Genomic DNA, 142,634 nt, shown 5'->3' with positions numbered 1-142,634 from the left:
CTCCACTCCCCATTGCTCTGATATCTTCGAATCTCTCAAGATTTGTATATTCATTCCCACAACATTCCTGTAGGTAAGGAATCTGCAAACAAGAAGCCTAATACTGGAGCTTCTCCATGCAGCATGGAGCAGGTTTTGGAAGGTGGGGAAATTTAAGAGACCTTCAGCAGTTACAGACACATCCATGAAACTTAACCAAATAATGTAATGTAAGTGGTTGGGCTATCTACAAGGTAAGTAGCTAAATTGCTTAGGGTTGGGCTGTGCAAGAGTTCAGACTAGATGATGGCAGTGAGTCTTTATCACTTCAAAATATACCTGAACTCGCAACCTAAGCAACCCTGATCTAAGACTCCTTGATACAGGATGCTTAGAGGCATAGGAAAATGAAAGCGCTCCAAGCCCTGAGATTCATAATAGGAAGGGGAAATAATAAGCAAGTTTGTATAAATTAATGTTTGATCATTTTAGGTTTAAAATAGACCTTAAATTCTGTCCCTAATTCTTCAACACCTGATTTACTATTCATTATTTTGAGAAACTACTCACATAAAACAGTAGAAAGGGACTAACACAACACCTGGGATAAATGAAACAGCATTCCTTTTCTGTTACTCAGCTTTCACACCGATATGGGGAGTCCATATTTTCATGTCATTTTGCCTACGTGTTTTACTGTGACATCGATTGTATTGTATTCCAAAGTGAAAATAACTTTTCTTCTTCCTGTCCTTCAAACAGGGGAAGACACCCCTGAGCAGAGCAGTCAGACCTGGCCAGTTTTCAGACTGAAGCTCTTCTCTTCAGGAGGGGTTCTAGCCACTGCAGCTGTGAATGGTTCCTTTTCTGTGCTGGTCCCTGGGGCCTCACAGATGCTCTTGGGCAAGCGTGGCCTCAGTTCCCCATGCTGTTCAATGACGATAATTATTCATTCTTACCTTGGTGAGCTTAATTAATACTCATAGAGCACTTTGAGATCCTTGGATGAAAGACTCTGTTGACAGACAAAATACTTTTATGGTGACTGTCAAATTAAGGTCCGCTGAGCTTCCTCAGCAATTGAAAGGTTAATTAGCTTGTGCCAGGAGCCTGCCAGCCCCAGCAGAGACAGAATGCTGGGACGGAGGTGTCCATCCCTGTCCTCTCCTCACTGGGGCAGCTTTGTTGAACAGAGGTCCCTCCCTATTCACATCTCACTGCTGGGAGATAATGTCCTTGCAGTACATATACACACTCATCTTCCAAATGGTTGTGTTGAAACCATTTCCCTCTTCCTGGGATCCCACATCCCAGCCGGCGGGGAGGCAGGCATCAAGCTTCCCCTGGCTGATCTCGGGCAGGTTGCTTTACCTCCACACATGAGGGCTGTGAGCACCTCTCATCCCCTTGGCAAGCCCTTGTCATCTGCTCCTGGAGGAGCCTGAGGCTGGCACTGGAGGCACAGGCAGGTGAATGAGCTCTTCAGTGCAAGAGGTGCTGCCCAGCTCAAGACAGGAAACCAGCTGCATTTCCTGGGCAGGTCACGGCGTGGTACTGCACATGAGAGGAAGGCACCTATGAGTAAACCCTGCATTTATTAGGCATAACACGGTGCCTTGATATGAAAATAAGGGGAAGCCTGCACCTCCCTTGGGGACCCCATCCTCAGGCACCGCATAAGAAATCAGAAATGATTATTTCAGCAAAGGGGAGCTTTGGTTTTGGTTTTGGTCTTGGTCAGACACTGCAGCTGTATTCTCAAAGCTGAGACAATCAAAAGGCCACGGCACAGTTTGCCTTTGCACACTTGGCCCTTCCATGCACCCTCACAGCTTCAGGTGGGCAGCTCTTTGGAGTGGTGCTTCCAGACCCTGCTCGCCGTGGCTCACACAAGGCCAGAACAGCTCACAAAAAGCACATCAGCTGCTGTATGGGCAGAACGTCCCACCCCAGGTTCACAGCATCGTGCTTGTGCTAGTTCAGTTCATGATGAGTCTGCAGAGGAGGGGAGTTGTTAAAACCTGGTGGCCTGTGGGAAAAGGGGGTGTCCTTGCCAGTAAAACCAGGGAGAGCACCAAACCTGGGCTCCCCTGCATCGCAGTGCATCTCTGCGTCAGCACCAGTGCCCTTCGCTGAAGCACCAGCAGCCTGACTGGGCAGTCCTCTGCCACTGCCTGTGTGAAGGAGGAAAGAATGGCTGCGTTTCCACTGGTGATGGTATCTGCTTACCTTCTGCATGGGTTTTCTGTAAGCCAGGATGGGGAGCTCTGGCTTGCTGGTGGTTTCCTTTCTGTGCTCTCTCTCGCAGTGTGCACTAACCCAGCCCCAAACCGCCTATGTCCGGCATGACTGAGCCTGCCCTCCTCTTGTTTCACAGCTTTCCTGTTGCAGAGAGGGTGCCTAGCTTTTGCTGGGCTGGTGTTGGCCTCAGCAGAGCACAGCATACTGCAGGGTGAGCCCAGCCCTGGTGCCCTCCTTCTCCTGCACAGACCATGACCATTCCTGGCAGTGGCTCCTCAGGTACCATTTTCCACCTGAGCATCACAGCTCCAGCAATGACAGAGGCACGCTGGGTATTTCAACCCTTCTGCTCTCTGGAAGTGTTTAAGGGCAGAAAGCACAAACCTCTGCTACTAAAAGCCCTGCTTTCTGGCCAGTCTTCACCTGGGAAAAATCCCCAAACAAAAGCAATCTCTCCTTTCCCTGGGTAGGAAATACTGCAGTTTGACTCACGGGATTTTAGACCACATCTCATACGTGTATGTTTACCAAAAGGCAGCATCTTGTCCCCCAGCTAATTGCCTTTTGAAGCAGCCTGGAGGAGAGAGCGTGAAGGCTTCTTAGAAGATTAAAAGTAGTAGTGAAAGTCACAGGGCCTTTTTCCTTTATACAATCGAAGCCAAATTTGAGTAATAACCCTTCTGATGTCTCTGGGGGGAGGAGATGTGACGTCTTGAGGTAAACCACACATCCCGTAACTACTACTGTGCCATCCGTGAGAGTTGCCTCGCTACAGAAGTGGCAGAACTGCTTTTCAGCAAAAGTCACCACTGTTTTTTGGAGGGGAACGATTCCAGTCAGAGAAAGACCGGGCAGAGGGGAGGAAGAAAACCCGACCGCAATAAAGCAGCCATTGAACCTGAAAGGAAAAAGACGTCAGCATCTCCGGCAGGGGCTCTCCTTTTTTTCCTGGTATATCCGCGAACCATAATTATGTGGAAAGAAGTTGTGGGTGGGACTGGCTTACTGACAAGCTGAATTGTATGACCTAATGCCGTGACATTGCGAGGGAAGAGGGGTTGGCTCACCTACCTCGTGGGACCAGGGTGAGCACCCACCTGCGTGGCTTCGTCAGCCTTCCCCTGATTGATGGTGTGAGGAGGGTGTCCCTGCTCTGGCAGAGATTTATTGACTGGGAGGCAGCCAGGTGATGGTGGTAATTCAGGAAGAGATTGTTAGGGACAGCAGAGGAAAGGTCTAAGGGCTGTGGGAGCTGAGCTCCATCCCGTCTCCTTTCCAAGAGAGGCCTAAACAGGGATTGAAAGCCCAAGGAAAGGGCAATTTGGAGCTCCTGAGCTCCCCGGGGATACAAAGGTGTGCCCAAGGAAAAGGTGGTGCTGAGAGCCGCAGGTGAAGGCTGTGGGACTCTTGCTGTAAAATTTGTAATGGGCAGAGTTTGAGGTGAATGGTGCAGCTTGTTGAAACCCTAAAGCCCTCTGAGGTGGCCCTGTTGGGACACACGGGAAGGAAGCCGGGGCCAGAAGAAGGGACTTGAGCACCTTGGGGTGGAGCCTGGAGGCAAATGTGTGGCTGCTTCAGACCTCACATGTTAAAATATCAGAGCAAGGTAGCTGACAAGAGCCCAGCTGAGGGAGAGGCATAAGGAGAGCTTCTTAACCCCTTGCAAGGTCATGCTCCACCCTTCATCCATTTAAATAAACATTGGCAGAACACTGAGGTGGCCAAGGAATGACTACAGGCAAGGTCTGAGGTGTAGACCTGTCTGTCTCCAAGCCTATGACTGAAATAGAAATCTAACTATATCTGTAGCTGAGGACTGAGGTGTGCTCTCCAAGTTAAATGAGGATATACAGCCATAGAATGGCATGGAAAGCTATGGGTTAGATCTGTGCTGAGGAAGCACCTACCACCGAGGACTGCACTTGAGGTTGCCCTTCAGGTCTTTCAGGGCAGCATTTTGCTAATCATCTCTTCCAATCTACAAGTTTTGGTCCCTTCCCATCACTGTTCCCAGAAAAAACTAGGAGGGGAAAAATGTGCCTGTTCATCTCATTGATACAAATCCAGTTGTTAGGATGTCTCTGATGGGACAGCGCTGGGATCGTCACTTACCTAGCTCTAAAATCTAGGATAACCCTATTTCTAACATCCCATCACCAAAAGGTGTTCTCTGGCATTCCCACCTCTCTCCCACCCGGAACCACCGGGCACTGCAGGCACACCGGATCCCAGGTCAGTACATCCCAGTAACACCCATGCCAGGATGGATGCGCCATTGGCAGTGCAGGGGTCCTTGTCCCAGGACCGCCTGGCAGTGGGGTTACCTGCATTGCCAGCACAGCCATCCATGGTGTCTGATGTGTTAATGCCCGTGTTTACAGGCTCCCCCGAGCGAGAGAGCACAGGGATGTTTAGGTGGCTGAACCTCCTCCTGTTGTTTAAGGTTCTGGCAAACAGTCAAGAACAAAAGCTAAGACAGACAGTTCCCGTTTGCAGGCACGTCCCTACATTTCAATGTGGCAAACCTTGTGATTTAGCAAGTGAGAGCCTTCTGCCCCAGGGCTGTTAAAAGCTGCTTTTTTAAAAGCAGGGGGGAGAAAAAAAGAAAGAAAGAAGAAAACAAACCTGTCAAGGCTTCCAAGAAAATGAGAAAAACACCAGCGTGGATGGGCTGCAGGACTGGGATGGGCTGCTTCTGACTGTGCTTCCATGTAGGGGAACCCACAGGCTGAGTCTGGCCCTTTAAAAGCTACTGGGAGCTTTTGTTTGGTTGTTTGATAAGCTTGTACTTAAGCAGATAGGAACAAAATGCGAGTGGCTTTTGCTGCCTTCATGAATAATGAAGACCATTTGATGCTTTTCTCCCCAAAAGTGAGTACCCCCGTGGCTGAAGTGGAACATGTTGGCTCACAGGACAGTGTTCATCAGTGGAAAAGGGCAAATTTAGTCAATCTAGTCTAGTATTTTCCACTGCTGCAGGCTGTGGCTGGTGGGAACCTGAACCTGACAGGCTATGCACCCTCCCCAGGGCCAGCCCCTGGCATGGATGGAGCAGGTTCTCGCATGCCAGGTCCCCATGGGCTCGTAGGTAGGCATCTGTGCATACCTGCATGGACATGCATGTGGGTACATGTGTGTGCCCTCCATAGAAGAGCCAAAAGATGTTTGTGGTGAGGCAGATCCCCTCTTGGGCTGGATCTGGAGCCCCAGGGCTGCACCAGGGTGGCAAAGGACAGCCACGGGGACCCAGCAGTGGTCTCAATCTCCTTCAGAGGGACGCAGCCATCAGCTGATGGGCTCCAGGATAGGTCCAAACCTCTGTGGTTGCTGCAGTTGCCAGCATAGGGTTACAAGCCCAAAGGCAATGTGCACAAGTTGCCTCATGTCATGAGTGGTGACATCCTTGCATGGGAGAAGAGCAACCTGCCACTTCTTTGGGGTACCAAATGCAGAAGAGATGTGACTGGTGGCAGTCTTGATCCCCTGACCCTCACAATGTCCCTACAAGCTGTCCTTGTAGGGAGCCTGCTGGCTCTCTTGCCCACATAGCCTGTCTGCCTGTCTTCTTCCTGCAGCTGCTGGGTCCTCCTGCTCCCAGCCCCAGCCTCCGGCATCGCAGCTTGTCACAGCCTGCACTGGCACTGCTGTCTGAAAGGCAGCAGGGAGAGAGCAGTGGGGATCGGGCTACTTACTTATGGCTTCTTGGCTGTTCATTTGTGTGCAACCAGCGGTGGGGCTAGCCCTGCCAGTGAAGTAAAGAGTGTGCCCCTGGGTACCTGGCTGTGCATGTCAAGCCAGGCATCTTAAATGAGGAACTACTGAAAAGACCAAAGTGCAGATAGTGTCCCTGGCCACACATAATGGTGTCGGTGGGAGAGCTCTGTGGCACAGCACCCAGGTGCAGAGCTGGTACCCAGAAATGCAGGGAGCAGTGGCCTTCTTTGTTTTACAAATAGGTATTGCCTTTGGAAGCAGGATCAGTTGTAACATATTTATTGCGAGAATGAAAGACAAAAAGCAGAAGCCTCTGCCAAGAGCAAGTGAAATGGGCTTGCTTTTTAAAGAACTACCACAGGACTGATTACCTTTCCAAGTAATTAAACATTGTGAAAGGTTATTAACGTGCTGATAATAGACAGCTTTGCAAACTGCCAGCACAGTATGATCTGACAGAGGATGGCACAATGGCAAGGAGCAAGCCTGCTCTGCCTGCCGTCCTTTGCAGCCCCACAGGCTGGATGTGCCTGCAAGGGACCAGCCCAGGGGCTCAAGGGTCCCAACACTTCCAGCTGTGCTGAGTGCCTGCAGGGCTTACCCTTGCTGGTGGGAGGGCTGCGGGATTGCAGCTTCCTGCATGGACTGGATCGGGTTGGATTGAATTGGATTGGATCACTGCACTCCAACCAGGGGCAAGGCAGCAGGTGCCCGCGGGCAGCCCAGGACCTGTCCACGCTCGCAGCCCGATGTAGGTTAATGTGCATTAGTTCTCTTAAACTGACTCGCACCCACAAACACCATCTCTTGTTGTGGACTCAGTGGTATTTTAGTGCATGTCACTAACCCTGCTGTGGAAGCAGGCTTGCAGAAGGGTGGGATGTGTTTGCCTGAAGCCACATGCGCACAAATGTGGCCCAGGCTGAGCCTGCTGACCACTCCAACTGCTGTCCCATGCCCCTCCGCCAGCTCCTGAGGGTACCCCTGCTGTGTTTACCTGGGCTTCAGCCTCATGCTTTGGGAGTGATCTCCCAGTACAGCCCCGTCTAAAGTTGCCTGTGGGCAGGGGAAGCCCTCACTGATCCCAGGTCCTGGGAAGCTCCCACAAGCCCTAGGATCACATCCTAGCCGGAGGGATGGTAGGTGGGCAAACACTTGACCAGAGCAGCCGCCTCCTAGTCCGTCCCTGAGACTTGGGGTGGAAAAGCTCTGCTTTTAATTCATCTTTCTGTTCTCAGGAGCAAGAGGAAGAAGGCGGAGGAAAGAAAAGTGCAGGCCGTGGTGGAAAGATTCAGTAACATCCTGGGGGAGAGCATCCTTGTAACCCTCCTAAAGCTTGCCCAGCATTATAAAAGCTTGGTACATTTTCCTGGACTCAGTGTTTGTGTTGGCATGACACCATGCATTGCTTTAAAGGAACTTAAAGTGCCTTTGCATGTAGGCTGTGTGCAACCCGAGCTTCTAGGTCATCCTGCTGCTTTCAAAAGCCCTGTTCTGTATTCCTGATCAAGCCAGCAGTTTATTATGGGAGGTGTTTAGACTGGGGCATTTAAGAAGTACTGCATAATAGCAGTCTCCACCTCACATCTCAGAGAATTTGGCTGGTATTGCTGGTACTTAAGTGTCATCAGGATAAATACAGAACTAAAACAAATCAGGGTAGTTTGTATATTCCTGCTGTGACTCTTGTAGCTTTTCCAGGGGCTTGGGTACAAAGAGCAAGGTACTTCCTCAGGCATGGACTGGGCTCTCACTAAGCACAAATGGATAGGAGCAAGGTTTTCAAGATACGCTCCCATGAAGAGAGTGGCCCCAGTTATAGGCTCTGGGCAGCCATACTTTGCAGCATGACCTGGTTCAGCTTCCTGGTGCCACCAACAAGACGTCTGGGGCAGTGAGAAGCCGAGTGCCAGACACTCCGTGCTACATAGCAGCTTGTAACTGCAGCCAGCAGGGAGCCACCAGCATCACTGAGACCTGTGTCCGCAAGTCCATAGGGTACAGGGACCTCAGCCCAGTGGGAATGCTACCATGCTGCTTCACTGAGTGAGGCTGCACAGGTCTGGGTTTGGTTTCATGGGCTGGCAGTCCTGTGCCATCCTTATGGGTGGATTGCTGGGGTAGAGCCTGTCCTGGATGGCAAGAGAGGAAGAAGCCTTTCCCAGATGGATTCTTGGTCCATTTTCAGCCCTAAATGCCCAATTTCTCAGAAAGCATCAGTGCTCCTAATAGATATTTCTTTGCCAGAGGTATCAAAGGATGAAGTATCCCAGGAAGATGGAAAGAGAGATCACAAGGACACCCACTGTGATGGAGAAAAGCCAGTCCACACGGGGACAGCAGCCCAGCTTGCGAAGCCTCTCCCTCCCTCCAGGGCTTTGAGCAGTGCACAGGTCACTACCTTATGAGACAGAAAGGACACTTCACAGCTTCAGACAGCAATTAACTTTACCTTTGCTTCTCAGCCCGTCTGTTCTGCTCACTCCTAGTGAGCTGTGCTGAAGTCCCAGCACTGCCTCGAGCCGTGTCTGCAGGCACTGCACTGATCAATATTACTTGCTGGGAAAAGTAAGTCTCACTTATTGGCCACACATTCCCCTGAGTGCTTGTGTCAAACCCTTCATGTCAGCTGAAGGGAGGCTCACCACCAGAAAGGTCAAACTGCCTCAACGAGATCTGAGCTCAGCCATTAACTCCTGTGTGTTTATCTGCCTCCTGCTATCAGGACTATCTCTGTGTGCCACACACGTCCCTTCTCCTCCTCCTCCTTGCTGCCATGCTGCCGGGGAGTACTTCTGAGGAGCTGAATCACTCAGGCAGGAACAATGAGCTGTCTGATAAGCTCAGCTGGGTGATCCACTTGGCCTGCATCAAGTGCTTCAGATAGTTAAGGTCCAAAACTCTGCAGTTTTGAGAGACTATTCCCTCTCCTGCCAGCCCAGGCTGCCAGGGCACAGCACTCGGTGCTCCTCAGCAGCATGGCTGTGGGCCTGATCCTGATCGTGCCTTAGCATGGGCACTTCAGGTAAAATGCTGTCGTAGACTTATAGAACAGTTTGGGCTGGAAAGGACCTTTGAAGCTCATCTAGTCAAGCCCCCCTGCAATGGTCCTGCAAAGCACCCCCATTCAAGCCTGGCCTTGAATGTCTCCAGGGAGAGAACATCCACCACCTCTCTGGGCAACCTGTGCCAGTATTTTACCACCCTCATTGTAAAGAATTTCTTCCTCCTGTCAGAAATGTAAGAAACAGGTTTTTATCTGGACATTTTGCTTCCCCTTCTTGTAACAAGGATGGCAAAATTCAGGTGAGCTATGGGGGTGCTAACAGGGGTGGGGTTTATTGCTCCTGAGGTAGGTTTTTGGTCCTTTCCACTGCTCTGACACAAGAATATGTGGGTTTTTTTGAGGCCCTGCTCACAGAATACAGCAGGAGAATAGTCAAGTCCCTTACCAGACTGGGCAATGGGAAAAGAGCTGGGTCCATGCTCTGCAGGGCAGTTCTCCCATCCCCTCCTGTTGCAGTGTCTGCCCAGGCAGCACTGCCAGCCCTGCTTGGGCTCTTGTGGGGAAGCCCCTGGGCACCAGCACTGATGAGCTTCAGTGGGCCCTTTGACTGCTGGGACCAGAGGTGGTGTCTCTGCAAGAGGCGGGAGCAGGGCAAGGCAGGCTCTCATGTTGCTGAGACAGGTTTGGAGCTGGGCAAACAAACACAGGTATCAAGATAAGACCGTTCATCTCGTGCCAAGAGATGCCTAGAGTTCGGCTTGTGGGATCTCAGTTCCCATCTCTCGCATCCCGTGTACTCTAGGGCTAGAAGAGAGCTCTCATCCCTAGGCTGGTATCTCCTGGAGCTGTTTTATGCTTCCCTACACCAGCAAAATGCCATAAAGTGTGCGTTGTGGTCACTTTTAATAAGCCCTTGGTCCCAATCCACTTTTTGCACCTGCTGTTCAGTGGGTTGGGAGGATCTTTAATCTGGAGCACTTTAAGAGGGCTGAAGCTGTTTGTGCTTTGAAGTAGCATTTGGCTTTGTCGGCGTCTGGGATCTCTGCAGAGCTGACCCTGTGTGGAGCCAGCAGGACTGCTCGCTGCAGCACTGCACCATGGCTGTGCAGCGATTTGGTGCCCACGCGGATGCAGGACTGCCCTGCTGCCACCCTGCAGGCATCCCAAGACCTGAGCATCACCCAGCCCTGCGCCAAAAGAAGGAACAGCGTCACAGCATCTGGCTTTATGCTGGGCTTTTATTAGCACTGGGATTGGGAAAGAGTTAAACGATGTCACCTCATCCCTCAGCAGCAGTGAGGGTGGCAGGATTAATGTCATTACCCTGGACTGGACATATGGCAGCACCCACCCTGGCCGTCACCTGAGAGTGAGTTGAGGGAGTGACTCCCTGCCCTAAAGGTACAGTGCACTGGTTGCTGGAGGGAGGCCTGATGGCCACCCTTCTGAAACAACTGGGTTATCAGCAGGAGAGAGGGCTCTGTGGCCGGACAGTAGTGGGTAGGAAAATTACTCTGCTTGGCGAAAAGTGTGTTTGCTGAACCACGTCCTGAAGCCCTTTGAAGGAGGAAACCTCCATTCTCCCTTGGATATGCTGCAGTACTTAATAAATAACTGTAATTAAGTGTGAGGTGGTAGCTTAAGAGCTCGTTCCCAGAAGTTAACATCAAAACACTTGCTCTTAGCACTTAGAGAGGCAATATGAAAGCAGACTTCACGCACGGATGAAAGTAGGGTTGTCAGAAAAGGCTGGAGAGCCCCAGACACACATACACTGCTTCTTCAGGGAGCTCGAGGAAGAGGTCTTGGGAAGCAACAGAGCTGCTTCTGTAATAGAAGTCCTTTTTGATGAACAGTGACCGAGATAGCACCAGTGTGGGTTTTAAAACAGGAGATGGGAATCTGCTGGGGAGAAGAGGTGGGTGCCCTTTCCTGCCCCGCAGCAGGGACAACCACAGCACCTCTGAGCTTTCCTTCACTGCCGGCTGGCACGTTTAGGGTGAAGTGGTTACTGCAGGCTTCTTCCTGTGAGGTGTCTAAAGGGGCGTAAAAAAGAGGAGGGAGGAGAAAGAGGATCGTGGATGAAATGTATTTTTGATCAAAAATCAGTGATCCTGCCCTCAGGCATGTGTCATGGCGTGGTGCTGCTGGGAAGGCTGGAGAAAGAGGTCCTGACTGTAGGCTCTGCCACGTGCTTGCCAAGGGCCAAGTCTAAGCCACTGCAGAGTGCCCTTACCCTCTGCTCCGGTAAAAACAGAGTGAAAAGCATTCCCAGGTCTGGGTTTCAGTCTCCTAATTGCTGCCGAAATCGAGAAGCACGAGGAGCCAAGGTCTCATTTGCCTTACAATGATCCTCTCCTGCCCTGGAACCTGGGCTGGTCTTAATTTGTCTATGGTTCAGGCAAGAATGGACTAGGCAGAGGTACATGTTATCTCTTGTTTTTTTGGAAGGAGGGAGCCTATTGCACAATGAAGCTTGGTCTGGATGCGGATTAAAAATGCGTGTGTCTGGGGCACTGCAAGCCAGGCTAGTCTGAATTACTTTGACCCAAAAACCCAGAAAAGAATCACAAAGGGCTGATATGGGAGTGAGGAGGCTCCATGGGACTGATTACTTTGTTCTCTGTGGGAGACAGGGATCACTTCTGTATGTGGGAGCCCCTCTTGGCCAGAGGGGTTTTGCACTCCCAGGCCAGAAGAAACTCTCACAAAGCAGACGTAAATACACGGTAGAACTTCAGCGTCACACCTGGGGGCCATGGCTCAGGCACTGGTGGAGGGCAGGGTGGTGCTGGTCCAGCCATGGAAGAGAGGTTCTTCACCCCACAAGAGCTGAGGGTTTGGCCTCGGGTGCGCTTCCAGCTTCCTCCACTTCTTACAGGGCTTTTAACCAGAGGATTTACAAGTGTCAACTAATTGCATCCACATTAACTGCCGCCAAATATTAAAACAGCACTTGAATGTCATTTCAAACAAGCTGTTCCCAGACTAGGTCTCATGTAAATTCGGCAGGATGGCATAGATGTGCCAAAATCATGTTGGAATAATGTTTGAAAACAGTGCTGAAAATGCTTGTGCTTGAGCTGAGACACAGGAGCAGGTAGCTTAGGTTTAATGATGTGCTGGAGGAAAACTATAGAAACAATTCTAAAGAGGAGGCACGAGAAACCCCCTTTCTCTTCCACTCACAAAATGCCTTGGCACTAACACTAAACATGCCCCTCTCCACGCGCCCTGTTTCTGGCCCTCTCTCTCCTCTGGACCAAATACTTTTGCATCCCTTGCTGCACAGTAATGCGGGTTCTCCAAGCACACCAGCCTGCCTTCGAACATGGTTGAAGCTGTGGCTGGTGTCCCCCAGTGACAGCAGCAGTTCCCAGTGCCTGGTGAACCCCGGCATCTCTGCCTGAGGAGAGCTGGCGGCGCAGCCAAGGAGGGACCAGCCAAAACCCAACCCCTTTCATTAAGCTGCTTTATTACAATGCCTTTTCCCCTGTCTCTCTTCATCTCTTTAACAACTTCAGCCCAGCTCCTCTCACATCCTGAATTAATTCTCTTTCCAGCAAAAGGAAGCACATGCAGATCACCTGCCTAATGTGCAACCCAAGGGGAAAAACACGGTACAGCCTTGTGGTGCCAGCTCAAGTGCATCTCCCCTCCCCAGCCCTGTTCCCACCTCCCTTGAAGTCAGGCGCTGTGTGAAATAGGCTGGCTGATTTGGAGGGAGAATTTCACTTGCCTGGAAAATGAAGGTGCTGGAAACCAAACAGCGTCAGTGGGAGTTTTAGTCCCAAATGCCTGGCTCAGTGCTGAATAAAGCTCTGGTGCTGAAGGCTCAGCACCAACGGGCTGCCTGGTTTCAGAGGTGCCCGAAGGCTCTGGGCCTGAGGCAGGTGCTGGCTCTCCCTTCACAGGGAGGACCGTGTGGGTGGAGGAAAGCCCATTACTCCCAGATGAGCTCCTGTGGGAAAACACTTTGTCCACAAGACAGCTTAAATGGGATTTTACAGCTTGAACTTAGGTGACTTCTCCTTCCTCACCAGCAAAAACGACACACTCAGGGCTGGGTGAATCCCCCAGAGAAGGTGAAATGGGACATTTTGGGTTTAAGAGCAGTACTGTATAAGGCAGCATCCCCACTGTATCGGCCATGGGTCACCCCAGAGCCCCATTCTCTGTGCAGTGTCTCTGCTCTATCCACTTCTGCCACCTTTCAGCCTGTGCTGGGCAGTGACCCTGTGATGCCATTGCCACCAGTGGCCGGCTGCGACTGCCCTTCCCTGTGAGTTTCCACTGAAGGGAAGCCTTGGACTTCCACCTGCCCTGCCCGTGACATACTCTGCTTTGGAGGCCTTGGGAGGCTCTGGGGCTGGGTCCTGGGAGGAAAAAGAAAAAGAAGTAGAAAAGTAAAACGGAAAAAAATAAAAATAAGAGGAAAAAAGAAGAAAATATAAATAGGAATAAATATTTAAAATAAAAATATTAACAATTAAATAGAAAATAATGATGAATATTTAAAATTAAGGAATAATAAATAATAAAAGAGAAAGATAAACGTATATAAAGAGAAAAAATATATAATTAAAAGTTAATAATATTTTAAAAATTAAAATAAAGAGGAAAAAATTAAATTGAACATAAAAGTAGCAATACAAATAATATAGAAAACTGACAGAAAAGAGAAGAAGAGAAAAGAAGAAAAAAAAGAAAAAAGAAGAGAAAAGAACAAAGATAAAATAATTGGAAAAGTGAATAAAAAAACGTAAGTAAAGATTAAAACAACAGCAAAACCAACACTAGGGTAACGCTGCTCTGAGAACCAGCCGAGCCCAGCGCTCGGTTCCTCGATGCTGTGAAGAAGCGGGCGGCGCACGGGGGTGCCGCTGGCTGCAGCCCCCTCCCGCAGCGGTAGTGCAGGACGGACCCCGTGTGTCACCCACCCACACCCCCGAGATCTGCTGCCCGCTGCCCCCAGCCCCGCCGTGCGCCTGTCCCTTTAAATCCCGGCGGCGGAGCCAGGGAATCCCTCTCGCAGAGCGTCATCCGCGGCAAGGAAACCCGCGCTCGCGTCGTGCGACGCAAATGACCATTTTTGGCAACGTGCGACAACGGACGGGACCAAGTGGGGCGGGGGGGAGGCGGGGCCTGACGGGAACACGGCTCCGCGCCGCCCCCGCCGCTCCGACCGCCCCGTCCGGACCCGCGCAATGCCCGCGGTGCAGCGGGACCGGGAGGGGCGGGCAAAGCGGCGGGGGCGGTGCGGCGGGCGCGGCGAGGGCGGGCTCCATCCCCATGTCCCCGTCCCACCCCCCCGCGGCGGCGGCAGGTGGGAGGCTCCGCGCTGGCAAGGTGTGTCCGGTGCGCCGCGGGTTTGACGTGTGCGAGTGCACATGGTGCGGGGCGGCGGGCGGATAATAAGCGAGTGGGGCCGCGGCGATGCCATTGCTCTGAGTCACCGCGGCCGCGCACAGCTCCCGCTCCGGTAACCGGCGTGGGGCCCGCTTGAGCCACCCCGCGACGGGAAAAGGGGCGGCCGGTGCTGGTGGTGGTTGGTGGGGGAAAGGAGGAGGAAGGGGAGGGGGGGAGGCGGAGGAGAACCGCTCCGCCCGTAGCCCCCGGGGCCGCGGCCGCTCCGCCGGCGGGGTGAGTCTCGCCGGGCAGCGCGGAGAGAGGACATCGCGCTGCCTGCGCGCTCCGCTCCCACCGAGACAGCCCGTCCCGTCGGCGCGTCCCTGCTGCCCGCGCTTATTTTATTATTATTATTATTATTACCATCATCTTGATTTTCTTTTTTTTTTTTCTCTCTTTTTGTCCCCTCATTTTTTTTTTACCTTTTTTCCCCTTCTCCAAAGCCTTTTTTTGCATCCCTTTCCCCCCGCTGTCCGCGGCGAGCGCTGAGAGGCGAAACGCAAGAGCCGCCGAAGAGGTCGGCAGGGAGAAGGGGGCGGAGAGACGGCGAGGGAGCGGCGGGTGTCGGTGCGGGAAGGCGGGGACGCGGCTCCCCCGGCCCGACCTCGGACCATGTACCAGGACTACCCCGGGAACTTCGACACCTCCTCCAGAGGCAGCAGCGGCTCCCCGGGACACCCCGAGACCTACTCCAGCGGCGCAGCCCAGCAGGTAAGGCCGGGCGCTGCCCTTCTCCCTCGGTTCCCCCGGGGGCTGCCGCCAGCGCTCCGGGCACGGGAGTTCCCCGCCACACCCGGGGAGCGGCGCTTCCTCCGCGGGGAAGGCGCGGGCGCCCGGCGGAGAGGCGCCGGCCGCGGGGGCGCAGGCGGGGCGGGCGCGGGCTGCCCGCAGCCGTCGTCCTGTCCCGTCCCCGCCGGCGGAGCAGCGCCGCTTCCCTCCTTCCCCGCCTGCTCCGGAGCGGGCGCCGCGACCCTACCGGGAGGGACGCAGAGAGGAACTCCCCGTCGGTCGGGGCTCGGGATGTCCGCTCCGAGCGGTGAGGAAGCGTCTAGCGCGGCTGCCCCGCCGCCCCGCACCGGGCACAGGGTGGCCCGCGGGTGTCGGTGAGGGGACCCTGTCCGCGCCCCGCTGGGGTTAGCTCGGAAACTGAAGGGCTCTTCCGGGCAGTTGCCGGTACCGGCAGCACACGGGCGCATCTGTGTCTCTTCATCCCGCTTTTGTTCTCGTCGGGAGCTTCTCCGCCGTGCCCCGCTCGCCGCCCGTTCCCGGGCTCTGCCCTGGCTCGCTCGCAGCAGTTCGGGATGGCCCTTTCCGGAGCTCCGGGAGCTGCCGCCGAATTACTCTCAGGGCGCTGCCGCAGCTACCGCAGAGCCGGCAGTGTGGGGGGTGACGGGACGGGATTCGGAGCGGGCTCCGGCTTCTCCAAGCGCCCGAAGTAGTCTCCCCGCTTCTCTCCCCCAAACTTTGTCTCCGGGGCTGCTTTCTGCCTTGCGCACCGTGAGCACCAAAGGCCGGTGCTGAGCCGCTCTGCCCGGCCCTCCGCTCTGCCGCTCCACCGGGAGCCCCGGCCGCCCTCTGCCTGGCGACGGCCTCTTCCCGGACGGGAGTTCCTGGGAGTCGGTGGAGCGCTCCCTAGCCCGGTTCCCGCGGCCAGGCGGCGCTTAGGGAACGGGAGATACTTCCTTATGGAAGCGGCTTGAGCTCACGGACCTGCAAGCCGAACCGGGTGGTTTTTTGGTTTATTTCCCTCTCCCCACCTTTTCATTTCCTTAAGAAAACGTTTCGGAATGGCTTAGATGCCTACATGTACTAAATCCACCACTTCTGGGGAAGGCATTACACAATCGGGCCGGTTATACAAACCTGGGTTATTTCATAACTTGTTTACATCAGCTGGCCCAGCCTCACTCCCTTTTTTTGCCTCTGAAAAGTCAGAGTCGGGCTGCCCCCAACCCTCCCTGATATTATTTCATGTGTGGCTCGTATGAGCGACCTGGCAGCGGGAGCACATCGCTGTCCTCGCATCAAGAAGTCATAAGACCATAAAAGAAGAAGGGGTGGGGGGGGAAAAACCCGTCCAGTCTTAAACTTTGCCAACCGTACCAGCCCGTGACATTCCTCGCATAAAAGAAGTTTTACCAGAAATGACTCGCTGCCGCTCCCCGCCTGCTCCAAACGCATCTCGCTGGTGCCCTCTGCGGGCTGCGCACCGAGGTTCCCAGCGGTTGTAGCGCGGCTCCGGTTTATCCCCCGTTTTACACTGAATGCTAGAGCAAGGCTGTGGGAGCGGGAAGGGGAGCTGAGAAGCTGGAAACGCTCGGCTAAGAAGCTGTGAATTCTCCGCTCTCCCTTTCCTCCCTTCGCTGGATTCAAGCACTTGCTGCGGGAGGTCGTCAAACTCCTGAGCCCCTTGATACTGAACTAAGTGAGGTCTGACCCACAACTGGGGGTCCCCCCGTTTCATTGCCGGGGGCTGCAAGTCTTCCCCAGGCAGCTGGTGCTCTTGGCTTAATGATACAGGGGCTGGAGACTAGTTTCTAGGGTTACTATCTGAAACGGAGCTCTGAGCAGGACACCGGCTTAGCAAGAACATAAATGTTTTCTTTAAGAATCTGGGAGATTTCTCAAGGCTTGTACGTCGTCTCTCCCTTGATCCTTACAGATGTTGTAGATTAGGATCAAATGTAAGCGTTGCCTTTACCCTAGCAGTCGGGCTGTTCTGCTGATTCTGGTCTTTGGAGATCTGCAGTTTTATCACTGTAGAAAATATGCATTGTAGGAATTTTTTCTTTCGTGTCTTTATTTGTCTTCCTTTCCCAAAACAAGAAAAGATGCATCAGTCACATGGTTAACTGGAAACCGTGTCTCTGAGCCAAAACTTTGATGCTTTTTAATTATTTTTCCCATAGAACGCAGCACTGGAACATTTTCCTTTTAAGTTGCGTGTCAAGCTATTTTCCTAATCACTGACTTGCCATGTGGTAAACATAGACTTTCATGGGAGGAGTTTGTGTACTCTTTCAGACCAGTCGACTTTCCCCTCTGATATCCCAGCAGCATGTCCATTTTTCCTTCGAGGAGATGTTCAACTTGGGAGAGCCACCAGAGCACTTGTATTTATTATAGGATGTGTCCTAAACACCCTGTATTTTATAACTGAGTAGCTGTAAAACGTCCTCGGGGTGGTTTTGTTGTTGGGTTTGGTCTTTTTCTGTGGGCGCCATACCTGTTTCTAGACCAGTTTCTGGTGCTACTCAGCACTTGCAGTTACAGAGGTACGCGAAGGTCTGGAGGGGAGCAGAGATGTGGTGGGGTGTGGTGTGGAAGCTCCTTGTTAAGACGGAGAAGGAAACCATGGAGCCAAAGCCTGATATGTTCCCGTGCTCCTCAGCTGTGACCTGCTAACCGAGCCTGCCCCTGGGAGGACTCACTGGAGACTCCCTGGCTATGGACTGGGGGAGGCTCCCATCCCACCACATATTTTTGAGGCAGAGCAGAGACTGACCTCAGTTCTTGGCACTCCTAATAACAGGACTGTTGCTGCCTGCTGCTTAGTTGTTGGGGTTTGTTAATGATACCTTCATCTGCGTGTCGCTTGGGTCAGGAGGGGAGCAGTGGCTTGGCGGCTGAGCGTGTGCTGCGTGTGTAGCCCTGCAATCTGGCTATCGCCACATCTTTTCTGTAGTGCTGTGAATTCCTTGCAGATAAGGAAAACCAAGAGCCTGGCAGAGAGGTGCCTCCAGGAGCCTGTCCCGGATCGGGAGAGGAGAGCTGCGGGTCTCCTGGGCGAGGAAATGGCAGGAAGGGGTCTGAAAAGAAGAGAAACGGGGATGTGGGTCAGGGAAGGTGGTGCTGCCAGGCGGATTCAAGCTCTCTGAGGGGAGGAGGAATAAGGAGAGCAAAGCTGGGGCTGCAGTGTGGGGAAAGGTCTGGAGCTCCAAAGTGGGGAGGCCGGTGCTCAACGGGGCTATGCAGGGCCTGCCTCTGAAGGCAGCTGTGTTCCAGGAGTCAGAGCTGATGGCCACCAGGCACAGCAGCAGGGGCAGCAGCATTTTAGCATAGCTAATCTAATCCAGTGCGGTGTCCTAGCAGGGAAAGACTGACCAGTCAGGAAGCAGTGCTTGTAAAACCTCGCCGTAGCCTGAGTACCCTTATCTGAAGACTCAGCCTGTCACAGCAGCGTGTCCCTGAGTTGGTTATCAAGGGAAAATACAGAACACGGGTTTGGGAGAAATTGCTTGAAGATGTTTTGAGGGATTGGAGAGGAAGCTGGTGACAGAGATGGAGCGTGGCACAGGCAGGGGCTGCAGCCCCGCTCATCTCTTCCCCCAGTCTGCAAGCAAAAACTATGAAAGGATGCCAGCAAGCAAGCCTGCCGAGGGTTGTGGCTGGACTGAGCAGCTCCCCCTTGCTGTCCAGGAGGCCTCCACTGGTGTTAGAGAAGAGTCCTAGGCTAAATACAGGGCTGACTGCGAGTGGAGTAGTTGCTTCATCTATAACTGTGAACTTGCATCTTTATGTGGCTGATTTGGTGGTGGGACTGACTCTCCTGACCTCTGATGGGAATTTTTAACACATAATTGGATGTCAGAGGCAAAGGTTGTTTGCTCTGGAATACAAATGGCATCTTCACATAAATGATCTCAGGTTTTCAGCCATAGCTTTCTAGTGTCCCTGCAAAGAAGACAGGACTCTTCTGTGCATTTTGGGTGCAGGAGGGATGGTGGCACAGGTAGGCAAAAGGTCATTGTAGAAGCCACTTGTGGAGCTGGAAGCAGAACTTGCGTCCCTTGACTTGAGCACTTGTGGTTCAACTAGTCTCTTACTTCCTCCCTTCTGGGAGGTTAAGGTCCTTTGTGTTATGGTTTTGGATGCACCAAGGCATCCTCTCCCATGCCGTGTGGTCACAGCCTGCACTGGGCAGAGCAAAGATGGGGATCCGCACCCTTAAATTCCTTTGCGGTGTTGACAGTTTTAATCTCTGGGTCTCTGTAGTTAATTGGGAGAGGTCACAAAGATGGCATGTGCTCTGAAATGTGGGGCATGCTGAGGCCGTGTGGGGCTCGAGCTCCAGGTGAATCTCTCAGGTTCTGGTGGGGCTTTTGCCAAGGTCTTGGTGCCAGTGTCATCCTGTCTGTGTAATTCCCCCACCTGCTTAACTGGATTCACTCTTTCTTTCTCTCTTCCTTTCTTGCTAGATATTGAGCTGTCAAATGCCAACTTACAGCTTTGATCAGTATTCAAACTGGATCTCCTGGTCTCGAGGCGTTGGCAGCTGGACTTACTGCAGCTAATACTGGCCCGAAATGCTGTAGCTATCAGAATGTGAAATACTATTTGCAGTAGCCTTGGTTTAACAAAGCACTTACGGTGCTTGACTAGGCACACCCTGAAAAGGAAATCTGTGCTGAAGTGCTGTCCCTTATCTGGGACGCTTACCTGAGCTGAGGTCAGGCTGATGCAAGGGCTCTCCTTTCTCTGGGAAGCTGGTTTGTTGACCCAAGAATGTGCGTTTTTTTGTGGGATCATCTCAATGCTCACAAAATGAGTGGTAATGATGACTGCTGGTCTTACAAGCCCTGTCCCTTGGACTGTGATTGCTGGAGCAAGGCTTGTCTGTCTGTAAAACCAAGTCTAACCATTGGAAGCCTCCTGAAGTTGCTCAGCATAGACAAAAGCATTCTTTCTCCCCTGCTTCCCCCTCCGGGGACAAGCAATTGTTTTCCTTGCAATTTAGTGCCAGCGTATTATCCAGATGGATTTACCTCTGTCTGAAACAAGGTGTACATGTATTTTGGAGGAGATCATTAGCTGCTGCCTCGGTTTTACTGCTGCCTTGTTTTGTCTAGACAGTGCAGAGAGCTGCAGGGAACTTGTCCGATCTGAATCCTAAGATCTATTTTATAGGCTGCTATTAAAATACATATCCTTGCACGTAACCATCCCGGGGCCGGGTTTCTCGCCCTGTGTGTGTGGCAAGCGCAGAGCCACTGAATGAGAAGCAAGCTGCTGTTCTCGCCATACCCAAACCCAGTGTGGACCGAGCCCAGGTTTCAGGGTAATCCTTTGGTAGGAGAAGGCTTTGCTCTGCCTGGCAATGGCGTTTCAGAACTGAAGTTTCTCTTCCTTTTCTTTGGACTCCTCAATTCCCCTTTCGTTGCACACCGGAAGGAGCGGTGGGCACAGGCGGGAGGCACTGGTGGGGATGCTGCCCCAGGGGAAGGCTGGTGTAGGGGATGCTGAGGAGGTGTGGGGGGATGAGGAAGCGGGCTGGGAGAGGGCAGGGCTGCTCCGGAGGGGAAGTGCCTGAGCCCAATGCCTTCCTCGGGGGGCTGTGGTGGGCAGGGGCAGCCTGGGATGCTGCAGAGGCACTGCAGCCTATGCCTTTGCTTCAGGTGCTGCTTTGATCCTTGCTGGTGCCACTCCTGAGGGCCTAGCTGGTTTCTGAGTAACTGTTTATGTTCTGCTTTCATTGACGGCTTCTTCTCTCTCTCTTTCCCTTTTTATCTCCTGCTTTTCCTCCTAGAAATTCCGAGTAGATATGCCAGGATCAGGCAGCGCTTTTATCCCTACGATCAACGCCATCACAACCAGCCAAGACCTGCAGTGGATGGTCCAGCCCACCGTCATCACCTCCATGTCAAACCCTTACTCCCGTTCGCACCCCTACAGCCACCCACTGCCCCCGCTGTCTTCAGTGGCCGGACACACAGCCCTTCAGCGACCCGGTGTCATCAAAACCATCGGGACCACCGTGGGCCGGAGACGGAGAGACGAGCAGGTAACCACGGCGCGGAGAGCGGCTGGGGGTGCCCCGAAACCACTTGTAAAGAGATCCCCCTCTCTTGGGATCTCCTGGCCCCACGGGGAGTGCTGAGGTCCGTCCCCTGTGCTGCACAGGTGCTGGGGTTTCTCAGGGTGGCAGAGGGTGTGAGCCAGAGGGTGATTTAATTGCTGCTTCCTCATCGTACAGTGAGATTTACCCGATCTCTCTCAAACACTTCGCACCACTGGGCCTCACTGCGGCTCGGTTTCCAAAGCAGGTGAAACTCTGAAGTTGAGCCCTGGGTTTCGGTTTGAGTGTCTCTGCCACTGCAGGCAGAAGGAAACCTCTGAGCAAGCAGAGGAGCGTTTTCATAGCTCTTTTATAAACCTGACACCCAAATTACATCAGCTGGTGGTTTGTGTCCTCTCGGTGGCAGCTAGCACTGCTCTGGTCTCACTCTGGGTGATACCACCAGTACCAGCCAGCATCGTGCAGGGAGGAATAGCTTCCTTAGAGCACCTCAGCTATAGTAGCAAGAACCTTCTGGATGTCTAAATCCACCTTCCCACTATGAACATGCAAACGCTTGATCTCTTTACAGGAGTGAGGTGACGATCCCATAAGCAGAGGGTTTTCTGCTCCCAAGTCAGCAGCATTTTCATAGCTGGGATGGGGTGACTTGTACCAGTGCTGCTCTGTGCTGAGCCTGCCCTTGGGAGGATGGATCCTGCTTTGGGACAGGGTGGTGGGCTAGATGCAGGCATCTTCTATAAATGCTTTCAACCCTGCCAGTCTCTTCTTATTAAGAAACAGCCTTCTCCAGGGCTGTCTGGTGAACAGCTATCCGCTGTGCAAGGCTGATTTCTTTAAAGAACAACAACAGCAGTCTGAATAGTCTAGATCTCTCTGTGTTGTTCCCAAGCAGCAGTTGTGTGGGTCGCTGCACAGCAGTGTAATGAGATGTGCTGCACAGCCTCGGCGCACGAGCACACACCATTGCCTGAGGTCTGTTTCCAAGAAGACTCACCAGCCCTACTTCTACTTCCATGTCGTCTGTTTTAATTCATTGTCTGATTATTTTATGTGGAGCAGCTCTCTGGTGTAGACCTAAAGGGGAGGGAAGGGGTTAAAGTAACTTGTCCAGAGTAAGACAAGCCTCAGTCTGAGGAGCTGGGATGAGTGCACTGAGGACTCATTTTTGGGAGGAAGGAAAGGCAGTCGTGTTGGTTCGGGTATGTGCCAGCCCTTTCCACCAGCCGGAGCTACCTCCCGGTTCACTGCGTGCAGGGCTGGTGTCCAAAGCCAGGGAAGCTCTCACGAGAACTGGGGCAATAATTAGCAACAACTAATTTGTTTGACAACTGCTGCCTCTGTGTTCACAAATTGGCCGTGAAGAGATCACCATATTCTCCGCTTTATTTGTTGTTCAGAGTTATTTGCTGAAGGATGCCTGCCAAGCAATTCCTGGCCTGTGGCTTGTTTGCAAGTCGTTCAGCGTGGGTCATTCAAAGCCAAGTCCTTTTGATTAGACACGTGCTAAGGCAGTACCCGGGCGCTCTACCGTGGCTCTTTGGCTCAGGTTTCCACTGTTGGTGCTTTGAACACCACATCGGAGTGCCTTTTTGGAAAACACTGTGTAACGCTTCGTGAAAAGAGCCTGTTTTGATGCACGTTTCTGCCAGTGAATGCACGTATTGGGCTTGGACAAGCTACAGATAACACATACAGCAGAGGCACAAATGGTGCCAAATCCAACTGCTTTCAAACAAGTCCAGCGGCCACTGACAGAATAGTCCTTTGTAGACCTGGTGTAACATTAAGCACGTCCAGATTAGAGGCTTGAGCCCCCTCTATGAGATGTTTGCAAAGCCATGGCCTCCGAGAGAGATAATTTCTCCTGGGAGGAGAAATTTCGATCCCAACATATTTCAATGAGGTCTGTGCTCCCAGAGCATGAAAGGGCCCTTGAAAACTGTACACAAAGGCCCCAAGTCAGCACAGAATCTGCGTGCATGCACAACGCTTTGCTGTACTGCAGATACTTGTGTGCAAATATATTTTCACCCTGCACACATACAAGCTGGAAGGTGAAAAGGCAGAGCTGTAGCAGGGACAGCTTGTAGGGGCTCCTTACTGCTGCCTGCAAGGGCATCCGGAGATGGAGCGCAGTGATCTGCTGATGGAAAAGCTTTCAGGCCCAAAACCTGTGTCCTGAAGTCCTAGAAGTACTCGTATTGTTCGGTGTGCGGCTCATGCTGTGTGCAGGTGAAATCACAGGCACAGACCCTGGTAAAAAGAAAGCAGAACCAAGCGAGGTGAATGCCCAGAGGCTGAGGTAAACCCCGTGGAACTGCAAAGGTGAAAATTAGGGAAATAAAGGAAACTGAAACGAACCAGAATGAGGTTAGCATAAAACTAACACGAAAAAAGAAAAACATGGTAAAAGGGTGAATGTCTCATTTGCAATTTTGACAGCCCCTGGAGATGCTGAAACTCAAAGCTTTCATGGGAAGGTTTTTCTTTCCATTCTCCGCTGGCACTACGTGAGCTCTGAGTCGCGCTTTGCAGCGCGCTCGTTTCACTGCTGTTGGCAGTCGCTGGGCTAGAGCCCTGGCTGCACACACCAGCCGGTGAGGCTGAAGTGCAGGGCACCAGGTCAGTCTGCAGTGGAGGAGGATGTGCAGCCGAGTGCGTGCCGTGAATCCCCGTGGTCTGTGAGCCGAGCCGTGCCAGCCCTCTTCGCACGCTGCTGTACCAGCTCCCTGGCCTTGGCGGTGGTACAAGCCTGTCTGCTGCTGCTGGGATTTACAAACCTCCTCTCAAACCCCCAAAAGCTAGGCCTGACTTGACCAGATCTTGCGGGCTCCTGCTCACTTCCTCTGGTTTCACAAGTGTCGCTCAATGGGTTTCTATGGACTTGCTCCTGACTTACATCAGTGAGGATGTCGGGAAGCCCTTGATATCACTGGAGCCTTGCCTGCTGTTGCAAGTGTGTTATCTTGCTGAGTGCTCGAAAATCTGAGGTCAGATTTTTGGGTGGTATAAATCATTGTTGCTTCATGGATTTCATGGGAGCTCTGCTGATTTTCCTGTCTCCCCCTTCCAGCTAACAACTATTTTTTCTGTGGGAAGCAGCAGATTATTTTCTTTCAAGAAAGAGGCACTTACAACATCGTGCTCTGGTTTTGCTTAATGTACCACCCAAGTTGTGAAACAATCAGAGCATCTTTTATCTGTTTGGCCTTGGTGCAGATTCACTGTCCTCTTACACAATCTTCCCCCTGCTCCCAACTCCATCTTCTCCTCACCCTTCTGCTAAGACCCAGTTCAGGGAGAGATACTGTGCTTTCATCTTCTGCTGACACTGGTGAAGAGGGGGAGTGCTCAGCATCCTGCTGGATCAGGCCTTTTTCCTTTGCGTTGTGGTTAAATCCTTGAGAACTTCAAGGAATGCCTTGCTCAGATCTGATTGTGGGTTTTCTTGGCACTTGCCTACAGCTGTCTCCTGAGGAAGAGGAGAAGCGAAGGATCCGGAGAGAGAGGAACAAGCTGGCAGCTGCTAAGTGTCGTAACAGGCGTCGAGAGCTAACAGAGAAACTCCAGGCGGTACGTGCTCTGCATACATTCCTCCTTCCTTGTCACCTGCCCTTTGGACCAGCTTGAAGGGCACTGCTCTCCCTCAGCTAGCATGTTTGAGGAAGATGCTACAAAACATGCGCTGTCTTCCCCTTCCAGGGTTGCCCAGTGATGTTACTCCTACAACAGTGGTGGTGAGGGCTCAGACTCAGAGCTCAGGAGGCTGAATTCCCATTGTTGCCTGCCCAAAATGTCCTAGGAGCTCCCTTCCCTCTAGCCTTCCAACTAGCATGAGTCTTCCTATCTCTGGCCTTCCTCCATAAGTGGAAATAAAGATGCTGTATGCCTCAAAGGCAGACTTTAAGGACAAAAGCACTGAAGACGGTAGGATCATCTGAAAGCAGTAGAAAAAGAAGCAGATGTTATATGTACCTGTCAAAGCTACATCCTTTAGGCTAACCTTTCTTTGGTGGGGATAAATGATTTCCTGCACAAAAGAAGCAAGAAAGGTCTAATGCCACAGGGGAAACAGCTAGTTAAGCTGGAGAATGTAGGAATGACCACAAGAACCAGGGGGTGGATAAGGGACTGAAGAGGAGGAGAGGATGGGTTGTGTTGAAGGAGGCTGGAGGGAAGGCTCTAGCGCTCCTGGTCAAGAACCATGCTGGGGCTGGTTTTATTCAATGATCTTATTAAGAAGAACAGTAGCGAAAGCGTACCAGTGGAATGTGCTGCTGACTCAAATTTGGGAGGTATTCCCAGTGTAGTGGAAGCAGGACATCCTGTAGGAAGAATCTGAGGATTGTCATGACCAAAGTAATAGAAGTGAAAGGAGTGCAAAGTGGGAGGTCATAACGTGAAGGACTGAGGACAAGTTATTTGTGAAATGGTGAGCTCCTCACACAGGAAGGTATTAATTGCTCACAGATTGACTATGATGATCAGTGTGACGTGACCACAGGAAAGATATACGTGTATATCCTAGGATGCAGTCAATGGAGATGAAAGTGGAGTGCAAGAGTCAGACCTAACCTGGAATGTAGAACCATAGAATCATAGAACAGTTAGGGTTGGAAAGGACCTTAAGATCATCCAGTTCCAACCCCCCTGCCATGGGCAGGGACACCTCACACTAAAATATATGCACTATATACAATATATTGTATATATTATATATACAATATGCACTATAGAAAAAAAATGGAAACAGCTTAGAGATTGTCGTATGCTACCTCTTATTTAAGTGAAAAGAATATGACTTACCTAATGCAAAAAAAACAATGGGAGGGTATCCGAGTCCTCTCTGCTACGGTGTCTGTCAGGCAGACAGCAAAGGAGAAGAGTGAAGTCACAGGCTAAGAGTGCTAGAAGCTGGCCATGAGAAAATGAAGGTGAACTCATGAGGAGACTATTTATAACCCTTATATTGGTGAAGTTTGGGAATAGCCTACTGGCAGACACATGAAATACAAGACACTCAGCTGGCAATGACCTGATGCCTGCTCGGGTCATAAGGAGTCTAGGGGGTATCTGCTCATGCCAGGTGGGAACTAGACATGATGTCCATGCTCCAGGTGAGGAGCAGTTTCAAAGCCTCTGGTATTTACTTATTCCCCTTTTCTCTGCAGGAAACTGAAGTGCTGGAGGAGGAAAAGTCAGTGCTGCAAAAGGAGATTGCTGAGCTCCAGAAGGAGAAGGAGAAGCTGGAGTTTATGCTGGTGGCTCACAGCCCCGTGTGCAAGATCAGCCCTGAGGAGCGTCGGAGCCCTCCATCCAGCAGCCTCCAGAGTGTTCGGACTGGAGCTAGCGGAGCGGTGGTGGTGAAGCAGGAGCCTGTGGAGGAAGAGATCCCTTCCTCCTCTTTGGTCCTTGACAAAGCCCAGAGGTCTGTCATTAAGCCCATCAGCATTGCTGGAGGTTTTTATGGGGAGGAGGCACTCAACACTCCCATCGTGGTGACCTCAACACCAGCCATCACTCCTGGCTCCTCCAACTTGGTGTTCACTTACCCCAACGTGTTGGATCAGGAGTCTCCTCTCTCGCCGTCCGAGTCCTGCTCCAAAGCTCACCGGAGAAGCAGCAGCAGCGGTGACCAGTCCTCGGATTCCTTGAACTCTCCCACCTTGCTGGCGTTGTAATCCCCCTGCGGCCCCCCATTTTGCCAGTGTGTTACATCCCCCCCAGCACCATGGGGGGAGCCCCCCTCTGTGGGATTAGAGACAGGCACAGGATCGTTCAAGCACAAGGGCAGCAAGAGCAAGGATGGGGAAGTGCTGCAGCTCCAGGAAGGAGAGTGAGGACCAACGCCAGCTCCCTGGAGGCAGGAAATGGCAAGGGTGGGACTGACGCACCAGGACTGTTTGGAGAGGGTGACGTCCCCTCTGTAGGGACTGCCTATGGAAACCTTTTTATGGCCGTGGTGGACTTGGGGAGCACTCGTGGCCGGGACTGAAGGCGAGCTGCAGAAATTGCTAGTCGTCCCTTTCCTTTGTGAATGGATCTGATCGGTTGTGCTCTGTGCTTAGATCATTCTGGTTAGCTGATCTTACAACTTCTCACTTTCAATCTCTCCCTCTCTCTCTCTCTGTGCTTATCATTTCCAATGTTGTCGATCCCATGACATTTCATCCAGTTGCTTTGAACTCTAAAGGCTTGTTAGGATTTTTCCCCTCAGGACAGGCTGTGGGGAAGCACATAGGGTTGCCCAGGCAGGGGGGGATGGCTAGGAGGTCCAGGAATGAGGGAGGATGGGGGACATGAGGAGCCTGAGGGCTCAGCAGCAAGGGCAGAGCTCAGAACTCTGGCTTGGGGCACAGAGACAGCAGTAGCCTCATGCAGAAGCCTTTCTTCTTAAAAATGTAGATATATTTATCCCCTTGGGCTCCTCAAAACACAAGTTAGCATCTCAGGGCCAAAGTAGCACCAGAAAAGCTGCTGGGCTGGTACTTACCAGTGTCTTTGGCAGGGTTTTACCCCAGTTTGGTGGATATCAAATCTGCTGCTTGTTGTTTACTTTTCCTGGGCTGCCTGCTATCTAGGGAGTATTGCATCTTCCTCCACATCCAGGCTTCTGACTCAGAGGCTGTTTTCTTCCTGTTAGTAAATCCTCCCCTTGGCCATATTAGTAAAACATGCTACCGAAAAAGAGGTGGCACCATGTGCCTATAAATCTAGGATGGAGACTGGCAGTGGATAAGATGGTGAAACTACCTTTCTGTCTGTACCCTTGCTGACCTTTTCATTGTTGGGAAACAAAGCAGTGAACATCCACCAGTTGATACTAGTGGGTGTTGTTTGCTCAGAGATTCCCAATTTCCAAGGCTGGGAGGAAGGCAGTGGTCCAACCTCCAGCACAGCACAGGCCACAGGGTGCTCCTGACCAGGCAGGAATGGCATGGTTGAAGTGGTGACCTATTTGAACTAGAACAGAGCTTCCAACAACCTCTGGTTATGAATGACAAATGACAGCAGAGGAAAATGGGTTACGATTGTTTGCACCTTGATCTTTGGCCTCTGGGTTTTTACGTTGTAATTGATCTGATTGTGTCGGGGTTGATTGGCCTGAAGACAAAACAAATCAGAGGGCTCTTCCCCCTAGCCCTGGGTCCTCGTCTTCTCCAACCTGTGGGCTTGGCTGCTACTACTAAGTGCTCACAGAGGGCACAAGCTCTCCAGCGCTGCTGTTCACTACTGAAAACAGTAATGTGTATAACCTATTCCTGCATGGAGCCAAGCTCAGTTCCTATCGATGTCAAACCATGACTATGTGCACACTAGGATTGCTCTGCTTGCCAGCTAAATCACTTGAGGGATAGCTCTCTGGTCCTGCCTGTTGAAGCTGTGGTGGCAGCTATTTATTTTGGTGTGAGATTTTCTTGTTCTTTTATATATATTTTTTTTAATCAACTGAACCCGGGATATTTCTTGGTCAGGCTGGACCTGAAGAAATGCAATATACAATTATAGGGCCAGTCCTGTGAGATGCTAAACTGCTGCAGTCCTCACCAGCTCCACTGGGAATTAATAGGGTTCAGTCTTGTGGAACCGGACCTTTCCTCAGCAGGGCTGGTTTCCCTCAAACCCTGGCCACTGTCCGTTCCATGAGTCATTTCAAAGGGACACTACTTTGGCTCTAAAGGTAGGCTTTGTTTTTTTTGTTATTACTATTATTTTTAAACACAGATATTTACCAAACCTTCCAGAAATGGAAAAATATGAGTGATCTTTTTGCTTTTTAAAGCTGATTGGGATTCAGGCTTTTTCTTTATCACTAAAACACTTCCATCATTATACCACTGCCGGAGGTTTCAAATGAAGCTTGCACAATAAGTAAAATTGATGAAGGAGTTCTCTTGTCCTTACATGAACATCAGAACTTCCTTTTTAACAAAGTAGACCCTAAACTTCCCGTAGTTAGCACAGAGGGTCCTGTTCTCATAGGGGTTTATGAGGATGACATCACTTTAGGTTGCTTGTTTGTGCTAGTCTGGATTGAGAATCTAAAACTGCTCAATAACATGGCTCTGCCTGTCATTTCCACTCGTTTTTGAGCAGAATACAGCACTGACAAGTGACGAATCCTAAAGTGATGCAGCTACTTTTGAGGCTAGCTGATCAGGATTGCTGTCTCCTGGGAATTTAGGAGCATTCCTACTTGGGGTTTCAGGAAGTCAGGTGCATCCTCAAACCCAAATAAGCCCAGCTCCTGATGGAACAACAAAAACCTACCTTTCATCGCTGAATCATTGCCAGAAGGAGCTAAGGATCTGCAGCTGGCCCTTGCCCACTGCCTGCTGCCTTGGCATTGACCTTCTCAGGGACAGGATGGTCCCCTTTCCTGTCCTCTGATACTAATGGGAGCCACTTGAAACTGCCTGGAGAAGAGGATTATTTTCTACTATCTGGAAAAAGCCCTGAATACCTTGTGCCTGCCCATTTTGTCCCTTAAATCTCTCAGAGGATGTTTGTGTTGGGATCGCTGGTCTCCTGCCTCTTCTGTATTTTGTGAGTCAGCCTTACTCTTGTTTAGTTTCTGGCAGACAGGTACAACTTGAGCTCCTCTGCTGTTTTGGTCTGGCCCCGCATTCTTCTCTTCAGGTTTACTGTGCTTTTTTGGGAAATTACTGTCTTCTTCATCCCCCAAATGGTATATTCTGTGAGTACATTCCCTGCCAATTCCTAAACGTAGTCTTCATGTTCTGCATGTAATGGGGATGTGGGAGCTGTTATAACTAGTGTCTGACCAAGAGTTGTTTGAGTCAATGGAAAAAGGCCCAGGGAATTGTAGCTGGTATTGGGTCAATCCCCTAGTGACTGGCCCAAGGAAGCCTTTAACAACATCTTAAATTAATCAATGCCAAACTGGGAGGAGCAGTAGCAGCTGCTCTGAAGGAAACATTCAGCTTCCAGGTGATGTTTGCCATTCCAGTTTTGCCCTTGTTCCTCCTCCCCCTTTCGTAGTTGTGGCATTGCCTTCATCCATTCCTTTCTCGTAGGTGTGGAGACTGGGTGAGTCTCAAACTGCTTGTGGTGTGATGGGATTTGGGACCAACATGCTGGGGACAGTAGCTGTCTGTTTTTATAATTATTATTTAAATGATCTATTTAGTTCATCTGAACCTTTTAATTTTGCTGCTTACTGTATGTAGGATCCACCTGGCCTTCATCCTAAATGAAAAGAAAAACAAAATGAAAGCAAACCTAAGACACCCCCCCCCTCCTCCCTGGTATCTTATTTATTGGCAGGCAGCCGTCTTGTGCCTGCTCCAGCAGATCTGCCCACCATTAATTTAACATCCTCCCAACTCACATTCCTGCTGTTTGGTTGTTGCCTTCTTTTTTTGCCTTTTGTTGTTGGGGTTGTTTGTTGTTTCGTTTCTTCGTTCTAAAACAGACTTCTGAAATGTAAGAGATCTTATTATCATGACACTTACAGGTTCATTTTCATTAGGAAGGCCAAGTCAAACATTCTAAGAGGTGGGGGGAACAATCTGCATTTTATTTCTTATTTATTTATCATGTTTACATCTTTTTTTTTTTTGTTCAAGACTTGGATATAATAAAGAAAGCATTAAAAATATTCCAATCTTCTTCTGTTTTTAGGTTAATAATTGTTTTTCTTTTGATTCTTTAAATGAAAGATTCTGGGTTTTGTTGTCGTCTGTATAAAATGTACAAAGAGATGTGTTTCTAAAGATGCATTATCATTCCTCTGTGAACAGTAGGTTGAGTTCAGGACGAATCTCAGAATACAAGATAATAATAAAATCCCATCCTGTTTTACTTAATTGTTCCCCTCCTATCCTGTATGATTAAAGGGTTATTCCACTTTCTTGTTTGTGGTTACTTGATATTAAAACCATATTAAAATGTGTAGAAAATAGGTATCCAATTGTTTTTGCTCAGTGAGAGAATAAACTGTTGTATATATCTTGATATACTGTGTAGTTCAAAGTAACATCAATAAGGGATAGTGCATCTTTATTAGGGCGATAAGTTACTAGTGTCACTAAAGTCTACTTTAAGATCCTCACATACAGAAAGGGCCTGATTCTGATTCCACTCTCCTGGGGACACATTGAGAGCATCAGTAGCATTTTGCTGCTGCAAAGCGGGTGTCAGAGGCAGAATCAAGCCTCAGTGATTAATAGGTGACCATGAGGATTATTGAAGGTTTGGGGGCACCATTATCTTTCTTTTTTTTTTTTGTTGGGTTTTCTTTTTTCCCTCTAAAGTTCTAGCTCATGGGGGTTTTGTTTGGTTGGGTTTTCTTGTTTGTCTGCAGTGAAATAGTTTCTGCCACAAGCTGGTTCTTAAAGGTGACTGCTGAATCGGGACCCTTCTTTGCTTGTCGTGATCTTAATGCTGTTCTTGCAGTCCTGGAGAATCAGCTCTCAGGCATTCTCTCTGGCATTGTCTCTTTCCTGTTCTTGTTATTTTACTGAATTACAGGCCTACAGTATTTGCACTAAAACAAAAAGCTTGTTAGAGAAAGCTTGCTGCTATGAAAGAAAACACATTAAAATTGTTCTGCTTTTACAATTTTAACTGAGTAGCATTTTGTAGAATAAAATCAATTTAGACTGAAAAGAAAAAAATGACTTTTCTTTTTTCCTCTGCACTTTCTTCGCCCCACACTCCTCTCTTTTCCTCCCGTTCCTCGGTGGTGTGATGTTCCCCCCCCCCCCCTTCTCCTTTGGTGCTCAGTTGTAATGATTGGCTGTATTGTTGACTATGCTGCTGAGAATTATGACACTTGTAAATCTTGTTTTAATGACATTGTGGACACTTTTTGTATAGCAAGAGCTAACTGGAGTTCTTCTCTCTCTGTTAATTGAAGTTATTAAAAAGCTCCCTTTGCCATGACCAATTAAAAGCTCGCATGTTCCTTCAATATGAACAAATGGGTACAGCATTGCCAGGTGCCCGGTTGTAGCAGGGCTCAGGGCTTCTTTCATGGAGAGCAGCTGCAATCCAGACATCTGTTAGCTGCAACAATGGCAAATGAGGCAGAGGCTAGCTGAGCAGACCACCTGGGCTAAAAGGCAAATAATGCAGTAATCCTTTCATCTTGGCTTCAGAAAGGAAAGGGGTAGTGCTAGCGTTAGGTTAGGCAGTAAGGAGGCAGGTTAAGATGGGATTCCCTTGCTCACCTGGGAAAAGCTGCAGTCCCTGGAGTGGAGGGAACCTGGGTACACCAGGCTGAGAGTGGAGGATGTCATATCCAAGTTAAAAAAGAAACGGTGGTAGGGAGGAGATACTGGGTGAGTCATGGCTAGCCAAGCTGGTGCCAGGCCAAGCTGCTCCTTACTCATGGGTTTCCTTAAGAGTAATGTCTGCTGTGGCTTCCTGCTGCTCCTTGTCCCTCTTTTTTTTCATACCCCCTTCTTTTTTTTCTTTATTTCTTTATTTTTGTTGTTGTTGTTTTTGTTTTTTAACCCCTGCATCCTCCTAGTGCCATGGGGAAGGAGATGGGAGATACTGGAGTAAGTTCTGTGGCTGTTCTATGAAAGTATTTGTGAAGTCATGGGGAATGCTGAAGGTATCAGTCACCAGAGCGGGGAATACCTGCACATGCCTGTGTGAAGTGAGCTCAGCAGGCAGGAATCCATGTTGTAGGAGCACTGACACAAAGTCAACGTAGGAGGGTTTGGGCTATAGAGCTGGAGACAGCCTTAGGGGTGCCCCATGGGGTCAAGGATGATGCAGAGCATGAGGGGGAACCTTTGGGAGGCTTTTTCTAAATGCACTTGTCCTAATGGGGCTAAAGGAAAAAGCAGGTATTCTGGGGGGCATGGCAATTATAAGCAAATACACCAAAGGACCCAAGAGCATCATCACTTAATATACATCTCAATGGGGCCTCGGGCATGCGGGAGTCCCCATTTGATCTCCTGCACACAAGCTTTCTCTCAGGGGAGTGCCTCCAGGATTTCCTGCCTTGCGAAGGGCTTTCCCATTACACCAGTGCACAGAGGCATCCAGCCTCGATTTTTTGTCAAACCGGCTCCTTTGGCAGCATATCCCCCTCTCCGCCCCCTCCCAAAAAAAAAGCCAACAGGAGGATACGTTCTTGCTTGCCTCCTGCCAACCTGAAGCGCTCCCTAAGCTCCTGTTTGCTGACAGCGCCCTTCAAAAAGGCTTAAGGTTGCTTGTCTGCAAATGCTGGTTGCGAGGCTTAGGCCTCCCACCTGATTTCCTCCCAGCACTGGAGGGTTGCAACTGCCTTTTATCATCATTAGCTTGCAGATGCTGGAATGTCCACAGCAATTACTCTAATTCAGGTTTTGAAGGATGAAACTACACAGCGGAGCGAACTGTTTTCCACCAGCCTTCTAGCGGTGGGAGGCCAAATTCTACCACATTGACATGGAACGTGTGTTTTTCCCCAACATCCTCATCTTGGTTTAGATCTCCACTTCGCACAGGGAATTTCCCCTCCTTCTGAAACAGATAACCCTCCTTCCACCCTGCGATGCCCAGACCTTGCTCTCGTGCAAGGGAGGGATCTGTGTGTTACCACGGGGCGGGCAGAGTCATGCTGGAAGAGAGATCACCCAGTCTTTCTGCAATGAGAGGATGTGAGGGGCATCTGCACTGAAAGCCCTTCAGTCAGGATCAGTATACATCCCAGGGTTCTTAGTGTGTACAAGAAGGCTCCTCGCTCTTTTGCCTGTCCCCTTCCCATGATGTGAAACTCATCTCTGGACTTTCCTCCCAGTCTCATTTCTCAGTGAAGTACCAAGAAGTGATTCACCTCTCTGGGCACCATGTGCGGGCAGCCTCATCTTCCTACCTATTCAGTGGAGGGGAGCCCCTAGCTGGGGCAGAGCTTTTGTGGGTAGAAAAAGCCTAGAAGAGTGACCTTAATGTATCATGCCAGAAGCGTCAATTTGTCAGATGAAGGCCTGTGGTGGTTATTTACCTTTGCTTCTTCAATTTTGGTCTAGAATCTGCAGGAGCAGCTACAGGAACACTGTAGAGATTCTGCAGCCAATGGAAAGAATAAGCGTGTGCTAAACCTGAAGAAAGCTTAATGGCAAGCAGAGCTGGAGTGGGAGTGTGGGGGAAAGGAGAGCATCCAGAATGCTGGTTTGAAGTGATGTTTCCACTCTCATGTGGGAAGGATGTGACAGAGGAAAACTGTGACACAGTTATTGCATCAGATACCCCGAAGTGGAACAAATGATGTATGTTTATTTTAAAACACGCATCACCTTACGGCCCTACTCCTACTGATGTCTGTGACCCGTGCCTATGACCTGACCCCCTGAAGTTTCATGTCATCATAGCAAGCTCCTTAATTCAGTTGCAAGAGCCCGGTGTCTTATGCTCTGTCTCATGTGGCACAAGTGAGGTCCTCATTCAGCAGTGCTTGGCCAGTGTCAGCACAAGGAGCAATACCTATGGATTATCGACCTAGGTGGGAGTTGCTGGCACTCCCTCATAAGGCTGAGGTTTAAGAAGAAGGGGGTTTGTGTGTGTTCCAGTGTAGGGAGATCCAAGACACCTCAGGAAGATTCTTCTTGATGAACACAGGGCAAGGCTGGGAGGAGAAGTTGGGAGAGGTGGGATTGAGAAAAGAAGGCTCAGGGAACATCTTACCAAGGTGTGTAAATACCTGATGGGGACTGGGAGCAGGGGAGATGCTGTCAGACTCTTCCCAATAGTCCCAAGTGACAGGGTAAGAGGCAATGGCCACGATTTGCAGTAGAGGACATGAAAATCACTTTGTCACTGTGAAGGTGGTCAAACACTGTCACAGGTCACCCAAGGAGCTCTGTGGGGTCTCCATCCTAGGAGACATTCAAAACCTGACTGGGCATGGCTCTGAGCAGCCCCCTTTGACCCTGCTTGAGCAGAGGGGTGGAAGAAACACTCTCCATTGATGCCTACCAACCTCAGTCACTCTGTGTTTCTGCTTTTGATTCCACATAGTCCAGAAGGAGTATATTGCAAGCATATTTCTTTCCTCCTTGCAGTCCTATCCCATTTGAACTCCAGAATTCCTCTGTACTGAATATCAGCTTTTTTGATGCTGGCTATGCAAGGTCAAGCAGATAAGGACTAAGCTGGGAGGAGGATATCATGGCAGACAAGAATGTAAACCGTTCAGCCTGCCGCAGTGCGAGTCTCAGATTTCCCTTTTTATTTTGCATGCTCCATTCCACAGACTAGTGTGGGGGAAGAGAGGGAGACAGGACTTACATGGCCATGATCTAGAGCCTGCATCCCACAAATGACTGTACAGCTCTGCAAATCCACAGGCAGTGCCAGGAACTGTTGCCCACTTGCCTTTCGCAGGCTCTCCTACCATTTTTCCTCTCTGAGGCAGTTGTTTTTCGAGTTCCCTGGAAAGATTAAGTACAGATCTAGGGCTGGTGAGCCTCATGGGTCAGGCACAATCCATCAACTGAGCACAGATGCACCCCATGACCTCCCCACCCCTTTTCTGTAGCCCTCATTGGGGCTCCCAGACTCAGGCAAATTCATCATAGGCTCCCAGTGATGACACACACTCATGCTGGTGATTACTGATGTGAGTGGCCACAGCAGAAGATGATGTTGGTTTGGGACAAAGGGAAGAAATGGGTCAGTTCTTTTGCTTTGGGTAGCTCAGGTTATTCAAGCACTGGATGCTCTAATTCACCTAATTCCTATTTCACTTGCTTACATCATATTACTGCTCTGAAATGCACTTGGTTTTGAAACTGTTTATCTTGTGTTAATGAGAGTAGAGCAGCAGACACCAGCCTGTGGGCTTGAAAGAAAAGTTACATGCCAGAGGCCCATGGATGTCTGCAGTAATACAGGTGGAAAGATGAGCTCATGATCCTTACACACCTAAGATCGCCCTGTGCTCTAGCCAGGCACAGCCCTGCTCCGACCCCTCACAGCCAGGGCTTAGGGCAGGGTGTCAGCACCAGCAGTGAGCAGCACCAGAGCCTCACACAGCAGCAGTCAGTCACTGTAGCCTTCGTTCTAGGCTGATGCTGACTTAGAGGGCTGCTATAGGTCATGGGGGTGATGGGAGACATTAGCTGCCTTTTGTAGCCTCCAATTGAACTTTGTCTTTATGAGCCACAGGGACAGTGATTAAATCTCTACTCTGAGCAATGTTCTGAGGCCATACTGGTATCTAATTACCTTCTCTACTTCTGGCAGCTTAGGAAATGAAGATCTGCCGTGACACCGTCTGTGGTGAAAGGGAGGGAATAGGAAAGGAGAGTGATGCCTTCAAAACATCACCTTCAGGTGCTTCCCATGACCTTGTGCATGCTTTTCTGTCAGCACCTGCAGCTGGGATGTGTACTCATTGTGGAGCAAGGCTCTTCCTTCCCTCTGCTCGTGTCATCCTGGTGGAGGTGGGATCTTGCTGGAGCCACAGTCCCTCATAGGCCTTCCCTAGGCAGGTGCAAAGAACAAGGTTGTGGTGTGGCTGCCCCACAGCGAGAGCTGCTCTTGGCAATTCAAGGTCCTCCAAGACACAGCTTGGCTGTAGGAAGTCCCTGGCTGTATGGACCTGACAGTCCTAGGGGGCTGGAAGAAGGACCTTCCCGGGCAATGGCTCTTAAGAGTGTGCTTGGCAGGACAGGTCTATTATCCACCCATGTTGTCGGTCTGGTCCCTGTTTTGTTTTTCTCTTCTCACTTGGCTCCAACTTCTAATTTCCCTGTGTAGCTGCTGCCATAGCTCTGCTCCTCAGGACCACTGCCTGCTCCACAGGCACATTTCTGGTAGTGGGGAAGGAGGAAGAAGATTGTTTCCACCACAGGGGGCTGAATCCTGTGACCCGGTGCCACAGGGAAGAAAACCACTGCTAATCCCTACTGCACAGCTGCTCCGCCAGCCCAGCAGGATCAATGGCGCCAGCTCAGCCCCATTATGTTGACTCTGCATCAGGGAGGAACGCCGCGGAGCTGGGAGGAGAAGGCTCCTCCCTGTGTGGGGCACCGCTGCCTGCCTGGGACAGCCTGGTCCTCCTTTGCCCTGACTTTGGAAGGGGTAGGGAAGCGCTCCGTGGTGCTTATGCCCACAGGCTAAGACCCTAGAGGGGTACCTGCTGGGACAAGTGCCTGGTCTCCAGCCCCAGGATGCGGTGTGAGCACGGGTGCCACGCAGCCTCCCAATGGAGGCCAACCAGTTCTGCTGGCAGGTAGAGGCAGGGGTGGATCTTGGAGCCATTTCCAAGGAGCAGGCTGGCGCTGGGGAAAGCAGGAAGGCTGCAGCTGCCTCCTTGCCCCCCCATTCACACAAGGTTTTGGGGTCCATCATTTAGAAAAGGGTCCCGGTGGGAATGCATGCATTCATCCCCGTGCTGCTCGTGAAGACGAATGCAGATGGCTTTTTAGACTATACCATTTAAGGAGTTCCTCAGCTTAGTGAACCTCAGCTGACCTCGGGGTATACTGAGTTTCCAGCTCATCAGAGCAGCGTTTCAGCTGAAAGCACACCACCCAAAACTTCCCTCCTTGCATCTGGGCGAACGGGGGAGCTGTGGGAGGGTGGGTAGCACATGGCACCATGCAGAAGCAAAGCTGATTTCATCGAGGTGACTCTTGGATGCAGCCAGGTCCCATCCTAGGAAGGATGTTGCAGACCCACAGGACCGGCTTGAATGTGAAGCAGCTTTTGGCAGGCACTGGAGCGAGGAGGATGGGAGGGCGCCAGGCTCTCAGCACCACTGGGTGCTGCAAGTCGGGGCGCAGGAGCGTCGCCCCAGCAATGAAGTGTTTACAAAGGTGAAAAACATTAACAACATGCACTATGCTCCTCCTGTTGTTTCAACAAGATCAAGGTGCGTACAGGAGAGCGTGTGTGTATATACATGTGCGCACACACGCACTCGCTGCGGCTGGCGCGGGATGCTGCTCGGCGCAGGATTATTCCAGCCGGGCTGCAGTCAATACTGACAAATACGGTATAGGTCCTGTCTTGCCCACAGCAGAGAGGGAGCCGTGGCAGGCTCAATGCTTTCCTCTCTCTTGTGAAAGACACAGGGTGTTTTCAGCAGCACGGGGAGCTAAGGTCCCAACTGCATTGGGTCTCGGTGGTTCATGGTCTTGCTGCTGCACTGAGTGAGTCGGGGGAGTGATTGCGAGCTGCAGTTCTCTCTCCATGCTCTGCCTGCTCTGTGTGCTGCACGAGACAGGGGTTCAGTGTAAGACGGGAAAAAGAAAAGAAGAAGTAAAAAAAAAAATAGCATGTGAGATCATATAATTAAAGATGGTATCAGAATGTCTAATTAGGATGACTGAGAGAACTTGGCTGGGAGACGCAGCCAAGAGCTGAGTTAGTGTGTTTGCCAGTCCAAAGCTCCTTAACAGTAATTAATCCTTAAATGTCCAATTGTTCAGAGTTCAAGGAAACACCTCCTACTACTGTACTTTGTGTTCCTGTTAAGCAAGGAGACACAGCAGGGCGTGTGCCCTTATTCTGTAAGAGCGACACGCCTAGGGGTGTTGTTAGGAACTAGACCGAAGGTTGAGTATAATTATTAACTACCTAAGAGTTCCCAGCATTGCACAATTACGCAGGCCGCCTTGCAGCTGTGCGCTTGCCCCTTTTGGGTTTTTGTTCTTTTGAAATAGAAATGCTGAGCTTTAGAGGTGCGTATGGACAAATTATACCCAAGTGTCATGTGCTCCCGCTGTCCCCTGTGCCACTGAGCTGGGGTGATTTAGCAGAAGGGTGCGTATGTACGTATATGCATACTCTATGAAAGTCGGTGCTCTTCCTCACTGAAACCCAATAGGCTTATTTACATCACTTGCAAATTTGACCCAGAGATTTATCCTTTGTTTTGATGCTGTCAGCGGCTCTCTCATTAACATAAAAGCCTTGGCTATTCACTCTTGTGGGGTTTTTCATGCTGTTTGCATTTTTGAGGTGGGTTGTGTTGGGTTTTTTTCTTTGTGGATATTAACAGGGGGGAAAACCCAAAGGCAAAAGACATAGGTTTGACACAGTAGGTGAAAGGAACTGCTTGTCCTGCAACAGGTCCTCTACCCGGGCAGTCACTGGGATGGTGGGAAGGGATGCTCCACTGCAGGCAGGTGGGCTTGAGGAGCAGAGGCGCTGCCTTCAGGAAAGCCCAGCTCAGCGCACAGACAGGAGGGGGTTATGTGTCATTTCCTCAGGTGCACCATCATCTCTTAAGGCTCGTTTCTACGTTTTTATCCTCTCCTGTCTTTTTTTAATTGACCCTTTCTGCCAGGCGTGGCGAGGGCCGGCTGGGAGCCGGGCGGCCAAAGTCGCTTCTGCAGGGGATCATTAACTCGGGCGTCAGCCAAGGCCATTGAGTGTTTATAAAGCTCAGACAATTAAACACGGTCGCAGCCCTGAAATGCTATAATTGGAAAGCAGACTGTGACGATGTCCACCGAGAGGGCCCAGCTGCCCGGCTCCGAGGCGGGATGGGCAGGGCTCTGCTGTCCCGACAGCATGGCCGGGCATGGCCAGGGCTGCTCCGTGCAAACGCCCAGGCGGGAGAGTCCCTGCCCTGCTGAGCCTACATGTTCCGGTGTGAAAACAAAGGCTGGGGAGGGAAACACAGGAGAAAAGGGACTTGCCTAGGGCCACCCAACAGCCAGGAGCTGGCTCTGGTCCACGGTGGTCCCTGTGCCAGCCCGGAGCTCTGACATTGCTCCTACAGGCATTTATCATGGCATGAAGACCCTCCCGCTGCCAGGATGTTGGTTTGGGATGGTGAAAGGGCTGGTCTTGTCCCGTGGCTGCCATATGGGGGGTTTGGGATTGGCCATTAACCAAGTACCGAGCCCAGGCAGGCTTTGGGGTTGCAGCCGGTGGGGGAGCGGCATGGCTGGGGCTGTTCCCAGGTTATAGGGTACTCCTGCAGCCTGGCCTCCACTCATAGCCAGTTCTGGGTGCCACAGTACCAAATGCCATCAACGCTTGTTCCCCACCAGTGATTGAACAGCCACTGGAGCTGCATCAGGCAGCTGGTGAACTCGCCTTCCAAGGAGATCTGTGTCTTCTGTAAAGATGCCGAGTACTAGACTGGGATCACCACAGCCCTGCTCCAAGCTCTGCAACTGACTCACTGTTTCACCATGAGCATCACTTCACCTTTTTGTGACTCAGAATTTTCATCTATCAATTAGGGATTTATGAGGTTTAATTAAGGTCTGTGAAGCCTTTTGAGATCCTTGCTTGAAAGATGCTGTGCAGGCATAAAGTGGTGTACGCAATGAAGAAAACAAGAGAAATTAAACACTCCAGACGAGAGAGGAGAGAGGGCAGGTTTCCCACTGCTTGGTCTCCCAATTACATGATCCTTGTTTGGATGGCAACCTCACTTTAACCTGTGGACAAACGAACTTGTTCACCCCTTCTTGCAGCAGACAGGCGATGACGTGCAGCAGCATCTTACTCATTAGTTACCTTCAGTCATCTTTCCAGAAGTATGAGCAAACAGGGAAGGGGGAAGGGAGCGAGGGCGGGTGAGGAGTATGAATTCCAGAGAAAAGGGAAGTATCAGAAAGCAAGCTAGGATGTGCAAGGGCCTTTATCACTGCTGCTGAGATCTAGCTCTGCATAGTAACAAACAGGAACAGATCTCATCTGTCCCTAGAGGTACGTGCCCCGGAGCAGGGAAGGGTTGATGAGTTACAGCACAGAGGAAGCAAGAGAGTCTTCTTATGCAAGGCCTCTATTTCAGTGTCAGAGGGGTGGTAGATTCAACCTGAAGGAGTTTGAGGAAAGTGTTTGAACCTAGCTAGGGTTGTTTTATCTATCATCTTTTTAAAGGTTAAGGCCTCGTTTGCAGATGTTGTTGAACACATACTTCTTTGGCAGCTCATGCTTAAATTTAAGCATGTGCTTAAGGCCTTCACTGAATGGGGATATACCCAAATTTGTTTAGGTGCTTGGTGGAGACCAGGTCGAAGGGGTGGGAGTCTACCAGCAGCTGTGAGGCTAGCCAGACTATGAAGGTCCCCAGGAGCTGCAGAAAGCAGTAATACATGGACAGCCTTACCACGGTACTCATAAGGTCACGTTGACCTGGGGTAGGAATGGGCAAAAGGGAAGTTCCATCTCCAATCTTTATTTTTTCCTCTGCTTGCTGTACAAACAGCCCTGTGGAAGCTGGCTCCGGTAGGTGTGGTCTGTGTATGCACTCCTGGGCGTGCCACTTTGTTGTGTTAAAACGACCATTCCTCAACTGAAAGCAAGTTTCCAGGTTGTCAATGACAGTCACATCAAAACTGGTGGCCCCTCCCAACACCCATCTGCATGCCTTCCCTCTTAGGTAAGAGCAGAGATGCCTGTTGAGATGACACCCAAACTAGCCATGGGTTTGGTGTCGTTGTTCCACACTGACCTGGGACCCCTCTGAGCATCTTTCCTCTGCCAGGGAAAACTAATGCATGATAGTAATTGCTGCTGGCTAGAACAGACCCCTGTTTTCAGAGCAGCCACCATAACTCTCCTCTTTTCTCCTGGAAAAAGCTCCCTGAGTCCCTGCAGCTCTCTCTCCTCAGTGTTTCTTAAGCTTATTGTTGGGCTGGTTGGGCTGCTCTGAACTCCATCTTCCTGAAAACGCTGCGCCGGTGCCCCAAATCTGGCACAAGGTCTAGCATCAGTGAGCGCTCTTTTGGGATAAAGAGTAGTAATGACCTTCTGTGACACACTTATGACACTCCATTAACATATCCCAAAAGAAAGGTTTGGTTTTTTTTGTTGCAACAGCAGCATTCAGTTGACTCATTATATGATCCACTCTAATTCCTCCAGATCCTTTTGTGTAGTACTGCTGCTTAACCAATTATTCCAAGTCATTCATTTGTGCACTTAATTTCTCATTCCCAATCATAGTACTCTGCTGTGTTTTTATTGAATTTTATCCAGTTGATTCTGAGCAGCTTTTGCAATTTATTGAGATCACTTGAAATAATAACGTGCAGATTAATTGTTCAGAAAATCCTATGCACAGGCCCATGCCTGCACCCATAGCCGGTTCCAGAGCCCAGCCTTTCCATCTTAAAAACAAAGGCCTCTAGCACTCGATGGCATTCTTGCACCATTCAGCTGAAATGTCAGGATGAAGCTTGGCAAAGCTGTGAATTTTGGAAGGCTCTTCCACTGGAGATACGGAATAAGAGCATCTGTTCAGCTGGCAGTGGCTTTTGGTCTCCAGTCATCTAGCGTTTGCTTTGAATCACTAATATTTTTTGTATTATTAATGATCTTCAAAGCGTGCAGTCACTGAAAACACGCAAGCTTGACATCGGCTTCTGCCTGTAAGGAGATGGAGCTACTGTTGTGTGATGGTACACCTGGACCACCACAGGTTCATCACGAATCCCCCGGCCTGGCCTTCCCCTCCTAAGGACTGGAGCTACAGCTTTTGCTATTACATTTTTCCCTCATTCCAGCCGAAAGGTCCGGATATCCCTCGCGTTCCGGAGTGAAAACGCAGGAATTTGGTGTCCTCTCGTGGCAACTGGGAGAGTTACAGTTGGTGAAGCGAGCGTGACCTTCCAAAGGCCAATGGTCTCTGGTCAATGGTCACTAGCTGTATGCTCTGGGCAGAGCAGTGATATTCCTTCCCACCCTGCACTGTAAATATTTCTAGTCCAGGCTGGCTTCTGTGGTTTCTGTATGCTCACCCCTCCTATTTATTTTCTGCCTGATTAGCCGCTCCCCTTTCTGGAGCTGCGACTTTGGGTTCAAGATTGACTTGATGGTGTTTGCTCTTTGTTCCCCTGTGATTTCTTTAGCTCACAAAAGGAAATTTAGCTTCTGTAGGCACCTCTTCACAGTTAGTGATGGCTTTAGCTGATTGCCCTTGCATGGCCCCTTAGTAAAATAGGTGTGCCTACGTCCAAAGACCTTTTAACCCACTTCTTTGAGTGCTTGATCTATCACCCTCAGGCTTGCCCCGGTGTGGCTACACTCACTGGGTGAAAGAACTGGTGAGCAAGAAGACACAGAGCACCTGGGCAGCCTGTGTTTGGCTCTTTTAGCCACAAAACAGGTGAGAGCAGCTCAGAGCATTTCATAGATGGTGAACAGTACGGTGGGAGGACTTTTGCCGCAATTTGTGGTGTATAAAGTACTTAAAGGGAGCATGCTGAGCCATAACCTCCAGGTGCTTCTGCTGGATATGGATGAAAACTGATCAACATCAAGGACCTTGGAGGTTAAAAGCCTGTAAGTGTTTGGTGTGACTGCAGCCAGAAGGGTCAAACAACCTTATGACAAAAAGGAGCCTTAACTCCTCTCCTCATCTCATCCACTGTGCTATCACCAGCTAGCCCTTTTTAAGGACAACACAAGTATTAATGATACAAAAGGAATATAGCACACCTGGGGCTAGCTCATTGAGGTCAAGGTGATACGTTCTCTGACACGTAGAGGCAGGCTGAGAGACAAATGTCTGCAGCGGAGTGAGGTAAACAGAGTCTTTTGGGGTGTGGGTAGATGGACTGGCAAGTCTGGGACACCACGGCACCTAGACAGGCTGACCCCACGGAGTCTGCGTGTTGTACCTTCATGTGGGAAGAGCTTCAGAGAGCACAGTCCAGAGCTTCCCACACAGCTGCTGCAATTACATCACTGGCTGTAAACGGAGCCCCTTTGTGGCGTGAATACACAGCAAAAAGCTGGCACTGCTTTGGGAGTTTTATAGCTTAATGGAAAAGAATGGGAGAAAGGGAATACTAGTGCTTCCATTTCACAGAAAAAAAAACAAACACAGCACTTTGAGACTTGGGCTGCAGTTCACAGATGTATTTATTTAGTGCCTGATTTCCATGCAAATCTTTCAGAATTAGCTACTTTGGGTGCAAGCATCAGTGAGCTCACCCAGAGACTCACAGGAAGACAGCATACATTTTCTGGTCCCTATTCTAAAACTCCATCACTGTCTATCAGAGGCAGACAAACTGCTTCCCTTAGCTATCTGCCTTCCTGCCAGCGCTGCTCTCTCGAGGCTGTGGTAGCACTGGTGGACTCTCCTAAGACTGTGGCTGTAAACAGTGCTCTCCAGAAACGAGCATTATCTCCTGATCTGATAACTGAGGGGCCAGCTGAACATGAGGACAGGGGAAGTAACTGGTCCCCATCTTCTTCCTGCTTACAGACTCAAAACAAACCCTCACGCTATAGAAAAGTCAGCAAAAAGTCTTTAGCAGATGATCTTCAAGCCCTGACTTCTGCTGTTGTCTGTGTGTTCAGAGCCCTCAGCTGGCTTGCAGCCTGCATGAGCTGGCCTACAGAAGGTTAACAACTAGCAGGAGAACCCCCTCCCTCCTTCCCACAACCCTGGGGCATTTGCCCTTGTGGAGCAGGGGGGATTTCTGCTTATGCCATGATCTGCAGCTCACCTATATAAAAGGCCCAGAAGATGCTAGAAAAGGCAGTGAGGAGCAGATCTGGCTTTTGCTGTGTGGGTGCATCATGTTTTTAGGACAAGTAGTGAGACATGAGGGACCTGTGCCAGCTGTCTGAGCTGCAAAGGCAGGCTGGGGTACCACCAGCTTCCCAGCAGTGCCAAGCACATCCCGTGGAGATGGACTTTGTGCTTTATTTTGGTGCCAGCCTCAGGTCAGTGGCTAAAGGGCTTGTGCCCTTGTCAAGCAATCAAACAGGGGGAGGTTGCACCCTCCTGCAGGCACAAGGAAGAAATTCTCAGTTTCATTCAGTTATTGTGAGGTTTCACTGTAATACTGCTGCCTTCATCTACTGTGAGGTGGTTGGAGGAGGCTGCTGCCTCGTAGCTCATCCAAAACATGGCTATAACTTCAGCAGTGACCTTGCTTATTTGCTTGCTTATGGCCACATTTCAGGTCTCCGTAGGAGCTCTGCCAGTCCCAAGTACCCAAGTGAAGAGTCCAGTGCTCCAGTCATGTGCGGAGCTTAGAAAAAAACATTACAGAAGCGTATCTGAGGCTTTTTTACAGGCATGCCTTTTTGAAAGCCATTTTACAAACAATTTACATCCTCCTCTTCTTCAACTCCAGAAACTTGGGGTGTTTTTAAGAAGGGCACCAAGTAGTGCAAGGCTTTTCGCCCGCTTTCCGTAACCTGGCCATTCGCAGGGCGGCGCTTGCTGACTCCTGCCCTAAACGGCTAAATTAGCGTTTGGTTTCCTGTGTTCCTTTGGGTACTTGCATTCTCTCCAGCAGGTGGTAGCAGCCTCCTTCAAGCTGCGCAGCCCTCCCGCTTATTGCTGCGGCATTGCTGCCCCGTGATTCACGTCCCTTGGCTGTCCTTGGCCTCGCTTGTGTCGCCCTCAGCTGCACGCCTGGATTCTCCTGTCCAAGAAGATCTGCTGTTTAGGTACAGAGGGAACGCTCACAACGTGAAGAGCAGCAACAGGAGGCGGTGGCACAACAGCATGAAGAAATGAGAAACGTCTCGCAGTTGTATGTGATTTACTCCTGATGATTTCACATCACTGTCATGCGAGGGTCTTGTAGATAGAACAATACAATGCATCCAGAGTCACTATCTAAAGCCTTGGCTAGGCAGTAGAACTGGCTGAAGCACTGACAGGTCACAGACAGGCTGCATCTGCAAATGAAACCGAGAATCAGTCTGCCTTTGTGTTTCCACAATGTCCTCTGTTATGCCTGTGTAATAGGATAGTTTTGCGGATACAATTACATGATCCTCTGTTATATGGCCTCTGCTTGTTAGATGCTGAGCAAGTTGCCTCCCTAACTTACTCAGTAAAAGGTTGTGCTCATGGTGATAAACACCATGTGTTTAATTACGAGTGGTTGAGTACTATGGGTTTTTGTGTCTGGGTTTTGTTTTTCCTTTTTTCTTTTAGTGTGCAGCCATAGATTCACTATTTGTATTTTAAAACACTGGCTCTATAGCTGAGGAGGCAGATAGGTTGTCAGAGCTTCTGGTTCTCAATATTCTGTATTAAGTAAAAGGAATGCAAGGAAGAGCTCTGTTTCAGCAAGCAGATAAGAAAAATCTTTAAGACAAGGTAGAAAAATCCCTTGGCTTTCCCAGCTGTAACTCCCATAGCAGGTATGAGAGGTAAAGCTCTAGGTTTATTATAAGCCGCCTAAGAATGAGGCAATGGGCCAGGAAGTTTGGCTAATATGTCTGAATGTTTATGTTTGAGTATCTGGGTGTTGCTTACTCTGAAGCTGAGACTGGGACCTGACTTTTGTTTTCGTGGTGTTTTGCACTGTTCAGCCTAGATGTATTAAACGGGTCCTTCTCTTGCACCAAGGCACAAAGCTTCTGCCCTTCACCACCAGCTCCCATGCAAAGCTCTACTGTGCCAATTATGTTTTGAGCCTTCTCCATCCGGGGCAGGTGCTAAGAAGACTCGCAGAGCTCAAACAGGGTTAGCTCCAAGGTCCAGCTAGCTCCTTGTCCAGCTTGAGCAGCAGTAGGTTGATCATTCAGTAATCAGCTGTATGGCTGTGGTTCCCTAGGGTATTCAACAGTACCATCAGCTGAGGGCTGTCTCATGGCCTGGAGCTCTCCGTGCCTTCTGTAGCAGCATCTAGCTTTGCTCTTATACTAATGCAAAAGCTTTAATTTATCTCTGACACCTTCTACATCTAAGATAAAATTGTCCCTTCTCTCTTTTGCAGACTTCTTTGATCTTTGCTGCCACTTGCTATTTGCTGCTCAATCTCAGAGCTATTTTGATGCTTGAGTGGTGGGAAGGAGTGTTTACAGAAGATTTACAAGCCTTGTAGTTAATGCTGTTTTCTTTCTGGAGCGTGTCACAGTGTCTAAAGGCTAAACTCTAAGTCTTGGAGCTGTGGTTTATGGCAAATGTTATGGATTAACGCTATCTTCCTTCCTGTGTTTGATTGGCGTACAATGAGGAAGACGCTTTCTGGGATTTTAAACACTTCTGGCTCATTAAGTCTGTTTCTCAGACTTGTTGACAGCGACAGCTCTCTGTCAAGGAGTGAATCAGCCACAAACCCTTTCATGTAATGACAAAACCCACCAAAGGTAGCTCCCATCCATGCTGAAACTGTGCAGTGCCACTTTGACTGGCAGGCGATAACAGCCCTGACCAGCCTCACCTGGGGCCTCCCTCATCCTGCTTATCTTCCTGGGAGCTCCATTTCACCTCAGCCCAGACAGGGGAGCTGTTGACTGGTGTGTCCTAACAGTGAGTAAGCTTCTAATTTTTCATTACCTTGCTGGTCAAAGGAGTCTGGGTGCTCAACTGTGCTTCAGATTGTGAGACCCACGAGTGGAATGAGCTCATCCCTCTCAGACTTGATCATTTTGCTGTGTCTGAGGTGAGCAGCCCCTTGCACTGGTGAGGTTTGGGGTATGTTTGTCCTGGCATGAGCTTGGAGACTCAGGGGGTGGAGGAACGCTTTCCCCTCTCTATGCAGATTCTTTCTTGCATGTCACTGAACAAGGGCTGTTTGTGTCCAGAATTAGTGTTGCATTCCTGATTTTGAAAAGGAAAGTGGGCATAAGATCTGCTTCTAATGTGTTCCTTCCAAGAATGTCAAATTTTAGTCATGAAACAGCAGGAAGCCAAAATAAACACAGCCCTTTGAAGGATGGGTTAGACTGCCTGAGCTGGGTGTGTCGGTGGCATTTAAAGCTATTTACTTAAGCAGCCTCCCATTATTCATGTAGGAGTTCTATCTGGGTGTCAGTGGGCTTTGGGGAGACCAGAGGGTACTCTGGTGTTTTGTGTGAGGGCAGCAGGCTGGTCTTCAGAGGTTTGATCCTGTAATTAAGGCATAACAGTCTCAATGGGGAGTATCACATCGCAGTGCACACTCTGACCCTGCAAAAGTGCCCAGGTTACTGCAATGGCATTGTAGCAAGGGTTTTGGAGATCTCTTTGCAGAATGAGGGCACAGTTACTGATCCTGCTTGTCCACCAGTTCTCTGTCTTGGCAAATACTGGTAAGGCATGCCTCAGTGAAGGAAAACTTTCAGGAAGCACTGCCTGCATCCTATGGGCTGAAACTGTAGAGGTGGTCTTTAACCTGCCTGCTGCCAGGACTGGTGGTACTCAATGGCTTGTGTTATTTTCCCTCAAAACCTCTCTGCTTCTCTCACTAGTGAGGAACTTCATGGTCTCAAGTGACACATCCCTTACTTTGTCTCACTTTAGGACAAGGTTTCACAGCACAAGGCAGACCTGTGCTGCTCTGCATCACAGTTTGCTGCTGCAATATGTGGAGGCTTACTCTCCTCGCTCAGGTCACAACCCTTCCATGCTCTTTTGTGCTGTGTCTGGTGTTGTTCATGACCCTCTGTCAGCCAGTCAAACTGAGGGGTTTGGAGTTATGGTGCATTGGGAAATGAACTGGTGCTTCTGCAGCTAGTGGAAGAGAGATGAGGCTGGCTGAAGGCAAGGAAGGAGCAGAGGCATGGAAGGAAACAAGAAGAAGAGCACAGCCTTCCTCTTCATGTGGGTGTGAGCTGTTACACAGTTGGTTGCCCTTGTTGCCTCAGGAGCAGAGGCTCCTTCCCTGCCTGGTAGAGACAAACTAATGCCAAATTAATGTGTTCTGTATTGACTAGAAGAGCCTTGACCCTGCTGGAAGCTGACTCACGTGATTGTAGTCCCTCAGGAAAGCAGCCAGTCCTCTCTGAGCAGGTGAGAGTAGCTGTGCCACTTCTGTATTCCTTTGACCCTTGGATGGGGTAACTTATAAACTGAGATTGCATGTTTCTTTAGGTTGGATATCACTGTCACTTTGCTTTCCAAAGGTAAAGAGGCTAATAAGTTTTATGGCTGCTGGTTTATCAGCTTGTTAAAATATAAAGGAGGAAAAAGAAGAGAATTTCTTTCTTCGCAGCCTTAGCGTCTAACAGAGAGCACTCCAGGATTATCAGTTCATAGAGGCACTTATCATGAAGATATTGTTAGGCCTGTTGTTCCTTTCATTGCTCTTCTCGGAAGGTAAGTTTTGCAAGGCCTTTGGATTTGAGTTACACAGTATTTAGGAACTATATTTTTAGGTGTTGCAAGGTGGGTATATAGCAGGAGCCTTAGAAGCAGGATGAAGAAAATCTGTGAGTAAAACTGTGATCTTGTATGTAATTTTGGGTATGTTTGATCATTTTCAATGAAGATATATGCCTTTGTACTGTTCTGGAGATGGACTGCATCTTAGGCAGGCATGAAGGCTTTCTGCTAAGAAAAACATCAAGTAATTAGACTAAAAGTGAGATCTGTCCCAAAATAATGCAGAAGTTCAAGAAAGGGACAGAGGCTTTTCCTAAATTCATATTTATAATCACTGACTTTTTGGTGATAAAAGACTGTGTGAATGGGTCAGGCAGCATCCTGGTACTCAGGGCATCGTTGTACAGATTCCTGCAAGTCTCAGGGTAGCGAGCAGTCTTTGTTCTCTGTACTGGGTCTGTGAAGTCCATGTTTGGTGCCAGAAGTCAGTTTTATAGGTGCTCTGGGACTAAAAATGTTGTGTATATTTTGGCCTACTTGGCTCTATGCTTCAGCTCTCTGAATGCAAGGAAGTAATGATAAATAGTGATAATGCTTTACCTTACGAGCGGGTAAGTGTCTTCAGAGGCTTGTAAGGTGCTCTGATAAATAACTAACTGTTAGGAGGTTTTGATTCCTAAAATAAACAGCAGAAATGCTTTCAGCTGAGCCTTTTAATTTAAAGGAAAAGAAGCACGGTGACTACAGTTCTGTGAAAATTTGGTTGAGGAAAAGTTGCTTGAGAGCAGCCCATAAGAATTATTAGCTGAAACAGGTTAACTACAAGAGCAAGGGAGGAAGGAGTAGAATCTTTCTCCTCAATCTGGGAAGAATTGCCAGAAAAAAAATTCACTTTTTTTTTTCTTTTGTGATGTTGAGAAAATTAAAAATACAAACTAGAAGTATTAAATGGCAACGTAAGGGAGTAACTGTAATATTGGGAGCAGCAGGAGTTAAAGGAATCATCCTATGGAAAGCAAATGAAGAAAACTAAAGAAGTTAAAATTTAATCAGCCAAGCCAAAAATGAATCTGAGGGGAAACAATGAATCATTTTTGAAGGAATAACAGCTAATAAGTCCTCTTTTAAGTACATCTGAAACAGGGAGCCTGTAGGGGTGACTGATGTGTGGAAGAAAGCTGAAGCCCAACAGAAAAACTAATTTCTTCTTTTCTTTGGTGTCTCTGCACCCAGCTTAAAAGCAGCCTTGCACTCAGAGCTGTTCAGCATGGGACAAGTGGGGAAAGGGTCAAATCCTTGAACAAATTGATAACAAAATCAAAACTGCCAAGATTAGATGATACCCACCCGAGGGGATGAGCCAAGCAGAAATAGGAACCTGTCCATTGTATTAACTGCGGTGCAAACTACTTCTTGAATCAGTATTGGTGTTGGGAATGGAAGATGGCAAGTGGGAAACCAGTTTTTATAATGGGCTCTGTTTTAGGGGGATCTGGAGAGCTGCAGTGGCAGTTGTAGAAAAGCAGCAAGGTTGTCTTCTGCACAAAACAAATTGGTGATAGCAGCATAAAGAACTGAGTGAACTGACTTGGGGTAAATACGATATAACGGGGACCTTCCCTGTGGAGGAAGAAAATCCATTACAATGGGCATATACCCATGGATTAATTCTTCAGCTGGGCTGTGTTTGTATTTCCACAAATCCTTTTAAGCAAGAGCTCTTAAGGAAGCCAACTGTCATGGTCTAAGAGTGAGGGCACCTTTGCAGGCCCATGGTTAAAAGCTGGCGACTGAGCAATCAGATTGCAGGTTCAATCTGTGAGAAGAGGGGAGAGTGAACCTGCAAAAGCTGCACGGGGATGTGGGCTCTCCATGTATTCAGAAATGATCTGAATAAAGGGTCATGCTAGTTGGCTGATATAAAACTATTTAGGATGCTCAGAATGAAAACTTAAAAGTAATGCATAAGGGAAAACTTACTCTAGCTATGTGTACACCATGGTGAACTCTAAATCAAATACTGCTTGGTCACAGAACGTAGCTGTCTGAAGGCATCAGCTCAGTGTTAGAAACAGTCAGAGACAAACGATTTCAGGAGTCAGGGAGAGAACAGGATAGAAAACACTTCTGCTGCTATGTATGGGTCCATACTTCATCTTGACAGTTGTCTGCATGAGGGAAAAGCTAGGAGGAGGATAGAGGGGAAGAGTACTCAGACTTATGAAACAACTTCCACATGAGATCAAACAGACTCACTTCAGCTTGGAAGAAGGATGGAGAGGTGTACGATAAGATACACATATGTTAAATGGTAAATTTTGTGGAAACGGGGAAATGACAACTCTTTACAAGAACAAGGAAACAGATCAAGTTATTAACAAATGAGAGTACTTTTTTTGAGCACTATTAAATTATGAAGCGCCTTTGCCACAGGTCTTGGGGGAAGCAAAAAAGAGCAAAAAAGATAGGAAGAACAAACAGCAAATTCATGAAAGGGCAGGCTCAGGGTGTTCTCTAGCAGTAGGTAATTGCTTTCTGAGGGACACCAGTAGCATTGATCGTTGAGAGGATAAAGCATGGAAGTACAAATGTATTTTCCTTATTCTTTCTTTAAACTTCTGCATCTGGATGTTGTCAGAGGCAGAATCTTATATTGGATGGAGCTTCATTCTGACACAGTACAGCCATACTTAAATATTTGAAATATTGAGGGATTGTTCATGCCCTCCAAGATTCCCTCTAGTCCTGGACACTGGGATTGAACCCGCTTTTTCCCTTGATACAACCCGTGGATCTATTCTCAAATATAGTTGAAACTAAAGTTCTCAAAGATGCTGAGTTTCTGCAACAGATTTGCATGATGCAGGCCAGTCTCTCATTGTACATGTCTCCAGTATCTCAAATATGAGAGCTGGGGCTCTGGTTATTGTCCTGAGTAAAGCATCATCTAGAAACACTGACTGAACAAGCACAAATTTTAAATGACATTTTAAATGGCAGCCAGCAACAAGTGTCCCAAATTTCTATCGAATACAGTAAAAGGTATATAAATTTGCAAATGGCTCATGCCTGAAACACAAGTGGGGATAACCCCCAAATATATGGAAGTTGCTGACAGTTACTAAGGGTAACTGTAGTGTGACTCATGAGACAGGCTGAGGCGGACATGGGGAGCAGTAGTAGCTTTCTTCTACCGTGCTGACCTCTGTGTGCACTGGTACCCTTGTCCTGCTTGGGCCAGGCATGCCACCTCCTTGCAGCATGAGTGCTGCCAGCTGCCCTATGCCCAAGCATATCTCACGTGCTGCTCTGAGCTGGCTCTGCGTTTTCTCTTGGCAAAGAAAGATGTACAAGCAGAAGTATGCAGCAAGACAAAATGTTCCAGAAGTAGCTCCTGGGTACTAAAGGGCAGCTATTCCAAGCACAGCAAGACTTGTTATGAGACTTGCTGGATGCTGATGGCTGCAGTGTGGCATAGGTAGGGACACAGCTGTGAGCATGCTTTGAAGTTCAGCTGAGGATCCAGACCCAGACTTCATGGTTACCTTTGTGGAGATTTTTAGGATAAACCAAAATATATGTGTATAAATCCAAGTGTGTACTCAAGGAAAGAGAATAAGATTTGCTGAAATAGCCTGTGGAGCCAGAAGTCAGGTCTGTAGCCATTTCATCTGTCAAGACTCTCGGAGAAGAAACTACAGATGTTTCTGTACTGCTACAGCACTCACAACAGTGTGATGTTACTGCCTGAATGTGGAAGATGAAGATTAATGTGAATTGCTCTTTCTAAGGAGTTCCACCTTGTACATGTCCAAATGTCTTTAAATTTGGACAGGATAAGACTACAGTGATATATGGAATGTACTGAAGAGGAAAACTGGTAGAAAAGGCCTGTGGAGGATGAGGTTGGTTGAGGAGATGCAGAAGCAATCCATCACTTGTGTGTATGACTTCACTGTATTCCACTGATTTCAACAGATCTCACCTGCTTATAATAACTAAAAGCTTATTCTAGTATAACAAAACTAAGAAAATACCTTTGTTGGGATGAGTCTCACCTCTGGAAAGTAGGGCAGAGGAGCAAGGTTGCTCTTTTCAAGATTCTGTGGTTTTGGGTATATTAAATCTTCTGAGCTGCTTTTTTAAAGGGATGGTGGGGGGAAGGCAAGGCAGCACAGCTAATTCTTTTAATGTTTTTAAGGTAATGCTGATCATCTGGAAGAATGGGGGAAACTAAAGGTAAGGTATGAGTACGGTTCTTTTTTTCCTTTATTCAGTACCTGTCATCACCTCTCCAGCTGTTGCTTCCTCTGAGGCAGGCAGAAGAATCAAAAGTACAGCTTGGTGCTCTAAACTGTTTGATTCTGCAAAGAATAAATGCAAAGCAAATGACTCAGCAATGTGATACTGCAGCTCCAAAATTACAGTACCTGATCAGGAAATCAGTGTTTCTCAGAGCAACATTTGGTATTAGGTTGTATATCCTGTATGTAGGTAGTTTGTGGTTAGCACTTGTTCCTAGATACTCTGTTGTCCTTTTAGAAACATAAGATTAAACTCTTCTGTGTGCTAAAATGGTGCAAAGTGTGTGTGCCATTAAATTCCTTCAACTGGGGACTAAAGGGATGTGTGGGGACCGTGGTGGTCCTTATTGCAATGTAGATTTTGCCATTACATAGTAGTGATGGTCACCTAGCCAAGTATGGTCTAGTGACAAGGGAAGCCCTAGCCAAGCCACCTCAGGGAGGCTGACTTTCATCTGTCTTTAAAGTACTAGATGTTGAGCCATATCTGTAGTCACATAGATGTCATTCACCTGGATTTGTGCAAGGCATTTGACACTGTCCCGCACAGCATCCTTGTCTCTATAACTGGAGAGGCATGGATTAAACAGATGAACCACTTGGTGGATAAGGGATTGATATTGGGACTGCTGCTGTTCAACATTTTTGTCAGTGACACGGGCAGTTGGATTTATGCACCTTGGAGACAGGCTGAGAGAGCTGGGGTTGTTCAGCCTGGAGGAGAGAAGGCTCTGGGGAGACCTTAGAGCTGCTTCCAGTGGCTTAAAGGGGCCTACAAGAAATCTGGAGAGGGACTTTTTACAAGGGCTTGTATGGATAGGACAAGGGACAAGCGCTTTAAACTGACAGAGGGGAGATTTAGATAAGGTATTAGGAAGAAATTCTTTACTGTGAGGTTGGGGAGACACTGGAATAGGTAGCCCAGAGAAGCTGTGGCTGCCCCATCCCTGGCATTGTTCAAGGCCAGGCCAGATGGGGCTTTAAGTAACGTGCTCTACTGGAAGGTGTCCCTGCCTGTGACAAGGGGTTGAAACAGGATGATCTTTAAGGTCTCTTTTAACCCAAACCATTCCATGATTTATGTTCCTAGTTGTACTGAGATGTCTCTCATGCTGGGTGAAAAACATCACTCATATTTTTGTCCCAAAAGCAACTATCTTCCCCCACTTCTTTAGTGTTTCCATGATCACCTGGAAATTTTGCCAGTTGTCAAGGAGCAAGAATTGGATCATTCTGCCTTTCCTGTTGCATACTGGAGATGAGGCTTTTTGTTGTCTCCTTTGGGCATCCCTTGGCACATGAAAATGCATGCAGCAGCTGTCCTTATGACATCTTTCAGATTAAGCACTCAGTATTTCCAGTAATGGATGCAGCAGGTTATGTTCAGCTCATTTAATCATTTGCTTAGGCCAAATTCTTTGTTAACCAGTAAAAAAACTGTGGGTTTTTTGGTTGGTTGGGTTTTGTTCTTTAAAACCGTAGTTATGTGAGTAAGAGCTTGGTAGTGTGTAAAAAAATGGAGCCCATGGGACCCTTTCTGTTAGATCTAAACAATCAACCCTATTTCTTTGTTTATGCCAAAGGCTATAAGAAACTTCCAGCTTTCATGTGAGCAGGTGATGTTTCCCGAGACCCCTGCATCTTCAGGTTTGTGTTTGATGTTATCCTTGTAGAGGCTTTCCCTCCCAGAATCATTTGAGAATGGACTGGGGGAGAAATCAGCTGTTTGAGGGGATGCATATATGTGGGATGTGAGGTATAAGTGGAGGTAGATTCTACAATTTCCATAGTTATTGTTCTAATCATAATTGCTTTTCTATCTTAGTTTCTTCAGCTACTAACTGCGGATGCTACTATTACTTCAGTTATTCACAGCAGTGTTCTGTGGCCTCTCCTTGCTTGGTGGTTGAGCATTTCAGTGCACCTAAGTACCCAAAGTATTTATTGAACACCTGAGTAAAGTTTCTCATCCTCTGACCGATTTAAAACTGCCAGTTTTGACAATCAGTATAGACTAAAGTTTTAATCAGTTTTGTTGCTTTAATATACTGGTGAATGTGATTTTCTATTAAGATTACAGCTCTTTTTTAACCTGATGTCTTTTATTTTCTACAGTTCATACTCTGAGGCCAGCTGACATTAAAACAGTCACTGCAATAGGAAGTTTGCAAAGAGTAAGTACAAGCAGGAAGTGTGCTAAACATGACCCATTTCCTCCCCTGTGATGGTGAAGAGAGCTGATGATGTAGTTTGGGGTCACAGTTAGGGCATTCAGGACTTGAATCTTTCCACAAACATCAAAGGCTTCTGGTGAAAAATGACTGGAAATACGTGCTGTTCAGTGTTCCAGTATAACCTGAGACTAAAAGCAGCCAGCTGACTTCGTGCAGGAGGAAATGTGATCACAGTGCTCTTGCAGAGAACCATAATATTTGATTAGAGTGATTGGGTTTTCCTAACGATGAGCATATCGGATCAATTGACTGGAAGAAGAAGCTGAGAAAATTCAAACTGGAATAATTTTGCTGATCACCAGTAGAACAAATTATTAAGAATTGCAGTAGATTTTCCACCCTGTTGAAATGCTTTCCATAGAAACTGGTTTCCTACCTAGAAGGCAGAAGGTCTATAAGAACCACAAAGATGTATTTCTGATGTATGAATCAGTGGGTAAAGTTCTCCTGCCTGTTCTATTACAGTGAGATTTGGTTGATCTTTACTTATCTTACTAGTTGGAAATGAATATCAGAAACAGATCTGAGGCCCAGTTAAAAGCCTCTAACCACAGCTCTCAGTCTTTAAAGAAGTATAGAAATGCACAATGGACAAAAATTTGTAGCCATTGCAAGTCTACAGCTGCAAAGAAGTGGGGGAGATTCTGCCTTATCACAAAACAACTTTCAGATTTGAGGTGGTATTCATCAAGACCTCATACTTTTCCTTGGGATAAAAGATTCCTATTAGAAATTCAGCACTCCTGAACTCCTTATGAGTACCTCTCCCTTTGAAAGGAAATAATTGTCTTAACTGCAGAGGCGCAGATGTGTGGTCCTTTAGAGCAAGGGTTTGGTCTTTTTTCGCACTACTGTCTTTATTGGTTGTGGATGGTGCCATAGAAAAACAAAGAAATGATCTTTTTTTAAGGAACGTCTGCTTTCCTAGAGCAAACATTTCTGCCACTGTCTTCTCCACAGACCATCTGGAATCAATGATGTTCCTCTGTTACGTTCAGGGGTTTTTAAATAGACACCATATTGGCTGAGTACCATCCGTGTAAATTAGCTAAATGAGTTCTGGTAATGTCCCTTGTTGAAAAGGAGTAGATCCTGAGAAATTTAGTTTAGAGCAGCATTTCATTTGACTGAATTTGTGTTCAGCTAGGCAAATTTAATTTTAAGCCATGTGTAATACATTCATTAATGCAAGTAGTAACTAAGAAAGGATTACCAGGCTATGAAAATACACTGTACTAAGGAAGCTCTGGAAAATAAGTGTGTGAGTAACTACAACACGATGGAGAAGATTATGTAGTAAAAGATGCAACCTATACAGAAGTGGGTTACGGTAGGGGTATGTATACATGTAGGGTACGTAGAGTTAGTTTGCCCTTTTGCTTAATGCTATTCTTCTTGCTTGTTTGTTCACAGACTCCAGGTTCTGATGTACATCATGAGGATTTACTTCAAAGGTAACAATCATTTGTTAGCGTTGACAAATGTCATGATACTAATTTTACAGTATCACAGTGCAAGAATTATGCCCAAGCAAAATTATTATTGTTTTCTAGAGAGGAGGAGAAAGACTATGTAAGATATAAAGCATTTTAGGATGCCGGATCTTTCTCAATCCTTGGATAACAGAAATCCTTTCTAGTTTGCAAGATATAGAACTACCTTAGGGTTGCAATAACTTTGATTAAGAATCATTGCTGCATGATGAATCCTAAGTAGTAAATATCATCATTCACTAGTCAGAGACCAGGAGGCAAGGATTTATTATAGCAAAGAAAGCACCTAGGAGTCCTGACACCCTGTCCTCTGCTTGAATTATTCCCAGTGCTTCATGGACAAGCTTTACCCCATTTTCATCTTTCATGTCCCCTTAGAAGATCTAGATCAACGAGTGAATATACAGCTAAACCTTGTAGATGCAAGGCTGTGTATCTCTTGTGGGTCACAGCATTCCAGATGAGGATTTGGCCCTGCACAGATGAACTTTAAAAGACTATTTTTCTCAAACAGTTGCATAAACATCTGTGCCCACTTGTATGTGGGTGCCCACAGAGAGGTCCCTGCATTACTTGTGCCTATGCATAAGCACAATTATTGCAACATGCCTAGTGTAGAGACACAAAATTTGGGCTCGAACGCTGTGTTCTTACTCAGCAGTAGCTGATGACATGATAGTTTTGGGGAAAGAGAGTCCCCATTCTTAATTTCAGCAGCTGCAGTGAGCACTCATTCTGAGCTGTAGCGTAGCTAATAAGAAATAGAGGCTGTGCTGTAATGTGACTTTTTTCTTTGAGAAATGGAATAACAGCAACTTCCTGTTTTCTCTTCCTTTTCTATAGCACAGGAAAGAGCTTCCTCGAAGTGAGCGTGGAAACTTTAGCAGGTGCGTCTTGCTGCCACACCAAAAACGGAGCCAATTGATTGAACAGCTCACTGACAGGGGTGTAAGGGAAGTCTAAGGGACAGTGTGCTTGGGGTACATGAGTATAGTCAGGCTGGGTTACCTGTGCTGGCTTTAAAGAGGCTCTCTGGGTACAAAAATAGCAGTGAAGAAGGGGTGCTGCTGCATGCTGCAGGAATCTTACATGACCAACAGGGATTTTTTGGGCTGCTGCTACCCATGCCACAGTTTCTGCTGGTGTGTGCTTGCTGCCCGTGCTAGTCCAGAGAAATCTTGTGTGGGTTTGCCTGTCCAGTACTCTTCCTGCTGTCCTGTGTTCAGGATTTACACTGGGGCTGCCATAGATGCACCACATAAACGAATTATTCATCATTCAGCTGGTTCCAGCTGGCTCTGAAGGCAGCCTGGACTTGCTTGAAGGGTGTTGCAAGTAAAACCTTCAGGTCCACTGAAATGTTGAGCTGCAAGAGCTCAAGGATTTGACTCTCAAAACCTGCTTCTCGGTGTCTTCACATCACCTCCATTTCCCTTTGAAAGGGATTAAAAACCTGGCAGCTCAGCACTGCAGGAGGCTCTCTCCAGGTAGACCTTTCCAGTACCTTTCTATCTAGAGCTGCCTGTATTTAAATCCACCTAAACCACTTGCAGCTGACATGAGAGATGGGGGATGGAGGTTTCTGACTGACCTGAGTCTGAAGGCAAAATCAGGCACCAAACCTCCACTTCAGAAGGTGAGGAGCAAAACCAGCAAGAAGAGTTGCAGAGGGGCTTTAATGCCTACCAAGATATCCTGAGACTTTATATTTTCTGGCTGCTTTAGTTCTGTGGTGTTTATAGTGAAATGGCAGAGTAACAGTCCCTTGTGTGCAGAAATCACCTAACCTGTGTATGTCTTTCAGCTCTCATTAGCAGTTTTAATCCCTCGGTCCTACACCAGTCTCCTCTGCTTGGCACAAAGGGAGCGACACCAGACAGTCAAGCTATGTGAGTCTGAGGGTATTTCACTGGGCAGTTGATTTGCAGCTGGCAAAGGGTAGGATGGAAGCCTTTTACACTGCAGCAGTTCACTGGACACCCAATATATTCAGTGGTGGCAGAGGCTGCACTGACACTCCAGAGGCAGACCCTCCCACTGTGGCTCAATTGTCACCTCTCGGAGGTAAAAGGGACAAAGCCCACTGTGCAATTTGGGGTCTGGATCATCTAACCTAAAGGCCTCCATCTTTATATCTGGAAAACAATTTTTTTTGGATCAAATAGAATTAGAGATGTGCCTACCAAGCCGTGCCTGCTGTTTTCATCTAAGAGTGCATGTCTGAAAGTGAGATGCCTGAATATGAGCTAATCACTCCAGGCTCTCTGTGTAGCACAGACAAGTGCCTAATCTTAACACATTTAGGAGAGAAAAGATTAGTCCCACCTGAAGTCTCAAATGTTGCTTGATTTAATGGTAAAAATCAGCCAAAGCTTTACATTTAGCGATGCTTTCATAGTTTCTCTTTTCCTTTCTGCTTTTCAGAGACCTCCTGCATCAAGCTGAAGAAATAGTGAAGCTCATGAAAGAGAATCAGGTTTGTTTAAAGCACAGGACAATTCAGAGAGTTTGGTGTTGAAGCAGGAATAAAGGGAGAAATGTGATTAAATACTCTGACAGCACTCAGAAGTCTCTTCAAAAGGGAAAATGCCATTTCTTGAGGTTAATGGACTTTGGTCTTTCTATTGTAAATAAGAATCAGTTCTGTACCTTTCAATTAAAGAGTTTTGTTCTCAAAAGTGTCCCACCTGGTTTACGATTATCAGTGGCTGAAGAGCTTGGTAGGGGAGCCAATGCGTTTGCTTTCTTTTGATTAAAGATGCGAGACCTCTGCTAGCTACACTCTCTAATGGTGCCAGCGTTTCTGAGAAGTCAACACCCAAAGCCAATTCTCAGTATTTGTCTCTTCAGTTTCCTCTTGATCATTTAGGGTCATATTTTCAAGAAAGACAGAAAAGACCTAGATATGCTTTGGCTGGTGTCAGTGGTTGACGCTGGTGAGACCTTGAATTATTACTCATGGCTGAGTGCTTTGTAAATCCCATCCTGCAGTTTTATGCATTCTTTTTTCTTTTATTCTTAACCCTGAAGCACTTTATTCTGTAAAATGGCCTTGACATAATGGGAAAATGTAATTGGCAAGGCGATTCTGCTGTTGCCTCCTTGCTCTACAGGAGCCCATTGGACTGTTTGTACATGGACTTGGCATACATTTGGGGAACTGAGTAGTGTGAACCCACGCTCTTTAGGATTGGCAAGAACTGCCTAATAAACAGCTGAGCAGGGCTCTGGCGCTCAGATTCTTGCTCCAGTCTTCATCTTACTAGTGTGACCCAGTCTCAGCACTTTGGGCATGTTAACAAGCTGTGACACTGATGGAAAGAAGCAGCATGAAGCTCTGTGCTAAGTTGTGTATGCTGAACTTCTCAAATAGACTCCCTGATGGCAGAAGGAATTTCTGGCTCTATCCTGACATTTTTATAGCTGACAGCTTTAATTGCAGTATTTGCTGTCTCCTCTAGGGAAGAGCTGGATGGCTTGTCAAATGGAAGGGATCAGGACCACCAGGGTTGGGCCATGGACTACTGCTTGGTCATGTTGATTTAAAGCCGTAACAAATCTTCTGTGAGAAAGGAAAACACCAAACATGTCTCTTATTGTCCTATTCCTTCAATTTTTTTTTTTCCTCCCAGATGATGGACTTCCAAAATGACTGGAAACTGATCACAGTTTTTTTTAGTGCTGAATGTTCTTCCTGTGCCTCCACACAACTGGTAAGCTTTTAACAGGGTGGTTTAGCAGTCAAGGGAGGTGATTAAGACACTTCCCCAAAGTCTGCTCTCTGCCATAGTGAACCAAAACAGCAGCTACTTTTGGGATGATGGAATTAAAATCCAGTGATTTCAGCTCCCTGCACATAGAATCATAGAATAGTTACTGTTAGAAATGACCTTAAGATCATCCAGTTCCAGCCCCTCTGCCATGGGCAGGGATGCCTCAGACTAGACCATGTTCCCCAAGGCTCTGTCCAACCTGGCCTTGGAAACTGCCTGGGATGATGTGCTTTGTATTTGTAAACATCTGCATTTAATTTGTAATCTCAAGTCTGAGATGCCTTAGGAGAACAACTCTTACCTACCTTCAAGTATAGATGCTTTTCTTCCCCACCCGTGTAATTTTTAATATGTTGTCTAATTATAGGCAGTTAAATTGCAAAACTGGTTCCATGTTTTTTTCTTGGTGCTGACTAAGGTTGAATCCAGAATATAGTGGTCATTGGTAACCTTGCAGTACACAGCTCAACACATAGGGTTTGTGACTTTCGGCAGATTGATAACTTTGGTTTTTCTACTAGTTGTGATGGCATTTCTTATTTCATTTACAGAAGAGCTGCATATTGGACACCCTGGAAGAGCTTAGAACTGTCTTGGATTTTTTGTATAGAAAGGTAAGATTTATTCATCAACCTTGAATACCTGAATCCTTTGCTTTTTTTTCCAGGTCTTGCTGGACTAGGGCTTGCACCACTGACTTAAAACACCGGCCTCTTTGACTCCAGTCCACTGGCTCCATTCATTGTCGCTAAGTGTTTTATAAGAACAGATGGGTAACAGCTTCATTTTGCAACACAAGCTGATGTACCATTCCCTCTTTGTTTTTTTGTTTTTTTTTTTTAAGTTATTTCTATGAAAAATGGAGTATATCTGTCTAGATCTGAAAATCATTCATGTTTAACGGGGCTGGTTGTGAAAAGAATTGATAGCTAATTATTGGATGTGTAGAGCTACCTAGGCAGTGTACAGGCTGCTAACTAGGTGATGACTTTAATGGACCAGGGAAAGCACCCATTAAAATATGTTTAATAGATCTTTTTTTTCCTATTATGTGTTCATTTTGAGATCTCTGTGTTTCTAAAGGTTTTCAAGCTGGGAGAGTTAAGGATTATCTGCTTATCTGGAAGGATTTCTAGGAAATGCTCTGTGTTTTAGTCTACCAATGAATAGTAGACTAAATACAGATATATCACTACTAAAGCAGACTATGAACTGTTTACATGAAGTATTTCAATAGCATTTTCCAAGAATTTTGTTTTGTTGGACTGAAGGCCTAAAGGGTACTCTAAACCTGCTGCAGTTTGGTTGCATTAAGCCACAACCACTCATTTCTCTGATTGATTTCAACAAATGTTGTGTACGGGTTATGTTCCACCCACACATTCTCTCCAGATTCTCTCCACTATTACATCCAGAGTCTGTTTATGTGCACTTGTAAAAGTGAAATATCATTATGCAAATGGAAAACCGCTTTCTGCTTCAGGGAGAGGTGAGGTGGGATGCGCAAGTACTTGCGTTATTACATAGGACGTTTCATCCCCAGCTTTGCATTGGTATGTTGCCACAAAAATGGTAGTTCCTAGATCATCTGAGTTTGGTTAAATTGGCTGGTGGCCACTTTAGTTGTGTAAAATGAATTGCTCGGTCAAGAAGTCATGCTCACAAGTTTTCATTGTGAATGATGTGCAACAATATTCTAGGTGGCAGGCATAGGAGTAGGGTTCAGAATGGAAGTGGTAAAGATGTAGATCATTGATTTTATGCAGGCAGAATCTCAGGCCAGAGGTAATACATGTGAAGCTGTAGATGTAATTTATCATTATCTCTACTTGCTGATCTTCAATTGTAAGTATAATGTGATTAATTATTACTTTGCTACTGCAGGTTCCCAGGGCCTTTGTAAATCTAGTGGACTCTAGTGAGCTTACAACTTCATCTCTTGCATGCCAAGATTACAGTAATGTCAGGTAATAGAGGTTTCCTTAAGTTCTTGACACTGCTTCCTGCTAGTACTCAGGCACATAGCTATGTATACGTATTGATTTTATAACTGAGGTAAAGCCTTCTGAACAGTTTTTCTGCCTTTAAAGCATAAGTATGATTAAAGATTTTCTGTTTCCACTTCGTTTCTGATAAACTCTCTCTACAAGGCATATTTTTACCAGGAAGAGCAGGTGCTTTAATCCTGCCAAGTCTGATAGTGTATGTTTAAATATTGGGGCAGAATTGAGGGTGGGAAGAGAAAGCCTTGATGCTGTACAATCTCCATTCAGCAACGGCCAAATCATTGATGTGTCAACAGTTTTAGCCACAAATCCAAAACACAGCACCATATGGGCTGCTGTGAAGAAAGTTAACTCCATCCCAGACAGACCCAGTGCTGTCTGTGATTATGGTCACAAGTCTGCACAACCTACCTACCCCCAGCTCTTTAGTCAGTGCTAATTCTGCCCTGTAACTCTTGACTCAAAAATTCTAAAGTCGCCTTAAAAGTTTAGGAATCAGTGTTCACAAAACTAACAATTGGTCTAAGCATGTTGTCAGGTTATGTGAAAACTGCTGCTAGGGCTTAGGGTATTGTACGATGGTGAACATCCAATTTGTTAGTTCCTTATGGTAACTGCACGCTTAGATGGTTTCATCCATCTTCCTTTCTTGTAACAAAAGTGTGAGTAGCTTACGCCCCAATTTAGTATGGAGTAGGAGTGTCCACATGGACAGTTATGATGGAGTAGTTTACAGCTGATAGATTCCACTCCATTTTACTCCACAGTAATTTTATTCCTGTGCCTGTGGCATAAGATACCATATGTACTAATATAGTCGTTCTGAAGTGTTTCACAAGCTTTGCATGTATACAACCCAGGATACATTCCGTCAATCAAGGAACGGGTCTGGCTGCTGTATAACCATGTGCTTAGCAACGAGTATAAGCAGAACTGAAGCCTTCCTTTTCAAGAGTGACTGCATGCAGCATTCTAGCTTATATCTCCTGCAATAAGGGGGAAAATGTGAGGCAGGTAGATAAGAGAGATTTAGGAATATGGGCCTTGCCATATGTTGAAGGTCTTAAAAAACAAAATTAAATAGATCTAATCTTTTTTCCTCTGAGCAGTTTTTACATTTCCTTTTCAACTTAAGGCATTTTGCTTTCTCACTGTCAGCATGGTCTTATAGCTGTGTTTATCTGGTGGAACAGTTCTACCAGTTTGCAAGCCTTGTACTTCATGGTTTGGTAAACTCCTGGATTCATCTGTGCCTCAGACCCAGGCTGTCTCCCAGATAAAGGGCTTGGCATTTGGCTATCAAGACCTCATTTCAAACTGTACTTTGAGCAAAAACATAACCAAGTGCCAAAAGATGAGATTTCAAGAGTCCAAGAGGACAGCAGTGGCTGATATTCCCAGTCCCATATCAGTACCTAATTTTAGGTATTGAAGTCTGGAACATAATAGGGTTTTAAAGTCCCTTCCTTTATTATTTTTTTACTAACTTACTCACAAAAAAGTGTTGTCAGTCCCTGCCAGTGGCAGGGGTTTGGAACTAGATGATCTTTAAGGTCCCTTCCAACCCCAACTATTCCATGATTCCAAACCATTCAGGCAATTTCAACTGAGTATATCTTTGCTGGATATTATTCTTATATGTATCCTATTTGTTCCTGTATACAGGTCTGGGTTTTCCAGCTAGCTGCAGAAATATCTCGCATGCACATCTCGCCTTGCAGGTTAGAAACCTGGCTGAGGCTGGTTAGCTGACTGACAGCGCCTGGCTATCCTTTAGCATATATAAGCTTTTACAACATTGAGCTTCCATTTGCATTTCTAAATGAAGGTCTTGTGGCTGTTACTAAGGCAAAAGTTCGTGTGGAAGCACTTTGAGTGTGTTCAGTTTTCCTATGTGACTACAGAGAGGGAAATGTTTGAAATGTACTGCTGCTGCTGCTATTTTAAGCCTGAGCATGCTGCTAGTTTGTAAGCCCCTGTGCTAATCCAAGTCTGGTGTATCTGTCATCTGAATAGGTTTTCAAATCAAGAAGTAATTCAACCCTCTGGGTTTAGAAATACAGATTATTCTATGTTTATATCAAAAAATTAGGATGTTGCATGTTTATCAGAGGTTCATAATGTCGTTCATGTTTTTTATTCTTTTCTGCAGCAATCCAGGCAGGAATCAGTGCAATTGTGTTGGTGAACACCCCCCATTAGATGAGAACATATTGAGGTGGTCCTATTATGTATGTATGGCATCTTCTGTGCTGTTTAGTTCTCACAGATAATGTCTATTCATTTTCCAGATTGGACTGAAGTGAAGAGTTAAGGGAGGAATAGCAGTGAGGAAGTTGAGTAACAGCCTTTTTACCACGAGTCCATAGCAATCCTGACCCCATTTCTTTAATCAGGAATATTGGAGATAAGTTCTCTCTATACCTGAGTGATCTTAGTATCTGTTGAAGTTTCTAATGACTATATAGCTTTTTGGCAACCTAGGATTTGTCATATCCCATCAAAGAAATGATCCATCTTGTCCAGTCACCTGCCACATGGTTTAGAAAAGGGAAACCTTCTGTTAAGACTAATAGAGCTGGCTGGAATTCCTTTTAAAAATGACAGGGAAGCAATGAGCATGACATTCCATTGCCTTGCTAAGCCTTTCAGATTATAGTATATTAGTGTAGCTTTCTCATAGCCACAAGGAGTTTCCAATTATTGTTTAAAAAGATTTCATTAAAATACTGTCTTTGTTCTGGATTACACAATTTTATTACTGTGGTTTACTAGGAATGGGGATAATCTTTAAGCCCTGGCAAATTGCACACATATTACACTCTCTACTTGATAATACTTATCTGGTTAAATGTTTGTTTATTCAGGATGCTTGGGAAAAACTGCTGGTGTCCAAGAGGTTTGATCAAAAGGATGACTTCACTGTCATTCTTCAGCCTTCTCTGCAAGAAAGAAATCTGCTGCTTAGACCAGTGAGTAAACTTGAGTTGCTCCATTCTTTCTAGCTTGTATCTGCTGAGATTCAGAGCACTATTCAGCTGGCTCTTTCCTGTCGAGGCTGTGTGTAATGCTAGAAGACAAGGGTAGTTCATCCCTGATTATGCTCATGTGTGTTTGGCAACAAAGGCAGAAAGTGGGTAACAGGAACTATTTATAAATGGGGGTGTGTGGAAAGGGGGAAAGATTAAGGTTATATCATAGGTAAATTCTGTATTTCTTCTGATTCCAAACTCTTCCAACAGTCACTTTCATTTAAAAGTAAGCATGATCTCTTAACACAAGTTCTGCCTGCTTCCACTTTTTATATGTATGAAAGTGTTAGCTATAGGAAGTGTTGTTTACTCCAAATCACTTATGTGATCATATCTGCGTGTTTCCCCCATCACCTGTATGTCACTGTTGTGATTTTGCTTTGTCATTGCTCTGGTTGTCCTGACCTGATGATGTGCAGTTCCCTCCCTGCTGCCTTATGGTGGTAGGTACAGCAGCCGTTTACAAGACCACCATTTGTTACACCTTAATGCACTAGTAGTAACTGAGATTGGCAACAAGCGGCTTAATGAGAGTACCAGAGATTGATATTCTTGTGGATATAAATATTATTTTATGGATTGAGACTTTTGCTATGGAATATCTCATCTTTCCATACTCTCAAGAGTTTTCTAGTGCTCAAAATGCTTTCTCTTTCAGGGCAGGGATGCTTTCATTACCACTTCAAAGACACAAGTGGAAACTCTGGAAGAAGTTTATACCATCATGGCTTTGGGCCTCTGGAACAACATGGTGAGTAGTACCACAGACACTGTTACTTACTGGACTTAGTATGGATGCCTGGTAGCTGCTTCACACTAGCCAGGCTTCGAGTAGCAAATAGGCAGGGGAATGGAGAATATAGGAAAGAAAACACCCCATGAGTGCTATCCTAAGCTGTACAGGGAGACTGATCTTGAATAATGCTAAACGCCTTATGCCCTCAAGACAAATCTCTTGCTGTTCTGTGGCTGCTACTTACTATGAAGAGCTTTTTAGAAAGGTTTCCAAAGTAGCCCTTTGGGAAGTCTCATGGAGTAAATGAGCTGTGACAATCCCTTCTTTTGCTAGTTTAACTGCTGTGACAGGGCAGCACAGTGACAAGTGAGGCTCATTCTAACCTGAAATTATAGTGATAATACTCTTTTATATACTCTGTCCTGTATCCATTCCACTGCCTTTACTAACAAGTCTCTTAACATTGCCTCCTTAACCATCATGCCTCACCTGCTGCTGCTCATAGCAAAAAGGTGCTAGAAAGCCTTTAGGAACTCCCATTACCTCCTCAAGAGCTGGGCATCCTGGGTATCCTACCCAGCTGATGAAAGCAAATAAACAAGGTCTTCTAATGGGTGGGAGAGGGTGTCTGAAAGTACCAGGGACTCTCCAACTCTCCACTTGACCTTGAATGCAATGACCAAATCTGTAGGAGGCTGTTTCTTTTGCCCACCTGAGCTGCTGACACACAGCACTTCTGTGTATCACTGAGTGGATGCACATACAGCTGCAGGGGTTTGTATTTTCAAATGGATGGTGGGAGCAAGTGAAGAAACAGGAGTTGCTTTTCAATAAGACGAGGACAAAAAAGCAGGTGCATGGTTTTGGGTTCACCAGTGCCATTTAAGTTAGACTGAAGATAGACTGGTTTGGGTTGGAATTGACTTTAAATTTCATCTAGTTTCAACCCCTGCCACAGACAATGACACCTTCCACTAAATCAGGTTACTCCAAGCCCCATCCAGTATGGCCTTGAACACTGCCAGGGATGGGGCAGCCACAGCTTCTCTGGGCTACCTGTTCCAGTGTCTCACCAACCTCACAGTAAAGAATTCTTCTTAATATCTTATCTAAATCTTCCCTCTTTCAGTTTAAAGCTATTGCCCTTTGTCCTATCCCTACGTGTCCTTGTAGAATGCTCCTCTCCAGAAAGGTCTCCCTGGAGCCTTCTCCAGGCTGAACAACCCCAACTCTCTCAGCCCATCTTCATAGGAAGGGTGTTCCATCCCTTTGATAGCATTTGTGGCCTCCTCTGGACTTGCTCAAGAAGGCCCACATCACTCTTGTGTTGGGGCTCCAGAGCTGTACACAGGACTTCAGGTGTGGTCTCATAAGAGTGGAGTAGAGGGGAAGAATCGCCTCCTCTGACCTGCTGGTCACACTCCTGTATCTGGGCTTGGGATTGCCCCAGCCCAGTTGCAGGACCTTGCACTTGGCCTTGTTGAAGCTCATGAAGTTCATACAGGCCAACTTCTAAAGCCTGTAAGGTCCCTCTGGATGGCATCCCGTCCCTCCAGCGTGTCAGCTGCACCACAGAGCTTAATGTCATCGGCAGACTTGCTGATGATGCACTCAATCCCACTGTCCATGTCACCAACAAAGATGTTGAACAGCATCTGTCCCAAAACTGACCCCTGAGGACCACCACTTGTCACTGGTGTCCACTTGGACGTTGAGCTGTTGACCACAACTCTCTGAGTTTGACCACCCAGACAGTTCCTTATCCACTTGTCAAATCCATGCATCTCCAGTTTAGAGACAAGGATGTCATGCAGGACAGTGTCAAATGCTTTGCCCAAGTCCAGTCAGATGAAGTCAGTCACTCTTCCCTTGTTCACCATTGTAATCCCATTGTAGAAGGCCACCAAATTCGTCAGGCATTATTTGCCCTTTGTGAAGCCATGTTGGCTGTCACCAGTCACCTCCTTATTTTCCGTGTGCCTTGACATAGTTTCCCCAAGGATCTGCTCCATGACCTTGCAGAGCATTGAGGTGAGGTTTTATCTTTTAGTTAAAGTTAGTAGGAATTTGGTTAGTTAGTAGGAGTCAAAGAGTTAAAAATTGATCAGCTGTTGAAGCTTTAGCCTTGAAATAACCATGCTGCATTCAGATACCTCCTTTGCTGTTATCTGTGGCATTCCTCATGATGATGCCAAAGTTCCTACATCCATTCTTCTACCATAAAACAGATGTTGTAGTAAGATACATGTTGTCTTTTTTATCTTTCTTTTGCCTTAGTTCCACTTGGCAATCGGTTTTGCTAGTCGAATGAGCAAAGCAAACACTCAAAGTCAGATTCCTGAAGTGTGAATTTAACGTTGTCTCCGGTTTTGGCAGTTCCTTGTAAAGAAGCTGAGTTCCCTTATCTGCCCATGCCTCAGTGTCACCATCAGTGTTGGAGATATTTACCTAGATTGTAAAATTACCATCACCTAAACATGATTTGTAAGACGCAAGAAAGCAGTGGCATATCCCCTCCAGATAATAAATTGAAACCAGTTTAGAGCAAGCCACACAAAGCATGGACATACAATTTGTTGTGAAAAGTGGCACTTTACATCTGCTTAGCATGTTTTTTTCCATCAGCAAATTATTGAAATTAAAGGCTGAATAAGTTTTACGCAGAAAATGAACGCTTCCGACTGTAGAGGGAGCACAGTGCCACCAGTTTGCCAGCCCAACTTTGTGCCTCTCCAGCAGGAATTGCTGGGGGACAACTGAACCAAATTTGTTGGATTCTGAGATCCGTCTAACTGTGGCAATAGATCAGCCTGAACTAATGTATTTCCTAGGGCTTACCAAAGCTGACCTCCAGCTTCGAGTAATGTCCTTTCTTTTTGTCAGAGTTCATGTACTTCTATGGGCTTTGCATTCATTTTTTTTTCCAAGTCTATACTATATCTCTTATTTATCTTTTTTTTTTTCCTATGGCCTCTTACTGTCCAGCTGTTCAGATTTCAGTTTATGCAGAATCCAGTACTAGGCATCTTGAATATTCTTTACATGGAGTATCATCCCCAGTGTGAAACAGGCATATTGCCTCCTCCAAATCCAGACTCTGTATCATGGGAGAGGGCCAGGATTTGTCTTCTGAAGTTTAAGAACTCATGCAGACATAGTCAGCTCAGCACTGATTTCTCTTTCTTGGCCTCTCAAATTCTGACACTTATTTTGCAACAAATTCCTCCTGTCCTTTCAGATTATATTTTATTTGCATCTTCTGCTAGCAAAAGAGTCTTCCTCTCTCCCTCTGCTTCTTTTTTATGTCCCAAACCTATTTCTGCATAGACTTTATTTTGCCTCCTGGGCATTGTCCTTGAGAATCTCGTTCTTTGATGTGTCGCCACTATTCTTGCCACTTTAAATGCTGGGAACGTTTTGTTGGAAGAGCAGAGGTGAGAAACTATGAGCAAAATAAAGTGGTACTTTTAAAGATGACTGCATTAGGGCTGGACAGCATTCTGGAACATCTACTGTAGGTCGTGCTTTGCCTAGAAACGTTGGACCAGGTGATGCTTGAGGTCTCTTCCAACCTGGTATTCTATGACCGATTCTATGATTCCCCTCTGTTTTTCTGCCTCCTCTTTGATTTGTGAAATTTCCTTAATGCAGCTGGCAACCACCAGAAAGACACCTCTCTGGGCTGGTTCTTTGTCTCCCTGTGATGGTGTTCTGCCATGCTGCAAAAGCAGACAACACGGCAGATGCTTTCGGTGTAAAAAGCACTGGCAGGTGTCCTTACCTGGTAAAGGTCACTCTAGTTCTTCTGGGAAGTCCAGCTAATGATTTATGCTGACTGCTTTAAATACAAAACCCACCCACCCACAATGCAGTATTTTGGAACTGGTAGGAAATCAAGACTTGCCAAGCAGCAAACACAGCAGAATGAGGTGCCTTTAGAGAATTCCCCCCCTCCTCCTCCTCCTCCTGTCTGCCAGGCTGCCCTTACCTTGTTCTGAGGCTTGGGACAAGCCTTTTTCTTGAAATGATTACCTGCTTACTGGCCAAAGGGCAAAACCTTGAAAATCTAGTGGCAGTTGGCAGTAGGACTGCACTTCATTCTGACTGAGAATTAGCTGAGCTAGCAAGTGCTAAGGACTTGTCCTAGGCATGGCTGGATGTTTTACCGTAACATTACTAGCTAGCTAGGAGGAAATCAATTCTTAGGTTGAACACATCACAGAACAGTCAGCTAAATGACATTGAGTAGCTAAACGACATTGGGTAGATAGGAAAAGCTGAGAGAGGTTGATTGTTTACTTGGACAGCCTTAAATATCTGCTACAGAGCCTGATTGATTAATTTTGCCAATTGCCTACGATTTTATCTCTGGAAATACATCCAGGAGCAAAGCTTTCATGTGTGTTAAGAATTTAGTCAAGAAGTTCTTGCTTTTGTGTTTGGCATTCTTTTCTGTAACAGAAGCTCTATCCCACAACCAAGATGGAAACTCAAACCTGGCAAGAACCTGAATGGGAGCAGCACTGCAGGAAACTGCCTGTGCCCCTCTTCTGCATTCAGGGGTTTATACTGACTTAGAAACTGCTACAGCACCAGAGCAGACCTCCACACTAATTTACCTGCACGACAAATGTGCTGGAATTCAGGGAACGTTTTGGGTGACCACCATACAGACTTGGTGCCCAATTTCCTGAGCAGGACCTTGCAGCATTACTGCATGGGAGCTGTGCGTCTTTGCTGGGAGAACAGTGTCTCTGAGCCATCTGGAATTAGTTGCCTCCTGGGGAAATTCATTCTCATCACCCAACTCCCAACAACATACAAGTGTCTAATACTTGCCTGAAATTCATTCCTAGCCAGGAAACTGCACTGTTGTCCCATGTCCTGTGGGATGGTTCTGTGCTGGAAGCAAAAGACATTCTTTTAAGAATGTCATTAAATAGCTATGCTGTTTTGTCCTAGGAGGATAGGAAAGTGCCAGCTCCCAGTGTATCTTTTCTCTGAGCTTCATTATTTTGTGTGTTTCAGATACATTCCTTTTATTCCTATGTCTCTCAAAAAAGCACAGACTCTTTCTTCAAATGCTTCTTTCAAAGAATATCAACTCTATAAACCTCAATTTCTCTGACTTTTCCCATTATCTTCATTGATGGAACAACCAGACCAGAATATAACATCCCTGCTCAGAATGTATTGGTGACATTAAGCCTGCTATTGTAGTGTTTTCTAGTCCCTTCAATACTGTTTCTTTAGCCTGTTGTTTCTGGCAGCTGCTGCTGATGGTGCAAGCTGAGCAGACGTTCACTGAGGAATCTAAACCAGTGGCCAGCTCCTTTGGGTGTGATTTGCTATTTAATTAGAACCCAGCAGTGATTCTTTGTGCTGTCAGTATTGAACCATTCCATAATTTCTCATTAACAACAATCCCCTGTCCATCTTGTTAAAGGTGGCCAACAAATACAAATATTATCAACCCTTTATGCAGAGTTAGTCACCTTTTGATGTTGTCTAAGGTGTATGAAAATGTAGAGAAGGTGGGATAAATTAGCAAGCTTTTAATTGCATGGGCTGCAGGCACCATAGGATTGGTGTGTGACTATATGTCACATATGTGATATACCCCATGGTTCTGACTTTGCTGCAAAATGAGCTTGCAGCAGCAGTACTTAAAGACAGTGTTCATGAGACAGAGGGAAAGAAGTTAGTGTAACATGAATATATCACCAAATGGAAGACTTTTAGTTTTGTATTAGGGGTTTTGTACTTTCTGCTTCTGAGGTACAGCAATGTGGACTTACCCAAGCTTTCAGTGTATAATCTTGAGCCTAAACTTCATTTTCCAAGCAGTTTCAGTAATACTGTATTTACTTCAGATTTTCAGTCTACTCGAAGTTGCTTTTCCACCCACTCAAAATCTTCTGTGTTTCTTTCACTCTCATATGAAAACTCTAAACTCACAAGTGTGCCTTTCTTAAGCACTTGTGAGCATGGTTTCACTGCCTGCGAGAAGATATGTGGTGTGCAAGTCCTGGGAGGACAGTGCTGTTGTTACCGGGCAGCTGAGCTGTGGCAACCCACCCTTTGCTTTGTCATACCCAGCCCAGGTTGGAAGTAAAACTGGCTTGCAAATGGCAGTATAGTTTAAGCTGTGTACCATAAGGCAGGGGGAGGCAGAACTAATTATGAGGATGGTTTAAGCTTTGCTTATCTAGAGCTTGTCTACAGTTACTATGGTTGAGCTGATAAATAGCAACTTAACTGCAAGTAGCTGAATATTGTAGTATCAGATCTATGCCTTGTGGGAAAACACACTTACAGGGTAGGCATTCCCAAGAGCAGAGCTTATGGGTGGATGGTTGTGGTGGGATGACAGTCTAATCATGTGAGAGGCCTTGTTTTCTTTCAATTCCTTACTTTATAGGTATTCATGTGGTATGTTATGCATACATAAATATTTATCATAGGCAAAACAAGTTTTCAACATATATATGGACATGCTGGAAAAACTCCAGGCACTACAGCCTTTGGGTTGCTGCTGCTCTCCCTTCCTTCCCACACCTCCCACACGCAGAGTGTATGCAATTCCTCTGTTCTCTCCTTTTCCAGATGGAGCCAGTTGGGCAGAAGCAACCTTACGGTGTCACAAAAACGTTTCAGGTTCAGTGTCCATCTCAGGTAAAAGGGTTTCCTTATTGCTGTGAGATTTTATTTACTCTTTGGAGAATTCCCAGGTTTTCAAATGGTGCTGTCATTTTCTGAAGCTGTTGGGAACACGCACTTGGCCAAGGCATTGTGCTGTTAAAAATTCAGTGTTCTTAAAGTTCATTGATGCAGAGTCTTCTTTTCAGGATTTTATCTTTATGAAATGAAAAACTTTTGACAAAACTTAGTTTAATCATTTTACCATGTCAGGCTTTTTTATTCAAAATATAACTGGCTAACCTGAATTTGTTAATTGTGGATCAGAGGTGTGTCAGCAATAAAACTAAGTCTATGTATTTTTATATAACTTGCCTTTTCTGTGATTTGACTGTCTGCTGTCAGGTTTAACGATTTTGGCCCCTGGAGCTGTCAGTAGCACAGTAATATCTTCAGGCTCTGAGCATCTTTGGTTCGAAGAACAGGTTCTTGAATGCTTTTTGCATTTAAGCTCTGACTTCAGTAATTTGATAGTGATAAAATATTACTGGCACCCAAAAGCCTCACTGAGCAGCAATTAAAACATCAAAGAAATTCAATTATCTGTTTTGTTTGATGTTAGGTTTAAGGCAAGAGCTGGTGCTGTGCCTAGAGCATACCAGGGATTCATTTTCAGGTCTAACCCGGTTTACTTCACTGGTGCATTGTCATCCAAAAATTAACACTGTAAAGATTTTCTCCTCTTGGAAAATCTAGCCAGAAGCAGACTGTGTTGCCACTAGCATTTCCACTCTCTTCACTCTGCAGGAAAATCCATATTTGTTCACATACAGAAACAGTAACTACTCATCCTCCCCGGAGACGTTAAACACCAAAGAAACATCTCAGGTATAGTAGGACTGTTTGTTTGCATCATATGGACTGAGTGCATTCCAGGGAGTAGGGCAGGTGGGTGAGAGTGTGTTGTAGCCTGATTAAACAATGCTACCCGAGAAAACTAAATACAGAACTCCAGCTCTTTATTTCCATGCTTGACTAAGTAGTCAGATGTTTAATAGCACATGGGTTTTGTAGAGTGTGATTTAAGGTAAACATGTTCAGCCAGCCTAAAGAGCATCTTACCTTCACAGTTAAGAATGTTTTTTAAACACCTGGATAACAGTGTTAATTTCCCTGGGTTAAGCAGAGAGAGAAAATGGGGCCATTTAGTCCTACCGTGGAGGAAACTAGCTCAGATCAGTCTCACACCACTGGGTGAGTCTGAATTTGTCTCGTTTACACCATAGTGATAATGAAGAACAATGGAATTTTCAGTTTTCTTTTTGTGTGAGATGGTTGCAAATGAGATGTGTGGAGATCAACAGTCATGCTCTTTTCTTTTTTGTCATGGTACTCTGATTCTGAGCAGAACTTGGTGCTCCCAAGCAGCTACCAAGGGAGGTGATAACGCTCATTTTCATGTCCCAGAACATAGTGTCTAGACTATATCTGCACTCAAAATGGCCTGTATATCATTGGAATAGTAATCCATGTTTCTCTTCTCATTTTAATGTTGCCATCTGTTTTGTTAGTTACTCAGGGTGTATATACCTCTGCATTCGGCAGTGGTATGTACCACCCTGATTTTCGGTAGTAGCTATGGTGTAGGAGGTGAGAAGCAACACTGCGTTATGTTTGTGGGTTTTGGTTTTTGGTTGGTTTTATGAAAAATTATAAAACCAAAATGAAGCAATAGGACAAGACACACAAGTGTCTTTTCCCTAGGCAAGTTAATCTACCTAAAGAGCTCTGTAGAGACACCTGGAGCAAACACATATCCTCGAGTCTTATCCAATGGTCTGCTGTGTGGTGTACTGATGGTCAGCTTTCACTAACAGTAGACCTTGGGGATGTTTCCATTAGTAGGCTGCAATCCAAAAGAGCCAGAAGGGCAAAACCCTGGCTGCACACAGAGAGATGCATGTGGAGAAGGCAGGCTCACAGTCTGCTGACAAAGGTACAGTTTAGTGCTGGTGCATTCCAGGGACATTCAAACACTTTCTCACAAGGAGATGTGAGCTCACCTCACTTGGAGTATGGGAATACAGAATTGATGCCCAGCTGAATGCAGCCATGGCCACAGAGTCTGAAATAACTGGCCCTACAGGTAGGCAACAACTGCATTGCACTGAAATGGCCATGCGACTTCTGAGGAGTCTGAGCTTGTGTCTGCCTTCAAGGGGCACTTGTAGGCATGGCCTGAGGACAGGGTGAGCCGAGTAGAGGTATACAAAGCATGCGGGACATTTGTTAATCTAATGTTCGGAGACATAAATCACTTATCATGACCACAGTATAGCGAGTCTGATGTGAAGCCCTGATGTGTGCTCTGTCTTTGCAGGAGAGAACTTACGGAACAAATATTCCCTGTTTAGGCCAGGGTCCCTCTGATACAGTTCCAGTCTCAGGTATGCCCCTATGCAATTGTATTGTAGAGCTACTTCATTTAATGATCAAAAGAGAAGAGGAACTGGGTGCAGTTAGGAAAGGTACACTTTTAGTTGAAGCAGTGCACTCGGTTTCTGTGGCTTTGCTCCTTTTTGGAACAACATAAGTGGTTGTATAGCAAGACGCACATTCTCCTTCAAGGATGGTGAAAGCTTGTGCAACTGCACCTTCCATGTGCAAACAAAATGACAGTGGAAAAGACAGGAGGTAGTCGGGTTTATTCTTCAGTTCAGGGGTGGAAAAACTGTATGTATGGAATGGGGGCTTCTGTCAGTCTGGGGTGCAAAAAGCCACATGGAATTTTGTCACCAGGTGGGATTCATTTTCCCTCAGAAGCTGTGATTGTCCCCAAATTTTCAGCCTGTGTTAGCACAGAGGCTGTGCCTGCTTTTTAGTCATTTTCACCAGTTAAAAGACATTTGAGTGACCACAGATGCAAGACTGAAATCTTACTGCCTCCCTTGTGGCTGTAGTATTGGTATACCCACCAATAGTACCAAGAATCATTTTTGATTTGATGCCTTTCATGCCTGCAATTCTGAGCTGATGCTGTCATGAATACTAAAATACTGTCTTTGCAATGCTAACCAGCACAATTTGAAGTCTTCTGTCTTTCCTCTTTTCCTTACACTACCTTTGTTTTTTATGTGTTAGTTCATAATTTGAGACCAGCAGATATTCGGGTGATTGCTGCCCTGGGAGATTCTCTCACAGTAAGTAAAGGCCCCTGGGTAACCATCATTAGGTAATGAAAAAGCATTTCTGAATTTCTAACATGAGAAATAGAATGCCTACAGTTACACCCTATTGAGCTAAACACATTTGTCACATAGTCTTTCCTACACTCCACCTGGACTGACTGGTCACGAGACAGATCACGAGACACAGATCTGAGTGCACAGTTCCCATTTAAAGTCCACAAGAGTGTCACACAAGGAAGAGCTGCAAGAATAGGTTGCGCAGCAGCAATTGGAGTGGGCTTGCAACAATTGCTTTTCTTTATTGATTTTAGGCAGCTCCCAAGCCATCAGTAAGCAGCGTAAATAGGAAAAAAAGTTCTGCAGATAACTGTGTGTGTCTATGATAAATCTGTATATATGATAATATCAAAGCCTATAAAGCCATGTCCGTTTATACTAACTAAATACTGGAGTAAAACTGCGATACAACATCAGGTGTGTCAAGTGTAACTTATCTTGAGAACTTTTCTTGACGCTGTTCCTTGAACTCTGTAAACTCATTACCTGTAAACGGGCTGTGATTCTTCAATCAGTGATGACCGTTTCACTGCTCATATCGTAGTTCATGTTTCTCCTGCTGATTGCCACATTAAATCCTTGTAGCCTTCTTTCTTAGGGAAACTGGGGGAGGGAAGAAATAAAATCACTGTAGCACTTTTTAATATGAGGAGCATTATAACAAATTATTCACTCAGGACCATTGCTATCTTATTTATCCTTCATGTAAATTCAGGATATGAATACTTTGAACATTCTCAACCATTTTTTTCCCTGCTTAATCTAATGAAGTTGATAGAAGAGGGTAATTCACTGGCTCAGAGTTAAAATACCCTCAGCCCTTGATCCTCTTGAGAACAAGGATCTGGTTTATTTTAGGAACATGACGTAGCTTGCTTCATTAATGTACTCTTCAATTATTTTCACTAAGATCAGTCGGAGAGCTAGTTACTGTAGCAGTGTTTATTTTCTGAAGGTGAACAACTCTTCTGCTTCCAGGCAGCTAATGGGGCAGCATCCAAACCTCATGATGTCCTGGATGTCCTGACTCAATACCGAGGTCTTTCTTGGAGGTGAGTCCCAAGACTTTCTACCACCTCAGTCAACCACAGAGGGAAGGGAATCCATTTTCTCTGGTTTTGATATATGTAGTTATTTTTGTAGCAAATGGGGGCTTGTGGAGACTGAATTTCACTTTAAGTTTTGCATGGAGGCACATGGTGGTGTATTACTCATGATAAAGAAAATATCCAAACTAGTGGCTATGTAGAGTACAATGTAGCATGGCTGGAATAGACCTAGATATTCAGATGAAATAGGGCCCTTGTTAAGATGGTCTCTTTTCCTCTCATGGTTTAGCTAATGTGAAGGAAACCTGTAGATCCCAGCACCATTGGATCACTTGTTTCTCTCCCTGCTCTTTCTGTACCCTGTCTGCTCTTCCACATTGTGGCCCACACCACCCATTTGCCACATTTAAAATCAGTGGTCTACAAGAAGTCAAAACAGGATCCTTTTTTGCTGCTGTTATTTCATATGCAGTACCTATTTCCTTCACTCTTTTCCAGTATTGCATGCATCATACAGAACAATTAATCAGTACAAACTTTTACATATGCAGGATTTTATTAGACATGTCAAAAAGCCACCCTGAAGAAAGGGAATCATATTCACTTGTTATTCTGCAACTGTATCATTTAATACCAAACCTGTTAGCCTGATTTTCTGTTCATAGTTTCTTACCGCAGCTCCGATGAGTTTAAACAGGTATGAGAGCACTTCAAAGTATTCTATTCCAAATTAAAGAGATACAAAAAGTTGAACACCTTTACAGTATTTTGACCTTCGACAATAGTCTACTGACATTATGGAGGAGAAAGTATCCTAACATTTTCTACAGCATGAAGGAGAGTAAAGAGCACACAGACATATGGTGAATTTTAGCAGTCTAGTAGTATTCTTCCAGTTGGGTGAAACGGGGAGGCGAAAGGTATTGAGTTACTTAGCACTTTGAAATATATGCTTTTAGAACTTGTTGTTATGGATACGAAGGGTTTGTTAACTAAAAATGGCAGTAATAAATATTTTAATAGGGCCAACAATAGCAAAGATGGCAGCTTTTCAAAATTCTCATTTCTTTCAGCTAGGTTTGAACATCTGCCAAACCACGCGAGAATGGAAAGGGCAGCTAGTGTACAGGGCTTTTAATTATGATTATTATGGTTATGACAGAGTCTCTGATTTCGTGACCCCTTTGGTATGCACGCAACCAGCTTGCTTTGATTTAGTACAACCACCACAAAATGTGCTGTGTATATGTGTAGAAACCCCAAAAGGGGGAGCTCTCTTACTTAGTCCACTGCCTTACCAAGCCCATCGTATCTTGGAACACTTTTTTCTTGTTCTTTCTTTTTAACAGTGTTGGAGGAAATGAAAACATAAGCACGGTCACGACACTAGCAAGTAAGTGCCTTTTTCCATAAACCTGATAAATATCTGGAGCTGTTTATCAAAACAACTGTTGTTACAAAATAAGACATAAAGATTTAAAATTTGTAGCATGACAGAATCAATCCGTTTGTATTCAATGCCCAGTGCTGAGTAAAAGTTGCATAACAACCAGGCAGTAATTTTCTGTGCATGACTTAACTATGTACTTTGTAATTCCAAGGGGTTTGGTCACTTCAGTGTTCTTCTGTTGGTTATAGTTCTGTCCAAAATGTGTTGGGGATAGATGAATCAAAGATCTCAGATCACAGCCTAAAAAAACTATTTTAACTGTATGGGCAAGTTGTTTTAGGCAGGAGAAGAATCACATTACAAGATCAGATTTTACATGCTTTTTAGAGGTCAGGGCATCAGATCTGGGTGTTTGCAAGGCTGGTTTGTAACCTAAGATGTAGAAGGGAATCTTGGGTCTTTGGAGTTAATACATCTGGGGAGATCAGGCTAAAGGATTTGATTCCAGTTCATCTGCAGTTAGAGTATGATGGCATGGGAGCCTCCTGCCTGAGTGTAGGGTTACTTAGCCTCGCTTACCAGGCAAAATAGCTTTGCTAGCCAGGATGATCGTGTAAGGTCATGAGATACCTGAATTCGTGAAATTCAGAAATCTTGAAGGCAAGGAAATAGTTGTACGGTGATGAGACTACATGTTTATTATACTTAAAAGTTAATTTTTTGTTAGGATCTCTCAAAGCTTTTTAATGGTCTTTTACTAAGATTTAATCTTTATAACCTCATTCGCTACCTGCTGCAGTAAGCAACATTTCGGGGTGCTGTCTTTTTCTGCAGATATTCTTCGTGAGTTCAACCCATCCTTGATAGGGTATTCCACTGGCACTGGAAGGGAGACTACAGATAACGCTGCACTCAACCAAGCTGTGGCAGGGGATTGTGCTGAGTAAGAGGAAAACTCTTTAAATTTTAACAGAAAGTAATTTTTCTTTAAAACTCAGGTCTAACTAAAAAAGGGCCCATAACCTGGACTTCATCAGGAGCATAATAAAAGGCTGCTAGGCAGACCCAAAAACATTTCATTAGCCCAACTCTAGCGTGAAGGCCAAGAAATGTGATTGTTTCCAACCTATGCCAAATTAGCAGCGAAAGCAATGCTTTGTCTAGTATCCTCAATCAAGAAGCCCAAAGCACTTTACAAGCACTACTCAAAAAGCTTCACATCTGTACTGTGAGGCAGAGAAAAATATCTCTGTTTAATAGGAGGTATATTCAAAGCCTCTTGTCAAGAGTTTGTGTAGAGGAGCTAAGAGGAAATTGTGGATTGCTTATGGTCACTCTGTGGTAGAGCTGGGAATTAACTAGGGACCACTACGCTCAGTCTTCAGTGAAAGTCATATCATATATTCTTCTCTCAGAAGCACTTCTTATAAGACATCTCAGTGGCTTGAGGCCATGTAATAGCATTGATACATACACGGGTGCTTCAGCGACGTGCGTACCAATAGCATCTGCCTGAAGCTGGAAAGGAACCAAGTGCATTTATTTTGTGGTGGCACAGTGCATTTTCTATATAGCTTGTGTAACTATGCAGCATTTGCAAAGTGGTCAAGTGGCTGTTGGATGCTAGTTATTTTCTCTTTTTTTTTCCATCACTGTCTCAAAGTATAGTTTTCATCCAATGAAACTTGGACTTTCCCGTGTTTTTTACCCATTATGTGAGGGATGTCCATTCATCAGCTTTCCTCTTTGCCTTGCTCTCTATGCAGGATTCCGTTTTCATTTTTATTATTTGATTTGTTAGGGCTTTATTTTTCTGTTATTTTTAGGGATGTTCCCGTGCAGGTTAGAAGGCTGGTGGACCGCATGAAGAATGATACTGTGAGTTTAACATGTTGTTAATATCTTTAGAATGAGGTTACTTTGGCAGCATTAGTTTCGGACAGATGCCAACAGTGGATGCCAAACATGAAAGCTACAGCAGTGTACAGTGTAATATTCCCCAGTGCAGGGTGAGTCAGCACAGAATAATCCATAGCTTTGTCTTAAACAACACCATGTGATAGCTACTATCAAACCCAGATAATTGTAATCTTCTTATCATTTTTAAGACAAGCGGCTTGTAAATTCCCTGCTGTCGTTTCCCCTCCCAGCCTATGTCACCGTGTAAGATGACAGAACTTCACTTGTGCTAGGATTTGCCTCTGGTACTATTAATTATCTTGTAAGCACACGGGTTTTCCAGCAGTAATGATACATGCTAGGGTGTTGAGGGAAAGCTTTTTAAGTGAGAATCATGGGGAGTGAACATGGAAATGAGGAAAAGACTTGTGTCCTTAAAAACGATGTAGTCCCTTCTTGAGTCATCAGCTGATTTTTGACTTACAGGTTTTGTGTTAGGAATTATTCGATTTATGTTCTCTAAAACACACATTAGGCTTGCATGTTTTTCACCTCGACTGGTGCTTTGAATGTCTGCTATTTGTAATTTGGCAAATGTGCTACGCAATCAGTGACCTGTTACGTTATATTATTTTGTCTTTGTGCATTTGGAAAGCAGCCAAAAGGCCTTCAAGATTAACTCTGTGTGCGTGTCTGGTATAAGTACTCTGGTAAATATTCATACTGGCAAAAATATTTGCAGTACCTTCTTTTTTGGTTCACTTTCTCATAAACAAGATTTCACTCTGATGTCTGTATCTGAAATGAGATTAAAAGGATTAGCAGCTAACAATGAAGCAGTTGGAGGGTTTTAATTCAAACCATTCAAGTCTTGTAAGTACTACTATACTTATATTGCCTCATATCTATTGCCTTGGAAACAACGCACAACAGAAATGAATGCAGACACCTTTGATTTAACTAATGAACTTCTTTCTGACTAGAAAGCCTGTTCATATTAAAGATCATGTAAAGATCTTTGGTTTAAGAGCTTTCTTTTCCTCTTTTTAAAAGACCTGGTTAGCACGGGAGGAAAAGAAATTTTCCCCTCTCTTGATTTAGATAAGTACATTTTGAGACCAGCCTACTGAACAGTGTGTTTACTAGTTGGAATATGTTGCCTTCTGTCTCTGAAGATAGATGTTTTAAACCACTTGAGGCTGATGTACTATTGCTGCTTGTCTTAGTGGTGTTTTGCACTGAAATTGAAGCGTTAAGATACTGAGTACAACATCTACTACATTACACTGAGCAGATCTGAACCTTTCTTCAAAGCTAATGCAATTACCCTGCATTAGCTGTCCCTCTGCAAAATCCTTTCAGAGGGAAAAGTGCTGTTTTTTTACTGGTATTCTTAGATAGAGTTAATATTGCCCCTCTATTCTTTGCAGTTTGCCTCACAGCAAGACTGAAACATATCACCCTCCGGGGTTTTCCAGCAAGATAGCTGCATTATTTATAACAGTAAAAAGATATACCATCATTTTTGCAATGAAGATGTATCCTAAGAACTGCAGGAATAGTCACTCAATGTATACACAGGATAGTATTAAGAAAAGCATCCAGGTGGATTTTGAGCAATAGTTTTTTGGAAGCAAACAATTTTGCATGGTGCTACTGATATTGTGAACCTTATTAAGATTGTAGAGGTTTCTACATCTTCACTCAGAACTACAAATTCATTTTGTTGTGGATGCAGAGAGAACTATAGCTGGGTACCCTGAGAAATGTTAAATTTATGTTCATTTATGTTGCCTGCCACTCTCCCCTTTTTTCTTTTTTTTTTTATTGTATATTAATAACTCTCATTCTATCTCCTTCTGTGTGCAGAGAATAAATTTTCAGACTGACTGGAAGCTCATAACACTTTTCATAGGAGGAAATGACCTGTGCAGATTCTGCAGGAACCCAGTAAGTCCCCTGCTGCCTACAGTGTGAAGTGGGCCAGCCTGGGCAAAGGGTCTCTATGCATTGCATTGGGTGAGAGGTCAGAACTCAGTGAGTGAGACCAAAATAAGCTAGGTCTTATTTGCACAGCTCTGGAATGTAACTGTACTGAGACCTTCAGGTTGTTCAACCTGATGTTATGATAAATGAAGTGATATCTTTAGACTGAATTACATAATTGTCCCTACTTTGTTCTGCTATTAACTAAGATAGCTTTCTGTTATCTAGTTACTTTGCCACCTGTAGATAAAAGGTCAAGGGTTTTTGCTCTTCTTTGCCCTGTGCACAGTCACACTCCGAAGTCTTACTTGGTGTTCACTTACCAGTTTCGGTGCTATGGGAATGGTTCTACCCACTGCTGATGCTGATGTAATTACATATAATATAGCATATATTGTGTAGGTGTATAATATATATACATACATACTGTATGTAGCCTTTGTTATGTGTGAGTATGGAGGGGGTGAAAAGCTGTGGCAGACTCTTCACTTGGTGAGGAGTGTTCCTGACCCAGGCATGAAATGGCAGTTGCACACGCATGTGGGTGGCAAGGAGGTAGCACCTCTGCATCCAAAGATCAAAGTGATACTTCCCTTATGTTGTACAGCTACAAACAGTGCCAGCCACAATGTGTTTGGTGAGCTGTGCTTTAGGAAATGAATAAGGGAACTGAGCTGTCTAGTTTTGTAGAGTAGGCCAGTGGGGCTCTCAATGAACTTCTGCTTGAAATTAAATCAAAGAGAATTAAGACTGAAAATAAGGCAGGCGTTCCTCATAGGGAAGCTTATTTGATTGTGGAATAGTTCCGTAAGTGAAGAAATAAAAGTTGGATTACATCAGACAATTAAATTAGAGGGTTTAAGCCACTCAAATGGAACAGGGAAATTTTGCTGCTGAGAGGCAAGTATATAAAGTGATTTAATTTCCAGATAATAACTGGCAAAGCTTAGGCGTTTATTTGTGGCAGGCATAGGAGAGGCATGTTGGTAATATTGCATACAGTAAAAACAAACTTACACAAACTGATCTCTCCCAAAGCTGGTCCCTGTTGCTACCCATGCGTTTAAGACCAAACCAAGCAAGCCTGGGGATGGAGGATATTGTGATGTCTGATAATGCCCCCTGAATTTGCTCCCTCACTGATACCTAGTGGCCACTAGGTTTTTTCTTGTGAGACAGCTGTGATGGGAAAGAAGAAAAGCAGAGGCAGGACAGGTTTGCCTAAGACTCTGCTGCTCTTGACCTCGAGAGTCAGAAACATGAATCCTGCTGTGAGGGACTCTAGCCAGTCAGTGTTGGGCCTGCTTGAATAAACCAGTAACAAAATTCAACCCTCTTGCTTCAACAGGTACACTATTCTCCTGAAAACTACACCTACAATCTACAAGTATCTTTGGACATACTTCACAGAGAGGTAAAACAAACTTTTCTAGTATATGGGAGTGGGGATCGTGTTCTGTTTGTAAAGCAGTCACTGGTTATTGATTGAGAGTTGAGTTCCCTGCTTTCATCTGCAGAGCACTGCTGCATGCAGGTGCTTGCAGGAAAATCCTTGTGAGAGCCAGAAAGGGCTAAAGAAGTATTTTACCAAAGGCATAAGGATGTGCTTAGTTCTAGCTGATGTGCTGCAGAAAAATGATGTAAAAAGCATTGCAACGAATTCAAACAAACCTGTGGTATTCAGTGGCTAGGAGATGCTTTGCTCATTCATTATGCTGCAAATAAATGTATTTTTGTGGTCATTAAGAGAGAGATTCTGATATTCCAGATGAGGGTGAGGATGATGAGAGTACTTGAGGGTCTGAGCCAATCTGAGACCTTTCTAAAGTCATCATTTTCAAGTGACCATTCATCAGCATCTAAAATAGAACCGGGCAGCGCAGACAGGGGCTGTAATTTAGTATTGTACATGTGGGGGATTAATTATTGAGGAGCTACTTTGAACACCTCTGTTATAAATAATGCAAGCTGCATGAATCAGCAGGCTGCTACCTGAGGTCTGCTGTGGCTGTATAAGGGCCAAGATGGCACTCTGTGCTCTGGGTGATGACTACAGGTTTGCTTGTTCTCTTGGCAGGTTCCACGGGCGTTTGTGAACCTGGTGACAGTGCTGTACATAGCAAGCCTCCGGGAGCTGCACACATCAAACAATACGTGCCCGAAGCTGCTCATGAGGTTTGAAGATGATTTATGTTACAGCTCTCACTGTTGCTCACAGAAGGCTGCAAGGTCTTCTTCGGCAACCCTTTTCCTTAAAGGGAAAAGGTTCTAGTATTTCAGACCACTAAAACCCTTCCTCTGTGTATGCACATGTACCCACACATTGATTTCAACACAGCATTTAGAAATACCTGTCTGTCACTGTCTCTGTATCTGATGAGCCCTGCTGTTACCACTCTTCTGTGGAGGTGCCATTTCAATGATTCATCACTTAGACTGCAAGGGCGTCCAAGCCGGAGCAGAAAGAGCTCAGCTGTGTTCTTTTTGGGTAAAGACAGAAGAGACTAAGACACAGGGGTTTCGTCATTGATCGCTTTAAACTGTCTTTATTTACAGATTTACCTTTCTGCAGACTTAAAACTCTCCCTCTTGTTTCTGCAGTTTCTGATCTCTGTAATCTCATTGCTGATTATTAGTTTTATGGTTAATTAGTCTCTCAAGTAGATGTCTGGGATGCTTCATCACATTGAGTGTTGCCTTGTGGCTCAAGAGTCCTCCCAGGTCAGAGAGAATCTGCCACTGAGGTGGCAGGTCTCTGCTCTTCTGGACAGACAGGCAGGCAGAATATCCTTGTTCTGTGAATGCAGGCAGCCATCGAAGGAGGTTGTACAGGAGGAACATAGATGCAACCCTCTTACTCTGATTTAAGGGCTCTCTGGTGGCTGTTGATGGAAAATTAGCTTTTAGACTTAGAGTGCTGGTGCTTCTGATAATCAGTTGTAGGTTTTCCTTTTAACAAAGGTTACTGGCTAGAGCACACAAGTATCTCAAGACCCTAATCATTAAACAGTGATAGTGGACCCTTTAAGATTAGATTATCTCAAGATACTTTTAACCTTTTCCCTTCATTTCAGGTGCCGCGTTGAATTTAACATTCGCTTCTATGGCAGCAAGCTAAGCTTATAGGGTACTAAGGAGATCCTAAGACAATGAATGCCACGTTACCGAGTTGAAGGACCTGAAGAAAGATTTTGGTCTTGAAAGCTTGTCTGTCTTTTTTTTCTGAGAGCAGCAAATCACCTAAAAAGAGATTAAGTCTCTGCTAATTTTGCATTGCTTATGTTATTTGAAACACATCTCAAAACACAGTCTAGGTTTGTATTGCCTTTCATATAGAAGTACCGTAGAAATAAAACATTGTTTTATTGCTTGCTCTCCATTAAGACAAATTTGGAGCTGATAGGGGTCTTTGTGCACTTTGTATGTGTCAATTGCATCTCTATAGGAGGTATTTCTCTACGAGTTGTCTCGGGGATGCTTTACTGTGATCAGGATTTTTAAAAGCAGTCCTTTTTCTCATTTGGATTTATCAAATAATAGTGAGGCATTCCCAGGATGAGGAAGCATCAGAAAAAAACTCGTGTGCTTGAAGGATCAAGGTTTCAGAGAAGGATAAACATGGGCAACGTGAGTTCACAGAAACTTAGAATGGCCCTGGTTGGCATGGATTTGGAGGATGGAGATTGCCGCATCAGTCTTGGCATCTCTTTTGGTGCTCTGCCATCCTTCATGTGAAACATCCTCTAACTTGTGACCCTCTCAGTTGATTAAGAATGAATTTGTGGGAGCTCTGCCTTGAGGGATGCTTGCTGAAGGAAACCACATTGCGCAGGAGTACTCATGTGAGCGGGAGTTGTGGTGGGTTGCTTCTGTGGCGCTTGGCAGGAATGCGAATAAGAAAGCTCGTCAAAATAAAGACAGGGAAATCACTCACCGATTACCATCGCAGGCGGAACAGACTTGATTTGGGGAACGTAGCTGAATTTATTTTGCATTACCATAAGTATTACTGATTCTGGTATTGGGAAACAGACAGACAAGCAAGTTAAACAGTTGAAGCATATATCCTCTTTCATTCCAGGCTCGAGTTCACTCCAGGCACTTCTCCCTCTGTCCTTGTTACTGCTACAGGCTACCCTCAGTGTCTTCAGTGAGGCATGGGTGGTACAGGGTACTGTGGTCTGGACATAAAGTTCTCTCTTTGCTGCTTCTTCCTTCTCGCATGTCCTGTGCTCCGGCGTATGTGCCTGCTGCGTGTGGGCTCATCCACAGGCTGCAGTCCCTCCAGGGTGGGTGCCTGCTCTGCCAAGGAGCACCTCCTCCTTATTCCACTGTTGCTCTCTCCTCTTCTTCCTCTCCAGTGTTTTCTGCCCTTTCTTACACAGGTTTTGGCAGAGGCACCACCACCTTGGCTGACAGGCTCAGCTGTGCCCTGTGTTTGATTCACTGAAGCTGTCTAGAACTGGCTGCGTCCAGTGCAGGCCTCCCTGTACAAAGGTTCACTCCTGCTGCCAAAACATTGCCATGGTCATCCAGTGTGTTTTTTGCTTGCATGGAGCTTTTTCCTGACTTTATCCTCATGAATTTATGTTTAATAAATGTGTTTCTGCTCAAGAATCAGGGCTGTGGAGAAACTCGGAGGTGAGAGCTAATGCTCCCATTGAGCAGCCTTTGAGAGAAATTCCCCTCCAAGAAGCTTTTAACCCTGCAGCTTGTCATCTCAAAAATGGTGATAAAATGAGGAGCAGAACTCAGCACTGTGCTCTCATCCCGCAGGATAGAATGCCCTTGTGTTTTAAACCTGGAGGACAACTCCAATGAGTTCAAGAAGTTGGTCTACTTTAACAGAAGGTATCAGGTAAGACATGCGGCATTTGTTACAGGTTTAAGATCACCCTCCTGTTGATCAAACAACCACAGAGAAGCTAATACTTGGAGATGGGGGATGGTTTCCACTCATTTTACTGACATATTTGTAGCTGTGATTAAAACAAAAGAAGGGTGAGAGGGAGGTGGGAGTAGGCTCAGGATCTTTCCAACTCTGTTTCACTAAAGCAGGAAAACAGACAAGAAGAAAGGTTATTAAAGAGACAAAGAAAGGAGAATACATCAGAGAGCCCACAGGTTTTTTTATCATTTATCTTCTTGAAGATCAGATTAACTCAAAGAACACGATAACTCAGGAACACACTTCGGGCATGGGACGACAGCCAAATCAAAGACGCTTCGGTGGTGCTGGAAGAACATCTTTTTGACATAAAATCTAATTGCTGGTGTCAGTCGGGCACCAGTCCCCAGGCTGCCTCTGCAAAGAAGCCTGGGATGCTTGCCTCAAAGACAGCTGTGTTGGCTGCCCGGCGTGAGCTGGAAACCACAGCCATGTCTGGGTTTCTGCGTTAGGGAGGGGAAAGCCTTGGCTGAGATGTAAATGGATGGAGGGACTCAATAAGCTGAATGTAAAAGGAGGAACAGTGACAACTTTTCTTTGACTCTTTAGGAGAGAACGCGCCAGTTAGTGGAGAGTGGAAGGTATGACACTACAGATGATTTCACAGTGGTCATGCAGCCGTTTTCAGTGAATATCGAGATGCCAAAAACACAGGTAAAAACAACCAAAACGCCTGCCCCTACATTAAATCCTGGTGTGATTCCACTGGCTTTTTAAAACTGTCTTGGCTTTAAGTGTGACCAGCAGTTTTCTAGCCTAATAATTATTTCTGTGCAGTATATATATATATTTTATATGAATTTTAACTCAAGATTCAGTTAACATCAAAAATTGCAGAAAATGCTTATGGAATAATAGTAGATAATGGGCAACAGGAATACCAACCTTGTAGACATGATCTGGGACACTGAGTCCATGCCACAGCAATGAGACAACCATGCAGTAGATATTTAGCTCAAAATCTTCAGCAGGGAGCACTTCCCCTGTCTTCCCTATACATCACAAATCCCTTTCAGTGCTTTGGTGTTTGACTTTTAGTATGTTCTTCGGCAGAGTATAGTGTATTAATCTCAGGAGAAATAAACAATACAATCAAGATCTGTGCCCAGGTATTCCATACATACAGTCATAGTGGCCTGTATTCCTTATTACTTTGAAAATCCTGTATTAGAAGATTTCAAGGCTTCTTAGTTCTGAATTACTAGTGTTCTCTGGACCAGTTTAATTCTCTTGGCTTCAGAGGCCTTTACAGCTACTTCAGTTTGAAGTTAGCTGCAGTATTTCTCTGGAAGAGAGAGGGGATAATGCACAGCCTGTTGTATATTTACTGCCTCTGTAACAGCACTCATCCTGTTCTCTAGGAGGGGTTGCCGGACAGTTCATTCTTTGCCCCAGACTGTTTCCACTTCAGCCAGAAGACTCATTCCCAGGCTGCACGTGCTTTGTGGAACAACATGGTAAGATTTCTAAGGGATATATTGGTCATCCCTTTTCTGTTCCATCCTACCCTTGGCAGCAAAAAAGCCCTTCAGGGAGCTAGTATCTAGCTAACCCTATCTCTTCCAAACCCTTGATTGTGTTTACAAAGGAAGAGAGAGATCACGTGAAAAAAGCTCACCTGAACTGTTAAACCAGTCACATCCAGCTAGCAAATCTCAGAGTATGTTAAGGCTGGGGGTGCTGAGGCTTCTTTCAGGGCGATGATACCTGCCTGGCATGTTGATTATCAGACCGCATTCGGGGTGTATGTGTGTTAGCCTCTTCAGCACGCTAAGAAGCAGTGCATGGAGGCAGCCATTAGCATGGGTGCAGTACACTGCATTTGTCTTGCTGTGCTGCAGAGGTGGTTTCCAGTGGCTGGTAGCACAGCATTACTTGCTGCTCTCTCTTATTCACTTTGCTTCTGTGCACCCCCATTTTTCCACAGATGGAACCCTTAGGGGAGAAGACAAATAATCAGCAAATGGACCGTGAGATTGTTCTCAAGTGTCCAACTGAGGTAAGTTTAAAAGGTGTCTGTGTTTATGTGGAGGTGCTATAGGTGGCTGGGAGTCTGCATGAGCCTTTACCAACTGCCTAGAGCACTTGCCCATGTATTTTGTGCCCCTGCCACTAGTAGCAGTATGAATGCTCCCCTGTTAGATGGAGGGCAGCAAACTTGTCCGAGCAATAAGCTTCCTCACAGTCACACATCATGGTTGGCAAAAACATGAGGGAAGGGTGTTTGGCCTACCCAGTCAAGGTCATCAAGTATCCACACTGAATAACAGAGCTTCAGTAGAGAAGCAGAGAAACGATGCACCAGTCAGCATAGCTTTGCCAAGGTCACTGGGACTGCCTTGCAGTAAGACCACAAGCTTCTTGTTAATCACACACAGCGGGGTCCTGAGCATATTCTGTAAGTTCTGGCTGTGTGAAAATACTTACATTGTTATTGTAGGCATTTTAAAAATGCCTTTTTGGGGGGGGTGGTTGTTTGTTTGTTTGTTTGGGTTTCCATTTGCATCAAGATGCTAATCATCTACAGACATCTGAGAACTGAAAGCTGGGGAATGGAAATCTACATATATTCTTCCGGTGTTTTGCATTGACTGAGATTGTCTTGTTTTGTAGGCTGAGCCATTCCTGAGGACGTATAAGAACAGTAATTACACATACCCTAACCAAGCTCCAGTAAGTGTCAACTGTGTCATTATAATCCCACTCTGCTGCATCTGTTTCTGTATGGTAACCAGATGAGTCATGATCTGCAGTGCAGGTGAAATCAGTCTTTGTTCAAAGGGGCTTGGGAGGATGACTGCATGGCATGGAACAGGAAAGCAGCCCCAGAATTAAGCAAAACACATCCAGAAGCACCTATAAGAACACAGGCTCGGACAGCAAGGTTATCAGTGCAGGATGATACCCTAGTCTGAGCAATACCAAATATGACTATTGAATGAGCAGCCAAGACCTGTCTGGTTAATTACATGCTAAAGAGGTTCTGGTTTATCCACCTGGCCTCTACTAGGAAGATCCTAGTTACAATTGACTGTATTTGCTAGTCAAATGCTATTCAGCTTTATTCTTCTCTTTAGAACTATGGAAGCCAGCTGCTATGCGAGGACAGGTCTCCATCCTCCCCTCCTCCAACTTCAGGTAGTCTTGCCTGTTTTATGTTAAGAGGCTGAACAACCTTCAACTGCCCTTCAAGATGAGTTTTTATTTCTGCTGAAATGACTGCTGGACTGTGAAAAGTACTGCTCAGAAAAGATGTCATGTTTCTCAGCAGCTGCTTAATAGAAACAGCGCCATACTGTCACACAAGGTAGCATTCTGATTAAGTAGCTCCACTTAAGTCACTGCCAGTGGAGAACTTCAAAATATCCATGCTAAAATCCAAATCTGGGTGCTGACATAGCCTGTAAGTGATACCACCTAAATCTTGGGGAAGGAAACTGGAAATCCAGCTTCATGCATGTTAGTCATGTTTTTCATGTATTTCAAGTATTCAGTTTTTCAAATAACTTCATTTTCTCTTCCTCTTCTCCACCTTTTTAGAGCTTTCCTGTTCCTGCTTTGTTTAAACTGTGCTGTTTTACTTTCAGCTTGGTGCTGGATATTGTTTGCAACTTACTATTTGCTCCTTGCTGTTCTGTCTTTTCACTAGCAATGTTAACCACTGACATGCTGAATAATACACGCATGCTACTGCTACAACCACATGAGATGAACTGGAGAGACCTCCTGTTTTATCACCTGGGTATTACAAAAACTTGTCTGAGCATCAGAATGCACAATGGCATGTTTCACACACACACAGTGGTGAAAAGGAATAGCTATTTACTATCCAGGTTCAACTGTCTCTCTCTTTCCTTTGCAGTGCATTCCCTAAAGCCAGCTGATGTGAAAATTATAGCAGCCCTTGGGGATTCTTTGACGGTAAGAAGATAGGGTTTTTACTGTTCTCTTGGTAAAACTGCAAACATGTGCCTGTGCCAGTGGAGGGGAAATAGCTGTTGTACCTAGAAGCAAAGATCCATTCATTCATGGATGATAATAGATCTAGCAGCTAGAACAGGAAAGAAGGTGTCAGTTCTCCAGCACTGTTTCCCCCACGCACATATTCACATGCTTTTGAACTCAGCAAAACACAGGCAAACCCTTTAAAGAGGTGCCTAAATATCTGTCTGAATTGCAGACAGAAGCGATCAGATGCTGTTGAAACTAATGGGACACAGCACCAGCCTTAGGTTACTGTGTTTTTCAGAGTTTTTCTGAACAGAACCAGGCTGGTGAACCTGTTCCTTTCCCTCTGTCCTTTCAGGAACAGAGTGTGACTAAGGGATGTTGGATAGTAGCATGTTATTCAACGAGATAAGGATGCACAAGGATAAGAGCCCTCTCACTTTATCAATTTAAGAAGATATTCAGTCTTGTGTGTGTGTTCCTGTTTTAACTTATAGCTAATTTCTTTATCAAGATGTAGCTCTTGATGGCAATGATTATCTGAGGCAGTCTAAAAGAAATATGTCTCAAGGTCTGGACATTGTATGTTCCAGTTATGTCCTTCTGCCTGCTGTTTTCATACCGGTCAAAGACTGGATCTCTACAGCCAGCTCAAAAGAAACACTGGGCAGAAAGACATAATTGGAACATAGGTTTCTCTGAATCTGAGCCTGAACAACAACGATATTGTGTGTACAAACCATGAAGCCTTTACAACTCTCTGGCAGGCATGTTGCTAAAACTCCCACACACTGCAGGCTGCTGAAATAAATGGAAGCTTTTAAATGCAAACTTGCAATGTTGACAAATATTCTGTATATAGCTGTGGTTGCCACGTTATAACATCCAGGATCCTGCAGGTGTTTCTGCTTCTAAGTATACTCTGTAGGAACTGAGAATAGAGCTTTCATTGACAGTGCAGTGGTGCATTGCTGTATCAGAGCTGCACTTGGCCTGTGCATAGCCATTCTGAACACAAGTCTTCCATTAATCCAAGCAAGTTTGTACATGGAAGAAAATGTAGTATTGCTGTTTAATCTGAGGTAGTAGCAAACAGTCTACCTGGTCTTGTGCTGTACTACCCCATACTCAAATTTAGTATGAAGCTATAGTATCACAGCTGCCAGGCACCCTGCTTCTGAATTCTTGGTGGTATTTTAGGAGGGATGTAGTTGCTAGCTTGCCTCTTTGTTTAGCATAAATGTAGAGTGCTTTCCTCCTTGCTGCAGTACTGCTACAAGACTCTCCATTTAGCAAAATGCTTTTCAAATTGGTGTAAAGATATCACAGTGCTTCCTTCTGAGATACGTTTGTTTTCTCTGTTGTGTTCATATAGTCTTACTTATCGTTAGCCAGAAAGTTTGTTTGAGATGCTTTCATCGTTCTTGACTCATGCAACCATAAATGAGTTATTCAGCTCTTCTAGACCCATGAGAAAAAACCTTTTGTTCCCCAGCTCCATCATTTATTTTGTGTCACCTACAATAAGTTGCTTGTAAATAATTACAAAAGGTATTGATGCATTCTTCAGAAGGAAGGCTGTAGAAAGCCAGATGCTTTCCAAAGCTTTTGAAGAGATGCATTCAAAAGTAAATGAAATTATTATGTATGACTATTGCATTAGTAATTGTGCTTTAATTTCATTTGGTTGATGAAAACTAATGTGTAGGCTGGTACAGGAATTGCCTCAGATAGTCTCCTGGATTTGAGCACTGAATATCGGGGACTGTCTTGGAGGTAAGTCTTCATTCAAAGTGACGAGGAGAGATGCATTCTCTCCTGTAAAGAATATTATTCCTTTCCACACATCTGGGGTCTTTCAGCTGTCAGAAATTTGAAAGAAAAAAAAAAAGTTGCTTTTTGGGCTAGCATTTCTTGTGAAAGATGCACCAAGATCCAGGATTTGTCAAAAAGGTGCCTTCACAGAAAATGTTTTAAGCAATGGATTTCAAGCTAGCCTTGTGACTTCTCTCACGCTTTCATCTTTGGCTGCTCGTGACTGTTTGTATTCTTATGGTGGGATGGCAAGTTGTAAATCTACAAAGCTGGAGAAAAATCACAAACAAGATGTAACTTGCTGCTTTTGGGACTTCTCAATATTTTCTATTTGACAGCTTTCTGTAGCACCACAGAAAATGTTTTTTTTAGCTGGAGAACTTTCACCACATGCAGCACACACTTGTAAAAGACTAAATTTGTTTGCTGCGATGATGTAGCTCAGTTGACATTGATTTCAACAGCTCTGTGCTGTCCTAACCACCTCTCCGTAAGCCAGAGCATGGCCTCGGTGTGCCCCACCAATTTGAAAAGCTTGAGAGAACACCAATGTGCAGGATGCAGGAGCTGGGAATGAGGAGCTGCTCTTGGAGCTCTCTTGTCTCCCATGGGCCGGCTGTTTGGTACTGCCTTGAGTGGCTTTACAAGGCTAGAACTGGTCTCAAAGCTGACCTTCTAATCTGCAGTACTTTAGGACTCATCCATTCGAGTATGTAGCTGTCTCAGGCATTTTCTGCCATTTCACGATTGACTACACCCTTGTACAGCTGCAAGACCATTAAATCCGTCTGGCAAGCATCTTTACCACTGAAACCTCAGCCATTTTCCCCAACAGCACTTCCACGTCTGTCCTTTCCATGTAATCCAATATATTGATAGTTACCAAATTAATCACCCTCCCCTTTTTCTCATGATGTGTGGTAGGTTTCCACTTTGCTTATTGTCTCTGTCCAGCTAAGAGATGAGTGATTAGGATTTCTCTTTCCTGTTTTAGTATTGGAGGAGATGCATCATTAGAGAACATGACAACTCTACCTAGTAAGTAAATGCTTTGCTAGATCTAATTGGCAAGATTGGAGAGAGGGAGAGGGCTAATTTATGATGTGTTTACAGAGTATCTCAAAGCTGTATTAGAGTAATTAACAAGAGCTACCTTTCAAAGGAACAATATCATAGGACTAATGAATAAAAAGCTGGCTTCATCAGTGAAGCTGAGAAGCATCTAGAAATTCCCTTACTTCCTTTTCCCCCTCCCTTCTCGACTGCTGGGTGAGCGTTGTTTGAATCTCTACAAAAGCCTGCTATGTCTGTGCTTGTGATGCAATTAACATTTGCATTTAATAAATAATCCACTGCAGCTTTTTCCAAAAGGAGATGTTTGCACAGAGGAGACCTCTTTGGTAAATATAGCTGACTACTCACACATGTAACCTGAAGGGAGTAATTTTAACTTTCTCTTCCCTGAAACATGCAACTTCTTGCAGCTCAGCCTATTGTTAATGTAAAGCCACTCGAGAGTCAGTTTGGATCAGCTTTGATAATAAACTTCTATTTGGCGAGGGACAGTAAACTGTCCTTCTGTATGTTGCCCATTATTACAAGCAGAATGTAACAAGAATATAATCAGAATAAGCAATTAATAGATTCACTGGATGCTATTACATTTGACAGAGCCTTTATTTGAAATGTGGTTAAATTCAACCTTTGAGATTATAGTTTACAATGCAACCATTTTCACTCTCAGCTGTGAATTACTCTATTGACTTCCTTTTGTAAGCTACTATGGAGGTAACGGAGAACAAGATGATATTTCATCAGAGCCATGCATCTGAGGCTTTCATCTTCATATTTGTCAGTAGTAAGAGATTTTGCACAGCCATGAAGCAGACCCAGATCCCCTGGCTGAAAACGAGTTCCTGCTGGGCTGAAACCCCCTTCAGGTTTGCTTCACAAAGCCACCATCATATGACTGAGGGTCTTATTTTAGGCTTTAACCACCACAACATGAGCTATTACCATACACAGCATGAGCTATTACCATACACAGCAATTCTTAATTCTGCTCATCGTATCCACCGGTGACAGTGCAGCGCACAGCAAGCCCAGGGCTGTCTGCATCACTACCAGCTGGTGATCCTTTTTGCCACTGTTTGGTGGATGCGTCTAGAGGACTGGAGGCTGCAGTAGCTGTGGTAGTGCTGTCAGAGAGCAGAGCTGTAGCAGTGCTGGTGTGTGCGAGTCCCTGGGGCAGGCAGAAGGTGTAATAACTTTCCCTTTGTTGCTATCTTTCTTTTTCAGACATCTTTCGAGAGTTCAATGCCACAACTGTGGGCTATTCGACTGGTACAGGGAGTGCAAATGAGTCGAATGCGTTCCTTAACCAGGCAGTTCCTGGAGCGCAGGCTGAGTATGTAGCTTCTTGTTTAACATATGCAGGTGATGGATGCTTCATCTAATTGACTTTCAACTGTCTCATGTGCTGTCACAACTTGCTCTGAAGAGCAAGCAAAACCAGTCTAGTTAGGGTTTAAATTCGCTCAAAAACCTGTTAAATGTATGGGCTTATTTCATAGCTGAACATTCAAATGAAGATAACAGTCCTGGTTATGAAATCCACAATCAAAAAACTGGCAGAAACTGGAGGTGGTGGTTTCTACTCTTCCTCTTGAACAGCTATTAATTTATCTATTTATCTCTCAATAAATCTCTGAGATTATGGATATTTTCAGAAAGTGAGCATGTAGTGAAATGTTAAAGAGATAATAGGAGAAAAAGTAGATGAAATCTTTCATAATTCTAGCCTCAGGTTTCTGAATAAGCAAGCAGGAGTGGATAAGAGAGAGTAAAAAGAACAGCCACAGTCTTGAATCTGAAGAGTTAGTGATGGTCATATATGGGGTTTGGTGCATTGCAGACCTGATGCAGTTGCAACCACTTCTGCCAATATAATAGGGTTTGTAATGTCCTGCAGTCATTTGAATTTGGCTTCTTGCTTATAGTCACACCTGGGAGGCTGCATGAGTTGAGCTTTGCTATACTTCTTATCCTAGAAATCCCTGGCTTCTTACTGAAAGAGTCAGTGCTGTTTAATTAACAAAACAGATGGCTGCTGGAATTCAGTCATAGTTTGGGCACAGGTTCTGGCAGCCCATGCCTGGATTTGACACTGTTAGTTGGCATTACCCAGACCTTATTTTGGTTGTTTAAAGAAAAAAAATCCCTCTTACTTCCCAAAGAGGTCTTGGAAGTGAAGCTCAGAAGCTAAGTGAGGTGTTTGAGTTTGTTATATCTAAGCAAAGATTGTAAGGATTTATTGGATATATTTATTGCTCTCCTGCAGGCCTTGAGTAATCCTGACTCATACCAGCAATCTCAGTAAATGCGTTTATTTACTGAGAGGCATAGTCTGCTAGGTGCCCTGATATATCCTACAGCTGCCCATACCTGAGAGAAGGCATTTTATTTCCTAGTGATGACTCAGTGTATCTGTGTGTCAGTGAGACGCGCAAGGATTATGGCTCTGATTCCGCCACCAAGGAGAATTTATTAACGTACTTCTAAATACAGCATTTATCCAGATTAGTTTCAGCTTTTGCTTGTTATAGGGAAGAATAAGATAGGTGCCTGGTTTGTATTTTGTGTCAGTTAAACCCTAAACAGGCTTTTTTTGAGTGGTAGGAAGACTTGAAACAGGATATACAGCCTCTTAAGTCACCCATAAAACTTCAAGCAGCTTGTATCAGTAGCACCCAAGATGTTAAAGTTAGCTGAATGAAATAGTTGATGCATGTTAGTCTAATGAAAAATTGTCTACTTCATCTATACCATTTAGTCTTCTCTCTTCCCATGCAAGCAGCTGGACTTGATAAACATGATGAAGTGGAGATATCTGTGTTCTGCGACCGTGCTTTGTAAACATCCATCAAGGAGATGCAGACCACAATTGTCCCATATTTCTGCTAGTCATCTGTTGTTTCTGTCTTGTGACTCTGTAGAAAGGTGTGCAAAAGTAAAGTCCTGTAAACTACCTCACTAGTATCCCTGAAATTTGAGATGCTGCTTTTGGGGTTTTGTTTTGTCACATCTGTCTGTTTGTCTGTTTTGTTCTGTTCGGGCTCTTGATGCACCTGAGAAGATGAATGCATCCTAGTTGAACACTGAAGTGTATTCAAACGTAAGGAACTGTTTCTCCTGCGTTAGGTATTTGGTCCTGGAGTGATGATGCAATCCAGCATTTATTCTTCATCAGTCAAAAATATTAATTTTTCTCTGATTCAAAGGGCAAAAAGAGCCCAGGAGTTAATGCTGGTACTTCAGAACTGTTCTGTGGCCTCTCTCGGTTTTGGGTACCAGTCTGGAAACTGCTTTCCAGAAGTACTGGAACCTTTCTAAAATCAGGTAGTTTTGCACCCTTACCAGCCTTTGGAAACCAGCTGTAAGGGTGTCTTAAAATGAAATCACTGGCTGCTTTGTGTTAACTCGATGGCAGTGTAGCAATGCAGGTCTCATTCAGCAGGATCTGAATCAGATCTAAGCCTATCTGCATTCATTGCCAAAGTGCTTACATACATGCTGGAGTTAAGGATAGATCTGAAGCATGTTGCTGAAGCAGAGCCTGGCTGAGATCTCCGACACGTGTCAAAGAAGGAGGTTGAGAATTTAGGACTGAGAGTAGAGAACAGGTGATAAGAACTGAAAATATCTGTGTTTCCCATTAGCAAACAGTTTCTGCTGATCAGGATCTATATTTGGTGGAAAGTGCAGCTCAGGGATGGGTGATTGCTGGCACTGCTTCATTCATGTTAGATCTTACTGACTGCATTGGTTCAGGATGCACCAGTGTTTCAGTGACTGCATGAGAAAATGAAGGTGTTGCGGGCAGTCAGCTCAATAAGTGGTGTTTTCCTCTGGATCAATATTCAAGTTGATGCCCTAGCTTAGGGGTTTCCATAGTAAGAACAGAAGAAAACTGTGGGCACTTGTGCTTTGTCATAGCTTTAGGATGTAAATAAGTAGGTTAAGACATTGGACAAGGGTAACAGTGAACAGAACTATTACATGCCTATAGTGTCTGTGTCACAAGTAGATGTATGACAGGGTTCATTGCCCAGTAAATACACTTATGTTAGCGTTAGACCAGTATTCCGTTGGAGAAGGGTGGTGAGAGATATCTCCTGTTCCTCCAGTAAACATGGTATTGCAACGGAGAGCTAAGCTCTGGTTGCCATACAGAACAAGCGTCATGCTTATTAATGTCAGCTGAAATGCTTCCAGAAATGATAGACAGCCAGTGAAGTGTTTCTAACAAGAGCCTGGAGGGAGATGCAGCTCATACCATAGGACAAAGCTGCCTGGAAGGCTGAAGCTTTCCAACCGCATTCTCTTTTCTATGCATATTTGAGGATCAGCGTGTCAGGGCAGTCAAACAAGGTTGAAGCGTTCAATCTGAGTAACTCAAAATTCATGGAAGTTTATATATATATATATATATATATATAAAAATAAATGTATATGTGTGTGTATATATACAAAAAAGAGATAGAGGGAGTGCTCACTTGGCTATTGGAAAACAGCAAGGCTGTCATCTTAACCTGCCTGAGTAATCTGGAGAGTTTCTTTGTTTTTCACTTGCCCTGAAAGGCAGCGTGCACAGAGATGCTTTACATAACTGAAAAGGAAGTATTGGCTCCGGGTGCAGGCTACAGAAACGAGGGAGGTGTGCACAGTGAACTCTGAAACGCTTCAGCTTTGCAGGGGGATGAGGTGTGGTTTATGCACAAACATTGCTCAAGAGATGGGTTAAATAAGGGGACTCGGGATCCCCTTGTTGTTTTAGTCCAGGAGGAATAGACTGATGGCCACCTAGCTCTAAACAGGCCACCTCATTTGCTTACAAACATGTTTCTGTGTCTGGCTTTTCAGCTGGTTTAGGTGCTAAGCACTGTAAAAGCAGCTAAACTTATGGTTCCAGATTAATCATTGAATTAGAAAGAAATCAGGATTCAAGTTCAATTTGATATTGATTTTTCCACAAAGATGTGAATTTGTAATTTGATCACAGCAACATGAGTATTGTACTGTCTCCTCACTCAGCCCTTATGATATCTGACAATTTGATTTAAGATGTCTGGAGAGCGATAATATTGAGGTTTTCATACAGGTGCTTCTTTCACTCACAAGTTGTCTTCCTCCTCAGGCATTTACCAGCCCAAGCAAGAAATCTTCTGAGACTAATGCAAACTGATCCTGTAAGTTGCCTGGGACTCCTTTAATCTTACAGCACGAAAAGAAACACGTGTTGCTTCACACAATACATCCACCTGCAGTGATACCATGTGCATATCAAAAAGTCAAGGAAATTCAGGCTTGTGATTTTCTTCCTTATTGCACAGAGAATTGACTTCAGTGCTGACTGGAAGCTGATAACAGTACATATCGGAGGCAACGATCTGTGCAACTATTGCAAAGACCCTGTGAGTAGTGAACTGGTTAACTGAGACTGTAGTGGGATTGTGATGTGAATGTAGAAGCACATCAAAGGAAATCCATGGATCCTTAGACCCTTCACATGAGTTATATATGCGTTGCTGTATGTTTTGATGGGGGTTGCTGCTGGCAGTGCCCTGATGTAAAACCAGTTACAGCATCGGATGGTTTTGTTTTCTCTGGCTTACTCCAAGGTAAGAATCACTGTCTTTGCTACTGTCTGTCGACCATGAGCAAAAAATGGAAGAAAAGCTTCACTCCTCTGATGTGGTAACTGTTCTACTGCTAGCACAGTCTCATTAAGACACCCAAAAAAGACCTGTACTGCTTTGAACTACCGACACTCCAATCCTACAGGAGTCATTACCCCATAACTCCCAGTGTAGGGAGGTGCTAGGAAGGGTATTAGGGAAGGTGCATATTAGGGAAGTTGCGCAGTGCCCAGTGCCATTTGAATTTTATGCTTCTCTGGATTGTAGAGAAGCCTTTAGGGCTGCCATAAGGAGATCATGGGAGCTGAGTGGGCAGGTGGCAAGGAGAGGCCAGCTTTTACTCTCCTGCTTTAAAATGCTAAATTCTTGTGACCATTTTCAATTCTCCTGTACCCCCTTGTGCTTGAGAAATTTGCTGCTCCTGCAGGAGCCTCACTAGGCATCTTCGCTGCTGCCACCAAGTGTTATAGCTTTATTTATAGCTATGACCTTGATTAGCAATGATTTCACCTCATTTTATGAGAGCTTATCAGCTGGCTCTGAGCACACCTATGGCTGCTTGGTTTATGCTGTTCAGCACGCATTCAGATTGGGTTCCTTCCTGCATCTTTACATGAAGGACCCAGTGGATTTGAGTTAAATATACTACTCAACAAGGTTTATTTTAAACCTAAAATTTCACCCAGACTGTCTACATTTTGAATTAATTGATATGCTTAAAATACCTGTCTCTAGAAAGAAGCAAGAGTAGTCGACCGACCGCAGTGTTGTGTGCCAGAAAAGAAAGTGAATTAATCTGATTCTCCATCCTCCCAACCCAAATGCTTTGTGTCTCCACTTAGCAGTAATCTCTTCTGTTTCTCTCAGGATCACTACTCAGCTGTGAATTTCACCAGGAGGATTCAAGAAACTCTTGATATTCTGCATGAGCAGGCAAGTGCTGTGAAATTGTCCTTGCATTCTAGCTTGTACTGGTACCTGACTGACCGGTGCTAGCTGTTCTGTCTGTTTGCTTTTGTTGTGTTGTTTCCCATTCTGGCACCAAGCATATTCCATCGACTTCTACAAAAGCATTTCCTTTTGTGTTGTCAATCTGAGAGTAGTGAGATGCAGTCTGAAATGGCAGACAGTAACACTGGGCCACAGTGTTGGAGAAGGATCAAAAACTGAGTTTGGGGGGGAATTGTTGCTTTTTTACTTTCCTTTATTTATTTTTTTTCTTCCCTTCAGCAATGGAGAAAGGAAGTTAAAAAAAAAAAAAACACAGAAAAGAAGACAGAAAAGGAAGAGAGTCAAATGACTGGACTTTAGGGTAAAATAAATGCAGCATGGGCTGCATAATCAGTTGCTTCTACGTTAAAGTCTAACTTACCTTTCAGGTTCCGAAAGCTTTAGTGAGTCTGGTTGAAGTGATGGACCTCCACCCTCTGAGACAGCTGTTTGTGGACACTCAAGTTCAGTGCCCCACTTACATGGCAGAGTAAGACTTGTTTGACTTCCTTTTGTACCTGAGCTTACTGTCCATGATGAGAAAGCGTGTTCTTATTCCATGCTTCTCTCCTCATTTGAACTGATGATCAAAGGTAGCCCTACAGTCCTGCAGACATTCCATGCAGTGTGGACATCATCCTGCCTCATGGCATTGCCTTCTCTTGGCTTTGACCTAAGTGTTGTCAGAGAATCCGTGCACTTTGTCCATGTCCAGAGCTGTAAGGTTTCCTGTGGTACACAATATACACCTCCTTAAGGGTTCCTCAAGGTGGGGTTGAAGTCCACAAGCATTTGGATTTTCAGGCCTTTTACAGAACGTGAAGTATTTGCAGAGTAGATGGGTTTCTCCTGTTGTAGAGGCTTTATTGCAATGGGTAATTTGCATTCATTGCTGACCCTCCAGACAGGGACAAATTCTGTGTTTTGGCAATTCAAAAGGAATTGTTGATTGGAAAGGTACCAGCTCAGAGGCAATGCAGCCAGTAAACTTCAAAGATCTATTTTCTAGTTTCAGAGGGACAGGCATGTGCCTTCGTCAAGCTTCAGGACCTTTGGATGCCAAGGTGTAATGAAAGGGACAAACTATCACAAAGTACATCGTACTTTACTTTGATATAGCTGGGAATGAAATCAAACTGATTTAGAGCAGCACCATTCACATGAGGCAGAACATAAGACTAAGGGTTGAAATGATGAACAACAGCAAGGATGATAAGCCGTTTCCACAGAAACACAACTGTACATGTTTCCTTATTACTCCCATGTCACGAGGATGTTGGGTGGCAAAGGATGACTTGTGCATTCTCAGAACTCTAATTCTCTCTGTTCCTGTTTTCTCCTCTAACCTCTCCCACAGTTACCTGTGCAGTTGTGTTCTCACAGAAGAAGAAAACTCACAAAATTTATCAATGGTGAAGGAAGCCACCAGAGATTACCAGGTATGTTTATCAAGAGTTGGTGCAGTAACTTGATTTCCAGTTGAGGTAAGCTCTTGATTACAAAGCAACACATTATAGCAGCATTTTACCCCTATGGGCCCTATGAGCTAAAGAGAAGGTAATTTGATGGGAATACCACCCAAAATACCATATGACCAAAACCAGGAGCAAAGCTCTTCAGAAGGGCTCTGTTTCCTAGTACAGATGGATAGGTGGGAGTTTGGTTACCAAAATCCCGTTCCCGACAGTATTGTTGCAGTGTTGTGTTCCAGCCTTCTCAGCCACTTTGCAAGCCACATTTGCCAACGTCCGTGGCTATTTCAGTTAACAAGTAAAACCTCCTTTTAATTCATGGGCTTTCAGAAAACAAACCAAACCCACAGTTATGATGCAGAGAGGTCGATGGATTATCGGTGATGGTTTTTTGTTTCTTGTAGCTTGGAATTCGGAGACTGTTGGAGTCCGGCAGATATGACACTCATGAAAATTTCACAGTGGTCATCCAGCCTTTCCTCCAAAATCCCAAGATTTCTCTTGGTCAGGTACAGTCTAAGGAGACTTCTGCATGCAAAGGACTAAGTGTGCATGTCTAACCTATAGAGAATACTTTCATCTTGTTCTGTGCTTTTCTTACTAAAACTGGTTGCTTTCTGGTATAGTACATCAGATTTCTTCATATACTCAGCAGCTCTTGGTTTTACATATTATGCAGTATATGTAATATGAATTACTGTTTGGGAAAAGGAATCAAAACCTGAACGAAGAGGTTGGTTCTCAAGGGTACAGAAATATTTTTCTTTCTGAACATACAACACGATTAATAAAAGCCAGAGGTACAAAGTTACAGTTTAAAAGCAGCACTGCTGCACTGCTCACTGGAGACATCTTTATGTCCCATAACTCATTATTCTGTGTCCAACAGAAAAAGAAGTTTACATATGATCTAGTGGATATAGCAGTTTTATGTAGTGAGCCCTTTTTCCTGTTACTGGCAGTTATGTTTCAGTTCCTTGAATTGTAAGCCTCATAAAGGATGAAAATGACCCAAACCTTCTCTGAAACTGAAACTCTACTTGCAAATTTTCACATGCCTCTGCACTTCCTCATCTCACCTGGAGCTAAGAGTAGACAGGGCAAAATATTGAGCTGGGATTGCTCTGTAATAACTGAACTGAACTGATCCTGAACCTGCCAGCAACAGCCAGGGACAAGCTTGAAGAGTTCAGATGCTGCTACAGACAAATTTGGAAAACCAGTGGAAACCTTCACAAGAAAACCAGACAGAGATTTGGTTTTTTTTGTGTTTTGGTGAAGCTGGTTCCTGTGAAGTCATCCCAAGTTGGTTTGGTACCGAGATAGAGAACACAGAAATGAAAACAGAAGCAGCAGCAAAATATTTCTGAACATTTTATAGTCTCACAAGACTTAGTTCAGATTTTAATGAAGTTCAGGATGCTGTTTTCTATTCTTCTTGTCTCATTCAGATGTTCCTGAACTGAAAACTCTACCCCTAAACATGCCAAAAGATATAGATGCAAATTTTGGTACTAATCTTCGAATAAGGCTAGCCTAAACACACTGAATCAAAACCTGCTCAAGTTTTGAGGAAGAGCTACTCTGACCAAACGAAATCTTGTTTCAGTCATCTGTGACCTAAACTCCTCATCTCAGTACTCACACAAAAGCCAAGATACTTAAATGTCCAAACTCCATTTCCTTCAGATGCTCCAGTATCTATCTCAGAGTAAAGCTTTCCTCAGAAAGGAGGCTAAACATGAAATTGAAAATGATGGGTTTTCTATTTCTGGGTGGATCTGCTCTTGGAGGCACATGAGCATCTCTAGTTAAGTGTTTCTGGCAGCTCATGGACCTGCTGACATACACTGTGTATCACCAGGTAATCACGAGACAATTCTGTATTGGATCAGCAAGAAAAAGCAGCATGAACCTCTCATTACTGGCTCCAATTTGGCCTCAGCAACCCCAAGTTGGAGCGGTGTGGATTCTTCTGCACTCAGGTGTCCTTTATGCTTTCATTTGTAGGATGGGCATCCAGATCTCTCCTACTTTGCACCTGACTGCTTCCATCCAAGCCAGAAAGGCCATGCTCAGCTTGCCAAGGCTCTTTGGAATGCACTGGTAAGGTGACAGGCTCTGCATATAATGTGGTCTTTACCTAGACCTTACTACCATTGAACTAATCTCTGTAATAAACATTGCAATGACAGCCTGCATACTGCTGGACCTTTGTGTTTGTTTCTTAACTCATCACATACCCTCCATATTTAGTGCTGCTCTCAGCCTAGAACCTCTTGCTTCTGAAAGTGTGTGGGGAGGAGAGGGGTGCTGTAGGTGAGTGATCACAGCTGAGCAACTTCAAGTGTACTTCACCCATTGTCATGGAAGGCAGGGTAGCATTCAGTAAGGATGATGTTTCTATGGGCTGCTCTGGGAAACCACCAAATAAAGAATTGTAACTGCATGTGTCAATTTAAAATGGATTACTTAGAAGTTTGTTTTAAATCCATGCGTTGTGAATGTCTCATTAGGAATTAAAGTGGCTTTAATTCAGTTTAGCTTTACTACCTTTGGAAGTGAGTAAAACTTAATGAAAATGAGTCGTTAAAGACTGCTTAAGCAAACCCATTTTAGCGTTGCGTTGCAGTGCAGTGCAATATGCAGTTGGAGGCATCTTGGATCCTGGATGGTAACTTTTATATACTTTGGGGTAATGTCTTAACAGCTGACATGATTGCTTGCAATCATCCCACAGTACCTCTGATTAAATTTGGTTCAATCTTCTATGCATAAACAGCCTTTTGTTGGAGATGCCATCATGCAGCTTAGTGATAAAAACTGAGGGACTCTTAGCCTCTTGTCTTTTATGCAAGAGAAAAGAGTTTATGACCTTGCCTGCTGGCGAAATTCCAAGGTACTTCATGTGCCTGCCAAAATCCTCCAGGAGTTTAAACTGATCCAGTGTAGCTTTCCACTTCCCATTTTAAGCTTCTTTCAAGAGTTGTTCTGTTGTTATGCAGTTGCCATGTTCTTTTTGAGAAGCAGACGCATTTCAGCCTTGGGTAAATCAAGGTCTGTAAATACAGGCAGTTTTATATAAATTTGAGAGCTATTCTGAGGTTCTTTTAAATTAGACTTGTTACACAAATGTAAGATGGGCCAACACGGTTACAAAATGGGGTTTTTGTTGTCTTCCTTTCTAGTTACAACCTGTAGACCAGAAAGCTGACTCGTTTGATTTCATGGCTGACATTGTCCTTGACTGTCCAACTCAGGTAAATATACCCATGCTGTGGAAGCTGGGCATCAAGAGGCTCTGTGTGCTTGTAGTGCTGCAGAGAGCAGGGGTTTGGGATGTCTGGAACAAGTTTACTGGAAACTTTGGTTCTCTGCTTACCTGTGAGTGAGCAGGTGCTCTCATATACCTGCTCTGGTGTCCCTCAGCCTTTTACTGTGCCATGAATACTAATTGACAGCACGCTGATTGGTATGGGTTTAGCTGTAGCAGAGGTTCTGTTTTGCTGTGAAGTACAGAGGCAGGTCAAACAGCAAATAACAGAATATGTTGCATTAACTTTCCCATCAGAATCAATGCCACTATCTGTTATCTCTTGAACTAGCGCCAGGTTGGTTTTCCTGGCCTGATCCATAACAGGGATACTTCAGACTCTTTGGAAGCTGCTTCTGCAGTTATAAAACAAGCTGCTGAACTTGCAGTACAGTTGCTAGGTATCAGCACGTGGAAATAACCACTGCAGTCAGCAATAATTGGCTCCCTCTCTTCAGCAGTTTCAACAAGGAGGCCAAGGGACTGAACAGATCAGAGAGCTGAGTTGTTATCTCAGGTCTGGAGACAGTCATTCAGGTCATAGAAGAGGATTTTGTCCATATCGCATTCATCCTCTCAAAAAAGGAAGATCTGAGAGTTATTAATTGGCATGTTTCAAACGTCCTCAGATTCACTTAAATTGATCTACCCAGTATTCATTCCAGGCAGCTTAAATTAACTTAGCAACTTCTTCAGTGCCAAATAATGTGGTTTTTCTCCTTCTTTCCCTTCATCTACTCCTATTCAGAAGTAGGCACAGAAAAGTTTAGTAGCCCTTGCAAAGAATACGTGGCCGTTGTTTTCAGAAATGGTAAGCCCACAGTGCTTTGAGAAAGTCACTGATGGAAGTGCCAGTAGCTTTTCCTGCACAGAAAGCTCTGTGGCACTGATACAAAGGAACAAATAAACTGTTTCCAGGGGATTTCACCGCCTGTGTTACTGAAGGGAGTAGTGAATTACTTCCGATTCTGACACCCACAAATTCCATTTATTGCTCCCACAGTTTCTCACTGCAGGTTTAAAATTCTATCTGCTTTAAGCAGTCATGGCCATCAAAATGTCAGGTGTGCCAGACTGCAAGGGCCCAACAAGCCAAGGAAAATAATTTGTATTGAGGCAACTTAAAGTAGGGTAAAACCCTGCAAATAAAAGAATAGTGAGTCTTCTAATGAAATACGTTAGTGCTTTGTAAGGCCTCCTCATGCAGCCACTGGAATGGCTCTTAATTGAGACATCCCAGTGAAATTTTTTAGCCTATACAATGTGCATGTCTTCCTGAATGCGTGTTGCATTAGTAGGGAACAAAAATAACCATGCAATTCATGCAGTCTCTCTCAGAGAGGAGTGATCCTTTCAGTAATCAATCTTTTCATCTCCCCTCTGCTGTCAGGTTTCTCTAGACTTTACATTGGTATCTTTTAAAAGGATTAAATATCTAACAAAATCTAAGTAATTTGTGAAAGGTTAGGAGAGGACGACGTTAAACTGCAATCAGGACCTGGTATATGTCATTTTTGCCATAAGGTGCTGAACATAAATCTTACTTCTGAATTTTAAGAAAGCAACATGGTTTCAAAATCCAGATTTCCATTTTGCAGCTTATGTATTTACTTTCTTAGTGATGCCTGATATCACTTGCTGTGGTCTGTGCCATGTGCTTACTGCCTAATTTCTCTTATGTATTCCTCTTTCTCCAGGACAAACCATTCCTGGCAACATACAAGAATAGCAACTACACATACCTACCTATGGAGCCCACTGGTGAGCCAATAGAGGTAATTGTTGCATCTTTTGCTGCGTTTTCTGTGACGTATGCAAAGCTGTATCTGGTGACTGTTCACACATCAGCCCGAATGTATAGATGAGATAAACTATTACCAGTTTTTAGAAAGAGAAGTCTATCTTGCACTGCATTTTTTTTCTCTGTAAACAAATGTTAAACTCTCCCTAAAAGCCAAACAAAAAGAATTGTATTAATAGGTGCAATTGTATCAAAACTGTGCTCAACAGTAGGGTACCCGGGATGCATCATTAATTCAGATAGCAAGCTCCTCACAGTTGTGAATGTTGTGAATGCTCCATCCCTGGCAGTGTTCAAGACCAGGTTGGACAAAGCCTTGGGTGACATGGTTTAGAGTGAGGTGTCCCTGCCCATGGCAGGGGGGTTGGAACTGGATGATCTTAAGGTCCTTTCCAACCCTAACTGTTCTATGATTCTATAACAGTAGCAACAAGATAACGTATAGCCCTGAGCCCCCATATGCTCTGAGGAAGGTTTCCATATTCTCTTACTGAGCCACTGTACTTCCATGCACTAAGGTAAGCTTAACCTGCAGAGGGCAGTCACCTTTACATATTGGATATGTGGTTAGATACAAAGGTGATAGGAATCCATTTTCAAAGAGATTCATTTTCCACAATGACTGAGCAACTACCACAGGGTTCATTAAAGAAACTGCTGAAACAAACTTTGTGTAGGATGTGAAGAAATGGGGCAGTTAATTGATCTTGACAAGTGGCTGCAGGCATGCAGACTAAGTGTGGTTGGAGATGACAGTCAAAATGGGCTGGTCTAGTTCAATATACTGGGGGTCCTCCTGCTTAGCTAAATGATGAAAATCTTTATGTGCCTTGAGGGTTACAGAGAGCAACAGCTGGTTTTGCTTCAGCAAACATAGTTTGCAATACTGAAATGGGATTTTTATCTGTAAAGCCAGAGTTATACTTTTAATGGGTTATCTTGTACTTCCACTGAATCTCATCAGCAATAGCTTTTAAAGTGATAGGGCAAAGTAAAGAAACAGTAGAGAGAGTAAAGGAACAGTTCTGTCTTTGATCTGAAAATAACTCCAGCTGTCCTTTCTACCCTCTGCAAAGCCTTTAGCTAGATGGCTGATAGTAGAGCCATCTTCTTTTATGAGAAAAGATGAATTTGTCTTGATGATTTTAACACTAAGTCTGCTTTCTAAAGAACACTGCTCCACGTAGTTTTTCTCTGAATGGTAGGATAGTGCAATTGCAGAATAATTGGGGTTGGAAGAGACCTCAGGATAACGTTCGTCCAACCTCCTGCTCCAAGCAGGGCCTGCTTTTGCATCAGCCTAAGCAGCTCTTTGCTCTTGCAGGCACTTCCCATTACAGCAATAACAATATTGTTGCTCGCTACCAATAAGCGTGGGTGGAACATTCATCAGCTGTCTCTGCTGGTGAACCAAGATGTTCTGCAATGTGTGGTTCACTCAGTTTCCTCAACTGGTGGAATAAACATAATAGCTCTGATATCACCAACAAGTATAACATAGAATGGTTTAGATTGGAAGAGACCTTAAAGATCATATAGTTCCAACTCCCCTGGCATGGCAAAGTGCAATTATTTAGAGGCTAATAGCTTCTTTTGAGATGGAAAACCTGGAGACCCCACTTTCTAAGTCATGCGCAAAATCTCCAGGCTGTAGAAGAGAGGGGAAAAAGTAATCCTTCTTATGAAATTTACCACAAGCAGTATTTCTCAACTAAATATTTCATCTTTGGAAGGGTTTTATGCTTTGGTTAGAAAATTTCATCCAAAGTAATTAACGTTTTGACAGTATTCAACAAAGAGGAGGAAAGGACTGTTGAGCTATATAGGTACCAAACTTGGATCTGTGTCTTAATTTGGTTTTGCCCTTTGCTGTACAGTTAAACCATATAAGAATTCCATATCATCATGGTGAACCAATTTTGTAACTTGCCATTGCAGAACTGGGGCAGTGACCTGTCGTGTTCTGAACAGGCTTCATCCAGTCGTGTCCCAGCATCAGGTGAGAAAGAACTTGTAAGCTAAAATCACAAATAAGAAAGATTCTACTTTTTGTTCTTGAAACCTCTCCTAGATGGGAAGCAAACAGCAAAAGCTGATACATTTAGCAGCAGAGAAAGTCTGTCTTGCCATACACAGTAAATTCTGCATCACAGCAGATGTGCCCTCTGTGGATAAATACAATCACATTTATCGTTGTCATGGTTTAACCCAGCCAGCAATTAAGCACCACAGAGCCACTCACTCACTTCCCCGCAGTGGGATGGGGAGAGAATCAAAAGCGTAAAAGTGACAAAATTTGTGGGTTGAGTTATAGACGGTTGCAAAAGCCACACACACAAAAGCAAAGCAGCCCAGCCTCCTCGCTGCTGGGGTGGTGCGAGACGAAGAGGCCTTGACTCAGTGTAAGCACTGCTCAGCAGTGACAAAAGCATCCCTGTGTTATCAGCACTGTTTCCAGCACAGATCCAAAACATGGCCCCATACCAGCTACTACGAACACAATTAACTCTACCCCAGCCAAAACCAGCAGAGTCATATATATATATATATATATATATATATATATATATATATATATATATATCATATACAGCAACACAGCAGGTTAATATTGCCTAGGTAGGTTAGTGGCTCAGTAAGTTTGACCAATCTGATCTATGACCCAAACCTGAAAACCGATTGAAAGAGATTGAATGTATGTACCCCATAATGTATCTGATCTGTTTTCATTTTTTTCCGAAGATCTTTTAAGTTCCATTGATTTCTGGGTTAGTTGAGTAAACTGTTGCAAGCAAAGGCGAGAAGTTATGCCTCTTGCTTAGCTGACACAGAATCTGAGGTTTGTTTTCCCTGGAAAACTGTAAAAATGTGTTTGGATTGGAACAAGACACTTTCAACTTTGTTCTGTTAAACTGTGTTTTGTCTCAATTGTCAATAATCCTGCTTTTTTTCTCCTACTTTTTAGCACATGAGCTACAACCTGCTGATATCAAAGTCATAGGAGCACTGGGAGATTCCCTGACTGTGAGTACTGCTGTATTCCCATATTTAGAATGAGAAGAGCAATTGTCAGATTTCTGCCTAGATATGATCATGGCAGGCATCACCAGATAGAAATCAAATTGCTTTGGCTTGGCAAAGCAAAATCCCTCTGCCTGTGTCCCTTTGCAAAGGAATAACCTGAAGGGATATGAGTGACACCGGCAATTGTGTAATCCAGTAATAAATAATTCAGGCTAGAACTGAAATGGGATCACATTCTCTATCCCACGCAGTTTATTCAAGTGTTTCTGAAAGGGGAACTGTCTGCCTTATAGGAACAGCCTTTTCTGACATTAAACCAAGAGCAAGCAATTGACACTTTTCATTAACTGAGAGATCTTGATGAAAATTCCAGTGGAAATAACTGATTGCAGAATAAAGTGTTTCACACTCGAGATGATTCTGATATGTCTGTATCTCAGACTTCTGCTTTCAGATACTGCTTCCTGGCTTAGGCATCTTCCAGTTAAAACTCTGCTACGTACCAAGAAATTCAAACTGAAAAGGGTAGGCACAGCAAAGAGAAGCCCCAGGAAAGAATAGCAGGGAATACTGCAGACCTGCGTCAAAGTTTTCTGAGGGAAAGTTCCAGAATTACACAGCACTACAGAATTGTTCTGGCATGGGATGAAAGCAAACATTCCTGTCAACAGTTCCCATGAATTTTAACTCCTGAGCTAAACCAGTGCTCATTCTAGCAGCTTCAGCTCCTGTAGAGTTCAGAGGGAGTCGGAGGTACTGAAGCCCTTAAATGATCAGGCTTATCTGCAGGCCTGTGTGCACGTCTTCATCTCCTCACTAGCTCTGAAACTGATTTTGCTTGACCTCATGTAATCCCGGCTTTCCTCCCCGCTGTTGAGCTTTGAGCTTTCCTTAGAAGACCTTAGTAATGACCCTGCAAGTCTCCCTCCTACCCATTGTCATGACTCTCAGAATTAATTGCTTGATTTCCTCCCCCACATTTAGTGCTATGGATGTGCTCTAGCGCACATCTCTTCTTTTTTACATTTTAATTCTTTTAGTACACGAAATGTCTCAGAGACCCCTACTCATAAGGGCCAGACTAAGGCTTGAGCTCCCTGTCTCAAGAGCTGGGCAAGCCAGTTTTTCATACTGCTGTTATTCATCCAGTTCCTATTAGTTTCTGTTGCCACAGCAAAGCGTAATTGGGCTTTTTGGGAAGGGATTTATTGAGGGGAGGAGCAGGGCAGAAAACATGGCAGACTATTTCCCTCATGTGTGTACACATGCACGTACCCCTCAAGTACAAAGTGCCATACAGCCAGCAGCAGTGCACACTTTGTACTGCCTAACCATCCCTGGCGCAGCTGACTGCCCCAGCTAAGATCTGTCGTGGACCACTACGACATTGATTTTTCCTCCTGGTATTTCCCAGAAGAGCCCTGAATGCAGTCGGTGTTCATGGCTGAATTGACACCACGGCTTTTTGAAGGCTAGAAAATGAAGTGAAACCACGAAGAAACTATAAAGCTGCAGAAGCACGATTGCTGTCCTGAATGTGAGTGAGGGTGTTGACCTTGCTAGAGGTCTGTCCTAGTCCTGTCAGCTGCTCGAATTCCTCACAGCTTTGTTCTGATGACTTATTTGTTTTCGAAAGATTAAAGTTCACACTGCAGGAAAGCTGCTCTCAGGCCAGATGCGCTTGGAGATTAATGAAATGTTCAGGAATTTAGTCATGTCACTGGCTGGAATGCATCTGTCTGACTTCCTAGCACCAATGCACAGTGAAAGCAATAGCTATGCCAACATGCTTATCTGTATTGGCAAAACCGACCCTGCTACACCTCGTCGAGTTTGTGTGTTGGATGGGCAGATGGGGTCTGCACAGGAAAAGTAGATTTTGCACCAAAGATTTGTTTTCTTGCCAGATTAAAAAGCAGCTCCTCTGCTGATTTATTTACAGCTGAAACTAGCTGGGAATTTTTAATCAGTGTTTGGGTTGGGTTTTTTTCCCCTGGTTTATTAACTTTCTCAAAATCAGCTTTCTTCAGGAAATGCCAGGATGGAGCCTTTTCCATCAGAAAAATCCAAACAAATACAAAGCTGTTGGTTTCAATCTGGGTCCCACTGGATCACTAAAACAATATTACAGTAGTAGTTCTAAAGCTCATGTCCTTGACCTTACGGTCTGATGCATTCTGTCTGGATGTTCCATGGTCTGCTGTTTAGATGAGCTGCTTTTGGAAATGTGAAGGCCTTGAATTTGAAGCACAGAACACGCAGGGCAATGAGAAGCCCTTGAATCTGAATCACACAGCATGCAGGTCCGCTCAGAGGCCAGCGTGTGCTGCTGAATAAGGGCATGGATCGTTTATGCTAAAACTGGGATATTGCAAAAGGTTGGCTGGATGCAGAGTAAAGTGACCAAAATGCTTCTGCACTTTGAAATCACGATGTCTGTCTTACCTAATCTTGTAGCAATTTTTTCTCCTAGTATTTTATACATTATTCTTTCCATCCTTTCCAGACTGCAAAAGGAGCCAAAGCATCTGACCCACAAGCAGACTGGAGGGGACTTTCCTGGAGGTGAAAATGCTCAGTCTTCCATTTTGCTTTTTCATCCACAGGCACAGTTAAAAGTGTGGGTCACCTGGCTGTGTAGTTACATACTTAAGCAAGTAAATGAAGGAGTAAGATGTTGAGAGCAAGTATTGCTTGGTAGGCACTGGAGTCAGGATTGGAAGAGAAAGGCAGTGATTCTTGTTGTGGTTTTTTGTTTGTTTTTGTTTTCTGTGGGGATTTTGTTGCTTTTTTTAACCAGACCTGATTGCTAGAAGCATGGCCTGGTGTGTCTGATGGTACTGGATTATTAGGTACTTTCAGGAGGGGCTGCCAGAAGTGGTATAAGAATGTATTGGCTCTGCACACAGCAAGCTTTGGGTGATAGAGGCAGGGGTTCTTCTCATAATCAGCATTGTAGAAACTGCAGATAGATGGTTAGTGAGTGTTTAATGCAGTCTCTCTTCTGTGCATAACTGCACACGAGCTTAGCTTCAGCAACGTCACACGGACCAACCTTGGTGAGGGAATACGCCTTTCAGTGATGGGCATCCCAGCACGTCCTTACAAAAAAATCGGTTCTCTCAGTTTGCTCTATTCCCAGTCTGGAAGTTTCTCTCTTAGCTGCTTCCCTGCTTGATGTAATGTGAAATTTCCTTTCAGTACTTTCCCTGAATTCTTGTGGTTTATCTCCTTAGTCCTCTTTGAAGTTAGTCTTTTTTTTTTTTTCCCTTTCTGGGCTGCTAGAGCAACATATGGTGGCAATAAGGCAGATGGTTGCAGGATTAATCCTACTTGGTGATTTTGTTCTTTCCCTTTGTAGCATTGGAGGTGATGGCACCCTGGAGACACAGACTACTTTACCCAGTGAGTATCCCGGAATATCAATGTGAGAAAAGCAAAAGGCAAGTATTACTCTGAAAGTACTCTAAGTGGATGCTAGGAAACATCTGGAAATGGTCATGCTTTCCTTGCAAACAGTGGGGAATGCCCATCTATTGTGGATTTGAGCAGTTCGTGTGAGTCACAGCTGAAACCCAGACTGACCTGACTTGTTGTAAAGTAGCTGTAGATTCAGCCCCTCCACGTCACAGGATCTCCATGTGATTGTATCATCCTTTTGACTGAAATAATTAGGATTAAATGTGCTGAAAGTGATTGAAGTCCAGGCCTGCTCCTCCTTTGTTTCATTTTTCTGCTTTTCAGTGACTGAGTGAAAAGGATGTGGGCAAATGAAGGGTTATGAAACAACTAGTGGTCCATCTAGCTAGGGTTGTTGACAAGGCTGTGGTTCCTCATGATGGTTTCAAGTTGCTACATTGCACTGAAAAAAAAAACCCTAAAAATCCTATACATTTCTTGTCTTATGTTCTGTGTAATCGGTCCTGTAGTTGCCATAGAAACTATTAAGGGGTCAATGTGACTGTAAATTGGAAGGGACTTGGTTCACAGTGGTTCATCTATTTTCATGCGATCCAAGCTGTGGAGCAGTCTGACGATACCTGACATTGCCGGTAATAAAATCCGATATGCTTTGTCTTGTACCACGCACATTGCTGTGCTTAAAGAGAAATAGAAGGTACGTTTTGCTTATGCAGTATGAATGAAACTCTCTGAAGAGGTTTCAGACAGCACTACAGACATGGTAACAATAACATCCCGCTTCCCTGCTGAGGGTTTTGGTGAAATCTAGAAATGTGACTAAAATTTACTTCTCTGCAATAAATAGAATTATCTTGATGGGTGTCTGGATGAGTGGAGTTAGAGGACTGTATTCAGAGCATCTGCTCCTGGTACATGAAGGGAAGCAACCACGATTACTGGCACTCAAATTCAATACCCATGAGTTGCATGAGACGTGCATCTCCTGGGCTGCCAGGCCCTGACCCCTCAAGGCCACGGAGAGAAATAGTTGCAGTGTGAAGTTTGGAAGGTAGAGTCTCCAAAGCAGCTCTGTAAGGTCATAGTGAACAAGGGGGAAACCCAGGTCCGCATTCCTACCGCTCGGTTGCTTGTGCTTCTGAGGGAGGCAACGCTACCGGTTGTACAGCACATGGGTGAACTCTGTGTTTTTTCTTCTGAAGATATCCTGAAAAAATTCAACCCGGACCTCTTTGGCTTTTCCACTGGCAGCTCCATGGAAACAGCTGGATTCAACGTCGCACAGAGAGGTGCCACAGCACGGTAAGCACAGCCACAGCTGAGAGAGGGCAAAGTGGTGAGCACTGATGGGCACCCAGACTCTCTCTGAAGTGCAGGTTAAGGCTGGGTGAATACTGATTACCTGCTTGCACTGAGCATATCTCTGTGACCTGATGATTTTCACTGGGTTTTTTAAATTATTTCATAAAATTCAGTATTGGGGGGGATTTATTTTTATCTCTAAATTAGAGATGGAGAAGAAACTTACTTTATTTGACTTCTGCCCAGAATTTCTAAGCCAATGCCTTAGTTACACTTCTGATTCTACCAGTACCTTCTTCTCCCCAGCCTTCAGTACGCAGGTCCCTGATTCACTATCAGGCCACATCTGTAATGAGAAAAATAACCATGAGAATCTCTCATTTATTCCTTGATTTCTGGGAAATGTGCCTCAAGAGACCAAACAGAAACCCACTGCTTTCCTAAAGGCATTAAGAACTATCTGTGTTTGCAGTGCAAAGATATAGAACAGAATGAGCATCTGGAAATTAAGTCTCTTAAGAAAAACTCTACTATAGGATGTTAAGAACCAAAATGTGTAAGGGCTTGTATTGTGTGCACTGTGTTCGCTTTATGGATACTCATGGAATTTGTTTCCAAGACTTTCTATGGCACCTTTAACAGTCAGTAAATTCACTGCAAAAAGAGTTTCGGGATAGGCTGTGTAGCTACTCAGTACTTCATGGGTGCCCTGAGCAAAGACTGAGGGCAATCAATATGGTTCTGGGAGTCCAAATACTATAACTGCATTTGTGTGGGTGCTGAAGGGAGGCAGGACTTATTAGCTCAAGCACAGACTTAGTCTAGTGTACCAGGAGCTCAGGTTTCCCGCTGGTGTCTCAGCATGGTTTGTGCTTCAGCCCATGGACATTGCATCCTGGCCAGAGCCGGACTGGGACTGGCAGTTCCACAGCGTAAGCAGTGTCTTCCAGTCGTAAGACAAGCTGTAGGAGTTTAAGGTCAGATCAGGATGGGTGGTTAGGTGCCCAGCTTCTGCGTAAGCATCAAACTCCCCCACCAGGTTTCAAAGAGAGTTATGCAAATAAACATCTCTGTGCATCTGGGCATTAGTGGTTTTCTCCAAACAAAACGCACTTAAGCCAACTCTGAGATGGGAAGAATTCATTCCAGTTGCCTGCCACTTGGCAGTCATCCTCGCTGAAGCCCTTTCAGATCAGATTATTCACTTGTGCAACTGCTGCTGATCTCTGTCCTCTGTTTGCTCATCCTTTCGAGGTACTTGCTTTCCTTGCACTGATTTCTGCTGATCCTAATATTCCCTGAAATGAGGAGTGGGAGGTCAGGAAGATGATGTGTGTTTAAAGCACACATCTAAAATGCTTCTGTCCTCTCTCTAGCAATATGTCAGCCCAAGCACGTGAATTGGTGGAGCTAATGAGAAGCAGCTCGGTAAGTGGAACTCGGGCCACCCCTCAGTGCTCTCATGGTCTCTGGGACGTGACTTTAATTGATGGGATGCTTGAGCAGTGATGGAACAAAAGTCAGTGTCCTTGTCTCTGGTGTGCTTTCCAAGATGAATGTGCCAGGGTTCAGCCTTTAGGAGATGATGATTTGCCTATAGAAATCCATGTAGGTAGGTGCAAACACACAAGGCAGAGAATAATGTAGGATGCAGTGCAGCCAGGAGGGTAGTGAGAAAAGGAGAAACCTGAAGGTTATGGGAAGATCACAGGACTGCTTTAGTTGAGCAGCACCATTCAAAATGGAAGACGTAAAGGCTGGGTGTAAAATTGCTGGAGCAGGCACCTGGTGACCAACATGAATAGCACCATTCACTCTTGGGTCTGGGAAATGGCAATTTTGGGAAGGGACAACTGAAGCCTTCCTAGGAGACCAGGCCCTCTGGCCCTGAACAGGCAAGTGACTGATCAGTGGCCAGAAACCTCAGGGTTGGGTGAATCCCTGTCACTCCACAATTAGTAGGGAGGGAATGTAGCACTGAGGGCCAGACTGCTGTGCCAGTTCCACTGCGGGCTACAGAGGGCAGTAAAAGGATGATTCCCTTTCAGTTCAATGGCTGCTGCTGCAGTTTGGGGCGGGGGGGAAGGATATCTGGGAGAAAACCAAAGCCTCCTTGTTCCAAGTTTTGGCTGAATTTGAGCAGATGACTGTCTGGGTGTGAGCTGCTGGTGCAGGGAGAGCACCCTGTGAGGGAATGGGAAAGCCTGGTGCTCCTTGGCTCAGGCTGAATGGGAAAGGAAGGTATTGAATAAGCAGGATCTGTGGAAGCATGTGCCTCTCTGTGCCAGCACTCCGGATGGATGCTGCATGCTCACCCCACTGTCAGTTATTCCATGTTACTGATTCTTTGGCAGAGTGAAGGGAGCTGGCGTGGCTCTTCAATAAGATAATATGTGGCTCTAGAGCTTGGTTTTATCCACTGCTTTTTGTTTATCTTTAAAAAAGGAGGGGGGAGAAGTCCCTGCCACGCTTTGCCTCTTCATGAAAGGCTTTCGGAGCACAGTGCTGGTTAAGGAGCAGAATTCAGATCTGTGGGTGATTCCCAGGCCCTCCCTCTGTTTGTGGGATCCTTTCGCAGATGTTTGTTATGTAAATGCACTACCCTAAAAATAGTTGCCTTTGATTCCTTTCTTTGTACTGAATGTTACAAAATGTTATGATGCGATCCAGCTCTCAGCAGCGCCTATTGTTAGGTTGCGGTGACGTGGATGCTGCAGCTGCCCTTATATGAGCTCGGTGAAGTCACCAGCCTCCTGGACTCTTCTATTTTAATCCAGCTGTCTGCTCCCTGGGGCACCCCTCGCCCCTCCTGCCCGTAGGGGTGATACTTGCCCAGCTGGCAGGGATCCCCAGCAGCTCCGGTTCTGCAGCTCCATGAGTCACTCCAGCATCCACTCCCACAGTGCTCCATCTCCCCTGGCCATCCCTGTCCTGAAGCTAACATTCATTTAGGGACACTTGCTGCCACAGACATGTTTCCATGCTTGGCTACCCGGACAGATCTCATCTGCTGAAGGGAATTTCCTTACAAAAGCCAAGGTGAATTGCAGCTGGACTAGCAAACAGTTCGCATTTTCCCCCTGGAGAGATGCTTTCCTTTCACCAGCTGAATTCAGCGTCTCCTTTCTCTGTGCTGCCATGCTGTCTGTAGCTATTTGTGAATGTGCCCTCCGCATGCCTAAGCGATGGATGCTGCAATCTGTTTACTTTATGTGCCACTAGAAAATTAACTTCAAGGAAGACTGGAAGCTGATCACTGTCCTCGTTGGAGGCAACGACTTATGCCAGTACTGCCTGGACAAGGTTGGTATCTCTGAATTAGGCATGCTCATCCAGGCACTTGGCAAGTGACCAACCCTGGAAATACAACCTTTCTCTCTCTCTTAGTGAGCCAAAGTTCCTCTTTGTTTAAAAAGCACTTGGGAGTCCTGTTCCTTTCATCTGTATTGTATCAGAAACAAGTGCACAGCTTTTAATGCCGGAGCATTGCAGCTCTGGAGTCACATTGTTTAAAAACCAGCAGCCTGCCCCATACTGAACAAAGCACCAAGGACAAACTGGAGAGCTCTCCCAGCTTAACTGGACAAGCTGTGTGGAGTTTTAGGCATGTTGTTATGGGGACACAAGCGAGGTTTTATTCTGGAAAGCGTCTCCATGCAATAATCACTGGGGATGCCTGACTGTGGCTTCAGAATGACACCAGAAGAAACAACATCAGTGTATATTGAAGATGTCTTTTATCCAGCTGTCAGTGGTCATCCCCTCTGAAAAGGCCCCTGTGATGCAGACTGGGGGTCTGGACCACAGCTTGTTGAAATGACTGCTGCTGTTCTCTCAGGTTTCTCTTTTTTGCTGTTGTTTTTTAGAGGCTGCTGCCTGGAGCCTTTGCCCCCACAGCTCCACCTCTATAACTACAGTCACAAAGCAGTTTTGCCTGTGGGTTTTCTGGGGCCTCCATAGCAATTTCCCCAGACTGGCAGAGCAATAAAAAGGTATCACTGTTCATAAGGCAGACTAGGCTGGTCTGGATCCCATAAAAGACAATATCAAATCCAAAAGTGTGATTTATGTAGACATTCATCAGGCAAAGACTCTGCCAAGAATTGTTATATACCTTGGGATTTTCTACAGAGATTAAGAGACTGTATTAGTGACATAGAAACACAAACACTGTATAACCTGGGTCGATGTGGCAATAAACCTCTTGATCTGAAAATATACCTGCCAACAAAGGTTTAAGGAAACAATGCATCAGTATATCTTCTCATGGGCTGCCTTGCAACTGGAGAATCCATGGGCTCCTTTGTTCAGGTGCAAAGCAGTTAAACTCCTTAGTTCCTCAAAGAAGACCGATCCTTATTTATTTATGTGTTTATTTTAATTACGCAGGAAGCCTTTTCAGTGCAAAATTATGTAAAGCACCTTCAGGACACTCTGGATATTTTCTACGAGGAGGTAAGCTTTGAAGATACCGTAGCAAGCTCCGTTCCTGGTGAGCACACTGATGTTTTTCTCACCACTGATAGGCTGTCAGTGATTATGTTTCATACAAGGCCATATTCCAAACAGCTGGAGTCAGACTCAGCACTGCATTTCAACAACTGTGTTGGAAAATGTCCTGAGAAGGTGGTTGTACAAGCTGCTGGGATGTTTTTGGCTGACATCCACCATATGTCTTCCTCCTCCTATACATCGTCCTATGCACATGCCATTGGTTGCAGTTTGCTCTGACTCCCTGACCTATGGATGGCACTTCTTCCTCACTTTGTAGTGGTATCAAGTTCTGTGATTTGGTATGTCTGGTTCTTCTAATCCCTGCAGCTCCCAAGGGTCTTTGTCAACATGGTGGAGATACTAGAGGTTTCTGGACTGCGTCAGATTGCAGCAAGCTCTTCAACGTGTGCTTTGATAACAAAGTAAGTGAGCAAAACGGGTCTTTGCTTTAAAGGGTTATTTTCTTGGATCAATCTAAATTGCTTCTTCAGTAGGCATCCTCACTGAGCTTTCCAAGCTACTTGCACTGCAGCCTTTACCTGATACGCTAGTTCCCATCAACTTCCTATTACTTCTTCCAATACTTCAGCTAAAAGGCACATGCCTGTAGATAGCAGAGTTACCACTTTTCTCCCCAGCTCTAAGGCAGCATGTCACAGCACAAGTCACCGCAGAAGTGGTGTATTGCTGAACTTCAAAGCCTTTTTTGTTCAGCCTTTCACTGGTCAGCAGCGCAGGCTGACATTACTGATGCCTCTGCCTGTATTCAGTGCTGCATTACCTGTGATGCAGGCTGGGCTGCCTGCAGCAGAGTGCACAATCAGGAACTGCTTTTCACACCTAATGGAGGAGAGAAAAGAATCCTAACTCAAAGAAGGTTGGGGGACTTGTTTTAGACAGCAGCAGAGACTTTACAGGAGTCAGCATGGACATGAGAGGCTCTTTAGTCTAGCAGAGAAAGGTATAACAAAGACCAGTGTTTGGAAGCTGATGCCTAGTGAATTCAAATGAAGTAAGGCACAGATTTTTAATACTAGAAGTGATTAACTACTGGAACACATTAGAAGGGAAAATAATGGTTTGATGTTTTCATGTTCATTCCAAGCACATTCTAAGAGGATGCATTTCAGTGAAGCTCAAGTTATTGCCTCCCAATATGGGGGTAACAGAATAAAACACAGTGGTCTAAGGAGTCAGACTACATGAACAATTTGTCTTTTGTATCTTTAAACCCCCAGGTATATGCGGGGTATTTTTCCATTCTAACACATGTGATTTCCTGCTGATGTGTGGCATACTGAACACTTCTGCGTTTGACTTACAAGTTGTGGATCCTGAAGTTCTTACCAGGTGTTCACTTTGAAAATGAAGTCAGTAGGGATTTTTGTATCTGGCCATTTCTAAGCCAGAGATCACATTCTTCTGCATGTGAGCTTTCAGCACCTATCCTGAGCGTTGTGAAAGACGCACATTGCTGAAGAGTTGCATAGGCTATTCCAGATTGGCTTTTAATTCTAGCATTTCTTTCGTTGAAGGAACTTTTGCCCATGTGTCTTAAACCCCGAGGAAAATTCTTCTGAGCTACAAGAAATTAAGAGAGTTAACAGAGATTTTCAGGTAATACCTCGATTCTGTAACTGGCCACCTTCACTTCTTTATATTGCTTCCCTTACTGCCCTTATTCTCATGCATATCCATCCTCAGCAGGACAGAGAGGGGCAACTGGGAAACAGCTTGGCTACAGTCTGCCCTACCCAGCTAAGGGCCTAGCAGCAGGGCAAGTCTTTCCACACTGCCTTATGATTTGACCCTGATTCCATTTCCAGCTGCTGTTTCAACAGCTGAAGAGGAGTTACCGATGATGGCTGTTGTGTTGATGTTTGTTTGTTATGAATCCAGTGAGTAGCTCGCATGAATTAATGTCGCTGCAAGGGTGCCAAATCACCTTGCATCAGTTGTTTTGTGGTAACTTAGCAGAAGAAATGAACTAAACCAACCTGATATTCCTTTCATTTGCCATAAGCTGAAAGCGTGCACACAGACAGCTTACCATGGATCAGCTTGCTATCTAAGAGTAACTTATCATAGCCTTGGGCATAAGATTCACTGAAAATTAACAAAGGCTGTAAATAGCTACTGGAACATTAAGTTTTTCCATCATTATTCCTATGAATACAGGAATCACTGTATCAGATCACATTATGTTCTCCAGCCTTCCATTCTGGCTCTGGCAGTGGATGCTGTCCAATGAATCTCAAAACAGTGCTCAAAAACCCATCTAGAAAAACACTTCTATAAACCTACTAGAAAGGACATTTCCATTTAACTAAGCAAGTTGTATTAGGAATGTTTTGAGATATGACCAAGAGCATCAGAGTTTATACCCATAAAGGGGCAAGTAACAATGGGATATTTTTATCATCTGTTTGAATGTCCGTAGCCATAGTTTTCCAAGTGGTAGGTAACTTTTCAATGCTTAAGTTTTGCTTTAAGTCAAGATCACCTTTCTGAAGAATCAAGTGTCCTTCGGCCTCAAGTTGGCCTTCTGACCCCATTTGTCACTTCTAAAAATTTTGGCCTAATTCCTTTTAATTCTTTGTAAATGTCAATCTCATTGTGACTGCAGCACTGATTTCTAGAAGCTATGAATGGCTTTCTTTTCGTTAAGCAATTTTACGTTTCAAATTATCCTAACTTTTGTGCATTTTCCTCGTGAAAATCTCTTCATGAACCAAGTTATTTTCTTAGCTGTTTCCTGGACTGCTTTCAAAGCTGGCTTTGCACTAACAATATATGGCTTCCTACATTGAAAGAATGCATGGTTTTGAGAGCCGATAAATATTAGAAGACCCTCATGTTTCAAATCATTAAACTCTGCACAGGCTGAAGCCTTGCAGCTGATCAACAGCGGTCGGTACGAAGAGCGTGAGGACTTTGCCATTGTCATGCAGCCGTTTTTCCGAAACACGTTGTTGCCCCTGGATGCCGTGAGTCCTCTTCTGATTTCCCATTATCCAAGCACAAGTATCTTGATTTCTCTGAGTCAGTAAGATTGATTCCACAAGGACTGTGTTTTCTTCTCTTCACACAGTCTAGCGGCACAGGGTGGAACCTGCAGTAAGTGACAAAGGGGAAAACAGGAAAGACTGTGCTGCCTGTGAATCAAAAAGGCTTTAGGAAACATTTGTAGTGTCATACATTAAGCCTAAGCACCCTCTGGCTTCCTCTAACTGCATGTTGCTTCCCCCACTGGGGACTTGGTTGGCATTCACGTAACTTTTGTCTGATCTCGGTTATGGAATATGTTCAGGTTTCCTTCACACAGGGACCAGAACTTGCATGCCTGGTTCATCCCAGCCTGGAAACAGGAAGCAGCCTTTGAAGCCAAACAGTGATTCTCCTTTCCTCCATCCTTAGCATTACATACACGGTGTAGTTAGGGATACAAATATTCATCGTGAATCCTGGCCAAAGCCACCCAGTTCTGCATGACTATGATCCCTCTGTCATATCATTCCCACTTTGTTCTGGCAGCCTTCAAAGTTCAAAGAATGGTCACCATGCAGGCAGCAATAAGGCAAATTCTAAGACAGATATTTGCTACAGCTGGATAAAACCACATTTTTTTAATGTTGCCTGAAATCCAGCACAAATTTCAGCACCTGAAAGGTGGTAAATTTGAGTTATAGGAGTTTAGCAGGCAAGAGTAAGCAGTTTTCTGTCAGTTCTGTACAAGGTGGAGTGTGGATCAACAGCAGTGTCCGTGTAAGAGCTGTGACTCTTGGCTTAACAAGCAGTTTAGGTGTGTTAAGCAAGCTGCTGTGTGAAGCTGAGCAGGCTGCATTACGCAGAAGGTCTCAAGACGCAGTGATCAGCACAGCTAGGAGTACCTGCGTTTATTTGCAGTGCCAAAATATGATCATATTGTTTCTAGGAAGATACCAAAACTGTGAAGTGGGAATGCCAAGTACATTATGTCAGATCTCAAAGGTTGAAATGTGTTGAGAAACACGTTTTTGCTTTTATCACAGGACAGCAAGCCAGATATGAGTTTCTTTGCTGCAGACTGCCTTCATTTCAGTGGAAGAGGTTATGCTGAGATGGCTATAGCTCTCTGGAATAATATGGTAAGAGGTTACAACCTAGATCCCCATGTGTTGGTGGTAGCAATCCCTCCAAATGGTCATGAGAAAGGTGTCTGAAACAAAACAATAAGCAAGAAATAAAACTGAGATCCTAACAGGAGGGGGCTGTTCAACTCTGAGACCCTTCTTTCTCACTCTGCATTGCTCAGGAATACAATCCAAAGTGATCATGGTGCATAAAACAGTGTAAGCCTTAGCTCATTCAAAATGAGAAATCCTGAGATTTCTCATTGCATTTTACTCATTTCATTTTTCATTACATTAATGTAATGAAAAATCCTCTTCTGATTTGGTAAATAACTTGTATTAAAGCAATAAAACCCAGCCTAGTTAAGCATTCAGTCCTGTAGGCTTCCTGAAAACGTCTTTTGAATGAGCTTGCCCTTCTTGAGTGAATTCTGTTAGATTTATTAGAAATGTGATTGAATTTTTGCTACCATTCATACTGTGGACATGTTACACCACCCACTTTAGTATCTGAAGCAATTCTAGTAGAGTCACTGAAGCTAATGTGGGGCTGAAATCACACCTATGATGCCTCTGCTTGCAGTCACATCCCTTCTGTCATTTTGGGAGAAATGATAGCTTTTGAGTAATGCTAAGAATGTGCTAGACTTGATAACTCCAAGGTCACAGTTGCTTTCAGAACCAGAACTATGTTGGAAGGAAGACTATGCCGTTTTCATGCCACAGCAACACTTCCTCCTCTTGTCTCAAAAACACCAGTACCCAAATATACTGTGCTAGCAGAAATCCTGTATCGTGGTTTGTACAAGAAACAAGCATAAATGGAGGGGTATTTCTTTTCCATTTATGTTAAAGTTTGAGCAAGATAAGAAGCTTACGGGATGCTCTGAAATAAGCTTGAGTGCCAGGACTGGGCAATGCAGGGCAGAAATCTGTGCAGCTGCCAAACATAGCATATGTGCATTAGGCCCAGGGTTATAAAAAGCAGTAGATGTACAGTGCACGTACATGCTCTGAGTAATTGATTTGTGCGTGCACAGCAAATCTGCCTGGTTTCCATCAGGCTTCCCTGTCTGGGACTCCAGATGACAGCAGTCTGGTAGGCTTCACTGTGCTTCACAGCTCAAACAGGGCTAATGGTGGCCCAGAAACCCCAGGCAAATGGAGAAAACATTCAAATCAAGCATGGCTGCAGGTTTCAAGAGGAAAGAGAGACAATAGCTGGACATATGGTAGCCTTAAACTGGGTTTCTGTCGCCACGTGGCGTTCCTATTAGCCGTTACTCATTTCTGAACCACCATCAGTCCTTTTAATATGCCACTGGAGTTTTATTCTGTCCAGACTGTCACTCATTTCCTACGTGCGTAAGGTTATAGACACAAAGGTTTCTGCAGGGATCAGGTTCTTAGCAATGCTAACTATTTCCTTCCACACAGATATGTCAGTCTGTGTCAACTGAAGGTTTTAGTGTTTAAATCTAGTCCTTGTAACACATCCCTGCTTTTCACTCAGTCCATGTACGGCGAGGCTGTGCAAGCTTTTTACTGTAAGGCCGTATTGTTTCCCTGTTCCCTGAAAAGCTCAGCAGGCTGTAGGCTTATGGCCAAATGACATGGATTCTTGTCAGTACACATAAAGGGCCAGACTGTGCCTGGCCACTGCGTGGGTATGCAGGGATAGGGGTGGCTTAAGGAGCCTCTCCCTCACCGTAATGTTCTTTGCCCTTTTTGGTTTGTGCAAAGCAAAGCATGCTCCCGTTCTCTGAAGTCAGAAGATTCTGCAGTCTTAAGGAGCCCTCTCTGGCCCGGGAGAAGCGCACATGGACAGTGTATTCAGCTTGTTTGCCACATGCTGTTGATGAGCTGTGTGTTTCTTCCAGAAGCTGTCCTGTGAGCTTATGGACTTGGGGATGCTGTCACCTTCTAAGTTCAGAGGTTAAGCTCCCGAGGAACAGATTGTATAGAGATGAAACGGGCATTGCTGGCTACAGAATTTTGCTCCTTATCATCCTTCGTCGGGACTCTGTGCCAGACTCCTTACCAAGTGCCCTGGCACGGGAAGTATTACAATTATCTACAAATAACCAGTGGTACGGCAGACAGAATGCTGCAGGATGTGAGCCCCACATCTTACAAATAACCACATCAGAATCTGAGCTGTTCCCTCTAAGATGCATCAAAACTACCAAATTCAGTCTTCACAACGTTAGCTGCGGGTCAGGCCAAGTGATTAGGATTCCATACGAGTCCAGCGTGACCCCATGACAATCAGCAAAACCTGGCACTCTGTTTTGCTTGTCATCTTCTCTCCACTTGTTAGCTTTCTTCCCTTCCCTAGGCACGTTTTTCCATGGTTCATCACATTTTGAGGTGGTTCATCTCGCTCTTTTTATTTTTCAGTCTCTGCTTCATTTTTTTTCTTTCTTTTATTTTTATTTTTTTTAACTGAACTAGAAACTATTTCCAGTGTTTCCCTATGAGAATCCTATGAACTGTGATGGGCTTGTTGTAGTGTTGTTTCTCTCCAGTATACAGCTGACATTGCAGTCACTTGAGGACAGTAAATGCACATATGGACAACAGCAGAAGCAACAGCACTCCTCTGTGCTGTATTCCCAGAAGTGCTGGACGACAGCTCTGCGGTCCCTATGGGCCAGTCCTGAAGTCATTACTTCAGGCATGTCCATACGCAGTTGTAAGCTCTTAGTTAACATGACTGAGCAAGCCTCTACTTGTTAGCTTAGCTATGGTAACCAATGGTATGCGCATTCCTAGCCAACCACAAATGCTATGCTGTTAGCCTGGATATATTTTGTGTTCAGTTTGAAAGGGACTTAGGGTGAGCCTATGGTCAGCTACTGCAACTTAGCTGACAGTTGGTAATATAAAAGGCTTTATTTAGCTCATTCCTTGCAATCTCACGAACCTAACTGCAGCAAAAACCTCTAAGGGAGTTTCTTGTCTGAGTGAATACTGGAAAGGTTGGCACCATCTCACCCTGTCTCTGTAACTTCATCATTTCTGAAGTCACTTCCATCACCGTGACACCTAAGCATCTTTCTTTCTGTAATGTGCTAAGTAACGTGACTGACATCTGTCATGTGGGTTTGGTTTGGTTTTGTTTCCTTTGTGGTTTATACTGTCGTTTGAGATGTGTACATGGGAGAACTGGGTGTACAGTGAACCACTTTGTTTTACCAGAACATGTGGTATTCAGAGCTACTTTCTCAGTAGAAAGGGAGGAAAGGCTTCTCCTGACCCTTGCTTTCAAGAGCATTTTTCTGCAGAGAGGACATCAGCTTCTCAATGTCTTCAGTTCATGAGTGTTAAAACGTTTGGAAACTGTCCTGTGATGCCCCTCCCACCATGTTTCTGCATTGCTGCAAGCACCAGAATATTGGATAAAAAGTTGTAACCACCCAAGTCAGGAGAGTCTGAGCAGGCAAAAAAATCATCATTATTTTTATTATTGCTTTTTTCTTCTTCAGCTGGAGCCAGCTGCTGGAAAGCAGACTTACAACAACTTCACCTATGACAGATCAAAACTCAAGTGTCCAAGCCCAGTAAGTAAAGGCCAAGGTGTCTATTCTCTCCATTAATGACTTTGATTTTTCTCCTTTCTTATTGGTAAAGCTCTTTTAAAAGAGTATCTTTGTGAAGGCTTTATGTATAGCTAAAATATACTCCTGCTCTGTTACACACAGAAAACCTATGTAAGATTTAACAGAAAGAAAAAATTATCCTCGTTGCAGTAGAAAACTTATCTCATTTAAGCCAGTTTTCACGGATTTTTATGGCCATCTGTGGCAAACCAGTTTGGAAATGATGCCATCACTCCCATTTCTGAGCTGCTCCTTTTTCTGTTCTAGGAACCTTTAGGCAATAGGGCAGGAAAGAGTTTGACCTAGAGATAGACAAAAAGTAGAAAGAGCTGATAGTCTGTCTAAAGAGAGACAATTCCTCTCTGGGAAGGGGCAATTGCATAGTGTCTGGATGCTGGGGAGTGGTCTGTGGTCACTAAAACCTTTGCTCTCCCTTTGTAGGAGAAACCCTTTCTATCCACTCTGAGAAACAGTGGGTTCATAAGTGCAGACCTCAACTCGGGTAAGATGGAACCTTCAGTCCCCTACTGGGCTGTCATTGTGGCTGCAGCAGCTGGAGTCCTGGCAGGTTCTTTACTCATCTGGATAGTGCTGAGAAGAAGAGTAAAGAGGTACCAACATGGGACTGACACAGAAAAGAACACGAAAATGACGCCCCTGTAACACAAGTGGAGCAAACACCTTTCTCTGCTGAGGCTGCTCCCTGGTGTGGTGCAGAAAGCTATAGAATAAGAAAACCCCATTGGATATGAATGAAGCTTCTTGGTTAGCCAGGGATTTTGAGGCTCGGTAATCTTGACCAGAAATGTACTGTAAAGGTAGGCTCCGCACATCAGTCAAGCGGAGGGTGAAGTTCAAAGTGTTAAAGCTTTTTGTTCTGGGATGCAACTCTCCGTTTCATGAATATTACTCCGGATGTCAATTGCTTGAGCGAAGCAAGAAAACTTGCTCATGCATCTCGGCACCTTAATTGTGCATCTGCTCTTTATGCGTATAAAACTGTACATAGAATACTAGATACAAGTTCGTGATTGTGACCTGGTATTCCCCAGTAGCAAGGTGAGATGAAAAAGAAAAGTTGCCATTTCACATGTTAGATTCCGGTAGGTGCTAAGGTGATTCTACACGGGCAAGTACAATGCCATGGAAACATCTTTAAGATAACTTCTGAGCACCCTGGGCCATCTATGTGTATCCCTGGGTGGCACAGCTAGAATAACTGCGTTCTCTCCACTGCCTTGGACTCCAGGTTCTGCCCATCCGGGACTGGACATGGAGCTGGGCCATGCACATCACTTCTCCTCTGGGGCTGAGGAGCCCAGGGGCAGTCCTGTACCCTCCTGCCCACCACTGTGTGGCAGCTGGTTCCAGCATGACTCTTCCTGTGAAGAAGGAATTTCTCTGTAGCACGCAGTAAGGGGTCTAAGCACAAATGAGGTACCTGATTGGTAAATCAGCCTGGCTTAACCCTTCTCATAGGGCCCGTGGTGTGTTCAGGTCTCCCAGGCTCGACGATCCGTGGCTGTTCTCCAAAGAAGAATTTGCAAGGTTCCTTTAGAAATGCCAGTCAGGAGTTCAGAGATCTTTCCTGGGAATTATCCAGTTCTTGTTTTGTATTTGCAGGCCAATTCATGCAGTCTGCTAGCACAGAAGATACTTCCCAGGTTCCATGTGCTCATGTTTTCCAACACCTTTCTTATTTCCTCTGTCAAATACTTTGCATTTTGATTTTATTGAAGCCAAAGTGTGGTTTGTACTGGTGTAATTTCTCTGAGGTGTACTACGTTTCCACTCCAGAAATGTAAATGAGAAGAAAATTAAAATATTTTGGACAAGAAACTGGTCTGATGTTCCTAAATCCGCTCACAGAGAGCAGAGTAAGAATGCACACAGAAGGCATTCTCCTTTTTCCATTTCATCACTCTCATTGTCCTTGCTGAGATAAAAAGAGGTGGATAAAGTACAAGCTGTACTTACAAATCAGGTTTCAGGGCTGTAGCTCCACTCACCTCTCCTTTGATCTGCTCTCAAAGGCTGGGCTATTACAGACAGGACCTTTATTTGCCTAAATCTCATGCACAGATGCGTCTCTAGGAGCTCTACATGCAGCCCCAAATGGGGATATATTTGGAATGCAAAACAGAAGCACCTGCATCTTGCTTTGGTGCAGCGCAGGCTGCTCTTCCTGTCCCTGTCTTCACTGTGGGTCATTAACTATCTATCTGATAACCCAACTGCTGGTATTTATTTGGCTCAGTAAATGGAAGCATACATAGCCTCAAACCTGCAATGCAGGAGGTAAGATTTACCATATTCCAGTCCACTCCACGGCACTTTCACCTCAGACACATTGGGAAATATAAGCCTTGCAGCCTGAGCAAATATCCCAGTGGATCATGAAGGCTACACTCTCCTCTTATCCCTAAATATTGTTCTTGTGAGTCCTCTTCCCTCCTGGGGATAGCCTTTGCTCTTGGCTTGAGGAGTTAAAAGACAGAGTTCTCTGCAGAACCCTTTATCAGTATTAGGTATTTCAAAGGAAACTCAAAACAAAGCCCAGTGCTGCTTTACCTTTCTAAATCGCGTGCCTGCAGGAGGTGGGGTGGGGGTCCTAAAGCATAAATCAAAGCTACAGAATACTGCAGTTTCTCACATCAGAGATGGGTACAGTGCATGCTGGGTTTCATGCTGGTGTCCCTGATAGAATAACTAGACATCCATTTTCCTCACTTAGCCTGAAAAATCTAGACCAAAAGGTCTGAGCTTCTGAAAGCCAAACCATAAGAGGTGCAGCCAGTTGGGAACTGAGGGGAAAGATGGTTCTTAGCCCTTCCACCATCCCAAAGGATTCTGGAGAGGAAATAATTCTTTTGCACGAGTGACTCTGCTTTGGACTGCAGATCCTCAGTTCCCTGCGGCGTTCTGCTCTGCAAGGAATGCTGTCTTTACTGATGCCTTGGGGAACTAAGAAATCATCGAGCTCAAGTTATGCTGGCTCTGTAGTGCTTCTCCAACACAAGACTTTTCCCCTAGTTTCTGTAGCTGTGCTGTAGCTCTAATGCACTACTTAAGCAGGAGCAGATAGGAGCTGGAGCAGACACTGGCGGGCTTCTTATTTAGTCTAAGAAAGTATCTTCTGGCACCTTTCTGGCATAGAATGAAGTATGTGATGAACAGCATTGACATTTAAAAAACACATCAAGAATCATGCAGCTGCTCCACAAGCAGAATTATTTCCTTTAAGATATTACTGCTGAGCATTCCCTCTGTGCTCATTAAGCGGAGGTAACATTAAGCTGGAGTGAATGACAAATGATTAGGTCTGGATCTTAGTCTGGCTGCATTTGGTGACACATTAAATCAGAAAGTAATCTGTGCATCCTGTTTGTCAGTTGTCCATTTTCCCCCATGTCCGGGCCCTTGGTTTCAAATACCTTCATGGCGTTTTCTCTCAGTGGACTGCTGAGTAATCCCAGAATGCCTACAAAAGAAAGAAGGATTAGGAGGAACTTTAAATCTCTAAGGAAAAATAAATGAAGTGGCCAAAATCCTGGTCACCTTAGCCTAGGATTCTGCTTTGGCCAAGGGTGGTCTCACCCACCACTGAAAATCACCTCTTCCATGTAAAGTGATTTCCTAATGTTCTAAGAAAATAGGCTGTATGAATTCTTCCTCTGGAGAAGAGCTACTGCTCAGCCCACGTGAGCAGTCCCTGTCCAAAGGATCTTTGTGGATACTGGCCTTGCTGCCCAGCTCAGGTGGTTGTGAAGGGCACTGAGAGTAAGGGTTACGCTGTTGCGTGGTCTTGAGAAGTAATCTGTTGCTCAAAGAGGGACGTAATGGAGCCTGACAAGCGTTGGCAAACTGTTTGTCTACAGCTTTGGCAGCAGCTGAGTTCAAGTTCTGCTCTCCTTTGTGGCTGCTCTTGGACCTCCCTCTCGTCATGGTGCAGTGTGTGCTTTTGCTTTGTAAGGCCAAACGGCACACAAGAGTTTCCTCTAGGGTGAGTTCACCCCAAAGCCCAGTTTAGGTGGTGAGTAAACCTAGGGAAGAGAGGGGAAATTCAGGAAAACATCGGCACAGAATAACTTTGTATGGCTTTGGAAATTGCTAAATGCTTCCTCCCACCAGCTTCTATACGGCAAGATAGAGAGATACTGATGACAAATGATGGTCATCATTAACAGATGGTCAGTATGTTTTAGATTGGGACATCTGGGCAAGGACTTTATTACTTTGAAGGGTATTTAACTAAAATGTTGAGGTGAAACAACCCCATCACAAAGAGAGGGGCATGGAAAAGCCCTGGATTTTTACAACTCTGTCTTTGTGTGATTCATGTTCCTTGAGGTATTTAATACATTTGGTATTGGAGGACCTCAGGTTTGCGATACTTGGGGGTTTTTTACCCTTTTTTTTTTTTAGAAGGAAGGTATCTGGGATTTGGGGAAAAGCAACACAAAATTCTATCCATAAAGTAGTTCACAAATACTTCAATGAAACAAGTTTTCTGGATATCATAGATCTCTGAGCACAGCAGAGGAGATGATCCTGAGAACCTGTGTTAAAAACATTTCTGTCCTGGGTACACAGTTTGCTCATCCAGCAAAAAACCCAACACTGTTAACACACACCTGACTGAGGCAGGGATGATTATGAACTTTAGCTGCTTCTGATGAATATCCCAGTGCCAAGCAAAAATTGTTCTGTTTCTGACCATTGGAGAGCACAGTGACCCAAGGGAAAAGACAGAAAGCCCAGAGTTTGAGCCATTTTAGACAACAAATCCAACCATACACAGGAGAACTGAATAAAGGGGTTGTTGGGACTACTCACTGCTATAGGCTGGAAGAAGTTCCCCTGTGTCTTTCCATTTCTGTGACCCACGTAACAGTCACTCATAGCACAGTCATATTTAGATTAAGTTATGTGGATTTTACTCAGAAAATGGCATTCACTGAACTGTATGGGTTTCCCTTCAGCAGGATTTGTAGAAGTCAGGTATGGAAACGTGCTTGTGCCCCTTGTCGGATGGGGTATGGGATGTGTATTTCAGTGGTAGGGTGCCTGCAGTTTCCCAGCCTTCTGCTTCCTTACAAGAAGGATTTGACAATCACTCTGGACTAGTGCTCTGCAGGAGCATGCTTCAGTGAGAGCCTGGAATTTCTAGCACTGATCTGTGGGCTGACCCTGGAGTGAGTTATTTCAGCTGGAGACACCAGCTGCTTCCAAACATCCAAGAGTGCTTTCTCATCAGTGTAAAATGATTATGGCTATGAAGAAGGAAAGTGACCTGATACTTTCAAGTGTCTGCATCATAACCATCATGGGTTATTTTAAAATCCCTTTTACTGTTAAAAATAGCCACAAAAGAAAACCTTTTGGCTACCACTTGTGTTGCTTAGGTGACTGGAAGCATCATCTGAGGCCCGATGGATTTAGGCTGCAATGGAGATAATCCCCAAATTAAAACTGAGGGCTGCTCAGCAGTGGTTCAGTTTAATAACTGGGACCCTCAGAAAGCTCACCCATCTGCACATACAGCCTTTACAGCCTGGAGTGCAGCAGCTCCTTAGCTGCCCACAGCAAACCAGAGTGATTATGTGAATCATGTAATATCCCTCAGTATTGCTCCCAGACCCTCTGGGGATGTGAGGCACTGCCACACCTAGGTTGTGAACGCCAGTCAGCCTCAGGAGCAGGACAGACAGTGAGATGCTCACCGTAGGCAAGAAGGCAGCACCTCTGGAAAGATTCAAAAGCAGAACTTCAGGTATCTGAATCCTTTTCAAGTCTGAAAGCAGAGCTGACCACGTATTCTGAAGAAATGACATAGGACTTTGTGACCATGTAATACTTAACAGGATTAGCCATCTGTATTCCATCACTGTGTCACCTACATAAGCTTTTTGAGCGCCTGGGCTGAAAATGACACAAATGCCTCTCAGCCTTTGGCATAACATTTATCTGTCATGTACTTGGTTTGTGGCATGAGCTGACCTTTTCCTGCTGCAGCAGGAACAACCTGAACATCCTCTTCACCCTTGCCCTACCTGAGACATCTTTTTGGTACAGCTGCCAGAAACCTCTGGTGCAAGGTAAGTAAGCGAGCCAGCCTGGCAATTAGGACATTCCCCTGGCTGTTACTTATTCAACAACAGAATACTCAATGCCTTTGTTGAAGCATCATCTAAAGCATTTCAGAAATATTTATGAGGGCAATTTGTTCATCCTAACATTCCTCTGAGATAGTCTTATTACCCCCCCAACTAAAGATGATGAAATTTATGTGCAGAGAAGTGATGTGCCCTGGGCTACCTGATGAGTCAGTGGCTGAGCAGGAGATTAAACCCAGAAGTCCTGGCTCCACAGACACAGCCCAATTGTGTAACCACTACACAACTTATCACTCAATCGCTAACATAGCTAGACTGGTAGCTGTGCCAACTTTACGCCTGTTTTTCCCCTTAGCTTGAATGCAAATGCAGCAAAACATTGGCAGTGTGTTTGAGTGGGGAGAGTGCAGTGGGGAGCAGCAAGCTCTGAGGCAGGCGTGCAGCTCACCGATCAGGATCATATCTGCCCTGATGCTCCATTTCCACACAGGGGCACTGGGTGCTGGGAAGTGCTTTGGCAAAGGCCCAGGCTGGGATTAGGACAGGGTGGGGAATGGGGAGGAGAGAGAAATTCACTGCTCTCCCATCGTGCTCCCACTTGCATTACCCACACCCAGTAATTAGCTCACCAGGTTCCACCTCCAGCCTGCGAGAGGCTCACCTCACCTAGCTCTGAGGGGATCCTTGCTCATTGCCTACAGTAAGAAGGGTCAGGACTGTGGGGATCGGATCTCGGGTCTGTTTACATGGTGAAGTTACATCCTTTAGAACAGGGAAAAAATACCCTACTGAGAATTAATTGCTGCTGAAATGGGATTTTTTTTTCCTCACATCACTGGTCTGTTTGTCTTTCATTATTTTACTTGGTGGAAGAGAAGTGATGGGGAAAAGTGGACCTAAAGTGAAATTTTTCATTTCAGAATGTTATTTCAAAGACACTTCAGCTATTTCAAAGACTATTTAGTTCAGAATATTCAGAAGTGCAGGATGTCTGCCTTTTGACTTATTTTCCAGCCCAAAGCATATAGTTGAAAAATAGTACCGATTTGGAACCTCTTAATTTTTGTATAATGCCATCCTTTTTTATTTGAAATGGGAACTAACTGAACCATCAGCATGCCTGGGGAGAAAGAAAAGTTGTTTCTTCTGAATAGTTCCAGTAAATCCAAAGTTATTTCAGCGCTCAAGAGGCAGCTTCACTGCAGAGCCAACTCCTGTATTGATCAGCATGAACTGTTTGTGCCAGGTAACTGTGCCAGCTATGACAGTGACCACAGACCAAACCCAAGCTGTCATCCGCACTGCTTGACAGTACCAGTGTGTAGCTCTGAAACCAATTTATCAGTAGCCAGCTTCAGTAAGAAACTCTGCAGTGCAATCGTTGCAGCAGTTGCTGCATGTGTGTGACCATATTGATTGGGTAAGCCTTTCCCACTGATTCCAACAGCAGCCCAGAGTTTTAAAACAGAACAAAATAAAACAGGAGGAAAAAGAAGAGAAAAGGTATTTTTCCACAGAAGGCTGCTTCCCATCAGGCAGCATCTCCACTGGGATGCTCACAGCTCACACCCTCAACAGAATGCTCTGCTTGACCTTGCTGGCGGTGCCACTGCTGGAAGGAAACAAAGGGTTATGGAAAGGGGGAGCATGCAGCACTCCCTGTGCTGCTCCATGCCAGGGAAGGGAAATCTGCACCAGTAGGCCCTGCTTATCCTTTAACCTGCAAACAGTACCACGGAGCTGGGGAACTGCTCTTGGGCATCTTCCCATCAGACCATTTTTAGCAGAAACCTGTGGCTTACTCATGTGGCTTTTTTAGTTCTCGAACCGTCGTGACTTTCTGTGAAAGCAGTTGTGAGCTGGAATGAATCCTCTTGATGGGAAACAGGGTTGCCTCTGTAAATTAGATAACGCTATTTACCAGTACGTTCTCCTTTGGTTCCCCTTGGAGCTGCCCCAACTGACTGTTTGCTATGACAATCTAATTATAACTTAGTTTGGCCACGAGCACCAGCTGCCTTCGGTTTCTTTCATCTCGTTGAACTGGGCAAGCAAAAGTTAGGTGCTTCAGAGCCTGCTCCCTGCGTGAAACTGAGGGAATTCAGACATGTATTAGAAAGGCATTAGCTTGTCCTTTTCTCTCTTTTTTTCCACTGGAGCCCATCCAGATGGAGCACAAACAAGGAGAGGATAAATGCAAAGTGTTCTGCCACCCTGAAAGCACGCGCTGATGTCAGCTTTCATGAACTGGCACTTTAATCATCGCATGGGGAATGTTTCTCTCTGCAGCCTCCCTTTGAATTTCTCAGTGCACCAACATTAGCATTTATGGCAAGGAAGATTTATTTTCTTTGCTGGTTAAGAGAGTAGTAAATTTGGAATGCTTTCACAAGCTGCTAGACGGAGAGCCCTGGAGATCCGAAAACCTGTAGGCTCAGACTAGGTGCGTCAAGGGCAGCAAAAGGGCAAGCTTCTTCCTTTATGTATCTCTACTTGCATTAACAGCTAAGCTGAAAAGCAAGGGGCTTGTCCAGTCAGCATACACAGAGAAGTTACTAGCTTCTCCTGCGTAAAATGCTCTGGGGAGGAAAAACAATATAGGCATGAGAGACAGATGAATTAGGGACCTAAGGGTCTCTTTTGAGGCGTGTGAGTTAAATAAGCACTGAAAATTAGCAGTCTCATTTTCTGTTCATGTGTCAGGCCTCATTGCTCTCTTCCTCCACCTCAGTCTTCCTGGCTGGACAGCACAGAACTGGATCTTGACCCCTTCTCACAAGAGCTGGGGGTGATGAATTCACTACACTGCGTAAGAGCATTTTGAGCTCCGTGAAGAGGAGCTCTGTGTAAGTGCCTTGCATTTGCTTTCATCTAACTTTCTGCTGGGGTTTAGCCTAGGCTACTCCCCTGCATCTACTACTGCCTAGTTGTATTTTCCTTTACGCCCTTCACACATGAGGGAGCATGTGTGAAGCAAGAGTAGGATGCAGCCATCCTTTCCTGGCTCATCGCCATGTGCCAGGATGTGCCCAGAGGTGAAATTCCCCTCCCCGGCACAGTAGCCATCGTAACTCATGAGTTGGGGCAGATCTCAGTGGAACAATTTAACTCAAGATTTGGGGCTTCATGGTGTGGGGAGATTACCTCACTCTATACATTGAGACGTGCTGGAGAGGAGGGGGGGGAAAGAGGACAGATAGTAATGATGCTAGCAGGCTGCTGTCAATATAGATGCAGTCAGCTGGTCCCATCAGCTGCTTTCATTAGACTGCCGGCTTCACAATAAAGTAGTTTCCTAATTATAGCCTTCGCTTCACTCTCTGTACTGTACAGTCCTGCGTCATCTGGTGCTGCTTCTTCCTTCATGCTTGCTGGAGCAGACTGCAGCACGGAGCTGTCTCAGCGTTAAGGCCCCACTCGCCTGTGTAATTAAAAAGGAGGATTAGAGATGGATTTGTGGCAGCTACATTCTTACTCTGTAACTCCTGCACGTTGTGGCTGTTGCTTCTTTGAGGCCTTAGGTGGCTAAAGACTTGCAGGCATTTAAAACACACACATCCATATATATATATATACATATATATATAAACACATACATGTGTATATATATATCCCATATATGCATTTCCCAGGTCTTTGAAAACTTCTGTAGTGGTATGTTTGAAACACAAAGAGATAGGGAGCAAGCGTAAAGATCACCATTAAAGATTAAGCTAGGATATACTTTTTCTCCCAGGTCCATCTCTCACACACAAAAAAACACATGAAAAATACACCTATTCCTTCCTACCATGCACTCAGGAGCCATATTTTACTTTCTTATCTTTTAAGAGCAGATACTCCCTCCTCGTTACCTCTCTCTCAAGAAAACTCAATTTTCTATAGTCGAGCAGCCTGCAGCTACCGGCTCGACTCAGGCCATCACACATCGTGAGCTGTCTGCTGGAACACCTGAGCGTTTGGAGTGTGTTTAATAATTAGTTTGATGTGCTTTTTCTATTTACCTTTTTTTCAGTGCTAGTGCTCGGTTCATGGCTTTTAAACTTTCAAGGCTGGAAATATTTTCTCCTTTTAAACGAGAGCAGCAATTTCAATGCAATTACAGAGTTGCAGGAGCAAGGGCTGTATAAAACAGCACCAAATATTGTGAAATTCATGATGCAACCATCACAGCGCTCCTGACGTCAGTGCACAATTTGACTTGCTAATACGGGAAACCCTGGGTTTGTTTTCCTGGTCTGCCTCTTGCCAGCCATTTTAAAATCCAAAGTTGTTCAAAATGACCACTCTGCTCCTAATCTAAGATTTTTATATTGTCCACTGCTCGCAAGAAGAGATCTGATGGCAGAGCTCTTCCTGCAGTTTTTCTAGCATAGGCTCAACTGGTACTCACCATCTGCCTTCTGCTCTCCTTTGTTAGCTCCTAGGGTGAAAGGAACCACATTCAGTGACCTCATTCTTTTGTCATCATAAATACATTATAAATAGGTTTTGCTGATAGAATGTGATATATTTTTTCAACACACTCTTGTTGGATATTGCTATACTGATTAGAATTGGACAGAAAACCAATAACCAATTACAGCCAATGCAGGCCAGTAAAAAACCCCACAGTTCCACAGAAATTCATGATTTACAAATTTTGGACAGTGGTGAAATATTCTGTTTTCACTGTTGGGGACCTTTTACAATAAAAAAATGTCCTTTTTCCACGTGAAATGTTTGTTTTCATCACAACATAAAAACTCCACAGGCAGGTTAAAAAGATCCTTCTGCATTACAATCAATCCTCAACTTTTTCAGGGTTTTGCAATATTCAGATTTCATTTCAGCGTGAAAAAAACATTTCAAACTCAGCATTCACAGAGGAGAGGTCTTGTCTTCTAGTTAGTCCTATTGGTGGCAAGTACCACTGGTAAACCGGAGCTACTTGGCTCAGAGCTGGTAACAGCAGTACTGGGTACAATAATATCACTCTGGTGATGGCAGAAGAGCTGATGCAATTAAGACATTTGCAGTGTTATGGCTCTCCCCCAATATTCAAGCTCTTCAGATCAAAGGTTGCAGGAAAGTGGGTTCCTACTGCTCCTACTGCTGCACTGAGCCCTTGCTACTTCCATGGGATCTGCAGCTTGGGGAGCTTAGGTGGTTTCTTGATTGCTTTTCCTGCAGCACTAAGTAGCCTCAGAAACACTTGATGACTCCATTGCAGCAAGCTGTTACTGTATAAACAGTTATTTAAAATACTGTGTCCTGAAATACCCACCTCATGGTCTGGGGAAATAGTCATCTATTACTGCTCTGTGACACCATATAATCAAGGGGACTGCCTGGCCGGTGACAACTGTGGTGCCTTCTGGAGTCATGTGGATCTAAACAGTCATCACTAGAAAGCAGTGGAGGAGCAACTGTCAGCATTTCTGACCCTCACTGGCTCCTGCTGGGTAGCTGATCCTCCAGGATGATCTCATGCAATCATTCTAAGCCTACCGTGCCCATTTTATTGGCATTTATGTGCTGGCAACTTTTATTTCCAAGAGCTATAGCAGCTATTCAAGCGGAGCTGCAGACTAGCTGATGACTCACCCAGCTGAAGCTGGATTCAGATCTCTCCTAACCCGTTCCCAGAAACGAATGTCTGAAACCTCTGCGTCCACCCTGCTGTCTGCCTCATTTGTGTTTTATGCCTTAGGAGAGAAATCTTTGTTCCCTTCTCCTTTCTTGACTCTGTTTTTCTGGATGAAAGAGAACGTGGAAGAATGGGAGCAAGCAGAAGTCACTCACGCTGTACGTGCAGCTGTATGCATACCCCCGGCACCTGTTTGTCCTCCCTATTTTTAGCCCTGCAAAATGCCAGGAATTCATCCTCAAAGGTTTTTTCATCAGCTATCCCCCGAGAGCAGCCGAGACGGCCATCTGTCCATCCGGAGGGAGGAGAAAGCTGGGCATGGTGCTTTCCTTTGCACTGCAGGCCTCTTGCTGTTCCCTGATCTGTGGCCAGAGCTCCTTTTGAAGGTGTCCCCAGTTTCTTCTTTGATCTGGGCCACAGCATGCAGGTTGCTGCTCAAGTTCTGCTCTGAGACTTTCCATATGACACATTGACCTACATACCTGTCCTTGCCGGTAATGGGTCGTATCCTGGCTTATCTGGCCCTGCCTTTCCAAGGGTAATAATAAAGGAGAAACCTCTAATTATGTGGTGGTCTCCACCCACCGGTCCCCAGGTGAAATGTGCTGCTCTCCTCCATTCTTGTTTGTGTATCTTTGAATAAGAACTAGCTAACCTAAAGGATTTCCATCCAGGCATCTCTGTGGAGTCTGAACATCTTAATCTGTCCACAATCTTAACTGATTGGATTTGTTTGTAGAGGAAAGTTGCCTGTGGTTTGACTTTCTGCAGAGCAGTGAAAAAACCCAAACCAGAACAAAAAAAAAGGGGGGGGGGCAAATAGATAGAATCAAGTTACAGTAATGAAGAAAAAGCAAACTGCATCACAGCTTACACTGTTCTACAATAGGTATAAATATTGCTTAAGTATGCAGTGGAGGATTTGCATAAGCAAATCAGTGGCCTACATGGTGCTCAATATTTCTCTGCCCTTGTAGGTTAGTTATGCAGGGAACATTCCTGCAACGAGTCCCACTAACATGTCTCATTTTTTCAGCTTCTAGTACCATTGCTTTAGCAAAACTCGGAATGTAAAATGCTGCTTCTCTTGAGAATGGCTTGTAAGTGCTGCTTTACTTCTGCAGCCATCAGCGATGAATTCGTAAATGCAAATAAAAACATGAGTACCCAGGGAAGCCCAAACTCAAGAGGTTAAATAACTCATTTAGACTGAAGAGTCAAAATCAGGTTAACAATATATATATCCACTGGCTGCTGAGGTACTGTTCCTATCACACTGCTAGCACAGCAGTGCTGCCTGCTGCTGTCCCTGTGTCCTAGGCTATGGGACATCTGCTACAGCTGCATAAATTATGTTCAGATGACCAAAAAGCCAGTGGTTTGCCCAAGAAACTTGCACCCCTGCAAGCACTCTCACACTGCCTAAAGTGCCATCACATCAGGAATGAAGAGCGCTGCTCACGGCTCATTTAGCAGGGTCTGTAGTTCACATACGTTTTGTGTTTGGTGCTTCAGACTTCCTCCTGGCTGGAGGCAAGCAGAGGGAGCTCAGCTGTGCCCAATTATGGTCAGAGACACATGGAGGGTAGAGCTTAAAAGCAGTGCAAGAGGTCAGATGTTCACTGTGGCTTGGAGATGGGTCTGTGTCTTTGTGCTTTGTTCTGATTTAGTTATTTTTTTTTTTTAAACCATTCCTGAAGTTTTTGAGGCTGATTCCAGCTTGTTCTGCATTAGTTCTGTACTAATGTTGTTCCACTGAATCTTGATTTTATGAAGGTAAGGGTACTGTGAGGCCTGCTCACTGTAAAACAACAGGTCAACCTGGGCTTGTTTCCTATTGCTTGTCCATCCCTGTGATGGGCACCAGAGGAAGGGGCTGAGCCTGAGCATAAGCCAAGCCCTGCTGAGCATCAGAGGCTATTTGAATCCATGAGATTTAGGTGAGGGCTATACTGATATCATTTTTTTCTGAGCTTTTTTTAGGAGTATGGAAGAACACTAGTCTTTAAATGAACCTGTTTAATGCATTTAGGACCTCTGTGATTGATGGTGTCTATAAATACCATTCAAGCAATAGCAATAGGACATTTAACATACCATTTTCAGCAGGCTGTGAGCCAGGCTTGCTGCCTTGCTCCTACAGCAGTTTCCCTTGGCTGCAAAGGGACACTCTGGGTGACATGTCCTCAGCACTGGGGACACACTTTGGGGGGGGCTCCTCAATGCCACCCCCTTGATTTTGGCATAGGGGTTATCACTGAGAAAGAGAGGTACACAGGGCTACCAGGGATTGCATCAGGGGATTTCTGTGCTTAGAGAATAACCTCAGGGTCCCCAAGCCCTGGGTCAGCATGGGGCAATGCCTGTTTCCTCACGGGAAGAGGAGGAACTACCCAGAGGACAGCACAGGCAGATGGGGCAAGTGGCTCCAGGCAAATAGTTACGGGGAGCACAAAACAGGGCAGGGGGAGGGAAGGGATGAATTTTTCCCTTCTGTCCTTCTGCACCTATTTCTCAGACATGTCTGTGGTGTTATTTCTAATATGAATGCTTTTCCTGGGGGGGAGGGGAAATATTTTATAGGAATCTGATTATGTGTTTCTATATTTAAGAAGGGAAATATATTTTTTTTTTATGCTAAAGTAGGAAAAAAGTGGTTTACTGTATTAACATTTGCAAGGACTTATCTTAATCTAGTGATTAAAGCACTCTTTTACTGGTACGCTTGTAAATCGTCCATTCCCACTGCAGAATGGCTCCTGTGGCATTCTGCCAATTAACCTTTGCAGGCTTTGATCTTGGTTTGACTTTAGAAGTTCAGGCTGCTCCCCTGCCTGTTTGGTTGTTGTTGTTAACAAAACACTTGCTGTCTGCAATAAACAGTGCTTAGGATACGTGCTTCAGGTCCCTGAGCACATGCAATATTGATGTCTTGTGGATCATAGAGAAAGCCTGACTCATTAGTGAAAAGCTACTAAATATACATCCTCAGAGAAAGCAAACAAACTCGGCCATTATGGAGGCTATTTTTCAGCCTGATCTGCGCTAGCAGATGCATAGGAAATGTGGGTTTAG

The 142,634-nt window shown here is 45.2% G+C and overlaps 2 protein-coding genes and 1 long non-coding RNA gene across 4 annotated transcripts in view; all 3 read left to right on the top strand.

Annotated features, from left to right (window-relative positions):
• Positions 1-14,776: 14,776 nt before the first annotated feature.
• On the top strand, positions 14,777-32,057 carry FOSL2 (FOS like 2, AP-1 transcription factor subunit). The gene is made up of 4 exons (XM_057397021.1): positions 14,777-15,061; positions 20,877-21,131; positions 24,615-24,722; positions 26,321-32,057. Exons 1-4 carry the CDS (start codon positions 14,963-14,965, stop codon positions 26,828-26,830), a joined length of 972 nt encoding a protein of 323 aa, XP_057253004.1. The 5' UTR covers positions 14,777-14,962; the 3' UTR covers positions 26,831-32,057.
• A 21,255-nt stretch (positions 32,058-53,312) lies between these two features.
• On the top strand, positions 53,313-129,612 carry PLB1 (phospholipase B1). Its single transcript, XM_057397019.1, has 56 exons — positions 53,313-53,328; positions 55,509-55,567; positions 57,041-57,081; positions 57,964-58,007; positions 58,925-59,009; positions 59,545-59,596; positions 60,753-60,833; positions 61,445-61,507; positions 62,778-62,860; positions 65,052-65,130; positions 65,767-65,871; positions 66,590-66,682; positions 73,274-73,342; positions 74,114-74,194; positions 75,687-75,753; positions 76,448-76,506; positions 77,530-77,603; positions 78,950-78,993; positions 79,825-79,933; positions 80,817-80,868; positions 82,759-82,839; positions 84,224-84,289; positions 84,953-85,050; positions 87,652-87,733; positions 88,373-88,477; positions 89,185-89,280; positions 89,751-89,822; positions 90,437-90,496; positions 90,901-90,961; positions 91,686-91,744; positions 93,480-93,547; positions 94,581-94,624; positions 95,885-95,993; positions 99,783-99,834; positions 99,979-100,059; positions 101,152-101,217; positions 101,664-101,764; positions 102,632-102,713; positions 103,151-103,255; positions 104,757-104,852; positions 105,935-106,006; positions 107,757-107,834; positions 109,799-109,859; positions 110,826-110,884; positions 113,391-113,449; positions 114,246-114,289; positions 115,507-115,606; positions 116,983-117,034; positions 118,829-118,909; positions 119,996-120,061; positions 120,428-120,522; positions 121,636-121,717; positions 122,983-123,087; positions 124,132-124,227; positions 127,701-127,775; positions 128,256-129,612. The coding sequence occupies exons 1-56, from the start codon at positions 53,313-53,315 to the stop codon at positions 128,475-128,477; spliced, it is 4,287 nt and encodes a 1,428-aa protein (XP_057253002.1). The 3' UTR covers positions 128,478-129,612.
• An 11,622-nt stretch (positions 129,613-141,234) lies between these two features.
• The window catches only part of LOC130592589 (uncharacterized), a 13,416-nt gene continuing 12,016 nt past the window's right edge, over positions 141,235-142,634 (top strand). For both annotated transcript variants that reach the window (XR_008970587.1, XR_008970586.1), the window contains exon 1: positions 141,235-141,335. This is a non-coding gene — a long non-coding RNA (uncharacterized LOC130592589). The remainder of the gene's footprint in view (positions 141,336-142,634) is intronic.

Source organism: Pezoporus wallicus, unplaced genomic scaffold, assembly GCF_028554395.1.
Source record: "Pezoporus wallicus isolate ANWC-B61680 ecotype Strahan unplaced genomic scaffold, APGP_CSIRO_Pwel_v1 contig_14703, whole genome shotgun sequence".
Lineage (NCBI taxonomy): Eukaryota > Metazoa > Chordata > Aves > Psittaciformes > Psittacidae > Pezoporus > Pezoporus wallicus.
This window is presented reverse-complemented; position numbering and strand designations above follow the sequence as displayed.

What these genes read in the sequence shown, in the direction of transcription:
- PLB1 (XM_057397019.1), top strand. An exon ending in TGGGCCTCTGGAACAACATG is followed by an intron (nt 66,683 to 73,273) that starts GTGAGTAGTACC and finishes CTCCTTTTCCAG; the next exon opens with ATGGAGCCAGTTGGGCAGAA. An exon ending in AGGTTCAGTGTCCATCTCAG is followed by an intron (nt 73,343 to 74,113) that starts GTAAAAGGGTTT and finishes TTCACTCTGCAG; the next exon opens with GAAAATCCATATTTGTTCAC.
- FOSL2 (XM_057397021.1), top strand. Translation starts at nt 14,963, where the DNA reads ATGTACCAGGACTACCCCGGGAACTTCGACACCTCCTCCAGAGGCAGC. An exon ending in GGAGACGGAGAGACGAGCAG is followed by an intron (nt 21,132 to 24,614) that starts GTAACCACGGCG and finishes ACTTGCCTACAG; the next exon opens with CTGTCTCCTGAGGAAGAGGA. An exon ending in TAACAGAGAAACTCCAGGCG is followed by an intron (nt 24,723 to 26,320) that starts GTACGTGCTCTG and finishes TTTTCTCTGCAG; the next exon opens with GAAACTGAAGTGCTGGAGGA.